At 45.4% G+C, this 143,617-nt stretch overlaps 3 protein-coding genes across 7 annotated transcripts; 2 read left to right on the forward strand and 1 right to left on the reverse strand.

The window, feature by feature from the left end:
* Nucleotides 1-17,298: 17,298 nt before the first annotated feature.
* Nucleotides 17,299-46,624, reverse strand: SNCB (synuclein beta). 2 transcript variants are annotated; one of them, XM_030212344.1, is made up of 6 exons: nt 46,470-46,624; nt 45,638-45,771; nt 42,796-42,837; nt 30,181-30,299; nt 28,288-28,377; nt 17,299-17,883 (listed from the first exon to the last, which is right to left on the reverse strand). In XM_030212344.1, the coding sequence occupies exons 2-6, from the start codon at nt 45,756-45,758 to the stop codon at nt 17,851-17,853; spliced, it is 405 nt and encodes a 134-aa protein (XP_030068204.1). In that variant the 5' UTR covers nt 45,759-45,771; nt 46,470-46,624; the 3' UTR covers nt 17,299-17,850. The 2 variants fall into 2 exon arrangements, with proteins under 2 accessions (XP_030068204.1, XP_030068203.1); XM_030212343.1 differs by having other exon boundaries at nt 46,412-46,624.
* An 8,858-nt stretch (nt 46,625-55,482) lies between these two features.
* Nucleotides 55,483-65,397, forward strand: EIF4E1B (eukaryotic translation initiation factor 4E family member 1B). Of its 3 annotated transcripts, none has more exons than XM_030212261.1 (7): nt 55,483-55,623; nt 56,280-56,383; nt 57,830-57,925; nt 58,078-58,141; nt 63,233-63,346; nt 63,483-63,622; nt 64,988-65,396. In XM_030212261.1, the coding sequence occupies exons 1-7, from the start codon at nt 55,606-55,608 to the stop codon at nt 65,100-65,102; spliced, it is 651 nt and encodes a 216-aa protein (XP_030068121.1). In that variant the 5' UTR covers nt 55,483-55,605; the 3' UTR covers nt 65,103-65,396. The 3 variants fall into 3 exon arrangements, with proteins under 3 accessions (XP_030068121.1, XP_030068122.1, XP_030068120.1); XM_030212262.1 differs by having other exon boundaries at nt 55,483-55,628; nt 64,988-65,395; XM_030212260.1 differs by lacking the exon at nt 55,483-55,623 and adding an exon at nt 55,753-55,858 and having other exon boundaries at nt 64,988-65,397.
* A 1,725-nt stretch (nt 65,398-67,122) lies between these two features.
* Nucleotides 67,123-105,775, forward strand: TSPAN17 (tetraspanin 17). Of its 2 annotated transcripts, XM_030212621.1 has the most exons (9): nt 67,123-67,344; nt 72,530-72,568; nt 78,593-78,643; nt 81,502-81,648; nt 84,212-84,382; nt 95,914-96,039; nt 96,642-96,689; nt 103,386-103,502; nt 103,901-105,775. In XM_030212621.1, exons 1-9 carry the CDS (start codon nt 67,258-67,260, stop codon nt 103,964-103,966), a joined length of 852 nt encoding a protein of 283 aa, XP_030068481.1. In that variant the 5' UTR covers nt 67,123-67,257; the 3' UTR covers nt 103,967-105,775. The 2 variants fall into 2 exon arrangements, with proteins under 2 accessions (XP_030068481.1, XP_030068482.1); XM_030212622.1 differs by lacking the exon at nt 72,530-72,568.
* Nucleotides 105,776-143,617: the final 37,842 nt, after the last annotated feature.

The following is a 143,617-nucleotide window of genomic DNA, read 5'->3' on the forward strand; positions in this document are numbered from 1 at the left end:
TCTGTAGATTATAGCTATGCCTCTTTCCTCTTTTCCGTTCCTTGTCCAGTGGGTAATTTTGTAACCCTGGAGGGCATAGCTCTAAGATTATGGGATCTTTGAAGTCATGGATCCAGGTTCTCGCTAATAAATAGGAAATCGAGGTTGTCTGTTGTAATCCAGTCCAATATTGTTGTAGTTTTATTAACTACGGATCTGGCATTTATGTAACCCATTGTATTGGTTGGTAGGGGTCCAGTTGTGGTCGAGGCTGTTGATAATTTTTATAGTTGCTGTCCTCTTGGATTTTAGTTTGTTGTGTCCTTTCTTTTCCTTTCTGTTGGCTGTGTCCTTAGGTGGTAGGTTTTCCATTCCATTTTTTAATCTTTGGGTGGGTGAATTGTTCTTGGGTTGTGTGCATGGTTTATGTGTTGTGGGTACAATTATTGTCTGTGGAGAGGGGGTTGTCAGACGTGGTGGATTAGGGGAAGACAGTAGATGATTAGGGGTAATTTGTTAGTGTTCATGTTGGGTGTTAGATTGTGTAGTGCAGCAAGAGCAGGAGTAAGTTAGAGTTCAGGCCGTACGGAGTAGTGGTGATTGATTGAAATTACAGTCAGTCATGTGTGTTCAGTTCAGTGTACGTACGTACAATCTGACGTACGGTTCAATATGTAACAGAATGGAGTAGATGATTGATTGAAAATTATACAGTCAATCGTGCAGTTCAGTTCAATGTACGTACTCACAGTCCAATGTACAGTTCAGTATGTTACAGAATGGAAGTAGAGAGGAGTGGTTAATGTCAGCTTTGGCAGTTTACAGTCCTGCAGTACAGTATAATGCCTATGAGATGCTTAGAAAAGTATTTAAAAAGCATTTAGCAGTTTAAAGTCCATCAATTAATTCAGTGATACAGTGATTCAATGATTTTAACCCTACATATACTACATAAAATATTAACTGGCGAGTTAACTTAGGGAGTCATGCAACATGCGACAAGACAATAGAGTTAGTTTATGCTGGCAATTTTTACCAAACAAAATTAAGTTTTGTGGGTCCTCAGCTGAACTAGCAGGTTACCTCAAGGAGACATTCAGCAAGCAGCTGGGTAGCAAGATAATGTTTTCCATCTTTCCCTCCCCAACCCTGGACTCCACTCTCGTCAGAAGCTTTTCTGTTGTCATTGATCTTTGTACCTGAGCCCTCTGCTTGCAGAAACAAACATATTCCAGAGGCTTTGGCCAATTCTTCCGACTCCACATGCAATTTTTCCTTTAATCACTCTTATTTTCTATTTAACTTCTGTTATTCTGTCTAGTCTGTCTGTATGTCCCACCTTCATGGACACTCTATATGTTTTACTGTATATTGTGTTAGCAATGTCAGTAGCATAGCATAGCAGAGGGTGTTCTGTCATTTGAATATTTTTATTGCTGAAATTGTCTATTGCCTTTGTCCAGCTGATTATTGATGTTCACTGTCTTGGGTGAATTCCTTCAAAATGGCAGTATATAAATTCCTAATAAATGAAGACACAGGACCGGGTACTGAAATCCCCCTGGGGGCACCAGGACTGTAAAAACATAAGTCACACAATAGAAATTCTGAAGCCTTTCAAAGACCCATGAAGGAAGTAAGATCACAAAGAACTGCCCTGATTATGAGTATCCTGAAGCAGAAGTGAGAGGGAATGACATCAGAGGTAGCAATATTTGTAACCATCTCTGGGCAAAGGTGATTGAAGTCTCCAGAAACAAAAAAATGAGGTTTTAATGAATTCTGTCAGAGCAAACAATTTGCAATACAATAGTCTAAACCCCATTTTGTTATGTGAAAAAAATAAAAAGTTTTAGAAGTTCAAACATGTAACTTTTGCAGACCCATGACATGAAAAATCAGCCATTCTCAACATTTAGTCACCTTTTCCCAGGGACGGTCACAATTGCAGAATCCTTGCATAGAAGTTCAAAACAGGTTGAAACCCCTCATCGAGGAGGATTATTGCATCCTAGTCACCTTGTGTGACTCATGGGTAAAAGACATTCTGCCCTCCAGTGAACACACTGAGTTACTGGAGGGAAAAGCAGTGACTAAGTGGAGGAAAGGAAGTGCCGGAGGCAGAGGGTAGTGGCCATGTGACAGGAAAGAGTCCATACTCAAGCAAACAGCACTGTCAGCCTGAGCAGCACCTTGTCAACTACCACTTCCTTCCCCACCTTTATCCACCATCCCCCCCCCCCCCCCCCCCCCCCCCCCCCCCCCCCCCCCCCCCCGTGGGCATCACTTAATTGCAGTGGGATCTTTTAGCCTCAAATGCAAAAACCCTCTCTGGGGAAGTTTTTGTCCAGTGTTAGATGCCCAGTAGGAAGGAGTGTTTCCAGTGAATTAGTTGAGCCTTTCTCTGTGCTGAGCCTTCTGACATCAGCACATCAAAGCCAGTGATGAAATGTGTAACCATTTCCAGTTCTGTCTCTCTGCATTTGTCTGTTTTACTGAGGGGGGGGGGGATGGGGGTCTATGTCCATAGACCACTGTTCTGTGTTGCAGTTATTACACTCTCATCTTTGGTGTGCATTAGAGAGGGGCATTTTCATGTTGTTTGCACACATGCATATTAAACTGAAGTGAAATAACATTTTTCTGTCTGCACACCTAAGATATACATTCCTGTCTAAGTATTTTTGTGCCATGTTTGAATCTACGTTTGGTTGATGAGGTAACTGTATGTTTATGTTTTATTTGTGTGTTTGCAGGTCCAACTAATTAAAAAAAATTGCTTTTCTCCTGTTTTGCACTTTCCTTACTGAGATTTGGGTTCTCCCCAGTCATTCTGTTCACTGGAAGACATGATCATGGAGACCGAGGATGTTTCCTGCTGCCCTGTAGCAAACTTTGTAGCATTTCTGTTATCAGAACCTTTCAACAAAAACGATTTCATAGCAACTGTGCTGCAAGCTTATATGTATCTCTATGTGTCACAGAAATGGAGCCAAACACAATGACACAATCACCGCTAACTAGAACCAATTCAGCCCATCCTCTGGCCTCCATTTTGAATCTTCCTCAAAACAAAAAGCCTTAGAAACAAGATGGGCAGATGCACTAAAGGGGAAACGGGGAAAACAATGTATTAGAAACAATTTTACATGTTCTGCAAGGGCAGTATTTTTGATGGTGGAGAAGTATTAGATTTAGGGCAACCGAATTAAGGAGAGAAAGCAGATTGCTTGTACTTTTTTCTGGCCAAGAAGGGCAGATGCACTCAATTTCCTAGTCCTGATGTTCTTGCTTTCTATTACAAACTATTTGTGTCTTGAATCAGGGTTTGTTCTGGAAGTATCTGTAAATGGTTTGACATATCCAGTGGAAAGGGAGCAGAAACAGAGAGAGAGAGAGCCAGAGAGAGAGAGAGACAGACAGAGAGAGAGATGGGCTTCTGCAGAATTTCAATTTATATTGTTGGTGAAGGGCTTTCTGGAAACGTTTGCCTCTTTGCGGATGATACCAAAATCTACAATAGGGTAGACACCCCTAATGGTGTGGATAATATAAGGAAGGCCTTAGCAAAGCTAGACAAATAGTCTGGAATTTGGCAGCTTAGATTTCATGCTAAAAAAATGCAGGGTCATGCATTTGGCCCACAAAAACCATAGGGAATGATACAGTTTAGGCGGGGTGAAGAATTTTTACGCAAGAAAGAGGAGCAGGACATGGGTGTGATTGTATGTGATGATCTTAAGGTGCCAAACAGGTAGAAAAAGTGATGGTGAAAGCTAGAAGGATGCTTGAGTGCATAGGGAGAGGAACGGCCAGTAGGAGAAAGGAGGTCATGATGCCCCTGCATAAGACTCTGGTGAGACTTCATTTAGAATATTGTGTACCTTCAAATAGTTGTAAACAGGATGGAGTCAGACCAGAGAGTGGCTACTAAAATGGCTAGTGGTCTTCATCACAAAGCATATGGGAACAGACACAAAGATCTCAATATCTATACTTTGGAAGAAAGGCGGGAGAAGGGAGATATGATACAGACATTTAAATAGCTATGCAGTACAAATGTACAGGAGGTGAGTCTCTTTCAATTGAAAGGAAGCTCTGGAACGAGGGAGTATATGATGGAGGTGAAAGGGGAACAGGCAGCTCCTTGTGACTCTGGGCAAGTCACTTAACCCTCCATTGCCCCATGTAAGCTGCACTGAGCCTGCCATGAGTGGGAAAGCGCGGGGTACAAATGTAACAAAAAATAAAAAAATTAAGTAACCTGAGGAAATTCTTCTTCATGGAAAGGGTGGTAAATTTGTGGAATGGCCTCCCAGTGGAAGAGGTGGCGACGAAAACAGTATATGAATTCAACAGAGCTTGGGAGACCTACATAGAATCTCTAAAGGAGTGATAGGGAGAGTAGATGGCCTGGATGGGCAGACTGGATAGGCCATATGGTCTTTATCTGCCTACATTTTTTTCTGTTTCTATATTATAAGTTTCTTATCCAAACAGCATTTGAAAACCACTGATCTAGACAGTGAATTCGTTCAAATAAGATTGCACCAAAATAAAAATGAGTAAAAATCAAACCAAAAAATACCCAAAAAAGTGATACCTTTTTAAATGAACACACTTAATCCATTTCCTGCCAAGAGTCTGGGAGCTCAGATCAGGAAAGAATCCAAGTACCATTAAAATCCTGGCTCCCTGAACAGTGTCTGAGGAGTGTGGTTGGATGAGTATGTTTTCCACTTGTTGACTGATAACTCGCTTGGCATTTTAAAGACCCTGTTTACTCCCATGTGTCATTCGGTGAGAGCTCGGCTGAAGGAGAAAGGAGAAAGATGAGAACTCTAATTTACAGGGGGTGGCTTCAACAAGAGAAAACCTATTTCCTTCAGAACAATCAGACAGGCTCTTAAACAATGGCATTTCTAAAGCAAATCAATTCTGCCCTGGCAGGATCGAAGAAGTAATCAGGTCACATCCTGCTACCAGATGCCCATGGTGGGTCCTTCCAGATAACTCCTAATTCTACAGCATCAGCAGTCCCTTGCACGATGCTTGAAGACTGATGGTAACATGGGTTTCATATGGGTTGGGGGAGGAGATAGAGAGAGCTCTAAGCTTTTACTAAGCACAGCCTACACAGTCCCATTAGTTCTAGCAAACTAATGGTGGGGCTGATGCGGAAAGCTGGTTTTTGAGCCGTAGACACAGCTTCTAATGCAAAGCTTGCCAATGCAGTGAGCAAGTGATGTGTGTACATTATTGTACAGTAATCAGGAAGGGCACAATAGAAACATGAACACCAGGAGGTTCTGGCTAAGGGCACCTACTACTGTTTGCATGTCCAGGTATTAGCACACATCTTTGCTTGTGCTGGGATAGGATTCTGTGCATCTTGTCATGCCAATATCTATGCACAGAACACACACAGATGCAATTTCTTTCTGCCCAGAACTGTGTGCTGGACTAGCACCACCCCTATTTTGTCTTTTACCCAAACTCTTCACGAAAAAAGTTGTGGGTACTGTTCTGCTTGCAGTAAAAAGAAGAAACTGACAGTAAATCCTCACAGACGCTATTGCAGAAGCACGACCTAACTTTTCTACACCTCCTCAGACCTAGCGTTCAGGTTCCTGCTTTGTGCTCTCCTGTGCTAACAACTTCATGATCATTCATTTTAAGACACTGTGTGCTGGGGTCTAACACAGAGGTTTACGCAGGGTTAGCTTTTGTGCAAAACCCTTTTCTGAGGTGGTCAGAAAATTGTGTGCAGACATTGCTCTGGGCGCTACTGTCTGTGCAAGCTTTCTGCTGTCTTATAGCATCACAGGTGCAATGCCAGGAGGCTGTGACAAACCTCCATTAATGAGAAACTCAGCTCTTTTACAGAAGAAATGATCTCACTATAACAAGGAGACTGAGCAAGGAGGAAGAAAACCCTCTATCACTCATTCTGTCTGCTTTGCCTCTGAAAGACAGGTGCTGGTGTCATTTTTTACAAGCCAATGGATGCTGGAAAGAAATTATACATTGAGATCAAGAATACCTGTCTGTCTGTCCATCTGCCGGTCTGGGGCAAAGTAAGTCTGAAGATTCATGGAATGGGAAAAAACCAGGAGTTCCAGAGTAAAGATGAACCAAACTTTATTAATCAGTATATTGAGTCAATATACTGATTAATAAAGTTTGGTTCATCTTTACTCTGGAACTCCTGGTTTTTTACCCACTGTTTTGTTATATTGTGACTATCCGTGGGATTTCGTTGAGTTCTCCACGTTTGTGGATTCTCTACTGATTCATGGAATGGGGCCATGTTTGGCATAAGTGGAAAAACTGGACAAAAAACCACATCAAGTTGAAAATAGGCCACACTGGACTGGGGGGTTCAGAGAAATAAGCCCCCCCCCAAAAAAAAAAACTGACTCAGTGCATTTCTACAGTAGAGTAGTCGTTCCAGCTTCTGCAGCATACAGAAAATTTGACAACACTGAAACTCAGCAGTTAGGGAATTGCTTCTTACAAATTGCCTTTTCCCATTCTCTACTAAGACCAACAATACACATTCACACATAGATATATACAGGGGCAGCAGAACATAATTTTGCTTAGAGGGGCCAAACAAACCAATCTCCAATTCTGCTCCAAGCTTTCTACATGAGAGGCAAAATCGTGATGGGGCCATAGTCCCTGTTGGCCATCCCATTCCGCTGTCTCAGAAATATACAGATACAAATACACAACACAGACAAGAGACACGCACTGGAAATAATTCCATGATGTATGCTCTGAATACTTCCCCACCATGCCCTCTCCAGCACTGCCACACCCTTATCCAGGGCCAGCCCATCCATCAGGTAAGATTAGGATATTACCTAGGGCAGTGATTCTCTGGGCACACCCAGCTAGTCAGGTTTTCAGGATATCCATAATGAATGTGCATGACATAGATTTGCATACAAAAGAGGCAGGGCATGCAAATCTACCTCATGCATAATCATTATAGATATCCTGAAAATCTGCCTGGCTAGGTTGTGTCCTGAGGCCTGGGTTGAGAACCACTGGCCTAGGGCAGCAAAGAGCAGAACAGCCAGAACAACGAATAGGTCCTGAGAGCTACACAAAGTCAAAGAACCATCAATACCTACTTTTACCCGCAGATGAGTGGACAGTTTCCAAATAGCCCATTTACCTGGGTTGGTAACTTTTGGAAATTGCCCTCATTATTTGTGTGTGTGTGTGTGTATGTGGGGGGGGGGGGGGGGTAGGTTTGGTTAGGGCATCCAATACCCTTGCAGTAGCCCTGCCCCAATCCCTGATGGGGCTGCTTCTTACTGATTCAGATGTGTATTTCATTTTCTTTGTTGTAAATTGTACTATGAAACCTAGAGACTGAACCATACAGCCTTCTTAATGGTTGCTATGTGTAATGCCAAATAATACCTGTTGCCAAGAGCCAGTGGCACATGTGGTTAGACTGTAAAGTCCAGCTTTTGAAATCTGTTGACAGTGACATTTAATGGTTTTGACAATGTATCATATTTGGTTTCTTTTTTTTGTTATTTTCAAAATGTTTGAGTGCTCCTCCATTCAAGTCACCCCTTCTTTCTTCTCTCCAGGTTCAAGACAAAGACACACAATTGAAGTTGTTTCACTGATTGTAGTTACTCTATCCAAATTAAGAAAGCTGAAGACAACCTACCATAAAACATTTTACATGCTGTTTAACAATGGAAGGATGATGTTTTTGATGGTTAATTAATAGATTTAGGGCAACTGAATTAAGGAAAAGGTAGCAGATTGCTTTCACTTTTCTCTGGCCACTGTAATAAAAAAGATATCATAGGTGTGTTTTCGTTTTGAAATGTTCTTTTACAAAGGATACAAACATGTAAAACAAGAAAGGCTTAGCAAAAACACTTGGGCAGTAAGAGTCACTTCTCAATACCCCATTCCCTATCCTTCACTGGGCTGCAGAACCGGGAAGCAGTGCAGGACAACGTGCAGAAGACTCATTTCTTGCCGGAGGTGTTTATGTAACACAAAATGAAGCCTGAGACCAGAGATGAGAGAGAAATGAATGCAGGGAACGGTCTCCTAGGAAACAAACATCTCAGACTGAACAAATGCTGGAATCCCCTCTGTCAAAATGCAAAAATACACACACTCACTGCATATGCAATGTATGGAGAAGACACTGCAGCAAATGCAACATTTGCAGAACTTTCCAACACGCAAAATAAGCATCTCGAAATAAACACACCGCAGATGTACCAAGAAGAGACCCACATTCCAGAAGCTGCAGAAAGAAGGAGCAGCCTCGGTTCCCTGCGCTTCGGGTTGGGGGCAGCAGGAGGCGCTCCCCCTCTCCCGCTGGCGCATCAACCTCCAGATCTCAGATCGAAGCGATCCCAGAAATGGCTCCATCCAGTAGCAAAGGTCAGGGACAACAAAGGTTTCTTCTGACCTAGAGCCCACTTCCCCACCTTGCTCTTCCACTCCTGTGGGTCAGCTGGATCCGTTCCTGCTCTTGGAAAATAGCTCAACCAAGTGGTTGAATGAGAAAGAGCTACATCGGTCAACAGATTAGGCAAAGAACCCAGAAGACTCTCCCAGTCTAAACACGTGCAACAGATCAGTCCAAAGGGGGGGAAACAGGACAAGCACCTCAAGGAGAGGATTATCAGCCAAAAAGCCACGAGAGGGGTTCGGGAGAGGATGGAAATAAAGCCCTTACCTGGGTGAGTTGGGGAGAGCTGCTGAGACCAGCAGTTGCCTGTGCCTGCCTCTGCCCCTGCTTGCCTGCCTGTCTCCCTCTCCTCTCCCCTCTCCCCTTGGTTGTCATGCTTTTGCCTGTGGGAGCATGCGTGTGGGAGGCATCTGATTTGCAGAAGACAGAAGAAAAGCTGCTTCCATTGCATGATCACACACAATCCAGACCAATAAAAGAATGTCAGGCGGTGCAGGGACTCGAAAAAGCAAAGCGGAGGGACCATTGCATTTATTTAGTCTTCTACGAAAGCCGGGGCAGCCCGAGGTACAAGTGTTTTACCTGGCTGAAACTTGTTGGTGGGATGGACACACTGCCTCCTTCCTTCAGCTTCTCTATGTTCCAAGAGAAAGGCAATGGCCCGGTTATTCAGAAGCAGCAGAGCTTAATCATTCTTCTGTATGTACTGAGAAATACATTCTTTGCAGCCCCAGCCGTTGTAGTTCTACCTCGCCTTAATTTCCAGTGAGAATCCAAAACACCTGACGAATCAAAAAAAGATTCCCTACCAAACAATAGCAATCCAAGAAGTAGGGAAGGGATGTCTCTGTTCACCACTGTCAGGGTCCAAAATACAAGAAAACTTTAAACCAGCAATCATGTGTCCAGCTTCATTCCAGTGTTCAACCAGTGAGGCTGACAACTAAGTAGATGTAACCTTGCTCAATAAATTATCATTTTGTTAATCACTCCTTTGTAGTTTCTGTGTAATATGTGAGTATTGTTCCTCTGTAGTGTAATTGTTTTGGTTGTTTTCTGCATTTGAGTTTTTCTGTATTGCTTTACATATTGTATCATCTTATACTACTCATATTTTACTGCCGAAACATGGGACTGTGTAGAGTCCATTGAACCTTTTTGTGGCAATAAACATTTCTTTCTTCATTAACCTCTGGAGTCCTGTTTGGATTGATTACTTTGAGGCATATTTTTAAAGCACTTAGCCTCCCAAAGTTCCATAGAAACCTATGGAACTTAGCCTCCCAAAGTGCTTTGAAAATATGCCTCCTAATGTCCCTTCCCTATTTCTATATTTCCATAGACGTTCAACTCTGCGGGCCTGTTGAGGACACAGAGGCCTGAATGAAACCAGGGTTGATTTTTCATTGGTCGTATAGTGACAGATTTTAATGGTTCAACATGGTCCAATGTCCTTTGAAGAGAGGAATTCCAGAAGGAGGCCTGTTCTTCTAATGGACAATCTAAGAAGTGTGTGGGAAAGAAATTTGAAAGTGATGGAAGAGTGTGAGGGTCTATGCAGTGAAGACCTCAAGTTAGACAAGTGAATGGGGTAACCTTAAGTCGAGGACTGCCCCTTTTGCTCCTTCATGACCTAACGGTCTCACGGATTCCCTCACAGTCTTTTTGCTTCTGATGTACTTGAAAAAGTTGCTACTGTGAGTTTTTGCCTGTTCTGCAAGTTTCTCTTCATATTCTCTTTTAGCCTTCTTTATCAATGCTTTGCATCTAACTTGCCAGCGCTTATGCTACTTCTTATTTTCTTCATTTGGATCTTTTTCCCATTCTTTGAAGGATATCCTTTGGCTCTAATAGCCTATTTCACTTACTACTACTACTACTTAACATTTCTAGAGCGCTACTAGTGTTTCGCAGCGCTGTACAATTTAACAAAGAGAGACAGTCCCTGCTCAAAGAGCTTACAATCTAATAGACAAGTGAACGGTCAGTCCGATAGGGGCAGTCAAATTGGGGCAATCTGGATTCACTGAATGGTAAGGGTTAGGTGCCGAACGCAGCATTGAAGAGGTGGGCTTTAAGCAAAGACTTGAAGACGGGCAGGGAGGGGGCTTGGCGTAAGGGCTCAGGAAGGTTGTTCCAAGCATAGGGTGAGGCGAGGCAGAATGAGTGGAGCCTGGAGTTGGCGGTGGTGGAGAAGGGTACTGAGAGGAGGGATTTATCCTGTGAACGGAGGTTACGGGCAGGAATGTAAGGGGAGATGAGGGTTGAAAGATAGTGAGGGGCAGCAGACTGAGTGCATTTGTAGGTAAGAAGGAGAAGCTTGAATTGAATGCGGTATCTGATCGGAAGCCAGTAAAGTGACCTGAGGAGAGGGGTGATATGAGTATATCGGTTCTGGCGGAATATGAGACGTGCAGCAGAGTTCTGAACAGATTGAAGGGGGGATAGATGGCTAAGTGGGAGGCCGGTGAGGAGTAAGTTGCAGTAGTTCAAGCGAGAGGTAATGAGAGCGTGGACGAGAGTTCGGGTGGTGTGTTCAGAGAGGAAAGGGCGAATTTTGCTGATGTTAAAGAGGAAGAAGCGACAGGTCTTGGCTATCTGCTGGATATGCACAGAGAAGGAGAGAGAGGAGTCAAAGATGACTCTGAGGTTGCGGGCAGATGAGACGGGGAGGATGAGGGTGTTATCAACTGAGATAGAAAGTGGAGGAAGAGGAGAAGTGGGTTTTGGTGGAAAGACGATAAGCTCGGTCTTGGACATGTTCAGTTTCAGGTGGCGGTTGGACATCCAGGCAGCAATGTCGGATAAGCAGGCCGATACCTTTGCCTGGGTCTCCGCGGTGATGTCTGGTGTGGAGAGATACAGTTGGGTGTCATCAGCATAGAGATGATACTGGAAACCATGAGATGAGATCAGGGAGCCCAGGGAAGAGGTGTAGATTGAGAAGAGAAGGGGTCCAAGGACAGATCCCTGGGGAACACCAACATCCTGGCTGTCGTTTTCTTATCTTTCCACATTTCTAAATACATGGAATGCATCTGGTCTGGGCTTCCAAGATGGTATTTTTAAGCAACGTCCATGCCTGATTTAATGTCCTAACTTTGCAGCTGATCCTTTGAGGTTCTTTTTAACCATTTCCCTCATTTTATCATAGTTGCCCTTTCGAAAATTAAATGCAGCTATAGTAATTTCCTTTGCGGGTTCATCCCAGATAGTAGCTCAAACTTGATCATGTTATGATCACTGTTCCCAGCGGGCCCAACACTGTTACCTCTCATACCATGCCCTGCATGCCACCAAGGACTCTCCCTCTTGTTGGTTCCTGCACCAGTTGCTCCAAGAAGCAGTCATTTTTTTTTTTACATCTAGAAGTTTATTCAAAGACTTACTAACCTGCCCATCAAACAAATGTCTAGGCGGCTTACAATCTAGTTGGCTGTTCTGTATTGTGATGCTTTTAAAAACCTGGTTGATGAAGATGTAAGACATTTATCAGCTAGAAAATGTATAAGTTGAGTGAATATTACTGGGGCAATCCTATAACTAGGTGTCACAATGGGCTTAAGCCGTTCTTGAATACTAGCGCAAAGCCTCATCGGCATGCCAAAATGTAGGTGTGCCCACTTATGACAGGTCAGTGGTGGGGTAAGTTGACAGGCCTAAGTTCACCCTGTAATGCACACTGTCCTCTAAGTTGTACACATTGCTTGGTACACGTCCATGGCCCACCCATGCTCTGTGTGTTTGCCTCCTTGCAGTGATGCACATAGTAACTTTGGCACATCCATTACGGAATAGCGCTTAGTATTCAGGTGGGTAACCACGGTCCTCGAGGGCCACAACCCAGTCCATTTTTCAAGATCAGCACCCATGAATAAGCATGAGATCTGTTTTCATACAATGGAAGCAGTACATGCAAATTAATCAATCTCATGCTTATTTATTGTGGAAATCTTGAAAACCCAACTGGGTTGTGGCCTTCATGGACCGTGGTTACCCACCTTTGTCCTTGCACTTAACTGCATAATAGCCAATTACCAGTGCCTTTGACGGGCATGCTAGTTTTTGATAACACGCATGTGCATTTGCTGCTTAACATTAGGCATCAAGTTATTGAATTCCCTTAGAAATAAAGGGCAGATTTGCTACTGGGCAATAGATAGTTCCAGTTTTATTTAGATTTTAAGTCCAGGATGGATATAGGTGATCTTCCAAAGCCTAGGCACCAACTCACTTTCAAGACCAGAAGATATCATATGATGCAAAGAGTCCAAAGAGATCATCAAAGCTCTGTATTAGGCTAGAGGACACACTGCAGTGCACCTCAAGGACACCTCTTGCTTTCAGTACCTACTAATTAATACTCACAGGGCTTTCCAACATTTGTCCTGGTTTGATTTCAACCCCTAGATTCCAGCCGTACTATCCAGGGTTGGCAGAACTTAGCTGGCTGTGCTCCTCTTTCAAACACAGGCTTTGCAGCTGAGGTGATTCAGGGGGCTACTCATGTGGACATGAAGTACAGAAATAGCTAATACTAACAAGGGTGCTTTGGAATCTTTAATAATAAAATTAAATTGACTTATTTGTTCATGTATTCTGGGCAGTTTTCTCCTCCTCCTTCAAGCGGATACTGGCCGAGCTCTCAAGCCTAATATCGTCTTGTAGGAAAACCTCTGCACCTCCTACACCAAGAGCTCTGCAACTTGCACCATTCACTCTCTCTGCTTCACCCACCCTCAGTGCATCAGGCAGGGGAACTAGTGAGTCTGGGATCCTTGTAAAATGCACTTCAGCTCTGCATACTGTGAATGTGTGGGTGTCACAGTGTGTGTTTTTCTCAGCATGCTATGTGTGTTTGTGTGTGTGAGTGTGTGGGTGTCGCAGTGTGTTTTTCTCAGCATGCTGTATTTGTTACTGTGAATGTTTGTGAGTGTGTGGCTGTCGCAGTGTGTGTTTTTCTCAGCATGCTATGTGTGTGTGTGTGTGTGTGAGTGTGTGGGTGTCACAGTGTGTGTTTTTCTCAGCATGCTGTATTTGTTACTGTGAATGTTTGTGAGTGTGTGGGTGTCGCAGTGTGTGTTTTTCTCAGCATGCTTTGTTACTGTGAATGTTTGTGTGTGGGTGTCGCAGTGTGTGTTTTTCTCAGCATGCTATGTGTATTTCTTGTAGGGAGTGTGTGTGTGTGAATGTCACCCTCAATGCTCACTCTGTTTTCTCACCCAATAATTGTTCATTGCGCATCTGGTTGCTTAGTAACAAGAATCAGTGGTAAAGTGATGCTATGTCTAATAAGGAATGAGTATCAGTAGCGTAGCCAGGAATTTTCGACAGGGGGGCATCTGCTATTTTCCTCCCTTCTCCCTCCTGCTGCATTCTCTCCCTCCCCCTGTACCTCCCTTCTCCATACCTTAAAATCATTTCCAGTCCTTGCCTGGGTAGCGTCAGCCATAGACTGCCTGTTGCCTGCACTGAGGCTTTCTCTCTGAACCATCCCGCTCTTCAGAAAACAGGAAGTTGTGTCAGAAGGGACAGGGCAGTTTAGAGAGAAAGCCCCGGTGCAGGCCGCAGGCAACCTATGAGTGGCACTGCCACTGGTGTTGCCCAGAAGACTGGAAGTGATTTTAAGGTATGGGGGGGGGGGGGGGATGGGGAAGAGGGAGAGAGGAAACTGTAGATCTTTGCGCGGCCAGGCCAGGAAGAGAAGGGAGAGATATGGCGGGAGCGAGAAGGGATGGCACTGACAGGGGTTGCGTATGCAACACACGCACCTTGATTGGATATGCCATGGGTGTGTATTTATAGTTAAACATCCATGTGTATATGTATCTGTGTTTTGCATCCAGATCTGCATACATGATTATATATGTCCATATGTGTGTTCATATCTGGCTGTGCATGATCATGTCTGTGGTGTGAGAATGTTGGTACAGACAGAGGTGTCAGAAACAAAGTGATCTAAAAATAGTGACTCCAACTTCTACAGCTCTTAATTCGAGAATCTTCCTTGAGCACAGTCTGAGTGAATTCCTGCTAAAAGAACATAAGAACAGCCAGACTGGGTCAGACCAATGGTCTATGTAGCCCAGTATCCTGTTTCCAACAATGGCCAATCCAGGTCACAAGTACCTGTGTTGAGCTGAAAGAGACTGTAGGCATAGAGTGAGCAGGGAGCTGGTGCTGAGCTGAAAGAAAGAGACTGAGCAGGGAGCTAGTGCTGAACTGGGCCGCAAATTCATGCTGATCACACCCCCAAAAGAGTGTCTTCCAGTGCAAGGAACTCTGTTTGTTAGAAATATCACAACCAGAGGAGGGTGGAAGGTCCCCCCAAAAAACAAGACTCAAGCTGACCAAGAGTGTTTTAAAAGGTTGACTCACTACCTTCTCATGCACATACACTTTTTCTCTATATTGTTTTTTACTTAACTTTACTTATTTCATTCACATTTTTATCCTCACTGTATTCATGCTTTTATTCCCGTATGTTCACTCCTCTTTTGTCACACATTCACTTCCTGTATTGGGAAAAAGTGGTCTTTTTAAATGGATAAATGTTTTGTACCACATTAATATATTTTTAAATATGTATATATCGTTTAAGTTTATTTTTAAATGTCTGATGTATAACATTTGTCTTTTCTCCCCATTTATGAGGACCCCTGATGAAGACTTTGTAGCTGAAACACGGCCCGTGTTGGGTCAGATGTACTGACATCCTGTTTTTATGTTGGAGAATAAACCCGTGTCGGGTCGTTTTTCAGCTTGATTTATAATAAAGACTCCTTGATATCCTCCCTGGAGTCACCTCACTTTTTTGTGTCATTACATTTCTACTAGGACCTTGATAATTACTGAATTTAGACCTTGCTAGATGCACCAAACTATTATTTTCATGCTTTCATAACAGTATGACCTAAACAGCCACCAGTACTAGAGATGCTCCCAGTTCCCTTGAATAACCAGAAAAGGTACTGAGATGGGCAGGAGAAACAATAAAAGAGAATGGACTAGTTCTCTTCAGAAGAAAGACTGCATAGATTGGCAGTTTTTGGCTTGGCGAGGAGGTATGGAAGGAGTCTTATGGAACAGAAGTGGTTACTTCCCCTTTCAAATAGTCCACAGAGAATTATTATTGTTATTATTAGCATTTGTATAGTGCTACCAGACGTGCACAGCGCTGAACACCTGACACAGAGAGACAGTCCCTGCTCAAAAGAGCTTATAATCTAAAATAATACAGACAGACAAGACAATTAAGGGCGAGGGAAATACTGGATGAGAAGGAACAAGGGGGGAGGCAAATGAGTAGTGGCTAGGAGTCAAAGCAGCAGTGAAAAGGTGGGTTTTCAGCATAGATTTGAAAACAGGTAGAGATGGAGCTAGACGTACAGGTTCAGGAAGTTTATTCCAGGCATAAGGTGCCGTGAGAGAAAAGGAACGAAGCCTGGAGTTAGCAGTGGAGGAGAAGGGGGATGACATGAGAGATTTGTCCAGTGAGCAGAGGTCACGGGGAGGAATGTAGGGAGAAATGAGAGTGGAGAGGTAATGGGGGGCTGCAGAATGGATGCATTTAAAGGTCAGTAAGAGAACTTTGAACTGCATACGGAAGCGGACAGGGAGCCAGTGAAGTGACTTGAGGAGTGGGATAGTGTGGGTATAACGATTTTGGCGGAAAATAAGCCATGCTGCAGAATTTTGGACAGACTGGAGAGGAGAGAGATGACTGAGTGGAAGACCAGTGAGAAGTAAATTGCAATAATCCAAGCGAGAGGTGACAAGGGTATGGATAAGGGTTTTGGCAGCGTATTCAGAAAGGAAGGGGCGAATTTTGCTAATGTTGTAGATAAAGAAATGACAGGTTTTGGCAATCTGTTGAATATGTGCAGAGAAGGAGAGTAGAGGACATTGCAAGGTTTTGAGAAGTTTCTTCAGGACACATCCCAAGAGGTATCATTTTCAAAGCTGTGCTTGGAAAATATGTGAATATTATTTCTTTGAGAACTACCCTTTCACCACAGCTCAGTACGTGGCCATTAGGTGTAGCATTTAGAACACACTAATGTCCATTAGTGCAACACTAAGCTTTAGGTAAAGGACCCTCTAAGTGACAAACTCTCTGTAGTTCCTATATTGCAGGTCCTGAAGCCAATGTAAAGTGCCATAGTCAGAATCAGGTTGAAAGGATGGGTAAGAGAAATGGGGGAGGGGAGCAGTGGGTTTTGTTTTAATTATGGAAATTTGAATAGTCATCTCCCCAGAATGGAGCGGACCCAAGAGTGGATCCAAGCTTAACTTGGAGAAGAAGTGATGTCCTGCAGGTGGATAAGGTATCATCATATCATCTTTTTCTATTTTTATAAACCCCATAATTACAATGTTCAAAACAGAATCCACTTGTTGGTGTTGCAGGGGAGATGTTGGGACCTTTTCAAGGTCACCAAGTGGGGATTGGTCTCTTGTGGCTTTCATCCCTGGAAGCAGCAGTCCTGCCCTGTCCTACCCTACCCCACCCTGTCCCTGGCACTGAGATTAGAACTGACCACTTCCTATACTTGGGACGAGCAACCCAATATTTATTATTATTTTTATTAGGATTTTGATCACAACTTTTTCAGCTGTAACTGTAAAAATGTAAAGGCAGCATTATTTGCCACAAGTTTGTTTCATTTACTTTGTTGACTAAATGAATGTATCACTGCCAGTCAGTCCCTCTGCCCTCCCAAGATGCATTTGAGCAGATCTCCTGTCAGCCTGCCTGTCCATGTCTGGCAACCTGTCCTTTGATTTACTCATTAAGCAGTGAAAGCACTAGAGAGAGGCAAGCAGACGTATGGAATTTGTTTTATTGGGCAGTATCTGGCAGACTCACCTATGTATCAACAACTGACCACACTCGGAACACACGGGATGAGTGACCACACATGAACGATGAGGCTCTTTTCTCTTAAAACAGGATGGACACAAGTTAACCATATGCATAAAAAAAAATAGAATATACACGGAACCAAACTGTGAGCATCTCTAGCCACACACAGGCCATTTACAACTACTTTTCCAGTTTAAGACCAGGTAAAACATGCACCTGCAGACACACAAGGACCTGAGGGAAGCAAACCAACCCCCCATTTCACAGAGACCTCCAGGCTTATTTCTCTGGAAGGGAAACAGGGAAATGAGCATCTGGAGAAGAAAATCCGGACTGCTGTCAGCTTTCTATGTTGCTTCATTTTTACAATAGTGTAGGACAGGACACATTGAACGTGACATCACTGGAGCTTCCTGGAAGGTGAGTAGATGGAGGAAAGGAGGTCATTTTGAGATGAAACTGGGAGGTGGAAAGGATCCAGGTTCTAGTCACCTTGTGCTGCTGCTGCTGCTGCTGGTGGAGACGTTGGGGAAGCGACTTCTCATGCCTCTGGTTCATAACTCTGATATTCTTCCTGAAACACAGATGGGGGAGGGGGTACAGAACATAGAGACCATTATTATTTTGAATGGAAGAGCAGAGGAGCCAACTGGATGGAGCCACACAGCAGATGTAACATTCAGCCTTAGCCCTCACATATAGATGGTGTGGGGGGGGGGGGGGGGAGGTGATTCCTGGAGCTACTGCATATTCCTGATGGACTATTTCTTTAGTTATATGATGTCATTAGTCTGTCTTTTTCAGAATTGTAGGCAAAGATTTTTCAGGGCATTGAAGATGCCATGAAACATGGAAGACATGGAGAAGGGCACAGAGTTCAGCATCTAACTTCTTCCTTCTTCTACTCATGCACATCCACAGCACTGGGAGGGGGGGGAGGGGGCTATCATCATAATTAGAAACGTAGGCCTGACAACCAGTGAGCTTAGCGTTCAAATTCTGTTTCCCCCACTGACATACCCCTCACCTTTCAGCACATCAGATACAAATATAGATTGTAACTTCACTTGAATAGGGAAAGAACTTGTGTACCTGAATGTAACTGGCCTTAAGATTGAACTTGGGAAAAATAAACAACCAAAATCCAAATCTATGAGAAGTATCTGCTTGGTAGGCAAGTTGTGCTTTACAATATCACTCCCCAGCTGCATCTACTCAGTGAATTTAGCCTCATAAAACATTGTCCAGGTTCAAAGCAGCTGAACACAAGAAGTTAAAACTTTCCTAGCAAGATGGCTTACTGGGTTACAATCCCCAGTGGTGCTCTGAGTTCTAACCTGTGCTGGTGCCCTGTGATGTAGACCCTGGTGGTGGTAAGTAGGTTGTAAACTGCGTGCGCTGCCAAACTGGAGCCTAGAATTTGATGAACTGCTTTTCAAACCCAAGAGCAGAGTGATGTAGAATAAAAATTAAAAACAGCCCTTAGAAGATGTACAATTAAAAACATAATGAAATATGAATAAAAGAATAAGGGGCATGTTTAGTAAACCATGGTAAGGGTTTACAGTAATTGAATCCACACATGATAAAAAATCTCATGAGGGCTAGGGCACTCTTGGAGTAGGATCTAGGTGGAGATCTGGGTGTGTCTTGCTCTGACAGCTACTAATAGTGGCATGAAATACAGCCACACTATTGGCAGTCAAGAAATGTGACCTCTGCCCCAGAAAATGTTTAAAAAATCATGTCCATGACCTTCTCCCCCCCCCACACCTGATCTGATCCTCCCAAACAGCCCCCCTAATACAATCACCCCATGATGAAGAAGCCCCCAATCCAGACCTCTTTGGAGAGTACCCCTCCCCCCTTTGACAGTACCCCTTAAATAGAAGACTAAAGGGTCATAGCTGCCATTTTGAATCCCAGTGGTTATGAGGGTGGGAATTGCTCCAGCCCTGTTACCAGGGTGAGATCTCACCCCAGATGAGTTCTTATGTAGTCAGTGGATGGCAGGAGTGAGGTATAGTGCTTGGGGGATATCTGTTGGGGGGTGGATCCTGGTGGGGGATGGTTCCTGGTGGGGTTCTTGAAAGAATACTATCCAAAGGGGGCAGTTCTTGATTGGCAAAACTGTTTAGGAGAGTGCTGACTGAGGGAGAGGTAATGTCTGGACCAGGGAGGACCTGATCTTGTTTGGGTGGATGGATCCAATCAGGACAGTTAAGTGCTTGGGATGTCAGGTTGCACTGCTGTGAGAGACTCTTCCATTTTTTTGGCACTGGGGCCCAGTTTCCATACCTAGGTGCACCCCGTGTTATTTACTGAGACATGTAACAAAAAGGTGTGGTAAGTGTCTGCCCTTTGCAACAAATGCAGGGCATATTCTGGACATTCCTCCTTCATTTACCGTACCTTTAGCTTTGCACTTAAGGTTCAATAGGTAAAACATGTCCTTAAGTGCACAGAACACCTAAAACACACAATTTTAAAACCACAAGAGGAAAAGGAAAACAATAACATGAGACTGAACATCCACTTCTCTAACTCACGGAAAACACACTGGCCAGCATCAAGAGAAACGTGGGTTTGGAGTACAGCCGCCGAGAGGGGGGGCAGGGGGACAAAATTCCCCGGGCCTGGGCCTCCAAGGGGGGCCTGGTGCCGCAGTCCCACCTGCCCTCTGTCGTCGACCATCTGCCACCAAGCTGGGCCCCCCGCATTGAAATCACAATGCCTCTCACCTCCATGTGAAAGCTCTGCAGGGCAGCGCCCTGTGTCCCGCCCTCGTCTGACATAACTTCCGCGAGGGTGGGACACAAAGAGGGAAGGAGGGCCGAAGGGAGGCGATCTGCAGCCCTGCTGCCTGCAACTCTTTCACACAGAGGTGAGAGGCACTGTGATTTCAATGCAGGGGGCCCGACCCGGTGGCGGATGGAGGGGGGCGGGTGGAGGGGGGAGCGGCAGCGACCTCAGGGGGCGGGGCCCTGGGCCTGCCCAGTCTCTCAGCGGCCCTGGTTTGGAGGACACAAGCAAGGAGCCTAGTTTGCAACACAGCTTAGCCAGCTCAAATAAGAAACACAGAGATGATAGTCACAGGAAACCCCAGTTTAGAGTTTTAACTTTAGTTTGCAGCACAGCTTAGCCATTAAAAAAAAAAAGGAATATCTATCAGAAAGCAAGGAAGAGTTCTACTTCTGTGTCACTATTTTAACATTATTTATTAAAAGAAAGTTACCTTCACAGAGAATGTTTTATAAAGGGTCGTCCTGTTAGGAAGTAAGAAACATTGTGATAGTGTTCAGTTATCTGTCAATCAAGTCAGAGTAACTGATTAAAGAGGGAAGTTGAAAAGGGCCCTATTGTCACACTGTTTCCAGTGTGTCATCAAAACAACACAGGCACATAAGAAGCCACACTTCCAGTTCTTCTCTGTCCAGAAGAGGTGCTGTGAGGACTTCCAGAGCAGGACAAATCTTCATTGGTAAGTTTTTTTGCTACAAAATTGCTTTTAAACTTGGGAAAGGTAGATTTAGACAAATAGATTATCTCAGTGTCTTTATTTTTAAGTTACTCTACGTATTAAGCAAAAACAGTTTAAGGAATAGGGTTTTCTTTGTTTGTTTAGCATTTAAAGTCTCTATTCCATAGGCTAGCAGTTAAAGGACTATTCTAGAGTTTACCATAACATCGATGTAGAGAAGAGCTGATACTCACAGGAAACCCCAGATTAGAGTTTTAACTTTAATTTGTAGCACAGCTTTTTTTTTCCATAGTATAACATCCTATTCCTTATAGTTTTAAAACTTGAACTTTCTGCAACAGCCTACAATATTAACAGACAGCCTCTAGAAGGCACAGCAGGGGCTAATTCTGTTTTCCTTGGTTTGGTGTGGCGTATCCTTGAAGGATACTATTGAAACAGGACATTTAGGAGATACCAATAGAGAGGTTTCAACAAAGGTGAAAGAAAGCAAATTTGTGTTTAAGGAGAGAGCAGGGGAAAGGATGCACATTATCCCTGTCAACTTCTAAGCAGCTTGTAGATGCAAGAAAAAAAGCACAGTTTGAATTGTCTGTATACAAATGCTAGAAGCCTAAAAAATAAGATGGGAGAGTTAGAGTATATAGCACTAAATGATAAAGTAGATATAATAGGCATCTCAGAGACTTGGTGGAAGGAGGACAATCAATGGGACACTGTGTCAACAAGGAACAATCTATATCGCAATGATAGAGGAGATCAGACAGGGAGGGGTTGCACTAAATGTTAAAGAGGGAAGTGAGTCAAAGAAAATAAATATTCCACATGAAACAGATAGACATGTGGAATCATTATGGATAGAAATTCCATGTGTGAAGGGAAGGAGTATTCTTGAAGGGCTGTACTACCGTCCACCAGGACAGAATGAACAGACAAATGAAATGTTAACAGAAATTAGGAAAGCTGGTAAATTGAGCAACAGTATAATAATGGGTGATTTCAATTACCGAATATATCCGGAATGGGTAGAATAAAATATCAACAGCACACAAGCAATTCTACCTCATGCACAATTAGTTTGAGGGCATCTATGGCAGGCACAACATAAAAAGTGGAGAAAAAAAGAAGGGAAGGGAAGGAGTATTCTTGAAGGGCTGTACTACCGTCCACCAGGACAGAATGAACAGACAAATGAAATGTTAACAGAAATTAGGAAAGCTGGTAAATTGAGCAACAGTATAATAATGGGTGATTTCAATTACCGAATATATCCGGAATGGGTAGAATAAAATATCAACAGCACACAAGCAATTCTACCTCATGCACAATTAGTTTGAGGGCATCTATGGCAGGCACAACATAAAAAGTGGAGAAAAAAAGACTTCAGAAAAATCGGATCCACCTCGTTATTAAAGGACACACCTTAGATATAATGAGGGAACCGTTACAATCATGTGTCTTCACAAAAAAAAACTCCACATTAACTTTCATATGAGCACTGCCATGTGCCACCACATTGTAGGAGACTCAAAAACTCACTTATCCAAGCTTGGAAAATGTACTTAGCTCATTATATTGATGTCTTCACCATTCATAATCCAATCCAGGTCCAAATGCTGTACTTTTAAAGTTCCTCGAATCCCGACAGGGGAGCCCTGTTTCGCTATACCATAGCTGCCTCAGGGGAATATTTTCTTTCTTTGTAATCCAAGCACCTTAAATCACTCTCCTTCTCCAAATCACCCTGGAACAAAAATGGCTGACGGCTTCCTTTTTTCTCTTTACACGTATATATACTCAGCGTCTGACGTCACATCTTCATCATCCAATGAGAAGATCACAGAAAAGCCTTCCATTCAATCGCCACATTTAAACCTCTCTGTATAACAGTCTTTAATTCAAATATCCAACACTGCTCTCTCTGTCTTAATATCCGTCTGATATCTCCTCTGCGTTCTGTCACTCTCAATTGCTCCAATACAACACATTTTAAATCCGAAAACTGATGATGATATTGAGCACAATGCACTACCATCGGCTCATAAGTCTTCCCCGCTTGAATGCAGTGTCTATGTTCAATCAAATGTGTCTTTAAACTTCGAGATGTCTGCACCACATAATATAGTGCACACGGACACATTATGATGTATATGACATTCTTCGATGTGCAATCCGTATTAGACTGTAAAAAATACACATGCTTAGAATGCGGATCAATAAATTGATTTGATTGTATCATAATGTTACACACAGAACAATGATCACAGGCCTTATGGCGCCCTTCTCTTGATCTTCTCATATTATCACGATTCCACACATCCGCTGGACATAAAACATCATTAAGGTTGGTATTGCATTGAAACGCAAAAATTACTCTTAAATCCTGAAAACAAGGATGCACTTGTAGCATGGGTAGATGACGTTTAATAATCTTAGTCATCTTATCTGAATGGGCATTAAAGCGAGTCACGAAAGTCAACACGTCCTCTGAATCCTGAGTGTCTTGTCTAGGACTTAACAACCATTCTCTATGATTGTATTTTGCCCTCTTTTTAGCATTAGCGACTAATTTTTTAGGATAGCCTCTATCAGTCAATTTCGCTTCCAGATGATTAGCCTGTTGTTGATAGAGAGCAGTGGAAGAACAAATCCGCCTATACCTGAGAAATTGGGTGAAAGGAATATTCATTCTATTATGATGTGGATGCATACTGTTATATTGCAGAGTGGTATTTCTGTCCGTAGGTTTAATATAAACAGAAGTCTCCAAATGTTCTTTCTCTAAGGTTACCCAGATGTCATAACACAATAAAGTTTGAAGCCAAACACAGTTCCACAGCTATTGCCTTTCTGGACATCTGGGTAACCTTAGAGAAAGAACATTTGGAGACTTCTGTTTATATTAAACCTACGGACAGAAATACCACTCTGCAATATAACAGTATGCATCCACATCATAATAGAATGAATATTCTTTTCGCCCAATTTCTCAGGTATAGGCGGATTTGTTCTTCCACTGCTCTCTATCAACAACAGGCTAATCATCTGGAAGCGAAATTGATTGTTAGAGGCTATCCTAAAAAATTAGTCGCTAATGCTAAAAAAAGGGCAAAATACAATCATAGAGAATGGTTGTTAAGTCCTAGACAAGACACTCAGGATTCAGAGGACGTGTTGACTTTCGTGACTCGCTTTAATGCCCATTCGGATAAGATGGCTAAGATTATTAAACGTCATCTACCCATGCTACAAGTGCATCCTTGTTTTCAGGATTTAAGAGTAATTTTTGCGTTTCAACGCAATACCAACCTTAATGATGTTTTATGTCCAGCGGATGTGTGGAATCGTGATAATATGAGAAGATCAAGAGAAGGGCGCCATAAGGCCTGTGATCATTGTTCTGTGTGTAACATTATGACACAATCAAATCAATTTATTGATCCGCATTCTAAGCGTGTGTATTTTTTACAGTCTAATACGGATTGCACATCAAAGAATGTCATATACATCATAATGTGTCTGTGTGCACTATGTTACGTGGGGCAGACGTCTTGAAGTTTAAAGACACGTTTGATTGAACATAGACACTGCATTCAAGCGGGGAAGACTTATGAGCCAATGGTAGCGCATTGTGCTCAATATCATCATCAGTTTTCGGATTTAAAATGTGTTGTATTGGAGCAATTGAGGGTGACAGAATGCAGAGGAGATATCAGACGGATATTAAGACAGAGAGAGCAGCGTTGGATATTTGAATTAAAGACTGTTATACCGAGAGGTTTAAATGTGGCGATTGAATGGAACGCTTTTCTGTGATCTTCTCATTGGATGATGAAGATGTGACGTCAGACGCTGAGTATATATATGTGTAAAGAAAAAAAGGAAGCCATCAGCCATTTTTGTTCCAGGGTGATTTGGAGAAGGAGAGTGATTTAAGGTGCTTGGATTACAAAGAAAGAAAATATTCCCCTGAGGCAGCTGTGGTATAGCGAAACAGGGCTCCCCTGTCGGGATTCGAGGAACTTTAAAAGTACAGCATTTGGACCTGGATTGGATTATGAATGGCAAAGACATCAATATAATGAGCTAAGTACATTTTCCAAGCTTGGATAAGTGAGTTTTTGAGTCTCCTACAATGTTTGTGGTGGCACATGGCAGTGCTCATATGAAAGTTAATGTGGAGTTTTTTTTTGTGAAGACACATGATTGTAACGGTTTCCTCATTATATCTAAGGTGTGCCCTTTAAGAACGAGGTGGATCTGATTTTTCTGAAGTCTTTTTTTCTCCACTTTTTATGTTGTGCCTGCCATAGATGCCCTCAAACTAATTGTGCATGAGGTAGAATTGCTTGTGTGTTGTTGATTTCAATTACTACTACTACAATTACTACTACTACTATTTAACATTTCTAGAGCGCTACTAGGGTTATGCAGCGCTGTACAAAATAAACAAAGAAGGACGGTCCCTGCTCAAAGGAGCTTACAATCTAAAGAATGAAATGTCAAGTTGTGCAATCTAGATTTCCTGGGTAGAGGTGTAGAGGCTAGGTGCCGAAGGCGACATTGAAGAGGTGGGCTTTAAGCAGAGATTTGAAGATGGGGAGGGAGGGGGCCTGATGTATGGGCTCGGGGAGTTTGTTCCATGCGTGGGGTGAGGCGAGGAAGAAAGGGCGGAGCCTGGAGTTGGCGGTGGTGGAGAAGGGTACTGAAAGGAGGGATTTGTAAGGGGAGATGAGGGTTGAGAGGTAAGGAGGGGCTGCAGATCGAGTACATTTGTAGGTTAGTAGCAGAAGCTTGAATTGAATGCGGTACCTGATCGGAAGCCAATGAAGTGACTTGAGGAGAGGGGTGATGTGAGTGTATCGGTTGAGGCGGAAGATAAGACGTGCAGCAGAGTTCTGAACGGACTGAAGGGGGGATAGGTGGCTAAGTGGGAGACCAGTGAGGAGTAGGTTGCAGTAGTCAAGGCGAGAGGTAACGAGAGAGTGGATGAGAGTTCGGGTGGTGTGCTCAGAGAGGAAAGGGCGGATTTTGCTAATGTTATAGAGGAAGAAGCGACAGGTCTTGGCTAACTGCTGGATGTGCGCAGAGAAGGAGAGGGAGGAGTCGAAGATGACACCGAGGTTGCGGGCAGATGAGACGGGGACAATGAGGGTGTTATCAACTGAGATAGAGAGTGGAGGTAGAGGAGAAGTGGGTTTGGGTGGGAAGACAAGAAGTTCAGTCTTGGCCATGTTCAGTTTCAGGTGGCGGTTGGACATCCAGCCAGCAATGTCGGATAAGCAGGCCGATACTTTGGCCTGGGTTTCCGCAGTGATGTCAGGTGTGGAGAGATAAAGCTGGGTGTCGTCGGCATAAAGATGATACTGGAAGCCATGAGACGAGATCAGGGAGCCCAGGGAAGAGGTGTAGATAGAGAAAAGAAGGGGTCCAAGGACAGAACCCTGAGGGACTCCAACAGAGAGCGGGATAGGGGTGAAGGAAGAGCCATGAGAGTATACTCTGAAGGTACGATGGGAGAGATAAGAGGAGAACCAGGAGAGGACAGCGCCCTGGAACCCAAAAGAGGACAGTGTGTCAAGAAGTAAGTTGTGATTGACAGTGTCAAAAGCGGCGGATAGGTCGAGGAGAATGAGGATGGAGTAATGACCTTTGGATTTGGCGAGAAACAGGTCATTACAGACTTTGGATAATGCTGTTTCTGTCGAGTGAAGTGGGCGAAAGCCAGATTGAAGCGGATCAAGGATGGTATGAGAGGCGAGAAAATCAATGCACGTTCAAGTATTTTGGAGAGGAAGGGTAGGAGGGAGATGGGGCGGTAGTTGGAGGGACACGTAGGGTCAAGTGAAGGTTTTTTGAGGAGAGGTGTGACAACAGCATGCTTGAAGGTGTCAGGGACAGTCGCGGTGGAGAGAGAGAGGTTGAGGATATGACAGATGGGAGGGGTGATAGTAGGAGAGATGGTGATAAGTAAGTTGGTGGGGATGGGGTCTGAGGAACAGGTGGTAGATTTCGAGGAGGAGAGAAGATGGGCGGTTTCCTCTTCAGTGATATCAGGAAAGGAGGAGAAGGAGGCCTGGGTTGATTGGTTGAGGGAGTGGGTGATAGGAAGAAGAGGAGGAGAAGGTTTAGTGGTGAATTCGAGGTTGATCTTCTGGACCTTGTCGCGGAAGTAGTCAGTATTGACTGCTTAAATGTTATAGCAGGGAGTGCCAGAAAGGTAAAATTCCTAGATGTAATAAATGACTGTTTCTTGGAACAACTGGTCCAAGAACTGACAAGAGGGGGAGCTGAGTAGTATTGTAGAACTGTGTACATATCTGTGACCGTGCAGCATTTGCAGGAGGCTGTAGACATATGCATAACTCAGAAGTGATGCATGAACCTCTGGAAACAGGTGCACAGACTTACGTCAGGTCTATGAATGGCGGAAGTGCTGGTCATGTACACCCAGGTATACTAGTATTCTATGAAGGAGAGCAAGTGCCTACTGTCCCTTACAGAACGTGTGTCCTTCAGGCGCCCTCTGGGTAATACAATTACCCTCTACATATGACAGAAATGAGCACATTCTAGAGAAGTTTCTGGACAATGTGATAAGAATAAACCTCATTCTTAAGCCAGGGTATGTTGGGTATGATCTCAGTCTCTCATATTTACCAAAGAGAGCTCAAGGTATCAAACATATAAACGGCAAGTGACCGACTCACCTGCAAATGCGCAGTACAGACTTCCCTCTCTGTCCCGCCCTCGCATCAAGATGTCATGACGTCAGAGGGCGGAACAGAGAGGGAGTCGGACGCCGACGCCGCTGCCACCTGGAAATGAACATCGCGTGAACCAACCTCCACCCTCCCCCCATCCCCGCCGCCACTCCCGCCCCCCTGCACTGACCTGACAGCGCCTCTCACCTCTGTGTGGAAGTGCTGCAGGCAGCAGCAGACTGATCTGCTGCTGCCTGTAGCGCTTTCACACGGAGGTGAGAGGTGCTGTCAGGTCAGTGCAGGGGGCCCGGCATGGAGGGGGGAGGGAGCAGCGGCAAGGAGGGTAGCTGGACATGGGGGGAGGGCAGGGGGGAGAGGGCATGGTTGCTGGACATGGGGTGAGAGCAGGGCAGAGAGGAGGGTTGCTGGACATGAGGGGAGGGGGGAGGCCAAGGGAAAGAGGAGGGTTGCTGGATATGGGGGGGAGGATCGGTGGACGGGGTGAGGCCAGGGGAGAGAGGAGGGCTGCAATATTCGCCCATTTTTACGGGCTTAATGGCTAGTGTAATATATACCAGCAACATATCGATGTGTATTTGGGACAATTTCTTGCTGGTCTATGAGTGCATCTCTTAGTACCTGAGGAATCTCCCACCCCCTCTCTCGCTCTATAGTGCACAGTAAGCAGCTTGGGAGTCAGCTGCTCTTCCTTCACAGCTAGACATCACCAGGACACATCATCTAAACTTTTCTGAGCTCTGATCGGACACTCACTGCCCTTCTTTCTCCTTACCTGGGGCTGCTCTTCATAGCTTTCTCCTTCTGGTCCCAAAATAGACTCTGCTGCTGTCTCTTCTAAAGCTTCTTGGCCAACCTCTTCAGGCTGCAGTATGAAACAGGAAACACATGACTGAACCAGCAGGGGAAGGAGTCATTTTCAGTAGTCCACATAGTTGCAAGGTATATGGTAACATTTCACTGCCCGCTAAGAGGAGCTACTCAAGGTTCAGCTTTATTTAATATACTGCAAATCACAGATATCTAAGTATTTTACAAATGGTGAAATAAAAAAGGTATACAAAAGAGAGAGATAGATGGAATGATAGAGGTAGGAACCAATTAACCCTTAATGGAACAAAAGGAGAGGAGGGAATAAGGAGAAAATAACTGAGCAACATGACAAACACATTCCAGGACCTGTGAAACATTGACAACTGAATTATATCACAAGGTCTTCTGGTCCAAATAATGTAATGTCAATAGCTTTTTTGAAAAGGTATGTTTTCAAGGTTGTCTTAAAATTCATAAAAGTCTGCCCAACAATCACACTCATTATCAGTTCATTCATAAAGCAAGTTTAGGAAGCTACTGAAGGTCCTGCTTGGATCAGTAAATGAAAAATGTGTATCATTTTTTATTGTTTTAACTGATACTATGTTTTTGATCATGATGTTTCTTATTTTGATTGTAATCTGCTACAGAATAACAAATGAATACATCTAATCCAATTACTGTCTACCTCCAGCCGTCTTGATGTGTTTTGACTGAGCTGCAGAAAGCTCTGTTACACATTTTCGCCGCTGTTACTATTTTAAGCTCAGCTGCAAATCAAGACCTCTCATTGTCTTATCAATGCTGGTCCCAAGACCTCCCTGTATCTTATGAATCCATGTTTGCCCCACAGCACAGATGTAGTCTTGATAAAGACCCAGAGGAAGGGTATGATGTGGTGAGAGTGAATTATGGGAGAATGACTGATGGAGAGTGAGAGATGGGAGGAGTGGATAAGGGAGGAAGCTGCAGAGGTCACAGTGAAGAAGAGTGAGATGTGGAGGGTACAGAAAGGATGAAGAGAAACAAAGAGTGAATGATGAAAAACAGAAGGGACAAACAGTTCATGCTATCTCATGTTTAGGTCGGAGGTTAGGTAAGTAGAAGAGGGTTACCTAGGGCAGTGATCTGCACTAGTTTTCTAACAGAAGCCACTTTGACCAGATACTTCAGACAAAGCAACTAGTGTCCAGCAGCCTTGGCAACGAGCCCAGGTCCTCCTCCAGTGATGGAGCAAGTCCAGTGATCAGCTGCCCTTACAGCAATGTAAGCAACTGAAAGAAAGACTGATTCTCCAGACTCACTCTCTTCTTCCTCAACCTAAAATTCTCCCCCAGCTCCTCTACCCTAAAGCACCTCTTCCCCAGTCCCATCCCAGCCACTATTAACCCCCAGTCAGATGCCATCATCTAATCTCCAAGCTGGATCTCTCCCACTTTGTTGATGCCCCATCACCTTCCCCAAATTCTTGCTGCCTGCACTGCCTCTGGAACATCTGACCTGTTTACTTCCAGGAATTCGTGAAATGTCACCTGCACTTTCACTATTTGTACAGTGTTACGAGAATAGCAGAGGAGTTTGTACAATGCATAACTCAAACTCACTAAGAACCATGCAGTTCTGAAGAAAAGCAGCCCAGAGGCAGAGCCAACAGCAAGCCTTGGACAAGGTAATACAGTCGTATTAGGGAAAGAAAATCAGGGAGCTACATCTAAGGTTGATGGACGCTGCCACTTGGGGCTTACAATGAAGATAACAGCCCTTGAGTATCTCATGTTTAGGTCAACAGGGGAGGGATGCCACAAGGTATCTGAGGTTTATAGCAGTAGGGGAGGGACACCACAGAATATCTCACCTTGAAGTCAGTAGGGATCTCATCCTTTTTCACGAGTCCAGTGGCTGCGGCGATGTTTCCTGCACCAGAGAAAACGGCTTCTCCCAATTGTGAGGCCTGTTCTTTCGTCTTCTCAGCCACTGTGAAGAACCAATTCTGAGAAGTCAGTATGGAGAGAAACATTAAGGAAATCTGGCCCTGAACAGAGACTGGAGCAAGCAAAAGCTGCTCTATGAAGGACACTTTTCAGGACCTGATGGTACTTTGTACCCACATACCTTTTGGCTAATAGCTAGTTTTCAAGGTGAAACTATCTGGAAAGTTAAAAAAGGAGACTACAATGGAATAGGAAAGAAAATGGAAGGCACAGTTACAAGGGTTAAAAGTCTCCATGAGGCACAGAAACGTTTGAAAATTTCCATCTTACAAGCCCAGATAAAATGTATCAAAAGAAGAACAAGATTGCGAAAGATGCTATTAAAGGCAGAAATGCATCCTTAAAAAAGCAAGACAAATAAATAAAATAGGAAAGTGCATAAACTAGAAGTAAAACATAAATCAGTCCAGAAAAGCATTTGAGGAGGTACTTGCTAAAGAGGCAAAAGCTAATAACAAATACTTTTTCAAGTACATTATGAACAAAAAACATGTGAGGGAATGAACTAGGACATAGAGGTTCATTTTCAAAGCACATAGACTTACATAGTTCCAAAGGTTATTATTGGGCTCATTTTCAAAAGAGAAAAATGTCTTAAAAATGGCATAAAGTGCCATTTGGATGTTTTCCTTCCCAAAACGTCCAAATCACTATTTTTGTAACCATTTTTAGACGTTTTTCTATGCAAACCATCAGCAGCGCCTTCAAATTACAAGAGGGTGTGTTGGTGGAGTGTTAAGGGTGGGATCTGGGTGTTCCTAACACTTGGACATTTTCTCTGCTATAATGGAACAAAACAAAAATGTCCTGGGCTAAAAGTTGGACAATTTGGTCTAGACCTGTTTTAATAATGACTAAGATACAAAAAAGTGCCCTAAATGACCATCAGGCTCATTTTTAAAAGAGAAGGATGCCCATCTTTCAACACAAATCGGAAGATGGGCATCCATCTCACAGCGTCGTCCAAATCGGTATAATCGAAAGCTGATTTTGGACGTCTCCAACTGCTTTCCGTTGCAGGGATGGCCAAAATTCACGAGGGGGTGTCGGAGGCATAGCAAAGGCGGGACTTGGGTGTGCCTAACACATGGACGTCCTCGACCCATAATGGAAAAAAAAGGGTGTCCCTGACGAGCACTTGGATGACTTTACCTGGTCATGTTTTTCTTATGACCAAGGCACAAAAAGGTGCCTGAACTGACCAGATGACCACCGGAGAGAATCGGGGATGACTACTACTACTACTACTATTTAGCATTTCTATAGCGCTACAAGGCGTACGCAGCGCTGCACAAACATAGAAGAAAGAAAGTCCCTGCTCAAAGAGCTTACAATCTAATAGACCTCCCCTTACTCCCCCAGTGGTCACTAACCCCCTCCCACTCTCAAAAAATATTTTTAAAAATATTTTTTGCCAGCCTCAGATGTCATACTCAGGTCCATCACAGCAGTATGCAGGTCCCTGGAGCAGTTTTAGTGGGTGCAGTGCACTTCAGGCAGGCGGACCCAGGCCCATACCCCCCTACCTGTTACGTTTGTGGAGGAAACAGCTAGCACTCCAAAACTCACCAGAAACCCACTGTACCCACATCTAGGTGCCCCCCTTCATCCATAAGGGCTATGGTAATGGTGTACAGTTGTGGATAGTGGGTTTTGGAGGGGTTTTGGGGGGCTCAGCACACAAGGTAAGGGAGCTATGTTCCTGGGAGCAATTTATGAAGTCACTGCAGTGCCCCCTAGGGTGCCCGGTTGGTGTCCTAGCATGTCAGGGGGACCAGTGCACTACGAATGCTGGCTCCTCCCATGACCAAAGGGCTTGCATTTGGTCGTTTCTGAGATGGGTGTCCTTGGTTTCCATTATCGCCGAAAATCAGAAACGACCAAGTCTAGAGATGACCATCTCTAAGGACGACCAAAATTTCAAAATTTGGGTGTCCCAGACCGTATTATTGAAACAAAAGATGGACGTCCATCTTTTTTGATAATATGGGTTTCCCCGCCCCTCCATCAGAGTGTTCCAAGTTTCAGCTTCCATTCCTTCCTTGCCTACAGTGGTGTGGCTCAAATCCAGAGAGAGACTGAGGTAGCTGACTGGAATTTTCTTTTATGTACCATTAAATTCTTACAGTGATGGGTGGGGATGGGTTAAATTCTTGCGGGGACGGGTGGGGACGGGTTGGGATGGGTAAGATTCCAGCGGGGACGGGCGGGGATGGGTAAGATTTCTGTCTCCCTGCAACTCTCTACTTCCTACCTCTCCCTCCACACCTTCAGTATTCACTCTGGTGGATCCTCTTCTACTTCTATCCCTCTGCCTGTCGGCGTACCTCAGGGTTTTGTTCTTGGTCCCCTCCTCTTTTCTATCTACACTTCTTCCCTTGGTTCATTAATCTCATCCCATGGCTTTTTCTACCATCTCTATGCTGATGACTCCAAAATCTACCTTTCTACCCCTGATATCTCACCTTGCATCCAAACCAAAGTTTCAGCGTGCTTGTCTGACATTGCTGTCTGGATGTCTCAACGCCACCTGAAATTAAACATGACCAAAACCAAGCTTCTCATTTTTCCCCCCAAACCCACCTCCCCACTCCCCCCGTTTTCTATTTCTGGCTCTCTCATTCTCCCTGTCTCCTCAGCTCGAAACCTTGGGGTCATCTTCTCTGCTCATATCCAGCAGATCGCCAAGACCTGTCGTTTCTTTCTTTACAACATCCATAAAATCCGCCCCTTTCTTTCCGAGCACTCTACCAAAACCCTCATCCACACCCTTGTCACTTCTCGTTTAGACTACTGCAATCTGCTTCTTGCTGGCCTCCCACTTAGTCACCTCTCCCCTCGCCAATCGGTTCAAAACTCTGCTGCCCGTCTCGTCTTCCGCCAGGGTCGCTTTACTCATACTACCCCTCTCCTCAAGTCGCTTCACTGGCTCCCTATCTGTTTTCGCATCCTGTTCAAACTTCTTCTACTAACCTATAAATGTACTCACTCTGCTGCTCGCCAGTATCTCTCCACACTCGTCCTTCCCTACACCCCTTCCCGTGCACTCCGCTCCATGGATAAATCCTTCTTATCTGTTCCCTTCTCCACTACTGCCAACTCCAGACTTCACGCCTTCTGTCTCGCTGCACCCTACACCTGGAATAAACTTCCTGAGCCCCTACGTCTTGCCCCATCCTTGGCCACCTTTAAATCTAGACTGAAAGCCCACCTCTTTAACATTGCTTTTGACTCGTAACCACTTGTAACCACTCGCCTCCACCTACCCTCCTCTCCTCCTTCCTGTACACATTAATTGATTTGATTTGCTTACTTTATTTTTTGTCTATTAGATTGTAAGCTCTTTGAGCAGGGAATGTCTTTCTTCTATGTTTGTGCAGCGCTGCGTACGCCTTGTAGCGCTATAAAAATGCTAAATAGTAGTAGTAGGAAGCTTGCCGGGTGCCCTTGGCCTGGATTGGCCGCTGTCGTGGACAGGATGCTGGGCTCGATGGACCTTTGGTCTTTTCCCAGTGTGGCATTACTTATGTACTTATGTCCCTTTCGATTATGCCCCTCCATATGACCAATGGAGGAATAAAGGAATGATCCTCCCTTGCTTCCCCAGTGGTCACTGATCCCTTACCACCCCCAAAGATGTGAATGAAACAGTACATATCAGCCTCTATGACAGTCTCAGATGTTATAGCCGTTCCTATTAGAGCAGCAAGCAGGTCCCTGGAATAGTCTAGTGGTTGGTGTAGTGCACTGTAGAGAAGGGGGCTCAGGCCGATAATCCACTCTAACCATTACACTTGTGGTGGAAAGTGTCAGCCCCCCCAAATCCCATCAAAACCTACTGTATTCACATATAGGTGACATCTGCAGCCATAAGGGCTATTGTAGTGGTGTACAATTGGGTACAGTAGGTGTTTGGTGGGTTATGGAGGGCTCCCATTATAACATATGGGGGTAATGATGAGATGTGTACCTGGAAGCATTTATTTGAAGTCCACTGCAGTGCCTCTAGGCTGCCCCACTGCTTTGCTGGGATGTCTGTGTGGCCGGTCTACTAAGAATGCTGACTCCACCTACATTCTAATGGCTTGATTTTGTGCGTTTTTCACTTGGACCTCTTTTTTTTTTTTCCAAAAATGGTCACAAAAGAAAATTTCACTGGCCACGAAACATCTAAAAACATCTAAGGAAATGGCCATTTTCAAAACAATAAGATAGAAGTTGTTTAGGTTTGAAAATGGTCATGTTCACCGCTTGATTGTTTTATCGAAAATGCTCCTCCATGAAACTTTGTAAGTCTAAGCTCTTTGAAAATATGCCTCTTTATGACCCAGGATAAAAAGGGCACACAGGGAGAATTAAGCAATAGCAAACAAAAAAATATGGTGGAGAATATTGGGAACATATCCCTGCCAGAACCATTCCTTGGAGGTGATGATTCAGAGGAACTGAAAAAAAAATTACACTGAAATCTGAAAGAGATGCTAGAGCTAACTGACAAACTAAAGAGCAGAAAATCATCAGGACCTGATGGTCTTCATCACAAATTTCTAAAAGAAATTGAATATAAAACCGTGGCCTTGCTACTAATAATCTCTAGCTTATCATTCAAATTTGTCTTTGTATCTGAAGCCTGGAGCATAGCCATAGTAACACCATTTTTCAAAAAGGGTTTCTGCAGTGATCCAAGTAACCAGGCCTATCCTTACCACTAGTTAAACTAGGCATCTGCTTAGAGTGGATACATATAGGGTGGGAGACAGTGGCATAGCAGGACAGGGTCTGCCACCCTCTGCTTCTCCACTGTTGCTGCTGTGTCTACCCTATCTCTGTCACTTGACAGCCAAGTGCACAGGCCTCTGAGAGCAGGCATGCAGTCAAGATCTTCTGGGTCCTGCTCCCTCTGATACAAACTTCCTGCTCTGAGGAGGGGTGCATGGCTAACATTTTGCTTAGGGTATCAGATACACTTGGGCCAGCTCTGCAAGTAAATAAAGACCAATGAGCACCATGTAAAATGGTGAAAGCTAATGTTAGAACAAAAATCACTAGTCATCTGAATAAACTGGACCTAATGGACAAGAGCCAGTATGGATTTAGAATGTGGATAAAGGTGACTGGATGAATTATAGTGCATTTGGATCTTCGGAAGGCATTTAATAAAGTCCCTCATGACAGACTCCACAGGAAATTAAGGGGCCCTTTTACTAAGCCACGTAGATGCCTACGTGCGCCAAACACGCATCTGCTTGGAATTACCACCCGGCTACTGTGTGGCCTGGGTGGTAATTTCATTTTTTATGTGCGCCCACTACATGTGCCAGAAAATAATTTTTATTTTCCAGCGCACAGCACTAACCAGGTGATAAAAGGCATTGTACATGCATAGACCATTACCGCCCGGTTATCGCGTGAGACCTTACTGCTAAGTCAATGGGTGGCGGTAAGGTCTCAGACCCAAAATGGACGCATGCCAATTTTCATTTTGACACACATCCATTTTTGGCCAACATTTAAAAAAGACATTTTTTACAGGTGCACTGAAAAATGGATCTGCGCGCATCCAAAACACGCACCTACACTAGCACTGGCCATTTTTCAGCTCACCTTAGTAAAAGGACCCCTAAAGTCAGGGGATAAGTCGATATCTTTCTGTAGATTAGAAAATATAGGAAGCAAATGTTAGGAATTAATAGTTTTCTCAATGGAAAGAGGTAAATAGTGGAGCGCTGGGACCGGTTTAACTTAACATTCAACAATGACCTGGAAAACAGACCAGATCTGCAGATTTTCAAAACGTAAATAATGTAAAGTGACATAACAAATCACCAAATATGTGAACAAATGAAACTCAATGCTTACATACAACCGAAACTATAAGAATCGCTTTAAAATTTGCTAAACCATAGCTTCTAAAGCAGATCATTTTAATCATTTGCCCCCAATTTTTATGTTTTTCCATTTTAACTGTAATCAAAAACACAAAGCTGTAGGAAAACTCATGTCCTGGTGCCAGCATTTCGGCATGAATATGCCTGGGCCAAGGGGCGTGGCACTTGAAAGCAAATGGCGGCCATCTTTATTCGTATTACTAAAATAAACAAGTGAAATGTTTTATTGATGCTTAAGAGTTCCCTTGGCACAGGTATATTCCTGCCAAAATGCTGGCATCGGGACGAGTTTTCTACAGCTATATGTTGACAGCACAGCTAAGCACACGTTTTTGATTACACTTAGAAACATTTGGGACAAATGATTAAAATTATCTGCTTTAGCAGCTATGGCTTAGCTCATTTTAAAGTGGTTCTTATAATTAAGTTGTACATAAGCATTGAGCTCATACTACACCTTATATTTATAGTACTTGTACTTCCACCTTTGATATTTTCATTTGTTCACAAAAATATTCAAAACAGTTAAAGTCCAAGGATACTGTAAAGAACTGCTGGAGGACCTTGCCAGACTGGAGAATTGGATGTGTAAATGGCCAGTGACATGTGGACTACTGCAATGTGATGCGTGCAAGGAAAACCAACCTCACTATAGGTCTACAGTGCTGGACTCCTCTTTAGACGTGGTCAAGCAGGAAACAGATCTTGGCGTCATGAGGAACAATACACTGAAATCCTTAGCTCACTATCTGGCAACGGTCAATAAAGGAAATAAAACATTAAAAATGTTCTGTAAATAGTCTCCATTTTGTTCTCTACCATAATGCTTCTGTATCAATCCATGTTGCAACTGCACCTTGAGTACTGTGTGCAATTCTGATCGCTGCATATTTCAAAAAGACAAAGAGGAACTAGAAAAGGCACAGAAAAGTCAACTAAAATGCTAAAGAAGATGGAGCCCTTACGAGGAAAGGTTAGACTGGTTAGGGCTCTTCATGTTGGTGAAGACAAGGCAGACAGGGGATATAAGTTGATAAAATCATGGGCGGGATGAAACAGGTGAATAGGGAACAATTAGTTACTCCGGGAATTAGGAGACTTCAAGAAATTAGCAGAGAGCAAATTTAAAATAAATTGGAGAATTTGTTGCTGAGAGATGTGCATCTAACTTAGAAGAAGTCCAGTAGACTTGGGAAGCCTCCACTTACCCCTAGGAGTGAGGTGCAAGGACTGGATATACTATTTGGGACTACCGGGTACTTTCCAGTGACCCAGATTGGCCACTGCTGGAGACAGACATTTGGTCTCACCCAGCACAACACACTGGAAGTTCTTATGTTCATGAGTGTATTGTTCTCATGGAAATTTTCAAAGTGAAAGCAAAGCAGAGACAGTTTGAAAATTACCCCAGAATCTGGAACTAGAAATATTACCTATACGCTGAACAGTCTTACTCTGTGTTTGGGAAAACACCTAGGACCCTGTTTACAAAGGCGTGTTAGCGTTTTTAGTGCACACTAAAAATTAGTGCACGCTAACCGTGTAGACGACCATACGAATATTATGGGCATCTACATGGTTAGTGTGTGCTAAAAACACTATTTCTATAGGGACAAACTTTGGTTTAGCACACCACTGATAAGTGCAAGATTAGCTTATATGCATGGTTTAAGACCGCTCCTCTGCAGGAAAGACTCCGCATAAGCGCGCAAACAGAATACGGAAGCTGATTGGCACGTGACAACCAACGAAATTTCAAATTTACCGCCCCTTTAACTGCCACAGGCAGAATAAGCAAAAGAATGTTGTTAGAGTGTACACAGGAGTCATCGTCGTCGTCGTCTCGGCGGAACTGTAAGACTTTTACACTGGCTGAACGAATAGAAGTTCTTAAAAAATTAGAAAACAAACAAAGTCAAGCATCTATTGTTAAAGAACATGGTGTCAATCCCAGTCAAACATCACATGTCTTGAAGCCAAAAGATCAACTTCTGGAAGACTGGCAAAACAATACAAATCCACACAGGAAACGTAAAAAGGGCGGGAATAGCATAGTGAAAAACAAGACGCTGATGTCTTTGGTGCTGAAAATTGGGTTGTTTCAGTTCTTCCTACCAACTTGAACGAGTTTGCACCTCGTGACATTTTCAATGCTGATGAAAACGGTCTCTACTGGCGAGCGATTCCTGATGGAACACTTGCATTCAAACAAGCCGAAACTACAGGAGGTAAAACATTGAAAGACCGACTGACGATCCTCCTTTGCTGCAATATGGATGGGAGTGAGAAGTTGGAACCACTCGTCATTGGAAAGAGCAAACAGCCCCATTGCTTCAAGAATGTTAAGTGACTTCCTGTGTCATATGAGGCTAATGCAAATTCATGGATGACTGGAAAAATTTGGAAGCAGTGACTAAAGAAGTTAGACACTAGAATGCGGGCATAAAAGCGTTAGATTTTGTTGCTTTGTGATAATCAGTGATGATGTCAGACTGTCTAACGTCAAGGTGGTCTTCCTGCCACAAAACACTACCTCTCTGATCCAACCTGTGGATCAGGGCATAATCTCCAATTTCAAACAACATTATCGGGCTCTTGTGCTACGTCATCTGATGAGCGTTATAGATGACCAGACTGGCAAGGATAAACGTGCTGTTGAACTGGCTCGTAATCTATCACTGTTGGATTCCCTACATATGCAGAAAGAAGCCTGGAATCATGTTACACAGGCAACCATTGTGAACTGCTACAAGCGGGCAAGCTTTGTTAGGGATATGGAGAGTGACGAAACAGATGCAGCTGTTGCAAACGCGTCAGATGAACAGGCTATTAACATCCCAGCCAGTGTTACTGAAGAGGAGTTTCATCACTACGTAGCTGTTGATTGTGATCTACAAACAGCTGACGACAGCACTGATGTCCAGATATGCGCCTACACGCAGACAACGGCTGATGATGAAACAGCTGATGAAATGATCAGTGAGGCACATGCTGACGAAATTCAACAACCTCCTGTCACTTTTGCAAGAGCGTTGGAGAGTCTCAACACCATACAGGCCTATCTGGAGGCCACTGGATGTCAGTGCTATGACAGTTTTTACCATCTGGCAGACGTAGTCTATGGAACTCACAGACACAAGAGTGTGCAGAGGACTATGACTGATTACTTCAAGTAAGCCCAATGTCAGTTAACGGAGATTGTATAACGTCAGTTAACGGAGACTGTATACTGTATGCATAATAAACAGTACTGTACATATGTTTATCAGATGTCAAGCGTCTTTGGGTCACAACGGTTAAGTGCATGCTCCGGTTAACTGCAAGTATTTCTTTGGTCCCAGACCCTTGCACTTAAGCAGATTGCCCTGTATATATATAATAAGTAAGGTTGTATTACAACAACAGCAATCAGACAGCCAGAAGAATATCAGATGACTAGTAAAAATGGCCCGTTTCTGAGACCCATGAAACGGGCGCTAGCAAGGTTTTCTTTTAATTTCCCGTTCCCCCTGCAATTCGCGGAACATATTACATGCGAACCAATGATACGCAAACGCTGCGATGCCGTTTCCAGAGTGGGACACTTACCCCCAAGGAGGTTAGATGGAGAATCGAAGGTTCATGTCTCGTAGAAGAGGGGGGGGGGGAGCTGCTCGGGTTTCCATTAGTTGTCCATACCTGTCTTCCTGTGTCGTTATTGGCGGATAACGTTGTCAGTGAAGGTGCGGCCTATAAGGAGGTGCGAGCACGGACGTACTGCCTGGCAACTGGGTGCTGAAGGCGCTGGAGCCAAGGGAGGAAGGGGAGTCTCGTAGACCGTGGCGCCTGGCACAACGCAACCTATGTGGTGGGCGCGGTAAGTTGCAAGAATGCCGGCAGGATAAATGGTTAGCTTGTGGCCTCGGCTGTTGTCCCTTCCCCCAGCAGAGTGTTAGCATTGTTTCCCAGCTGTGTTTTCCTCTGATGATGAAAACCTGGCCTTTCTGACAATGTTGGATATGTTGCCAGCCGTCTCCAGTTTTGAGTGTTGTCATTGTATAGTTTTTCCATGTACACAGTTCGGCTGTGACGTCATCACGGTCGACACGAGGGCGTGTCCGACAGACATGGTGAGTAGAGAGGCTTCACCACCATGAAGTTGCGAACCCTTCACGGAAGTGGCTGGAGCTTGGGGCCTCAATAGAACGTTCAGGTAGCGAATTATGTCCGGAAGGGGTGTGGCTGAGGGTGGATGTATGAGTGAGAGTGAGAGTGAGTGGTGGCTGACAGGCTACAACAGTACAGGGCTTGAGTGTTTTCCTGCCACACTATGAGCTTCAGAATTGGAGGTGAGAATTATTAATATAGATAATAACAAATATTCTTTAATAAACAAACCATGAATCAACATAACATAAACAGTAGGTTCCTGTAAGCCCACTCTCATTACCCAACATTTTTTAGTGGTTTAACAACAACAAAAGACAATTAATGGGTATTTATTACATGATTTGCCAATGATACTAGATGAACAGGAACCCACTTATTCTATTATGCTGATTGATGATTTGTTTGTTTATTAATAAATATTTTAACTGTTTACTGTTATTATCTGATATACTTCCAGCTGTCTGCTTCCCAGTTGCTCTGGTTTTTTTTTCTATAATTTAAGTGCTTTATGAAGATAATTAACATTTATTAGGGAAACAGTCCCTATAATTTATTGCAATGATACTAACTAAAGATTTCAAGAACATGAACTTCAGGAATGGATTTATTTTAATTTTTTTAATATCTAGAAGAGGAACTGAGCTCGAAGAATTCTCATATTTATGTTTATGCTTATTTAATACTTGATAACCCACTAATTCTGTAACAGGTCTTAGCAGTTTACGAACTAATAAAATCAAAATCTTTAGAAAAGAACACCATAACTTATAGGACAGAGGAAAACATACACACAGCATTCAAACCAAAAGAGTGCAGCAGGTTCCTATTTCCACTTCAGACGATTAGAATGTTACAGAACCACTAGATCCATCTGCAAACCAAAGTCAATTGAATACCGAAAGCCAATTCAAATCTTAGGGACATTTTTACCAAACTGCGGTAGAAAGTGGCCCTTAGCTCTTACATAGCTCATTCCCGCACGCTAAGGCCATTCTTACCACAGGGATAAATGGCCGATTTTATGGTCACGTGCTAATTTTCCTATTAGCGTGTGGGACTCTAGCACCACCTATTTTGTAGGCAGTAAGGGCTCATAGGCTAATGACTGCGCTGCACGCCCACTCTCCACCTCCAGACCCGTCCCAGCACTGAAATTACATTTTATTTTTTAGCATGTGAGCACACCAGTCCCAAAATTACTGCAGGAGGCCTGACTGCGCCCCATGGTAAGGCATTTTTAGCTGCAGTAAGCATGCATTAGTGCTTACGCAGCTTAGTAAAAGGACCCCTTAGTATCTAAGATGCAACTAGTGTCAGAAACATCCAAGAGCAGAAACTTGAGCAGAGTTCCTCAAATTATTTCAAAATATGAATCTGAGGAAAACAACATAAGAATATAAGCGTTGCCGTACTGGGATAGACCAAAGATCCATCAAGCCCAGCATCCAGTTTCCAACAGTGGCCAATCCAGGTCACAAGTACCTGGCAGAAACCCAAATACTAGCAACATTCCTTGTAGAACCCAAAAGAGTAGCAAGATTCCATTCAGAATCCTAAGCACATAAGTACATTAAGTGTTGCCATATTGGGACAGACTGAAGGTCCATCAAGCCCAGATTCCTGTTTCCAACAGTGGCCAATCCAGGTTACAAGCAGAACTTGAACTATGACAAACAGGGGTCTAATTTTCAACCTTTGCCTTAGGCAATGGAGTTTCCATGGAAAGTTCTAGGAAGGAATTTTGGTCAGTATATTTGACAGCTGACCAAGATTCTTCTGTAATACTAAATGTTTATTTTCTAGCATTCTTCCACTACTCATGATGTATTGTAAGCCACTTTGAGCCTGCAAAGAGGTGGGAAAATGTGGGATACAAATGCAACAAATAAATAAATAAAACACGGACTAGGGTGGTTACTTAAAATGTGCGGGTGGAATAAGAGTTCCATGCTACATTCAATTTCTTGACCTGCGCAGCTCAAAGTAGGGCTGTGGGTTCAGCCTCCTGGCTGTTTCATGCCCCTGAGAGTAAATTCCTAAAACAGAACTCTAGGCTGTAATGATACAGGGTGGGAGAGGATTTGTGTTCCACAGAAATATTGTGGAGCAAGACTTCAGAAAATAGCCACAGTTTTAAAGAAAAGAATTCCACAATTTCCATATCTTAAATCACATGCATGCATCTAGATTGTGTGTACTTGAGTATGTAGTGTGTTTCTTGTGTGCCCAGGCAGCCCTGCTATTCTGTACTATGAAGGGATTATCCCTTTGCTTGGTTGCATAGGATCCTTTAGCATCAGATGGTGCCAGCAGTACCCTCATCAGTCCTTGGTCTTATTTCTTACCCAATGTAGGGGTACCTGGTTGCTGATTCAGCCAGCTTCATGTGGTCAGAACAACACTGAGATGCCTGAAACATGCAATGCAAGAACTTCACAGTACCTGATGCCACTCCCTGCACGACACCTTCTCGAGTTTTGCTTCCTGAAAAAAAGGAAGTATAAAAAGTTATCCTGGTAGTGTGCCAACCCAGGGGTTCAGTGGTAGCCCATATGAAGGACCAGTCAGGTCTGGGGATGCTGCACAGACAGTGCTCAAAGTCCTGGGGGGAGAGATGAGAGAATTACAGTGATTGCACAAACAGTAGGTGGGTTTAGGATCCAGGATAGTGAGGTTGCAGAATTAGCTCATGTATGTGCCTCCCCCCCACCCCCACAGACGTCACTGCAGTGACTGAACCAAGGTATGTTGGGATAGGATACAAGGTGGGATCCCTGTGTGTTGTGAATGAGGGAGACAAGAACTTTTGTACATGAAAGAGGAGCAGGACTTGGATGTGAACATATGTGATGATCTTAAGGTGGCCAAACAAGTAGAAAAGGTGATGGCAAAAGCTAGAAGAATGCTTGGCTGCATAGGGAGAGGAATGGCCGGTAAGAAAAAGTAGGTGATAATGCCCCTATATACGATCTCATTTAGAATATTGTGTATAATTCTGGAGACCACACCTTCAAAAAGATAAACAGCATGGGGTCGGTCCAGAGGGCAGCTACTAAAATGACCAGTGGTCTTTGTCATAAAGCGTATAGGGATAGACTAATAGACTTTCTTATGTATACTTTAGAAGAAAGGTGGGAGAGGCGAAGTAGGATAGAGATGTTCAAATACCTCCATGGTATAAATATACAGGAGGTGAGTCTCTCTCAATTGAAAGGAACCTCAGAAATGAGGGGGCATAGGGTGAAGGTGAAAAGGGACAGACTCAGGAGTAACCTGAGGAAAGACTTCTTCACAGAAAGGGTGGTGAGTTTATAGAACAGCCTCTTGGTGGCAGTGATGGAGACAAAGCTGTATCTGAATTCAAGAGAGCTTGGGACAGGTACATGGGATCTCTACGGTAGAGGAATGGATAGTCGATGCCATGAATGGGCAGACTGGACAAGCCATATGGTTTTTATCTGCCTTCATTTTTCTCTATTTCTATCTGCAGTAAGGCAAACTTTTCTTTCTAATACCTCTATGATGTTACTCACAAAGATACTCAATAAAATCTGTCCTAGGACCAGTCTCTGAGGTGCTCCATTACTCACCTTTCTCTCACAGAAACAGAAAAAATCTCAGCAGATAAAAACCAAATGGCCTATCCAGTCTGCCCATCCATACCAATGACTAAGTTTTCCTCTGAGTGAATTCCATTTCCACTACCCGCTGTTATTCATTCAGTTTCTAATCTAGTCCTCCACCTTAAGATCCACCCCCAGGCTGCTTAATTAATGAGCCTGCTATGTGAGACAGTATTAACATTTTTGCTGATATCCAAGTAAACCACATCTGTTGCCCACTTTTGATTTAAGTTTCTAGTCAGCCTATCAAAGCAATTCATCATATTCACTTGACATATTCTCTGCCTGGTAAAACCAGGCTGTGGGATTCTGTATCCTACTGGATTTGAGATACATCATTCTCCTTTCTTTTAGAAGCATCTGCATTTATTTTTCTAACGCTGATGTCAAATTATTTGCCCTGCAGTCTCCAGTATCTGCTCTGCTACCACTTTAATAAAGAGGGATATTTGCCCTACTCTGTTCTCATGGAACTACTCCATTCTCCAAAGAGACCCTCAGCAGACCCAGTAGAATCTGTCTGCATTCTTTTAACATCCCACCCAGCACAATAGCTCTGCCACTTTCAGCTCTGCACTTTCTTCTATAAATGGTATAGTAGAAAATTTGTACAAGAAGTTCTGGAGGGGTTGGAGAAGATGACACTCAAGATCAAGAGAGTAGCAATGAGACTATTGTAGCAGTCATGACAGAAGCTGATAGCAGGATGAGGAAGGATATAAGTGGTCCTGATAAAAAGTGGGACAAGTGTCAATCCTGTAGATGTCATAGAGTTGACACTTGTCACAGGGTTGCCAGTTGCCCAGAAATGTACAGACCACTCATAAATATCCACAGGCTGCCTCCAAATACACCTCTGATGGGAAGTGGAAGCTGCCCAATCTGTGGTTTGGCTGGCAGATGTGGAAGAGATGTCCACAACTCTCACCTCCTGAATCCAAAATGGCCACCATTAATAAAGTTAGGTTGAGAGCTGGCAGTTCTGGAATTGAGTCTGAGAGCAGGTCTGCTTGCAGAGAGAGGGCAATGGGGCCAAGGAGCCAATAGAAAGAAAGAGAAACGAGCAGGATACACAATGGGTGAATCTCTTCATAAAGGTGGGTAACAAATCCCAATTAATAAATGCAACAAAGTTTGGATTTTGAAGGTGATACGATTAGAAAGCATGAGCTGAGTACACTAGAGAGGAGACACATGAGGAATGCTGATGGAATGGGAGTGTAGTGAGCACTCTGGAAATGCATCTTCATGCATTTGAGGGGGGGGGGGGTATATTACATCCACTGCAAGCGATGACCGAATTACCACTGCAGCCGGATGTCTAATGCCAAGGGCATAAGAACCGCCCCTTCTTTAACTTTTCTAAACACTCCTGGATTGAAGGCGGGTGAAAAGGGGTCATTCTGGTTCCTAGGGAAGAGCCCATCACTATTTCATTGCTTCCCTTGACTTTCCAGACATCTGGGAAGCCGATTCTTAGGACTCGAATAAGGGCTGGGTTGTGATCTGCTAGAGGAAGGTCCCTTTTCCTTTCCTGCAGGGAATTTTCACTGGCACCAGTCACCGCATTACCCTAGGTGTATTCCCCCCCCCCCCCCCCGATTTCCTCAGGACACTCCAGAACCCGGTGATGGGACGCAAATGGCAATGCAGCTCCTTACCTACATACAGCACCCCCTCCTTAGTCTTCTCGGCAGCCTCCGCCACCCCCTGCTTGGTTTTTTCAGCTGCAGCAACCACCCCTTCCTTTGCTTTGGACAAGCCTTTCATGAAGACCTCCATGGCGAAGAGTGAGCTGTGGAGAGGGAGGGAGCAGGGAGGGGGTGTGAGAGGATCCTGCTGAAACTAGACTCTGCCATCCCACCATCATCCCAGTCTGACCTCCTTTTACTCAAATCAAGTCATTCTCTCAATCCAGGGACGTACAACGCATCACATCTCAGGCATCCGATCATTCACTCAATGCGTTCGTAGAAAGCAAGATATATTTATATAGCGAGAGAGGTAGCTTTTTAAGGATTCCTTATTTCATCCAAATCTCCAAATGTGACAGCCTGACTCTGTGTCCTTGAAATGTGGAAAATGACTGACTCCCATACGTGCAGCGAGGGCCGTTTAGACACCGATCCCGAAGATATCCCAACCTCCGAAGGACAGGAAAATACAAATCCTTTAATTCTAGCAAAGAGCGAAGGGCTTTCCACCCCCCGCCCCACAGGCAGCTGCGATTGAAGCTGCTTTTCCTAGCCACTGCCTCTCTAGTAAGGCAGTAACAAGATATATCCCTCATCTTTAAAAGGGGGGGGGGGGGGGTCCTTATCCTTAAATCCAGTTCCCCCAGCTTTACACACAGGCCTAATTCTAAGAGATGGTCAGTCAAGCTACAGATGAAAGGTTCCCAGCATCCTCTTTTGTTTAAAACCAGGTATGCTTACATGATGCAGGTGGCAGCTGTTTGCCAGGGGACAGGAGCCCACTGCCTGTCCGGATTACCTGTGTCCGACAGACGAGGAGATTTCTCGGTGTGAGCAACGGATGGAAGATCAGAGCATCCCTAGCAGCTCCCGTCGTGCCCTATTCCGGCTGGGCTTCAGTGCGGCAGTGCCATCCGTGCCGGAGCTCTCTCCGTTCCGAGAGCGAAGCTTTGCTTGGCGCTGCGCTCTCGCTTCCCCCTGGTGGCTGCCCACCCTATAACCAGGCAGCAGCCGCATTTCATCAGCACCAGCCGTGCAATCAGCTTCTGGGCTGTGCCCAGAGCTCCCTCCCCTCCCCTGGTGACAGCTGAGGGACTCACAGGGCTGCAAGGACCCCCTCCCCCCCCCCCGGCACACACATGACCCTTTCTCCTTCATGCTGCCCTGGTCTCTGACCCCGGCCTCCCTTTTTCCATACATTTAAAAAAGGCAATGGCCTCAGAAAGGAAATTCTACAATGGAAAGAAAGATTAGATGCAAAGGTCCTGCCTGACGAGCTGTTAGCACTTAGCAGGGCCCGACGGTTGCACCGTTGTACCAAGCTGGAGAAAACCTCTGATGCTTAGATTTGCTCCATTAATTGTGGAAAATGGATGAGGGGAAGGCTGAGGTTGCTGCAGGTCTAACGCCTGTTTGAACTAAGAGCCTGACTGCCGCTAGAACCTGCCTCCAGCATCCTGTGACGTTTATCGTGATTGTAATGTATTTAATTGTATTACTACAGTAATAAATCCAGTCCCTGGCAACTTGTGTTATGTACAGTAAGCACAAATTCAGAGGCCCTTGTGAGGAGGGACAGAAATTCGGAGTATAATTGTCCTTCCACCTATCTGTGTATGATGATTCGGTTCAGATTTTACCTTTATTGACGGGACTATTTTTCAGGTAGTGTCAAATCCAACTGCAGGCAGCCTCCTGCTAGATGGAAAGGGCAGGGAATAGAACAAGGCTATTTCTTTTGCTGCTCATTAGTAATGTTGCTGTTGCCTTAAATTTTTCCACATTTCTGAGTTTACTCTCAGGATTTCTTATCAAGCTTTCTTTTTGGAGAAAAAGAAATACAGACTTCAGTGAGGTAGCATAGGGTACCTTGTGTGTCTCTGGGGACCTGCAGTGCTCCGAGGGCAGGGAGTGGGGAGCAGCTTAGTGGTCACTGAGCAGTGATCTGAGACATCGGAGCCAGTTCTGTGGGTGCTTGAGCACCCCCAATGTCGAACAAACTCCTTCATTGTGTCCAGGGTGAGGTATATTCTGTTGGGTTTAGCACCTCCAGTGTTGAACAAACTCCTGTATCCACATGGGTGTTATCTACAGACCTCCGACACAAATGGAGAAGCTGGACAAGGATCTGATAGGAGATATTCAAAAGTTTGCTATGAAAGGGGAGGTGCTATTGTTAGGAGATTTCAACTTGCCTGATGTGAATTGGAACCTCCTATCGGCAGAATCAGAAAGATGTAGAGAAATCGTGATGCCTGTCAAAGCGCCTTGCTCAGACAAATGGCAACGGAACCCATGAAGGAGGGGTTGATGCTGGATCTAGTGCTCACAAATGGAAGGAGCGTGTTTCCAATGTCCATATGGGTGCCCGCCTAGGTAGTAGTGATCATCACACAATATGGTTTGATATAAGAGCAAAAGCAGAGTGCAGACGTACAAAAAAAGTATTGGATTTCAGACTTACTGATTTTGGTAAAATGGGGGAATACCTGAAGAAGAAACTGATGGCATGGGTAGGCATAGGTGATGTGGAAGCTGCTATAGATATGGCAACCAATCTTTATACAAGGAAAGTAAGCAAAAACAAGAGAAACTGGAAGCCTATATGGTTCTCCAAGCCAGGGGCGTAGCCACGGGCGGGCCCGGGTGGGCCTGGGCCCACCCAATTTGGGGTCAGGCCCGCCCAGCAGCACAGCGATTCCGGAGGCTCCGGTCCCCATCATCGTCCCTTCCCCCGTGGCGTGCCGCAACTTTCATCCCCATCTTCCCTCACCCTCACCCTCGCAGGCCCGCCCAGCAGCGATTCCGATTGCAGGCAGCTTCTTCGGCTCGCACACGCTGCCTGCCGGCTGCCGCTCAAATCTCCTTGCAGCTACTAAGCAGCAGCGCTAACCCGGAAGCCTCTCCTCTGAGCTTCCAGGTTAGCGCTGCTGCTTAGTAGCTGCAAGGAGATTTGAGCGGCAGCCGGCAGGCAGCGTGTGCGAGCCGAAGAAGCTGCCTGTGATCAGAATCGCTGCTGGGCGGGCCTGCGAGGGTGAAGGAAGATGGGGGTGAAAGTTGTGGCTCACCACGGGGCAAGGGATGATGGGGAAAAGATGTTGGAATGGGGGAGGGAAGACGGGGACAGCAGCTGCACGGGGGGGGGGGGGGGAAGAAGATGGAAGGAAAGATGCTGCACAGGGAGGAGGGAAGATGGAATGATGAGGCATGGTGGGTGGGGGAGAAGCTGCATGGGGAAGAAGGGATAGATCCAGTAAAGGGGTGGAGGGGTCAGGAAGGGAGAAGTCTTGGCTGCATATGAGGTGGAGGAGAGGGAGACATGCTGCATAGAGAGGGGATAGGTGGTGAGAGGGGGAGAAATGTTAAATATAGGGGTGGAGAGGAGGGCAAAATGGTGGGCATAGGGGTGGAGGGAAGGGAGAAATGTTAGACATGCTGGTAGAGGGGAGGAAGGTAGATATGCTGTATGGGAAGGGGAGAGAGACGTTGGACAGTGGGAATGAGAGGGGGAGATAGACATGGGGGTGGATGAGAGGTACACAGTAGGTGGTGAGGGGGGAAATGCTGGGCCATGGGGGAGAGGACTACTACTATTACTATTTAACAGGAATGAAGAGAGAAGGGGCAGGAAAATATAAGGCTACCATGGTGGGGTGGGGAGGGGATCAGATGCTGGTTAGAAGGGTGGAGGGAGAAGATGATGGGAATGGTGGAACCCTGTGGGAGAGGGCAAGGAAATGAATGAGAGATAGTGATTACAGAAATATGGTAATGGGAAGTAGATTAAAGATAAAAAGAGAAAGTAGAGATGGGGAGGAGTAAGATGGGGAATGGGAGAGCAAGAAAGTAGAGATGGGGAATGGGAGAGCTAGTGGGTGAAAGAAGAAGATGGAAATTTGATAGGTAGTTGAAAAGTAAAAAGGAGACAAAGAAAGGTGAGACAGAGGCAGAAAAGAGCTACAAAGGAATGACCAACATGTCAGAGGCAGGAATAGTGAGGGAACAGACAGGAGAGAGGAGAAAAGACAAATGGACTACAGCCGCTTGAAGAAGAATTAGCAGACGGCAGAGAGGAAAGCAGAAAAGAGAAATTGGAACCAGCAAGATGGAAAAATAAAATGTCCAGACAACAAAGGTAGAAACAAAGCATTTTATTTCGAATGTTTTAAATGGAATATGTTAGCTTTTGGAAATGTGCATAGGAAATGTCTTTGTATTGTGTTCTATAGAAAAAGAAATGCATGTTTTGTGTCTCCAGTGTTGCAGTAATGCTATGTTTAACTTCTTGGGGTTCCTTTTCAATTTTTGTCTAAATATTTTTATTTCTAATTTGTGATCCCTTGTTCTGTTTTTGGTGAGGTTCTGTTGGTGTGATAGTAATGGCAGGTGGAAAATTGGAAGGGAGGCAAAGAGGAGAGGGAATCGGGGAGGGGAGCCCTCCTTTATTTTCTGACCTGGGCCAAGTAGGTCTTACAACAGTCCTAACCCTTGCTGTATAGCTGGTGAGGATTCCCAGGCATCCCCAGCTAAGGACCTCCTCCAAAGGCGGCCAGAACTCCCTTCTACCAAGCTCTGGCAACAGCATCCTTGAGCCATCGACAGCTAAGCATGTGTGGGGTGCTGGCATCAGTGGCTTAGGGTCATTGCTGCTGCCTGCCAAGCTTGGTAAAAGAGAGTTCTGGCCACCTTCAGAGAAAGTCTTCAGCTGACTGAGCTTGAGGATCCTCATTAGCTAAAGTATTTATATTTTGAGGTGGAGGTAGGGCGGAGCAGAGAAAATTTTGTGCCCACCCACTTTGGGCTCAGGCCCACCCAAAACTGGCTGTCTGGCTATGCCAATGCTCCAAGCAAGTGGCTGAAAAATAAGGGCAAAAGAGTCTTCATTTAAGAAATACAGAAGAATGCAATAAGAGGATCACAGAAAAGATTATCAGATTAAACTCAAAGAAGCAAAGAGGGAAATACAGCAAGTGAAAGGGCAGGTGGAAGAAAAAAATGGCTAAAGATGTTAAGAGAGGTGACAGGACCTTTTTCAGATATATTGGGGAAAGGAGAAAAGATAGGAATGGAATTGCAAGACTGAAAGAGACTGAGAATGGCTATGTGGAGAGTGATGAGGATAGAGTGAATGTGCTAAACAAATACTTCTCTTCAATGTTCATGGAAGAAAATCCTGGAGAAGAAATGTGGTCGGCTGCTGAGGGAGTGTCTGGGAATGGAGTGAATATTGTGCCATTTATGGAAGAATTCATTTATTAAACAGCTTGAGAATCTGAAAGTGGACAAAGCTATGGGGCCGGATGGGATACATCCCAGGGTACTGAGGGAGCTCAGAGAAGTCCTGGAGGGACCGCTTAAGGATTTATTTAATAGATCTTTAGAGACAGGAGAAGTTCCTTGGGACTGAAGACAAGCTGATGTGGTCCCTCTTCACAAAAGCAGAGACAGGGAAAAGGTGGGAAACTACAGGCCGGCAAGCCTCACATTGGTGGTAGGAAAAATAATGAAGTCACTGCTGATGGAAAGGATAGCTAATTTTTTAGAAGCCAACAGGTTACAAGATCCGAGGCAACATGGCTTTACCAAAGGAAAATTCTGGCCAACGAATCTTATTCACTTTTTCAACTGGGTGACCAAAGAACTGGATGAAAGGACATGAGCTAGATGTAATCTACTTGGATTTCAGAAAGCCTTTGTTACGGACTAGAGAGTTGCACGGGGACAGAAATCCTACCCATCCCCGCCCGTCCCTGCTGGAATCTTACCCGTCCCCACCCATCCCCGCTGGAATCTTACCCATCCCCACCCATCCCCGCAAAAATGTAAACCATCCCAACCCGTCCCCACCCGTCCCCGCAAGAATTTAACCCATCCCCACCCATCCCCGTAAGAATTTAGCCCATCCCCGTAAGAATTTAATAGTACATAAAAGAAAGTTCCAGTCAGCTCCCTTTCTGGATTTGAGCCACAGCACTGTAGGCAAGGAAGGAATGGAAGTTGGAACTTGGAACACTCTGGTGTGCACATGTAAGATTTGTCTCTGATTCACTGGCAGTGTGTGCTGAGAGGCCGCCACATGCACGCGCCAGTAGGTCAGGTGACATCTGATTCTCGTGCCTGTGTCAGAGCTGAGGTCTGTGCACCAGCCTGGGAGCAAAGAGGATTAATAGTAACATAGTAAGTGACAGCAAATAGACCTGAACGGTCCATCCACTCTGCCCAATAGTCACACTCATGATCAATTCATCATTAAATCAACGAGTGTGATATTATATACTTGATTATGGTCTTTCTTTCGTGTTTCTGGAACAAAGACCACAGGAGTCTATCTGGCCCCATCCTTATGTTCCAACTGCTGGAGTTGCCATCAAAGCCCACTCCAGCCTATTCATGTTCTCATTTGTGGGACACAGACCGTAAAAGTCTGTCCAGCACTGTCCTCATGTTCCAGCCACTGAAGTTGCTGTCTAAGCCCTTTCCAGCCCATCCTACACCAGATTGCCATGTATGAGACACAGAACATACAAGTCTGTCAGGTATCAGCTCTAGTTCATCACAGCCAGAGTCGCCATCTAAGTGTCACTTGACATATCCACACACATGCAGCCATTTAAAGTTAGCTTTTATATAACTTCCATTTTCTAATTAGAGATCCTCTGTGTTCATCCCACGCCTTTTTGAATTCCGTCATCATTTGTGACTCTACCACCTCCTTAATGGAAGACTTTCCACATTTATGCTGTTAAAGCAAGGAAGAAGAGGAGGAGGAGACAGCACTCAAATAAATTGGTATTCGGTAGATGAGAGGCTGGTGCAGGTGCAGCTTACACTTCCACGGGAAGCCCACAGAACTGGTTCCATCCCCGCGGGAACCCCGCAGGAACTGCCTCCGTCCCCGCGGGAACCCCGCAGAACTGCTTCCATCCCCGCGGGAACCCCGCAGGAACTGCCTCCGTCCCCACGGGAATCCCGCGGGTTCCGCGGGATTCCCGCGGGGACGGAAGCCGTGCAGCTCTCTATTACGGACCCTCACAGAACACTCATGAATAAGCTGAGAGGGCTGAACTTAGGACCGAAAGTGGTGAACTGGTTAGGAAACTGGTTGACTGACAGGTGGCAGAGGGTGGTGGAATCTGCTTCGGAGGAAAGGAAGGTGAGTAGTGGAGTGCCTCGGTGCTGGGGCCAATTCTGTTTAATATATTTGTGAGAGACATTACAGAAGGATTGGTAGGAAAAGTTTGCCTTTTTGAGGATGACAAAAAGATAGCCAATAGAGTGGATACCCTGTATGGAGTAGAAACTATGAGAAGGAATCTCCAAACATTAGAAGAATGGTCAAGGGTCTGGCAGTTAAATTTAATTGATTACACAGAAACATACTGGAGTTTCTGTGTAATCAATGAATGTTGAGTAACTCTAGTGGTTCTAACGTGTCCCTATCTAGTACTATTGTTGGTTAAATTTAATGCCAAGAAGTGCAGATTGATGCACCTGGAGTGCAGAAATCCAAAAGAGATATACCAGACAGGAGGGGAGAGATTGGTAATCTTGGATAAGGAGAGGGACCTCGGGGTGATGGTGTTTGAGGATCTAAAGGTGACAAAACAGTGCAACAAGGCAGTGGCCATGGCCAGAAGGATGCTAGGCTGCATAACCAATAGAAGAAAGAAGGTGTTGATGCCCTTCTACAAGTCATTGGTGAGGCCCCACTTGGAGTATTGTGTTCGGTTTTGGAGACCGTATCTTACTAAGGATGTAAAAAGACTTGAAGCGATTCAAAGAAAAGCAACAAAAATGGTATGGTTTTTGCATTGCAAGACATGCAAGGAGAGACTTACTGACCTGAACATGTATACCCTGTAGGAAAGGAGAAACAGGGGTGATATGATACAGATGTTCAAATAGTTGAAAGATATTAATCTGCAAACAAACCTTTTCCAGCAATGAGAAGACGCTAGAACTAGAGGACAATAATTGAGGTTGAAAGGGGGCAGACTGAGGAATAATGTCAGGAAGTATTTTTTCACAGAGAGGGTGGAGATGAAAACGATAATGGAATTCATAAAAATGCATGGGATAAACACAAAGGAAATGATTCCTGTTTAGAAGGAATGGATCTAAATAAGTTTAGCAGAGATTAGGAAGCAACACCAGTAATTGGGAAGCAAAACTAGTACTGGGCAAACTTTTATGGTCGGTGCTCTGATTGTGGCTGGACAGATTCAGCTTCAGAAGTTGGAGAAATAAGGGCAGTGCTGGGCAGTCTTCTATGGTCCATATCCTGAAAATGGCAAGGATGAATCAAGACCAGGTAAACATATGAAATATTTTCCAAACAATTAGTATTAAAAAAAAGTGGAAAACAAAAAATCTTCCAGAAGTCAACAAACAATCCAAAGCAAGAGTGGAAGTCACCAAAGGAAAAAATGTTCAAGACGATAAAAAAAAGTCTATAGGCCTATGATGGAGTCCATCACATTCATGAATTCCTAATTGGCTAAACCTCAATGCAACTGAAGAAATCAGACAGAAATAAGGCGGGCATGTTTCGGCATGCAAGCCTTCTTCAGGGGTTCTCTAAATCTTGCAAAACTGGATGATTGGAGGTAAACCCAAAAAGAGGATGGCCAAATATCCTTGTAGTCTGGAGTGGAGGAGTGGCCTAGTGGTTTTGTAATCCAGAGGTGGCCGGTTCAAATCACACTGCTGCTCCTTGTGATCTTGGGCAAGTCACTTAACCCTCCATTGCCTCAGGTACAAAGTTAGATTGTGAGCCCTCATGGGACAGAGAAATATCCAGTGTACCTAAATGTAACTCACCTTGAGCTACTACTGAAAAAGATGTGAGCAAAATCTAAATAAATAAAAGAAACTGTGATGCACTTGTCAAGTGCTACTCCATACAAACATTTTGTACTCCATCATAGGTCTATTGACGTTTTTCATTATCTTGAACACTTCCACTCTTGCTTTGGATTGACTGTATACATATGAAATATCATATACCATATGTAATTATCTTTTTGGGCAGACTGGATGGAGTGTACAGGTCCTTTATCTGCCATCATCTACTATGTTACTATGTAATAGTTGGATTGCACAGAAGCAAACTGATGTTTACATGCGAGAAGACATAGCCAGGGAGGGACAGTGTGTGGTGGGCACTGCTACATCTGGAGACATCACTGGATTCCTACTAGAGAGAGCTGTTGGTACAGGACACAGGCTACCTCATATGATCTGCAGAGGGAAGTTGTCTTTTAGCTTAAGGCAGTACCAAGGAGGAAGTTAGTAAACTGAGATCATACTAAACATACCCTGGCTTGGGAGTGAGGTTCATTACTGTCATAGTATTGCAAAACTAACCCATCTGGAAACACTGCCCCGAAAGGAAGGAGAACAATTGGGAAATGCAGCCATGGGATATTGTTAAACTTAGTAGACAAAGCAAAACGTAGCTTCAAGTGTATAGTTCACTCTTTAAAACTGATCCAGATGTCAGCAGCGGTGGTTTCTTCTCCAGACTTTGAGTCCGGGTGCTCATCTCTCACGTCCGATCGTTGGAAACTCTTGTTACAAGACCTGAGCTGGAGGACCAAACCAGCCTTGAGTGTTGGGGCACGACTCCATGTGTGGATAAGCAATTAATTCCGGGCTATGCAGCAACTGAAACTCCTGACTCCCCGTTTCACACCCCAACCTCCGCCCCCAGCGCCCCAGGTACCGCCTTTCCCTCCTGGGTCCCGCCCCCCCCCCCCCGCGCTCTAAGGCCTCGTGCGCGGAGGCGGGGCCACTGCAGTATTTGTCGGTTCTACAGACCGCTGCTTCAGGCACCCAGTGAGCTGTGATAGTCTGGTCTGGTCTGGTCCTTTAATTGCTGCTCGGGATAAAAGGGGTTCTTCGGACTGGGCCTGTTTTTTTTGTATCGCCAGAGAATGGCTACAGCTCAGCAGGTGAGGTGGGTGATCTAATTGTAGGGAGTTGTGGCTTGGCTTGTTTTCTAATTTCAAAGGCAGTATTTACTTCTGGGTTTACTAGATACTTCTGGTTCTGGTAGCATATCCTCGTGGAAGTTCCAGTTCTGACTCTGCTCTGATGGACTGATTCTATGTAGTCCTGGGTTGTCCGACCTTATGATTTTTGCCTTGGAGCCTCTGTCCACGAGTTATGTCGTTTCTGGCACTTAAAGTAGGTAGGCTGTGGGAAGTAGGATAGCAGACTTTAGTTCCAAACAATAAACGTGTATCTTTCTCCTGAACTCAAGGGTATAGCTCTTGCCTTCTCTTTTTAAATGGAAGGGGTGGAGTGAGATGAAAACTACAGTAGGGGTAGTGCAGCAGACTTTGAACCTGGGGAACTGGGTTTGATTTACCACTGCAGTTCCTTGTGACTCTGGGTAAGTCATTTAATACTCCATTGCCTCAGATACCAAAACTTAGATTGTGCACCCTCTAGGGACAGAGGAAGTACCTGCATATAATGTGTACAGCGCTGCCTATGTCTAGTAGTGCTATAGAAATGATTAGTAGTCTGACCAGAGCTTCTAAAGGAAGGCACAGACCAGAATCCTTGTGGAGATGGCTACTTGCTGTTCTTTGCTCTTCTACAGCTCAGATCTGCTGTTCTCCACAAGCGGGAAGAAGGAAAAAAGAAAAGATCAAAGAGAGATGTGATGCCCACTGACCAAATGGATAAACATCCCTTACAGAACAGGTAATGAGCTGGTGATGGCCATAGCAGTTTGAACTGCACACTGTGCATGGAAGTATCAGTGTGGTGCATTGGTAGGGTTGTGTTGAAAACCTGTTCATGCTTTCACTAATGGTTTTCATTCAAATTTAAAACTAATTAGACTTGTTCCATATATGTTGACTCTCAGTTCTGTGGTGTTGAGCATAAGAATAGCCATATAGAATTGGACCAATGGTCCATCTAGCCCAGTATCCTGCTTCCAACAGTGGACAATCCAGGTCACAAGGACCTGGCAGAAACCCAAATAGTAGCAACATTCCATGCAGAATCCCAAAGAGTATCTATCGACATTCCATGTTACCAATCCCAGGGCAAGCAGTGGGTTCTCCAGGTCTATCTTAACAGCAGACTATGGACATTTCCTCCAGGAACATGTCTAAACCTTTTTTTAAACTCGGATATACTAACCACTGTTACCACATACTCTGGCAATGAGTTCCAAAGCTTAACTATTCATTGACTGAAAAAAATATTTCGTCCTATTTGCTTTAAAAGTAGCTCCATGTAATTTTATTGCATGTCCTCCGGTCTTTGTATTTTTTTGAAAGAGTGAAAAATCGATTCACTCTTACCTGTTCTACAGCACTTGGGATTTTGTAGACCTTGATCGTATCCCCCCTCTGTCATCTCTTTTTCAAGTTGAAGAGCCCTAACCTCTTTAGCCATTCCTCATATGAAAGGAGAGCCATCCCCTTTATCATTTTGGTCACTCTTCTTTGAACCTTTTCTAATTCTGCTATATCCATTTTGAGATATGGCTACCAAAATTTGAACACAATACTCAAGATGAGGTCCCTTTGAAACAAACTCTATACAGACTAGTGTCTGTATTAATAAAATAATGCACTAAGGACCGGAGGGCTTTGGAGGATGGGTACAGGGATACAGAGTCTGTGGTCTCTAGGGCTGGGGATATTGGCAGTTTAGCTTCCATAGATATTGATGTAAGAAGAACTGTACTGGGTCAGACCAATGGAAGCAGGATACTGGGCTAGATGGACCAACAGTGGCCAATCCAGGTCACACATACCTGGTGGAAACCCAATTAATAACAACATTCCATGCTACCAATCCCGGGGCAAGCAGTGGCCGTCTCCCATGCCCATCTCAATAACAGACTATGGACTTTTCCTCTAGGAACCTGTCCAAATCTTTTTTAAATCCAGACATTCTAATCCATCTGAAAGTCATGTAATGGACGATGTGAAATGTTGTAGGGACTTGATAGTTTCCAGTGAATTGATGTTTGTCCACACAGTTGACACTGTCACTTCTCACCACTTATTCCTTTTTTTCTCTCTAGAGATACATCCCATTGTTTTTTTATACCAATGTTTTTTGATTCAAGGGAACATGTCAATGAGTATGATGTCTGTTTTTTTGGCTTTTTCTCTCCTCTATGTTCAGGTGGGCTTTATGGTTTTTTAAAAATGACAAAAGTAAAATCTGGCAGGCTAACCTCCGTCTAGTCACAAAGTTTGACACTGTTGAAGACTTTTGGGCGTGAGTACTATTTTTGTTTTAACTCTTGAGTGGTGGGTGAGAATTAGGGTGCCCTTATCCTGATCTTCTCTCTTGTGATATTCACTTTCCTGGCTGGGGAAGAGTTTGAGCCTTGCAGTCTGATCTCTTCTGTTGCCTTTTTTCTCCTGCAGACTACACAATCATATCCAACTAGCCAGCAAGCTGACATCCGGATGTGACTACTCCATCTTCAAGGTAATGCTACCTTCCCCCATCCATTCCAAAGAACTCTTTAACCCCAACAGTTTGTCCTTAAGAAGTCTGCCCTGGGCAGGCTGTGACCATGGCCTTTCTGTAGCTCCTGCATGGAGTCATGATGTACTAAGGTATTTCATATGTGGGATAATAATCAGCTAGGAATTCTGATCATGGGGGTTAAAGGAACAGATTAAAACCAAGAGGCATTGCACATAGTAGTCGGCTGGCAGTGGGTGATGTCCCCTAGGAAGCCTGAGGAGAGGGTGCCTGCCTACCTAAGTGGCCAAGCAACTTCTTCAGGTTCAAACAGGAAATGCATCATGGAATAAAAATGTTTTCAGGGAGGGGTAATTTCCATTGGCTTCATCACCCCCAATCATTTTGAAAAGTTGGCTCCTATGAGCAGCTCTACTCTGTCCACACTCAATAAGTCAAACAACTCCAAGGTTATTGTTGGTTCAGAACCAGAGCAAGTCTTTTCAGGCAAAGACAATGTGGAAAGGCAGCAATATGGAAACTTGTTTACAAAATATCCACAGCTTGATTCTCCTACCTCCGAAGCTGAATGTCCAGACTTTCTACCTTAATAATTCTAATGTAAGAAAGAGAAAGTCCAGTTCATTAGACTGTCCATTTAGTTTGGATGATAGCTGCACTGAGGTTCTGATGCAGTTCATTCAGTGTGTATCTTTTTTTTTTTTTTTTTTTTTTTCAATTTTCAAAATACTTTCATTCCTTTCAGCAAGTCATAAGTGACTTTTATATTTTGTCATCATCATTTAGACTACAGGTGGCAAACAAGGTAAAGTTCTTTATACTCTTTTTATTTTTAAAGACAAGATCTTTTTTTTTCTTCTTCTTCTCTTCACCCAATAAGAATGCAGACCATACTTAGAGTAATCTCATAACCTGCCCTAAGAGCCAGTGGTGTGGGTGCTAAGCACCTCCAATATTGAGCAAGTTTCCATAAGGTGTCCAGGGCGAGAGAATTTTTGTTTGGCACCCCCATCACTTTGAAATGATGGACTGTCTCTAGTTACATAGGTGCCAATAACTGAAACCCTTTTAATAAGTCATAAGAACATAAGAGTTGCCGTACTGGGTGAGGCCAAGGATCCATCTAGTCCAGTACACCTTCTCCATCAGTGGCCAATCCAGGAAATAGCAAGGTTCCATTTTATCGACCCCCCAGAGATAAGCAATGAGCTTTGTGTGGGCTTCTATATCGATTCAGACAATTTATGAGCAGTGTTTGTTTGTGAATAGGTAAGGGTTCAGGCTCTTCGCTTACGTAAAAAAAAAAAAAAAACACCAGAATGATTTGGGACTTTGTGTTAACCTATCATAGACAAATACAGGCCACACAATCAATTAGGCAGGTTCAACTGGATATTTCAACCTACATGAATGCTCTTTTCATGTGAGATTTCTGGTATAGTCAATATGAGGCATTCTCAACTTGGGACATTTTTCCTGGTGATGAGAAAGTGTCCCCTCTGCTGCTCCATTCTTTCTCCATTATATTTTTGCCAGATATACTAATGTTCCATTGTAGTTGGTCCTTTCTTTCTTGTACCATCAGTTTCCACTCAGACTAAGTGCTGACCCCAAGTTCCATTACAAAAAATGCTGTGTGTGATTTAGTGGCCTTAACAGAGTCCTCAAGTTTCTGGTCCTCACAACTTGGCAAGTTGAAAATGTATAGCCTGGGCTTTTTGCAACACATCCAGGACACCTTTAATACCAGCAGCTTGAGATCTTTTTGCCTGGCAAACAAATATATTCAAGAAGAGGGTTTTTTTCATTCTTGTCTATTACATGGTCTCTCTCCCCCCCCCCCCCCCCCCACAACAACAATTCTTCAGTATCTACAGTATATACATTGTCAGCTTCCAGCCTCTTCTATCACATTACATGTTCCAGTGACTCACCATCCAGCTTCCTAATTGCAGCTAGTGTTCAGCATCAAGAACAACCTACTTCATGTAAACACTTGGGTACAGAACAACCCTGTATCTTATGCTTCAGTCTGGTCCTTTCTTCACTCATGAAAGCTCCATCCTGAATCACTAGGGCTAATGTCCTGTAAAGTCCTAACTAGGAAGTGGTCTTCTAGTATGGCTATCACCTATAAGGTTTGTGGATGTCAAGTGTACTGATACATTGTGGTTTAAAACACTCTGTGTTAGAATGATATACAGAATCAATAACAAAAATGAAGAGAAGAAGAAGAAAATGGAATGGAGAAAAAAGCCTCTGCAAATCTGCGGTAATTGCTCTTTCTTCAATAAATACAATAACCAGCAGAACCTCAATTCATTATTGGCCCCAAAACTCTCCATCATATCAATTATTTTTTCTTCAAATGTGCTAAATATCTTTATAACCTTTATTAAACATCTATTTCATAGATAATTGTGCTGAGTGCTACAGTTATCTTAAATCCTGATGGGGTCCCATTTCACCTCTCTCTCTTCAAGGCTTTTTCAAGGGAGTAAGGGCCCCTTTTACAAAGCAGCAGTAAGCCCAACGTGGGCTTACCACTCACTAAAAGAAATACCGCTGGGCTACCGCAGCAGCCCATCAGTACTTCCCAGAACACCATCATATCTGGCACTACAAAAATAGATTTATTTTCGTAGCGCTGGTGTGTACCCGGCGGTAATCGGGCAGTGCCACACGCTCCTCCCCTCCCCCCAAAATTGCCGAATGGCAAATTCTTCACTTGCTGCATGACCATTTCTTTAAAATAAAGACCAATCCTTCCACTGCAGTAAAAGGGTGCCTTTGCATACATCAAAAACATGCGCCGATGCCAACACAGGCCCCCTTTTGCCGCAGCTTGTTAAAAGGGGCCCTAAATGTGTTTGGTATTGTGAATGCTGCATTATGACAAATGCATCTTGGGCAAAGGAGGGTTGAGTGACTTGCCCAGAGTCAAAAGGAGCTGCAGTGGGAATTGAACTCAGTTCCCCAGGAACAATGTCCACTGCACTAACCACTAGGCTACTCCTCCACTAGCAACATTCCATGTAGAAGCCTGCCCTTGCAAATCAGCAACACGGCTGCGCAGGCTTCTGTTTCTGTGAGTCTGACGTCCTGCACATATGTGCAGGACGTCAGACTCACAGAAACAGAAGCCTGCACAGCCATGTTGCTGATTTGCAAGGGCAGGCTTCTAAATGGAATGTTGCTAGTGAAATAACATTCCATGTAGAATCTCAAATAGTAGCAACAGAGTCTCAATAGTAGCAACATTCCATCTAGAATCTCAAATAGGGAAAGGGAAATGGGACTTGATATACCGCCTTTCTGAGGTTTTTGCAACTATATTCAAAGCGGTTTACATATATTCAGGTATTTATTTTGTACCAGGGGCAATGGAGGGTTAAGTGTCTTGCCCAGAGTCACAAGGAGCTGCCGTGGGAATCAAACTCAGTTAGTACATTTGAAGAATAAAGAAGGAAAAATTGATATGATGGAGGTTTTTTTGGGTCAATGATGAACTGAGGTTCTGCTGGTTACTGTATTTATTGAAGAAAGAGTGAGTACTGCAGACTTGCACAGAGGCATTTTCCTCCATTCCATTTTCTTCTTTTCTTTTTTTTCCTAATTTGTTTCATTGGCTCTGTGTCTTTATTGAAAAATCATTTCAAAAGTTTGTTGTGAAGTGTTCTTGGGTTTGGAAGTATACAGAAATAACATACTTAGTTCCATTGTCACCAGTCATCATTTACACAGATCCCAACTTTACTTAAAGTTCTCCCAGCTTTTGGCCTTAATGAAAATGAATGGTTTCCCACTTGTGTGAAGAGCTTCAACCTGCTGCTTAACAAGAAACCCTGTGTACTTTGTCTACTGGCTCTAGCTAGCTACCTTTCAATCTCCTTTGATTCTAATAGAACTGAAATGCCATTTGCAAACAGAGCTATTCTGAATTTATCTGACCTTTGGGATACAATTCAGTTATTGAGCGATATTGCTCTAATCTTCCACATTCATTTTATCATATCAGAAATATTGCATTGGCAACAGTCCTGTTACAGTTTGCCTTAAGCTGTAGCTCTGCAAACTGTATTCCTCGCTTTATTTCTCCTGTTCTTGATTTAGAATAAACTTAGCTACAGAATGGTGCCTTTGCTGAAATGGTGTTGGCCAGTTTTGTCCTTCTGAATGGGCTACTTTCCAGTTTGACTGCGTGAGCTGCTCCTATTGCTGAGCAGCTCTAAGCTTGGAAGCTTTATTCCTGCTTGTTCACAGAAAAATGAACATTGCTCACCTGTAACAGGGGTGTGAGTGTTTTTTGTTTTTTGGGGTTTTTTTTTTTCGTAGGCAGGATTACAAAGGCACACAGTCCCTCTCACTGTCTCTAGCTTTGGAGCTGAGGAGACCACAGTGTGCAGGAAGAGCCATTGCAGGCTCAACTTTATGCTAAATTCTGAGTTCTGGGAGAGCAGTTCATCCGCCTGCTGTTGGATGACTTAAAGCACTTGTGTGCTTTAATCAATGCTGCTGTCCATGGAAAACATCCTTTACAGATAAGTAACATTGTTTACTTTCTGAGAATTGAGTCTCTGTCATGGTGTATTTTTTTCCCTTTGTAACTTGATAGGGTCTTACTGGCATGAGACTGTAGGGTCTGTGTTCTAGGTCCTCTTTAAAAAGAAAAAGGTTTCCCAGCATGCAATGCTTGGGTCTGCTGTGCATTACTACCGCTGGGAGCTAATTTTCAGTCACACACACTGAAGTTTTGAGTATATTCTGTCCTGACCTTGTTCCCGGAAGGGCATTAAAATGTTCACCTGCTGTCAATAATTCTCAGTGTGGCTCAGCCCTGACTTTTTAGTTTTGCTTGCATACAGGCTGAGTTTAAGCTGCACACCTGAAGTTTTAATCCTGAGTGGTGATGCAGCCCAACAGCAGGCTGTATGTTGGTCTGAAATATTTATTTTTCTGGTTACATTGACTCTGTTGTCCAGAAAGGAAAGGGGGCTGGTGGAGATTCAGCTTCCCTGGCCACCATTAAGAGGTGGGTGAGGTGGGAGACTTGGTAGTGGTAATGAAGGCCTCACTTTGGATCACTTTTAGGATGGGATTGAACCCATGTGGGAAGACAACAAAAACAAACGAGGTGGACGATGGCTGATAACCCTCCCTAAACAACAGCGACGCACAGACCTTGACCACTTCTGGCTTGAGACGGTGAGTTTGGGGATAGGTGACATGTTCACCAGTAGGTCCAAGTGGTGCTGTACCATCCTGCACTCTTATTTTTGTGTTTTTGTTCTGTACTCCATTTGGCTCTTAATATCTTACCTTATCTTTTCCTATCCTTCAGTTAATGTGTCTCATTGGCGAGGCCTTTGATGAATACAGTGATGATGTCTGTGGTGCTGTGATCAATATTCGTGCAAAAGGGGATAAGATAGCCTTGTGGACCAAGGAAACGGAGAATAAAGAAGCAGTCATACACATTGGGTAATAGTGCTCTGTTCTCTTGACATGCATGTTCATTTGAGTCGTAAGCCCAAAACTTCACAGCTCGCCTACACGTTTTGTAACCTTAAGTTAATGATGCTGAGGAATCTTCTCAGCATAACAAGTAGTTGATTACAAAGATGCTTTTTAGTTTCAGTATTAGATATGCAGCTGTAATTAATGTTTGAGATGTGCAATTGATGAGAGAAAGTTGTGTGTGTGTGTGTGTGTGGGGGGGGGGGTATTTTTGTTTTTTAGTTTCAAGGTGTTGGATATGCAGTTGTAAATTCTCCTGAAGAAGGACTTCTTGTGTGTAATCCACTTAAAATCTCTCTTGAACTTGGCGGAATATAAGAATCATATAGCCTAGCATACTATAGGCAATTCTCCTCTCTAGTCCAGTGTTGGTAGTTCCTTGCACAAGACTGAATCCTCTGTATAGAGCCTCATTATCCACTCCGGTCCTCAAGGGCTGCCAATGGGCCAGGTTTTCAGGATATCCCAATGCAGGACTGCTCAGTTCGGTCCACAGGTAGGCCAGGTTTTCAGGATATCCACAATGCCTATGCATAAAAAGATTTGTATACCAAGGAGCAGACAGTGCATGCAAATCTCTCTCTCTCATGAAGATTCATTGCGATATCCTGAAAACGTGACTTGCCTCTGGCCCTTCAGGACCAGAATTAAGTAGCCCTGCCCTGTTGACTCTGCCTGCCGGAGAGGGAAAGCTACAGGTTTATCATGTAGATTTGTTAGGGATATCCTGAAGACCAGTTGGTGGCACTTGAGGTCTGGGAATAAAGACTGAGTATTAACGGAGGCATATACTCATAATTAATCTCTGGATAGTAGCGTAATTGGGGAAACAAAATGGGAGCTGGGCAGACTTCTATGGTCTATGCCCTGATCATGACTGAATTGATAGGGATGGGCTGGAGTGTAAATTTTAAGGGGCTTCGACATTAGCTTCAGAACTTAGTACAGGAACAGTGCTGGGCAGACTTCTATGGTCTGTGCCCTGAGAATTGCAAGGACAAATCAAACTCGGGTTATACATATAAAGTATCACATACCATGTAAAATGAGTTTATCTTGTTGGGCAGATTGGATGGACCGTACAGGTCTTTATCTGCCGTCATTTACTATGAGTATAGACTTTATGTGATGAAGGAGGTGATTAACAGCTTCTGCCTTCTGAGGTATCTACAACTCCTTGTATTTGGGCTGCCAGGAATAGGTAACTGTTCCCTGAAGGTTCTTGGCCTCCTGTAGCAATCCAGCAGTGCTCTGTCCTACATTAAGCTGGGAGGATCGGTTTTACCCCCTCAAAAAAAAACTAAATGCGAACCCTTTTTCTTTTTACAGGCGTGTCTACAAAGAGCGCCTTGGTCTGTCTTCCAAGGTGGTTATTGGCTACCAGGCTCATGCGGACACAGCTACGAAGAGCAGCTCCATTGCTAAGAATAAGTTTGTGGTTTGAGTGACTTGCCAGTGTTGGAGGATGAGCAGCTTGGCAGCACCATACAGACTGGGTAGAAGGCATTACCCCCAGCATATTTTTTTTCTTTAAGCATTCTACATGGTTTTTAAAGCTGGTCCTGTCACTCGCTGTAGTAAGGACTTGAAGTAGGCAGGCGATCATGGTAGCAGCTGCAATCAAAGTAAAATCGTCCCTGACCAGTGCTAAGAAATCATTAGTGTATATTTTCACCTGCAGGGAGGGTGAGCACGTTTCAAATAAAGTAATTACTTGGTAAATGGCTTTTGGTAATTTTGCTTATAAAAACAGGAAAAATGTTATTCAGCTGATAGTGGTCAGTATTAGCCCATGAGTGAATATGGGCTTGTGCTGTCCACCAGAGCTTCTGTGGATCCTGACCAAGACTCACCCAGGACCTGTACCAGACACGTAGGTGGGTCCCAGCTGATACTGATCCTGGAGCCATAAAAGCTGAAGCATCTGTTTGTTTGTTCCCTTCCCTATCCCCCCTCCCCTTCACTAGCTCTACGTGTGCGATCCCTAGTAGTCTAAAGAGTCCTAAGGGCAGACGTGATGCCTACTGCGTCTGTAGCGTCTACCTTAAGACTTGCTACTAGGTCATAGCGGCTGCTGTGAGGCTGGAGTAATACCACTGGGAGCAAGTGGGCATCATTCCTGCCTATAGGACCCTCTAGTCCACCAGTGCTGTCACAGGTAGGCCTGTGGGGTCCTACAGCGGGTGGTGTAAATCTAGTCAGGGACCTTGCCATTTCTTTGGGTGGGGGAGGGGTTACAACACACCCTTGGCCACTACCTGGAAGTTAATTGGGAACCTTTTTGCTCTCCTACCTCTAGCTGCTGGTTAACGGTCTGAATATCACCACTAAACAGCTCGGTGTTGCCTCCACCCAGGGTCTGTCCTGGCATTAATCACACAGATCAGGGCTCTATCCGTTTAAGTGCGGCTGACTAGCTATTGAGCAGAGACACAAGTGCTGAATTGGAGAGGAGATTCTTCCCTACCTATTTCAATCCCTTTGAATATTGACCCGTTACTCTTTGACATTGTGACTAGTGTTAGTCTTCACCCAGGATGGGGGTTGTTTAAGGGTGGAGCATGGGCTGTGTGTTTGGAGGTGAGGATGGTGTCTACATTCAGTGTTACTGCTGTGCTGTCTCCAATCTTTTATTATTATTATTATTATGTTCAGCTTGACAGCAGGCTTAGCTTGTAAGTACTTCATTTCCTTCTGTCCTGGGCCCAGCAGGGTAGAAAGAAAGCACAGGCAGACTGGGGGTGGGCACTTGGGGACGGGACTGGGACCTTTTAGTTTTGTAATTCCATGGCTCCCAAGGCAGAGTTTTGGCCTGGTACAAAAAAAAAGCAGGGGCAAGAGGGGTGGGGGAGCTGCCTGTAGCAGTCTGTCCACCTGGCTGCCCTGTACTGCAGTCAGCAGGAGTTTTAATTTAGGCCTGTTCACGCCTTTTTCAGTAGTGTCTCAAGGTGAGTTACGTTCAGATACAGTGGGCATTGCCCTGTCCCTGGAGGGTTCACCATCTTAAGTTTGTACTTGAGGCAACGGAGGGTTAAGTGATTTGCCCAAGGTCACAAGGAGCAGCAGTGGGAGTTGTCACTGAGCTGCACTTTTTACCTGTTGCTTCCTGCCCTGTGTGTCCTAGTTCATAAGATGTAACCTCCTTGGAAGCCAAAGTGCAGCTCTGTCGTAGCCTACAATCGGACCCAGCACAGAAACAGGTGCCCTGAAAGTGGCTTTACTCTGGGAGGGGGGGGGGGGGGCCTGGCCTGCTTTGTTGCAGTGTGAGGGGCTGCAGCACAGTTCTGTGGCACCTGGTAGGTATGTGATGCAGGCGTTCCTTGCAGCCAGTTGCTTAATAGGAATAATCCTTCCCTCTGTGCTGTGTCCTGAGTTCCTCTAGATGTCCCTATTCGGAGAGGAGGACTTGTTCGAGCTGAGCCCTGCTACCTCTCTGCTAGGCTGGGAGGAGCCTGGGTGGGAAGAGGAGCACTAAGCAGCCATGGAGTCTCTTGGCCAGAAGGAGCCCTAACAAAGGCTGTGGAGGGCTCCTGGCCCTGAGCGTTGGGCTAACTGCTCTCCCTCCTCATCTCTCCCACTGCGTTTGCTGCAGGGGAGCCATGTCTGGTAAGCAGCAGCATTTCAAGGGACCTGAAGTCAGCTGCTGTGTGAAGTATTTTCTCTTTGGATTCAACATTGTGTTCTGGGTGAGTGCCGGTGGGGGTGGGGGGAGACTTCTCTCTCTATTGTTCAGGGCTGAAGCTGAATCAGTTTCTGTTCTGCTGGGGAAGCATTGTAGCAGCCTCCTGGAGCTCATTTCTTCCCTGGGCTCTGATTGTTTTGTTCTGTTTGAAAATATTTTCTTTGCAGTGCTCCTTTATTCCCAAACATGTTCATGCATGAAATGTGTATTGAAGCTGCCCTGTACTACATGTATGTTGTGCATAGTCATATAGGATTGAGTGATCGTCCATTCATTCATACCAATGTGTGCTTGTATGTGTGAATGTTTTTACAGTTCTGCAGGTGATGGACAGAAATGTATGTTTCATGTCAAATGAAGAAAAGCGGGGGGGGGGGGGGGGGGGGGAATGGGGGCTTTCTGACTCCAGCCTGGCCTGACCTCTTAAGGCAGGGAGACCCCCTGGTGCTCCTTCCTGGTCATGGAGTGAAGCTGCTGCTGCTCTCTGCCAGTAGGAGCTAGTAATTAGATTTAACAGACCAACTCACACACCCCCAGCCTTCTCTGAAACTGCAGTGGGCCCAGAGTGGATTCCTCCCCCCTTGCTTCCCCCCCTCTCCAACTGCCATGCTGGCCTGAAATAAGTGTGTGTGGGGGGGGGGGGGGCCTGGAGGATCGTCACTTCTAGCAGAGTGGCTGGAGTGTCGGCTCAGCCTTGGTACTTGCTGACTCTTTCATTCGCCTCTTACAGGAGTGCTGAGAGAGAGGTGATTGCCTACCCTTCATGCCTGAGAAGGGGATGGTTTAGGGGAAGAGGACCAGAATATGTAGCTTGAGAATCAGGTGCCCCCCCCCCCCCCACCCAAGTGCACTAGATGGCTTATTGTGACCCTGGCAAAAAGAACCTTAACCCTCAATTGTCCCAGGTACAAATAACCTTAGATTGTGAACCTATTAGAGAGACAAACATGCTTCAACAATGTAAATGGCTTTTGAATGTATCTACAGCAAGGTGGTATAGCAAGTGTGGAATAAACCTAACCCTAATGCTGAGGGAGGGGAGATGGGGCCTAGCTCAATCGCAGCTGTCAGCACTGGAAGATGAATCTGCCTTCCTGATAACTGCCAGGGCCTTGTCACCCCCTCTCACATAATGGAGGTATTGTCCTCCTAGGGTCCCAATCTGAGTTTAGGTTTAGGCTGAGACGCGAGCAGGGCTCCCCAGGTGCTCCAGTGAGAGTGGAGGTGTTGCTTTTCCAAAGGTGTGCTGACTGTAAAATGGCTGAATTACCAGAGCATACTGCACCACTCGCACTGTGGCCTGGAGTGAGAACCTCAACTGCTGCCTGTTTCTATGTGCGGTCTGGAGGGGGGGGGGGGGGGATCCTGCCTCTTTGGGTAGAGGTGGCTGGTTACTGTGAAGGTTTGCAGTCGGCACTGGGCTATTTCTCTTTGCTTTTCTGACTGATGGAGGGAGGAAACTGGCTCTGCTGATGTTCCATCCAGCTTCCATTTCCTCCTTTTGTTCTCTGGCCCTTCTCCGCTGTTGGCTCTGATTTAGCACAGGTGTTAATGTTTCCGCTTGTGCAGGCTCCTGGTGCCCTGTCCTCTATTAGTGCACGGTAGCCAAGACTTAAACCAGGCACTGATGGTTCGAAAGTCTGCACCACACTGCCTGGAGTACATGTGAATTCCATCACTGTAATTAGTTAATAGAAATTTGCTGGAGCCCAATAGCAAATCACAGCTTGAGAGGTGGGACACCATGAACTGGTACTGGGTGCTATACCTGTGTTATGTGGCACCCCAGGGCCTTTGTGACGGTAGAGGTGCATCAGTGCCAAGGTGACTTATTGCGATCCTTTTCACCTTGTCTGGGAGCAGCTGTGATGTCAGTACCTCTGGTAGTCAAGTGTCCTCATGCTCAGATGCTTCTATTTCCTGACACCCTGAGTTTAATCGCAAGTTATGGTGGAAGGAACATGTGAGTTGGGGAGGGAGGGTGGAATCCTTGTACTCTCTGACTTAACTTCATGTGAGCGAGGATTAAACATCACAAGTATAGTGACGACAGCAGTGTGCTCTTTATGAAAACACCGTTCTCCCCTCTGCCTTTAATCCTGGTGGCCTGCTCTCGCTGATTTTTCAAAGTCTGTGATTTTAGCTGCCTCTAAGATCTGTGTCTGTTTTCATTCCAGGCTATTGTCCTGCTGCAGCTTTTCTTTTTGGTCAGTTGTGAGAGGGGGGGGGAAGTCGCTCATTAGCAGGCCTGGCTCCGGCTCTGTGTTGGGAATATAGCAGTCATTGTGCCAGCCACACAGAGTGGCAATTGTGCTGAGCTGCTGAAAGGGACATGGGGTCAGCTGTACCCTCTCTTCAGTTTTACATATACAGGCAGACATGGTCATTCATAGCTCCTCTGTAGTGGATGAACTGTGACCTTTCTGTGGGCAGCGTATGAGTGGCACGGGGTGGCAGAGCATGCTCTGGAGGAGGGGGGGACGGGCATCCTCAGCTGAGAGCTTAGGTCTTCTCTTTTCCTCCTCAATGAAATTAGTATAGAAATACTTTTAAAACAAATCGTAGGAAATATTTTTTTTCACTCAATGAATAGTTAAGCTCTGGAACTCTTTGCTGGAAGATGTAGTAACACTGGTTAACGTATCTGGGTTTGGACATATTCCTGGAGGAAAAGTCCATAGTCTGTTATTGAGATGGACATGGGGGATATAAAAAGACTAGAAGCGGTCCAGAGGAAGGTGACAGAAATGATATGGGACTTGTGCCATAAGATCTATGAAAAGAGACTAAAAGACCTGAATATGTATAGCCTAGAGGAAAGAAGGGACAGGGGAGATATGATACAGACGTTTAAATACAATATTTTCCAGAGAAGGGGAAATAGTAAAACTAGAGGACATGAGCTGAGGTTGTGGGGTGGTAGATTTAGGAGTAATGTCAAGAAATTCTTTTTCATGGAGAGGGTGGTCAATGCCTAGAATGCCCTCATGAGGGCGGTGGTAGAGATAAAAACAGTGACGGAATTCAAAAAGTTGGGGGATGAACACAGAGGAACCCTATTTAGAAAACAGATGGTAGAAAAAAATAAATAAAAAAACCCAAAACCTTAAATGGCTGCAGGAGGTGGATGTGTGAGTGACGCTTGGACGGCTACTCCAGCTGTACAGAACTAAAGGCCGGTGCCAGGCAGACTTTGTAGGGCTGTGTCTGTATATGGCAATCCGGTTTAGGATAGGCTGGAAAGGGCTTCATTGGCAACTTCAGTAGCTGGAACAGAGGACAGTGCTGGGCAAACCTTTATGGTCTGGATCCTCAAATGACAAGATGGATTTGGATAGGCCGGAGTGGGCTTTGATGGCAACTCCAGTAGGTGGAACATAAGGACAGAGCCGGGCGGACTTCTATGGTCCACGTCCCAGAAATGCCAAAGAAAGACTCGTGATAAAGTATATAATATCACATTCATTGTTGATGTAATCATGAATGGATAATGAATGTGACTGTTAGAAATAGGATACTGGGCTTGAGGGACCGTCTCAGTATGGCAATGCTTATGTTCTTATGATGATTTCCCTTACTTCTCCCCAGTACTAGCCCTACCACTGGGTGACTGGTGTTTACATGTGGCCCCTTGTTTTATTTACTTAAGTCAATACAGCTGAAGCCCTGTGTGGGTCTCTACCCACGGCCCTACATCCCTCTGCATCTCCTGTTGATCACCTCTGTCACTTGTATTCCAAAAAGAAACTGTTCAAATTGTGGTGTCATCCTTGTAACAATGACACAAACTCTCTTAACAGACAGGCACATTGTAATAAAGTAGCATAAAACCTTAGAAATCCACATTCTACATCAATGAGGTAAACCTGTCAGAACGCAAACTCCCAGGCCTCAACCAGCTCCAACACCCCCTAGGATCAGATAATCCCAGAACCAGCAGTAAACCACCTCTTGGAAAAGCAGACCGACCAGTCTGCTGCCGAGCCCTACATCCAAAGTTGTACAGCAGTTAGCAGAATCCCTCACCTCAGTCAGCACTTGGACCCTCCTCTCCAATGCTAGAATATGAGATCATGACTAGAAACCTGCAGACACACACTGAAGTGGAAACCTATAGACACAGAGCTAGAAAAACATTTCCTGCGGCATTGTACACATGAAATACTTTCAATAAATAAGGGGACCCCTGTGTAATCCTATGGGAAAACAGGAAGAACAGCAGCTGTACAGTCTGTTTTGTCCAGCTACCGAGTTTGAGATGTGATGTGATCTGGTCCACCACCAAAACCTGGACCTTTTCCTTTTTACTCTCCTCTATTCCCTATCATTTGGTTTTGATATCACTACTGTATATTCTCTTTTTATTTTACTTTCTTTAGATGTTACTTTGGCTGGCTTTGAGTCCACCCCCCCCCCTTCCGTCACCCCTGAGGGAGACATGCAGACAGTGAGTGTGGTTAGAAACTGGCACAAGCAGTGAGAGACAGATAAGTAGTGACATGCCCTAAGAGTCTCCACTTGCCCTCATGTTGACCATGGGGTTGGTCTGATACCGGGGTGGGGGCCTATTACTACTCTGTTCAAAAATGTTGATCCTGTCCTAGACAGCCTTCATCAAAATTCTACAGAAGAGACTTATTTCTTCCAGTGCGAACATTGTGTGGGTTAACTGAAGATTCACAGCTGGAGCTGCCATCAGATTTACCCAATAAATGTGAGCTAGTCCTAGATTTACCCCACTGCATGCAGAGGTGAGCTGAGCTCACCTTTTTGAGACTGCTTTTAGCCTGGGTTTGAATTTGAGAGGGCGCATGAGGTAAACTCAGGCTTGTGTGTCTCTGAAACAAACCATTCAGATATTTATAAGGCTTCTGTAAGGTATAGGAAAGTATACCTTTCTGCCCAAAAAAGAATGGATTCAGGTTCTGACACAGCTGAAGTGTTTCCATACTGAGGGGCTAAAGCAGAAAGCTACCCTGAGCCTGACCGTGGGGGTAAGATACGGGTATACACGCATGTTATGGCCACACAATGCGGACAGTCATTAAGAACCTCTTTGCAGTGCACACAGGAAACGGTGGCTTTAAACATCTGCATAGTTTGAGGAAATTTTGAGCCAGGTCCAGGGCAGCATAGAAGGGTTGGTTAAGAGTGATTAAATACCTCATTTTTCTTTTTTTTTTCTGCAGCCCGAACAGCTATCTGCAACTTTAAAAGACAGATGTGAGGTAACAGCAGTATTGTGTGTGCGTGCCAACGCAAGGCTGCGGCTGCTTTTCTGTGTATAAATATTAGCCTTGCAAAAAGAAAGTGTTGTGAGTCCAATATTTATGTACGGAACAACAGCCAGAGCTGGGTGGCAGCGTCCTGAGCTTTGTTCCAACGCGTGCACAGGAAGCTGTACTTTTCACCTGACCGTTGTGCGCATGTGTCTAGTAGGGTCCCTGTGAGTAGCCAGCAAGTTCTGTGCACATGAAACTTGCATCTATTTGCCTTGCTGTCTGATCCAGTTTTAAGTTTTCAGAAGAAGGCATGTGCTCAGCCATCCACACACAGCTCTGGCCTAGGGCTTTTGATGTTGACCCTGAAGAGGTAGTAAATGGCTGGATGGCAAACTTGGAGCAAGCACTGTGCTGGAGTTTGAGCTGGCTGGAACTGGGGCCCAATGCAGAGGGCAGCGGCAGGACTGGAACTGAGTGAAATTGCTTTGGTTGCCAGTTTCAGAATTTTACTTTAGTTTAATGTAGAAAAATGAAGGCAGATAAAGATCATATGGCCTATCCAGTCTGTCCATCCATGCCATGCGGTGTCCCTTTCTCTCCCTTTCTAGTAGTCCTAAGCTTTCATGCGTAAGGCTCTTTTTATTGTCAAACGTTCTCAAACTTTACGGAGTACAGAGAGCCTTGAGGTCAAAAGGAGCCCAGTATTTGTTAATTCCTGTACTGAAAAGGTTTCATTTTGAAGAAACTCGAAAATCAACATTTTCAATTGTTTAGCCTCAAGAATGGAATTCCCTTCCTGTGAAAAGACACTGGGGCACTTAAGAAATGATCGATGAACTGTCTTGGTGAAATCATATCATTTTTATTCTTATTAAAGGCAGCTACAGTCTGCTGAGAGAAATACAAAAAGGGCAGCTTTTGCAACCTGCTGTGGAGCTGATACCTTGGTTATAAGATGTACAATGGGCAGAATGCAGTTGTCGTTATGATGAGATCTGTAACGGCTGGAGTGTAATATTGATTGCAGTATATATTTTTATGTGATCTGCTTTGGTTGAGACTGGAATATAAGTCAACAGAAATCAAGAGATGGGGCGAAGGGGGTTTCTATATGGAAACTTGTGCACTCATTTACTGAGCAGGCTGAAGACCCCAACTTGCCTTTATTAATAATCATCCTTAATTCAATCTGCCCATGATAATACAATTGAAACATAGCAATAAGCGATCCAACAATTAACTGGGGGATCCTTATACTAAGCGGTGGTAAAAAGTGGTCGTAGCTTTGGGCCTTTTCCCATACTAATTTTTTTTTTAATTACATTTGTACCCCGTGCTTTCCCACTCATGGCAGGCTCAATGTGGCTTACTAATGGGCAGTTTTCCTATTTTTTTTTAATTAATGGCCATTGTTTAGCCATTACAAAATGTATCCCCCTGTTTACTAATGCTGATTCACTTTGAATTGGTTGCGTCAGTATTGCCACGCAGCAGCCGCTAGTGCAGCTTAGGAAACAGGGGCTTTAGTGTGTGAACAGTTACCGATAGCTATTTTATAGGCGGTAAGGGCTCATGTATGAATCCTATGCTAATCAGCACACGGTAATGCAGATGCGCTGACTAGTGCAGAAACACCCACTGTCTTCCCCCCGACACACCTCCCCTCAGAAATATTCTACAGTAGTTTGTAGCAGCTTACCATGGGTTGCAGGAGTGTGGCCCACGCTAAGCCATTTTAATCTGCAGTAAGCGTGTGCTAGCATTTACTGCAGCTTAGTAAAAGAACCCTAAGAAAATAGAAAAAAATGAAAAGTTAAAAAAAAAACCCACTATATAAAGGAGTAAAGTAGGAGACCCTCCCCACCTCTCCCCATGCTATGCACAGTTGTAAATCTCTATAGAACAGGTGCTGTTTCTTGCTTCACAGCTCACACATCAGCGTCTCATGCAAGAAACCTTCTGTCCACCCCTTGCATCTCATCTAGTGTTTTCTCTTATGAAAATATAAATCGCCTCCTGTATAAGTTCTCAGCTAGGGCCAAGCAGTGGTTTCACACCGAATGGGGCTGATGTCATTGCAGGCTTTCAAGCTTGTTGGGCTCACAGTTGCTAGACAGACTTTTCTACAGCAAGATTAGCCAGACAGATGTGGGGAGGATGAATTAGTCCTTTCAATTTCTGGTACTAAAGGTGCAAATTCTATAACAGGGACCTAGAATTATATATCCAGTGTGTACAGGAGGAGCCCATCCTATAAAGCAGGGGGGCAACCTGCAGCCCATGAAATTCTGGGTTCTAGGACAAGCAGGATGCGTCAGCCACATATAGGTGACGTCATCTGACAGCTCCCATTAGACAGAAAAAGCTCTCCTATAGCTCAGAGGGGTTTTTTTTTTTTTCAAACCCTCTGAGCATGTATAGTGTTCCCCTTCCCCTGTAGCTATGAATGCCCAGGTACTTCCCCCTTCCTTCCCCAGTCTACGATTTCCGCCATTCCCAATGGTCGTTTTAGGTACTTTCCCTTCCTTCCCCAGTCTACAATTTCCGCCATTCCCAATGGTCGTTTTAGGTACTTTCCCTTCCTTCCCCAGTCTACAATTTCTGCCATTCCCAATGGTTGTTTTAGGTACTTCCCCTTCCTTCCCCAGTTTACGATTTCTGCCATTCCCAATGGTCGTTTTTTTCCTTAGATCTCCATGAAACTACAAGAAACGCAGCAAACTTACCTCAACATCATGCCAGAGAAAGAGAAATCTGGCTTTAAAAGGTGCCTGGGCTGCAACTAGAAGATTAGCACACTTGATCCACATGATTGTGCATCTGGTTCTTGGGGCCATCCCACGAGACACAGTCCTGCTTACATTATGCCCGCATGTCTCCACGTGCACACAAGCAAAGGAAGCGCACCTTCGGGGATCACCTAAAGAAGAGAGGAAGGCTGGAGCTACCGACAAGGTCACCACTGTCGGTACGTCCTCCTGATCCGCTCTAGGTCGCACAACAGGTGCCACTGCCCTTCACTACCCCAGCGCACTGCAGTAATCTACATAGAGCCACGATTAACCATCAAAACTTCCGAAAAAATCTAAAGAATCACCTTTTCAAAAAGGCATATCCCACAGAACAGACATAAATATCGAATATGAAGCACAATAATCAAATTAGGAAACAGACAATACCCTATCCCTTGCCGCGGTTCCCACCCTTGCATTCTGCATGGGCTGAATCACCCCAATTCTAACTTAATTGTACTTATACAAACCAACCTGTACTGTTCACACCAGAGTCTGTAACCACCTCTCTGGAATTATGTAAGCCACATTGAGCCTACAAATAGGTGGGAAAATGTGGGATACAAATGTAACAAATAAATAAAATAAGTAAATAGAAAATGGCATTAGCCAGAGTTTTGGCTATTTTAAATCCTACATTTTGAAAATATTTGTTTGCATCATTTTCACTTATTTATTTATTTACCCCAGAAGGTCTCTGGAGCTCTCAGAATGTCTGGTTCTGACATTACATAATGTTGTGGCCCGCTAGGGTTAGTTCTGACATTCATGTGGCCTCTGTGTATAAAGGTGGCCCTCCCCATGCTATAAAGGAATATAAATGCTGAATTTTTGTAGGATACTGGTGTATCACTATAATTTTTTATTTTATAAGCTGCTCTATTCACAGTTCTGAACAGAGTAGAAATTTACATGCATAGTGGAGTGGAGGAGTGGCCTAGTGGTTAGGGTGGTGGACTTTGGTCCTGAGGAACTGAGTTCAATTCCCACTTCAGGCACAGGCAGCTCCTTGTGACTCTGGGCAAGTCACTTAACCCTCCATAGCCGCATTGAGCCTGCCATGAGTGGGAAAGTGTGGGGTACAAATGTAATAAAAATACTGTCTTGTACATCTCTTTTTGTTAACAATCTTCTTTTAAACATTCCTTTTCCATCATAATGTCTACAGAACTGTACACACATCAGTGTGTAAGTTCAGGTGGAAAAAGCTTGACACAATAAAACCGCTTTAAGACATTTTCTGAACATGCAGAAACTCTCCACAAGCCTAATGTCCAGTGACAGCTGGTAACTGAAGCCTTTTAGAAGTCTCAGATCCCAATTAACACTAACATTTAGATGCGACACATAAGCCAGCCATCGGTCTAGGTTGAGTGCTTTAGTGCGGCAGGTGTTATAAGTTATGTGCATAAGGAGGACTGTGTCCCTCCCGCCTGTGCTCCGCTCCTTGCAAATCCTACGCAAGTTAAGCAGGGTCTTTGCAGAATGACCCCCAGACAGCATGTTGGTATCTATATGGGTCAATGCGCATATAGGCACCTGTATACTACCATTCTAGACATTTCCACACATGCCCGTCCCACTTTCCTCTATCATGTAGGTCAGGGAAGTGTTCATTTTGGTTCAAAAAACCTTCACAACTATAAAGAACTTCAACAGAATGCTGAATATCATTCAAAAAATGTATAAAGCATGCTCAGAAGAAATTGGAGAGAGTAACACAGGTATAAATACCCCCGATCACAGGATTCAAAGATCCTCCAACGGCTCAGTCATTGCACTCACAGTGCCCCAACAGTGAATGCAAAAACCATTTACAGGTCATACAGTTTCTTTTAACAGGAGTGCCATTTTCATGCAGTGCAAATGTTCAGTACAAAAAAAATCATCTCTCATAAATCTTCAAACAGGATCAACGGAACCAATGTACTTATCTACTTCAAGGGTTGTGGGGTCCCGACACGGACCGTGTTTCCCTAGATACTTCTTCAGGTAACCCCAAAATTCAAAATTGACGGAGTACTGGCAAATATAGTGGAATGAGAGATCAGCATTCCATCAGTTTTGAATTTTGGGGTTTTCTGAAGAAGTATCTAGTGAAACACAGTCTGTGTAGGGACCCTTTAATGCTTGAAGTACATAAGTACATTGGTTCCGTTGATCCTTTCTGTTTGAAGATTTATGAGAGAGATTCTTTTTGTACATATATGTGTTTTGGACTGAACATTTGCACAGCATGAAAATAGCACTCCTATTAAAAGAGACTGTATGACTGTAAATAGTTTTTTGTGTTCACTGTAGGGGCACTGTGAGTGCAATGATTGAGCCATGGGAGGATCTTTGAATCCTGTGTTGGGGGGGGGGGTATTTATACCTGTGTTGATCTCTCCAATTTATTCTGAGCACAATTTACACATTTTTTTTTGGATGATATTCAGTATTCTGTTCGTATTTTTTAAAGCTGTGGGGTTTTTTTTGCTTTTTTTTTGTGTGTGTTTAAATCTTCCCCCCCCCCCCCCCCCCCGCCATTTTTGTGATATATTCATTTGGGCATCCTTGGTTCAAAGCACATCTTTTGAGTTGGGAATCAGAAACCTAGACAACTGGGAAGTGACACCATGACTGCAAGAATCAATGAAATCCTAGCAGAGAATGGGAACAAAGGCTTCCATGTTGGCAGCCTGAAGGCTCAGGGGACAGATGCCTAGCCTCTGGAGCTACCCACCCCCTTCTTACTCTCCCACTTCTTTCACTTTAGGGGGCCTTATTACCAAACAGACACAGGGTTATAACATTGAGCTTCATAGTCATAGCTGTTAGAGATTTTAGTTCAATGCTTGTGTCATTTCTACTCAAGCAGAGTTGATGTTGTGTTTTACCGGGAGGCAGAGCTATAAGAGTTACCGCTGTGATGCAGTCCATGTAGGGCAAGAGGGAAGTGTGAAGGAATTTCAGAACTGTTACAATAATTAGTTTGAGGTGCTCCACATTGGACTGAGTGCTGAGCCGCTGTCACTAGTCCAGAAATCTGCTGAGATGTTTCCTAATTGGTTCTTACAGCTCCCATTGTGTTTTCTCCCTTGCTCAGAGGGAGAGGAAGGGACAAGCATGCTGAGTGGAGGATGGCAGTCTGTCTGGGCCTGATGTCTATCTGCTGGCATGTTCTATGTTTCCATATTTTTATGTAACCTGGGATCTTCCTCTGCTCTGACTGGTGATACCTCTTCTTGTCTTTCAGCTACTAGGTGCTGCGTTTCTGGCTGTTGGCCTGTGGGCATGGGCTGAAAAGGTAAGAGGGATTGAGAGTGGGCCACACATTTTCTCTGTGCCTTGCACCCACACTCCGCTGTGACACATACAACACTCTTCTGAGAGCAGTTCTATATTTATTTATTTAAACATTTTTTAGACTCCACTGCCTTGCCATTCTAGGGTCCCGATGATCAATTTCCCTGCACTGTTCCAAACAGTGCTGTAAAATTATCACCGGAATAGTATGGGGAAATAACGCCCAGATGGTCGAAGCTAATAGCATGCAAATGTAGGTGTTCCATTAGTTTTGATCACGGGGGGAAAGTGCTGGAGGTTTGTGCCAGGGCATGCACCCAAGGTACAATCCTATCACAGTTGTTTGACAGGTCCAGGCTATCAAAAAAAAAAGCCCGGGCCTGTCAAACAGGAGGTTCCTCCCCCCACCTCCTGCATGCAAAAGGCTGAAGGTCTGAGCATGCTCGGGGAGTGCGGCATCGGTGGCTGGAGGCACCCCACTGACTTCTCTTTTCCTGAGGCAGCACAAGGAGGAAGGGAGACGCTTTGGCAGTGGATTTCTTTGACTGGCAGGCCTTTGGCATCCCCACCGGCAAAGGTATAATATCTAATGTGGGGAGGGAGGCCGCCTTTACTCACGTGATTAAAATGTTTAGTCATGTGCTTAATCGCAATTAAACATTTTAATCGAACCGCAGTCCTAATTTTATTCTGTTAACTGTTCTGTTTGTATTATTTTGTATTTTTAATCTTATACACTGCCTTGGACCTTTTAGGAACTGGTGGTTAATAAGCATTAGATTAGATTAGATTAGGTACTTGGGATAATTAAGGGCCTCTTTTATTATGCCGCGCTACAGCTCCTGGTGCGGTAATGCCGACAAAGCCCATCCGCTGCCATTGCTGTGTGGGCTAGCGCGGCTTGATCAAAGAGGCTCTAAGTGAGTGGCAAAGCTGAAGGCAGATATATGTACAGTTGAATAAGATATGTGGAACTGGTCTCAGTTACAGGGTGTATTGCAGGCTAGTCCAGATGCGGAGTGAGTGGATGGTCAGTTTCCACCGCCATTAAAAGCTTGGGAGAAGCGCCAGGCTTCCACCTTTTTGAAGCAGAAGTTGCCCACCCTCTATGCTAGTAGGTTTCTGTGACGGGGAAAAAGAAGTAATATATAGGGAAACTACTGAACTAGATTCATTTCAGTGCTGTATGTTAGGGGGAATAGAAATTATATTCAGCTAATCAAGGCAGATCATCAGTGTGATAAGCTTGTCATCAGAAACTGATGGCAATTCAAATTGGTAGATAACTATCCTGCTTATTTTCGAATGAGAAGGCCAGCCATCTTCCAACACAAATCGGGAGATGGCCGGCCATCTCCTGAAGCCGGCCAAATTGGTATAATCGAAAGCCGATTTTGGCCGGCTTCAACTGCTTTCCGTCGCAGGGGCGGCCAAAGTTAAAGGGGGCGTTTCGGCAGGGTATGGAAGGCGGGACGGGGCGTGGTTACGAGATGGCCGGCTTCGGCCAATAATGGAAAAAAGAAGGCCGGCTCTGACGAGCATTTGGCCGGCTTCACTTGGTCCATTTATTTTTAGGACCAAGCCTCCAAAAAGTGCCCCAAATGACCAGGTGACCACCGGAGGGAATCGGGGATCACCTCCCCTTACTCCCCCAGTGGTCACCAACCCCCCTCCCACCCCAAAAAAAAAAAAAATTAAAACACATTTTTTGCCAGTCTCCATGCCAGCCTGAAATGTCATACCCAGCACCATGACAGCAGTATGCAGGTCCCTGGAGCAGTTTTTAGTGGGTGCGGTGCACTTCAGGCAGGTGGACCCAGGCCCATCCCCCCCTACCTGTTACACTTGTGGTGGTAAATAGGAGCCCTCCAACCCCCCCCCCAAAACCCACTGTACCCATATGTAGGTGCCCCCCTTCCCCCTTAAGGGCTATGGTAGTGGTGTACTGTTGTGGGGAGTGGGTTTTGGGGGGGATTTGGGGGTCTCAGCACACAAGGTAAGGGTGCTATGCACCTGGGAGGTATTTTTGAAGTCCACTGCAGTGCCCCCTAGGGTGCCCGGTTGGTGTCCTGGCATGTGAGGGGGACCAGTGCACTACAAATGCTAGCTCCTCCCACGACCAAATGCCTTGGATTTGGCCGGGTTTGAGATGGCCGCTATTAGTTTCCATTATCGCTGAAAACCAGTGCCGGCCACCTCTAAAGCTGGCCTAAATGTTGAGATTTGGCCGGCTCCGACTGTATTATCGAAACAAAAGATGGCCGACCATCTTGTTTCGATAATACGGTCAGGACGCCGCTTTACGGGGCTGGCCTTGAAGATGGCCGCCCATATAGATGGCCGGACTCGTTCGATTGTGCCCCACCCAGTCATCTTAATCTCTCTTCAGTGTAAGATTCCTATCAGTTTATTGAATCATTTCTTGAAGAGAAAGTGGCACAGCCTGTCTCTGTAGTTTCTATAATATGTGGAGTGATGAAATGGACTGTTGTCTTCAAAAGCCCAGGTCTTAATCAGTTGGCCTTCAAGTGCCACCAAGTTCAGTGTCCAGGTTTCAAGGTGCATTGTAACCAAGCTGGGGTTTGAGCTAAATCTCATGAACCGCCCCTCTCCATATTACTACCCCCACTTCTGAAGCATGCTGCACATGCCAATTCCCCAGCAATGCAGATGTTTTCTCCAGGAAAACACATCTCTGCTCTTCAGCTGTTCTCTCCTCCTGCAGAGGCCCCAGGAGGTCTCTGACATGACTGGCTGTCCTGTGACTGGGAAGGGTGTATGTTGCAAAGAGAGCTGCTGGGACCTCACTGGTTCTTGTGCACGCATAAACTCACTTCCTCTCTCTCTGGATTTCTGCAGGGTGTCCTTTCAAACATCTCATCCATCACGGACCTGGGTGGCTTCGACCCAGTCTGGCTCTTCATTGTGGTTGGAGGAATCATGTTTGTGCTTGGTTTCGCGGGCTGCATCGGGGCGCTACGTGAGAACACCTTCCTCCTGAAGTTTGTAAGTGGTCTCTTCTCTTCCTGAATGTGTCGCACACCCTCACTCTCTGCAGCATCTCCTGTAGGAAGCTGATGTTTGCAGTGAGACCAGGCAGAACTGTGGTTTATCATTTATAACCGGGGTCAGAGAAATATGTGTATGCCACTCGTAGTCTACAAAGGACAAAACAATCTTGATACAATCTTTCTATATTTCTCAATTAAGTCCTTAAAACATTTTTAGAAAGGAGAATGAGGTCCATAAAATCCATTTTCCACCTTTGTAAATATAGGTGCTCATTTTCAAAACAATGTAAGTTTCTGTGCTTTGAAAATGAGCCACATATTTCCTCCAGTTCGTGCATATATAGAGCTAGATTCAGTGAATAGTGCTGAAAAATCGTTGCTCAATGCTATTCTGTAGTGGGTCCTCAAAGATGAGCAGCAGTTATAGAATCGCGTTGAATGCCGATTTCAGCACCAAAATTTGGGTGCCAGGACATATTTTATTCTATAACGCTGCGTGCAAATTTTAGGAACGCCCATGCACTTCCCATGGTCACGCCCCCTTTTGGGTTGCATGCTATGGGATTTGGGCACATGTTGTTATAGAGTCCAGCGCATATTCAAATTGGTGCCAATTAGCTCCCAATGATTGGTGCTAATTAGCCCGTTAGCCAATTTAGTTGGAAGCACATTTTTGATCAGCGCCATATATAGAATCCAGGAGTTAGTACAGAACAAGTGCTGTCAAATAAAATTTCACATATGTAAATCCAAAATCCTTTCTCCACTTTCCCTTACCTTTAAACATATATTTAAAGTCCAACAACAATGAATATGAAATTTTCAAAGACATAGAGCAGGAATCCTGCAAAAACCTGATTCCAGAGTTTTAATGTCTGTTGCTGCCTTCATCGAGGGGCCAGATTATCAATATCTTGATAAGAAATGCTCAGGGGACATAGAAGTGCCTTTCTGCTGGCTGGTGTGACCTGTCTGTGTCCTGTGATAGATCAGCAGAACACGATGGGTCCATTTTTCAGATTTGAGTTTTGTCCCCACAGAAAGATGCCTTGGATGAGAAGTGCCATGTTATCTCCAATTAGGACTACTCTTTGACTCCATGTCTTAAGGAACAGTGCAGTCCAGTCCTGGTTTTCCCCTGTTGCATGCATGGGCTTGTGCTGTAGTTGTGATTGTCCCTTTGTGTTGCCCAAGCACATCAGAAGTACAAATACATGGGTGTAATGGGGCACAACAAGGACTGGAATAGCTTGTTCATTACGACACGGATGTGCCAAAGATCAGAAGCTCTGCACTGTTCCAAACAGTGCTCTAAAAATAGCACTGGAACAGTGCAGGGCTATAACGCCCCTATGCTCAGAGCTAATAGCACGCAAATATAGGCACACCATTAGCTCTGATCATAGGGGTAAAGTGCGGGAGGATTGTGCATTAGCATGTACTCAGGCACAGTCCTTCTGCACTTGTTTGACAGGTCTAGGTGGTCAAAAGAAGGAGACAGAGGTCCATTGGACCCCCAGACCCCTGCCATCGCCTAGCCCTAGTGCCCCCAACAACGACATAAGGGCTGGAGGTCCAGTGAACCTCCAGTCCACTTGACCCTCCACCCCCCTCTGACACAAGGGCCCAGGGGGCTGGAGATCTGGTAGATCTCCAGTCCCCCTAACCCCCTCCCCTCAACCCCCCCCCCAAAAATAGCCTTGGTGACCCAATGGACTGCTAGCCTAGCCCCCCACCTGCCCCACCTGCCCTGGCGGTTTAGCGGTCCACCCTCCAACCTGGTACCTCCACGATGGAGGAGGGAGTAGCACACTCCCTCCTGTTCCAGTGCCAAAATGGCAGTGCCCAGCCCTGCCCAGTGCTACTCCTTTCTCCATTGTGGAGGTGTGGGGGGGGAGAGGGGGCCACCAGGTGGGAGGGGGGGGGTTGGGTCTGTGGCCCACTGGGCCGCCAGGGCTTTTTTTTTTTGGGGGGGGGGGGGTGAAGGCAGTTAGAGGAGCTGGAGACTCACCGGATCTCCAGCCCCCCCCCTGCCCTTGAGAGGTCAGAGGGACTGAAGGTCTGCCAGACCTCCAGCCCACGTGTTGCTAGCCTGGGGTTGGGCTCCTTGGGGGAGGGGGGCTATTTTTGTGTTCAGGTCAGTTGGGGGGTGGGGGGGCCCATTAGAATACAGATGCATGCTCGACGGGCTCCCCATTCCTCCCCAATGCTCTATAAACCCTAACACCAGCTCCGAAGTGGCGTAGGGTTTACAGCGGTAGCAGTGTGCTAGTTTGACATGCTGCCCGCTGAGCATTGGGGAAGAATACTAATATCGCTGTTTAGCATGCATTTGCATGCTATTAGTGTTGAGAGCCAGCAATCACGTGGTTTCACGTGCTCGCTGGCTCTGATCTTGGGATGCAAGCAAACGCTGGTACAAGTCCATTGCTAAAGGCCTCTAGCACCCGTGTTTGCTTTTGATTATCTGGCCCTGAGCCAGGTAGGTCCCTGCCCCAACCTTTTGGCTTTAGCTTAAGACATTTTTAATGTGATGAGATGTTTTCTCCTCTTTGCAGTTCTCGGTTTGTCTGGGGTTGATATTCTTCCTGGAACTCACAGCAGGGATCCTGGCTTTTGTATTCAAAGACTGGATCAAAGATCAGCTAAACTTCTTCATTAATAACAATGTAAAAGCCTATCGTGATGACATCGACCTGCAGAACCTCATTGACTTCGCACAGGAATATGTGAGTAGAGCTGCGGACCCCCAACCCTCTTGCAGAACATAGCAGAAGGGTGACTGGTTTGCTATGGGGCACTGCTGTTCTGCTCTCTCTTTCTCTCAAAGTCTTCATCCAGTTCAGTGTGTTTGTGAACAGGAAATCCTGAAATCTGTCTCTCAAAGGCTCAGTCTGAAGCTGCTCTGGCACGGGACTGTAGTGAAGGAGGATTTTTCCCTTGGGAGAGTCAGACTCAAGCTTTCATCTTATAAATAGTACAAAGATATCAGGGCTGGCTTTGTCACCATGGTAACCACTGGGCTGACTGGAATCAGGGCCTAACAGATCCTGGAAGCCTCTCCAGCCTGGGGCTGAGCGTGTGGTGGCTTTCCCTCTGCTTCTGCACCCTATTTGTCTGATACTGATTAGCTCATTGTCTTCATGGGCCATTTATGAGTAGCAGCTCTGGATTCGGCCCTTAAACCTGGACAGGTGTGCACAGTGTATGACGTTAACCTGCTGGTGAGATCCTGTACTCCCAGTGGAATTCATTGTTCCAGCTGTCTCCTTTCTCTGGAGGGGATTTCCTTCTCAAACCCCAGATCACCACAGAAATGCAGCCTAGTGAAGTGAGCAAGAGTCTCGGGTGGTGGAGAAGGAGACTCTGATTCTGCAGAGTAGCAGAAAAGCTGAGGTGGTGGACCGGGAAAACACAGGGAGCAGGCGAGTGTTTCAGGTAGTTTTGGAGTTTCGTCTTAAAGGAGAGAGCTATCTCCTATTGAAAATTGCACATACTTTTTCTCCTTTAAGTATATGGACCAGGACATGCCTGTGGCTAATCCCATACAGTTAGGCTTCTGTATTTTGTCATAGAAATCAAATTGCCCATTATCATTAAAACTCCAGTATAATAATTCAGACAAGAATAAATATTACTGGAGTATTTCCTTTCTTTCTTTATGATGGAAAAGTGGTGTGTGCTGAAGAGTTTGAAGGATAATGTTTTGATCTGCAATAACAGAAAGCCACAGTCCAGTGATCCTCAGCTCTCAGAAAGGGGGGTTGGAGGATTCCCAGGACATATAGTGGGAAAAGGAAAAAAATGGAAGGCAATCGGCATGTATGGGAAAGTGGGGAACTGCAAAAATTCTCCCAAAGATCCAAGAGACTTTTGAGACACTGTACATGGGTGATAATCCCTAGAAGAGCTATGAGGCAGTGGGAGGGGATGTGGGTGATAATCCCCAGCAGACCTCTGAGGCACTGGGGGGGGGGGGGGGGTGAGTGATAATGAAACAGGCTAGTAAATCAGAAGACAAAAGGCCAAATTTGGTTCCAAACAAGGCAACTTTATTGCTAGCAAGTGAACAGTACCGAGTAGTCTCAGGACACTGTGTGTCGCAAATCACCTGACACTTACATTTATACTTCCCTACTGGGCCTGCGCACTAGGCCCCTTACACGTCACATTTGGCATGCGCAGTAAACAGTTGTAGTTCTTACAGTGCATAATTGTAGTTCTCAGTACGTACACACGTCATAATACTGAAAAGATACTGGCAAGAGAAACGAAACTTAGCAGCTTATTCTACATACACACAATGCTCCTTTCTAGCACAGGAGATAAGGCACGTCGGCTCAGAGATGCAGGGCGGGGGTGTTAGCACCCTCCAAGGCCACCTATTCATGGGGCATCTACGTGCAAGCTGATCTCGTATACGCCTTGCTACTACAGTTACAGTTACAAGCTATATGTCTAATAGCCCTGCATTCTGTCTTACATTAATAAACAATAAACTGAGTAAGGCACAATGGTCCAGTGCAGTGATAAAGTATGGCTAAAAGCCAAAAGCAGAGGTAGAATACATAAGTATAAGTCCATCAAATAGGCACAAAACATGAGGTTGTTCTGGTAGGCAGTAGTATTCGGGTAGTATCCGGTGTTCCACTCCTACAATTCCCCCCTTTTGATACTAGACAGTCATTCTGATGGAGAGTATCATTTCCAGAACCCTAAAACAGAAAGGAGAGACAAGAAGTATTAGCAAGGAGGTCACAAGGAGCCCTAAGCCTTTGTGCAGCCGCTGGTTACTTCGCCGGGGTTGAGACGGAGGGCCCCTAGTGGAATCCCCCCCCCTTTGTAGCCGGTCTTATGCTGGCACAAGGGTATTGGCTCATAAACTGATTCGGGAGGACAGAAGTCCGCGTCAGCCACAAGGTTCTTCTTCGTCAGCTTCGTCAGCCTGGGGAATGGGGGAATACACCTGGAGAGCCATAAGTTGGGCAGCAGCCCGGCGGTCAGCGATACTTTCCATGGTGGAGCGGAGACACCTGAAAACTAAGGGAAGAGACAAAGGAATTAGTAGGCAGGACAGCAGAAATAGGCCACCCATGACCAGGAGGCCTTGCAGGCTCCCGGAAGTTGGCAACCAGCTGGTAAGGGAGGAAGTCCAATCCCAAGCGCTGTTCCAGGTTTGGACGGGGACGTGGGCTAATTTGACCATGCGGTCAGTTATCTCGCTGATGACTTGGCTTTGGTCATCAATCTGTAAGCAGCAATTACTGAGGTTAAACTTGCCACACACCCCGCCTTCCTGGGCTAAGAGGTAGTCGAGAGCCAAGCGATTTTGGTAAACTGCGGTAATGAGCTTAGTGTTCTGTCGGGCTAAAATGTTGAGGGCAAGTGCCGAATCGTTGGTAAGGATCTCGAGCACTGCCTGCAAGCGGATAATGCGATTCAGCATGTAGATAGGAGTACGGTACCCGTATGTGCCATCTTCAGCCCACGTGGCCGGTCCATAGTAATGAATGATACGTTCTGGCGGCCACTCGTTGTCTTTCCAGTCTCCAATTTGGACTTTAGGTTTGGTGCTTAGAAGAGACCGTTTACGTCTGGCACTGTTATCAGGCCCCTTTTCCACGTACAGGGGGATGCCCAACGTCTCGCCGACTCGCAGGGGCAGAAGGAAGAAACTAGGTCAGACGGTGCCTAAGAGACAGGTACCGTACCAGCGGGCCGGGAGCTGTTCATAGGCCCTGCGCCCGCAAATATAGTAGTAGCCCTCCGGGGCTACCCATTTAAGGGAGGCATTCCCTCCGTGTGTCCACGTTGCGTTCAAGGTGGGTTCAGTCCAGATGGGCTCCGGGGCAGGCAGGCGGTCCGTCTGCCACCAGGTATGTCGACTGCCGTTAAACTGAAGGACCCCCGTGCAAGCGGAATCTCCCACGGGTACAGAATAACGCTTCGATGGCGCTCGACTAGCGCAGAGGGTACCGATGATATTGGTTCTCAGGGCCCATTCGTACGGCTTCGGGCGCTGGGGAAAGGTAATGTTAGTAGTGTTGAGCGCATCCCATGTTTGCTGTCGGACCTCCTTCGCTTCCCAAGGCCATTGCTCACCCATATCCGTGCCTCCACAGACGAAACAGTTGGTAATTCCCAGGGAGAAGGCGATGTTTTCGGCCAGGTTGAGGAACATATTCCGCGCTTCTGTGGAGATGGGGAACTTAGTCGCTGCCTCTTCAGCGCGAGCGATTTCATCGAATACCTCTTGGTACCCAACGACAGTAGTCTGGTAGTGCGTGGGAGGCTTTGTTTCAAGGCTTTGATATATGGTAATATACGTCAGCGGATCCATCCCTCCGCCGTCAATGCCAAGGCCCCACGTTCCTCTCCAGGGCATGTCGTGGCCTCGGATGGGCCAGTCCAGGGACACATAGTTACCAGAACCTCGACGAAATTCGCCCAGGCCGGTGCATCCGGCATATCCTCCTCCCGTATAAGCGCATACTCGTTCCCAGCCCGAGGCTCGAGTGTCGCCGGCACAGGGGAGCCAAACCCAAGGGGAGCAGCATCTCATATCTGGACTGAAGGGGCAGACATACTTGTGGTCGTTCACATATGCCTGACGCCAACTTTGGCTTCCACACTTACGGGACCAAGGGTGTTTGTCCATGGCGGCGCAAACGTCGAAGGTGAGTGTAGCCACAGTTGGGATACCGCCAGCAAGGATGCGAGTGGAATTGACGTAATACAGAATGCCATCACCTTCAACTCCCGGGGGCCCGGCCACATACGCAGGGAGTCCTACACTGAGGGTGACATTGTAGTATCTCGGCTTGGTGGGACTATGGCAGACAGTGAGGTTGCCTTGGAGACATCTGTGGAACTGTTGGAGGCCATCCGGGGTGATGATGGCGCACGCCGGAAGGAGCTTGCAATTACCTTCCGGGGGCTGCGTCTGGTGGATGAGGGTGGTAACTAGGTGATATCCTCCCTCTATACGATGGCGCACCAGGCGCAAGCATTCAGTGCAATTCTGGCTCAGGGTTGTAGGATAGCTCGGGACTGAGCAAAGGAGGAGGAGTAGGCTCAGCATTATATATATGGTGGGAGGTATCCGAGCCTTTGCAGCAAGAAGACAATGAGGCCCACGATGAAGGCTGCAATGAACACAGAGCCAAAGACGCAGTGGGTCCAAAAGCTGAGCTCCTGTTGCGAGGCAGGCATGAATCTGTCGGTTCACGTCTTTCTTAGGGTCAGCCGTAGTGGAGCGTCAGGATGTTGATGCGCAGTCCAACGCTTCGGGGCGCTGCTAGTAGGAGCAGCAGGCTTCAATCGGGTCCAATGTATCCACACTGGGTTTCCTGCAATTTTAACAGCGGTTGGGGTCGTTAGGAGAACAAGGGAGGGCCCTTTCCATTTGGGTTTCAGACAGTCAGAGTCATCCCACTCTTTCACCCACACCTCCTCTCCTACCCTGAACCGGTGTATAGGACTGGTAAAAACCAGGGGAGCTACTCTCTCAGTGTATTGCTGGATGTTCTGCACTACCTCGTGTAAGGCTTTCATCTGTCTCACTAAGGAATTCTCGCCCTGTATCTGCAGGGAGTCGGGGAAAGAGGGTAGTGGCGGTGGCCTAGCGTACATCATCTCGTAAGGGGTAAGGCCGGTAGCCTTGGGGGTACACCTGAGATGTAGCAAGGCCAGTGGAAGCAGGTCGGGCCATTTGGCTTTGGCTTCTTGGCATAGCTTGGCTAGCTGGTTCTTCAGGGATCGGTTAGCTCTCTCCACTATTCCACTGCTCTGGGGTCTCCAGGCACAATGCAACTTCCAATCGAGGCCCAGTCTTGTACTGAGCTGTTGAGTTACTTCACTGGCAAAGGCTGGCCCGTTGTCGGAATTTATCTGCTTGGGGAGACCGTATCTGGGTAGGATATGATGAATCAGTAGGGAGGTGACTTCTTTAGCCATTTCCGTTCTAGTGGGCTGGGCTTCAATCCATCCGGTGTACGTACACACTGCGACTAGGATGGCTTTGTAGCCCCGGGCCGGGGGCATATGCGTGAAGTCAATCTGGCAAACGTGAAAAGGGCTAGTGCCCCGGAGCACGTGTCCTGGCGCAGGACTGGGTCCTGTTCGGGGGTTATTCCGGGCACAAGTTACACATTGACTGGAAGCGTTTTTGGTCCACAAAGACAGTTTGTTGATGTAGTAGGTCTTCTCAAGTAGGCGCCCCAGAGCGTCCCTGCCCAGGTGGGTGCGATCATGAGCCTCTTTGGTCACTGCCCAGGCCAGGGCTTCGGGTATCCATATGCGCCCGTCCTGTAGTATCCACCATCCATTGCGTGACTCCAGGCCCTCTTGTCGGGCCCACTCCGTTTCTTGGGAGGTGTAGATAGGGGTCTCTGCGGGGAGCTGGACGACGAGTACGGGGTCAGAAGGATGAGATGAGTAAGGGAGCTGACTTGCCCTTTTTGCGGCATCATCCGCCCGTTGGTTACCACGGGCGATAGGGTCCGTCTGGCCGGTGTGGGCCCTGCAATGCATCACAGCTACTTTCTTTGGCTTCCAGACTGACTCGAGTAGTTGGCAAATCTCGGTGGCATTTGCGAGTCCTTTTCCCTCAGCTGTCAGAAATCCCCTCTCCTTGTACAGGGCTCCATGCACCTGGAGGGTGAGGAAGGCGTATTTGGAGTCGGTGTAGATGTTAACAACTTTTCCTTCAGCCCACAGGAGGGCTTTGGTGAGGGCGATCAGCTCCGCCTTCTGGGCTGACGTTCCGGGCGGCAGGGCCATAGCCTCGATCACGTGATCCTCAGATACAACAGCATAGCCAGCTCTTCGACTTCCCTCTATTACTTGGCTGCTTCCATCGGTGAACAGGGTAATGCCCCCTTGCCAGGGTTGGTCCTTGAGGTCAGGTCTGCTAGAATGCACAGTGGCCATTACCTCCTCACAGTCGTGGAATGGTGGTTCAGGGGCTGGAAGGAGAGTGGCGGGATTGAGGTTAGTTGTGTCCAGGATCCGCACCTCCGGATTTTCGCACAGGAGGGCTTGGTATTTAACCAATCGGGAGTTGGTCATCCATCTGGGTCTGTGACTCTCGAGTAGGCCGCGGATGGCTTGGGGTGTGGTCACAAAAAGTGTTTGGCCAAACGTGAGTTTATTGGCCTCGTGTATCAGCAGACAGGCTGCCGCAATGCTCCGGAGACAGCCCGGCCATCCTCGTGCTACATTGTCCATTCCCTTGGAGAGATATGCTACAGGGCGTTGCCAGGTGCCGACCAGTTGGGTGAGGACTCCAAGTGCCAATCCCTTCTTTTCGTCGATGAACAAGTGGAACGGCTTAGTCACATCTGGCAGTCCGAGCGCTGGTGGGGCCACAAGGGCCTCCTTGAGGTCCTGAAGGGCTTTCAGTTCGTGTTTTTCCCACTGGAGATTTTGGCCCTCGAGTTCAGGTCCTTTCAGTTTGGCGTACAAGTCTTGGGTCAGGACAGCGAAGTTGATGACCCAGATCCGGCAGTATCCAGCGGCTCCGAGGAGTGCCCGCAATTCCTTCTTATTCGCAGGAGTGGGTTGGTTGCGAATGGCTTGGGTTCGGGGGGTACCGAGCCTTCGGGTTCCTTCTCGGAGGCGAAACCCCAGATACTCGACTTCGATCTCGCATATCTGGGCCTTTTTGCGACTGGCCCGGTACCCCTGGGCTTCCAGGGTTTTCAAGAGGTAAAGGGTAGCTTCTGCACAGTCCGTGTACGTTTCACGGGCCACTAATAAGTCATCCACGTATTGGACGACCGGCCCGTATTCGTCCTGGTACGTTTTCAGGTCCTGGGCAAGTTGGTCACCAAAGAGGGTGGGTGAATTCTTGAACCCCTGGGTCCATGTAAATTGCTGCTTATTTCCCGTTTGTAAGTCTTCCCACGTGAAGGCAAACAACTTCTGGCTGTCGGTAGCAAGGGGAATGGAGAAGAAGGCGTCCTTCAGATCAATGACACTATACCACTTGCTGTGGGCTGGCACTTGGGCTAGAATGGAGTAAGGGTTCGGTACGAGGGCAACTATGTCGGCTACCTGGTTGTTGACTTTCCTCAGGTCCTGGACGGGTCTGTATTCTGATGTGCCTGGCTTCTTAACGGGCAGTAATGGGGTGTTCCACGCGGATCTGATCGGTTTAAGGACCCCCTGTTGAAGAAGTTTGTGTAAGTGAATTTGCATACTATGCCGGGCCGCATAAGGGATATGGTATTGTCCTTGGTTGACGACTTGGGCATTTGGTTTGAGTTCAATCCATATGGGGATAGCATTTACGGCCAGTCCGCCTGAGTTCACTTCTGCCCATACATTAGGCACTTCATCCATTAGGGCCCGCCTCTGCTGGGCAAAAGGGGTGTTCTGGTCATACCGACAGTCGCCGGGCCCTACAGTTGGGAGGGCGTGTAGTCTCCATTCTTCTCTCACTGGGCAGACAAGTGTTACTGGCCGATCTTCAAAGCTAGCTTCCACCTCCCCCGTGGTCTTGAACTTCAAGGTGGCCTGGAGCTTACAGAGTAGGTCTCGACCAATCAAGGGGACTGGGCATCCGGGGATGTGTATGAACTGATGAGACACCATCGTCCCTCCGATCTGAACTTGGCGTTCCTTGAGGAGGGGCGCCGCAAGGGACTTCCCGGAGGCCCCCACAATTGGTATGGTTTCTTTTGTGGCCGGGGCTATGGCAGTGGTGATTACAGATCGTTGGGCCCCCGTGTCTAGTAAAGCTCTCATTGACTGCGTCCCCACCCGAATTTCCACCAGAGGGTCAGTGGGGACTCTGCCCTCCCGGTCTCTTCATGCGGTACTGTCCCAGGTAGCGTCAACAGCCATCTGCCATTCCCTTTGGTCATCCCATCCTCGACCTCCTCGGCCTCGGCCCCGACCTCGTCTGGGGCCCCCTGTGCGGTCGTTAGTCCCCTCCTCTCTCGAGCGGTCCCATGGTTCCTCCTCTCTCGGGCGGTCCCGTATCTCCTCTGGGCAGTCAGCCCACCAGTGCCCTTCTTGCCGACAATTTGCACACTGGTTACGTCCTATGGGGGACCGTGTTCCTCTTGTCCTTTTGCCCCTCCCCTTTGGTCTAGACCTCAGGCGCTCTTCCAGTACCGTGGCCAACACATCCGCCTTCTCCCGCATCCATCTGGTCGATTCCTTCCGGGCCTCCGTCTTCTCTTCTTGGTCGCGATATCCGAATACGCGATCAGCTATAGCTTTCAGTTGGCTGATGCTCATCCCTTCAAACCCCTCCGTTCTCTGCAGCTTTCTTTTTTCTATATCCGGTGCTGACTGACTAACAAAACTCATAACCACGGTTGGGAGGTTCTTGGGATCTTCAGGGTTTATTGGACTGTGCCTTCTGAATGCCTCCATAAGTCGTTCAAGGAAGTCCCCCGGGCTCTCGTCCTTCAGTTGGACTACACTATGGATTTTCCCCATATTTGTAACCTTCTGCTTCCCCTTCTTCAAGGCTGCCAGGTACGCCTGCTGATACCGGCGGATAAAGGCCTGGCCTTCAACGGTCCGGTAATCCCACGCAGGGGCAGCGAGGGGCGCCTCCATTTCTATTAGATTCTGTAAGTTAGCATGAGTCGGGTTCGCATCCCGGACAGCTTGCTCCATATTCTGTTGTAAGAGACGGCGTTCTTCCGTGGTCAGAATATGGGCGCTTAGTTGTCTAAGGTCTCCCCACGTAGGATTATAGCTGTATATAATGCCTTCCACTAATTCTACCAACTGCTCGGGCTTCTGGTCGTAAGATGGCCCATGCAATTTCCAATTGTACAAGTCGGCACTGGAGAAGGGAACGTGGCTATAAACTGTTGATTCAATGGGCTGACCCCCTTCTTCTGTCGGGTTTGGGGTAAAAGTGGTAGATAGTCGGACTGGGTATATATTGATGGGCCCCCCTTTACGGCCGGGAGGGATGGCCTTTTGTGGACTTAATTGGGGAAACCGGGTAATGTTCTTCACCCCCCGTGTACTCTTCCGGGTAGTCGCGTGGCCCGTTGGTTCAGGTGAGGCTGGTCGGGAAATCTCTTCGGCCTCCGACTCTGACCCGGAGGCTCCGGCGTTATCCGGGCCCTCTGCTAGGCCCGCGAAGCCGGGGTACATAGGGGCATATGGCGGTGGCGCAATATCGTCTTCGTATGCTTCCGTCGTAGCAAGTATCGGGGCCTTTGGGGGCTTCTTTTCGGGCAAACCCTGAACTTTCCCTCGGGTTTCCTTCGGGGTTTTCATTCTAGAAAGTGTGTTGGTAGTACTGGGCGTGGTTTCTGCCTTAACAATGGTAGCAGGGGGCGTGGTCTCAGTGGCCTTTACGCTAGGGGCGGTCGGCCGTATAGGGGCGGTCCCTGCGGCCTTCTGAACGGCAGCGGTTGCCGGGCTTTGGAGAGCGAAGGCATAGGTCGGCAGGGCTTTAAGTTTAGTTTTCCGGCCCTTCCTCTGCTTCACCACCATGAGGGCGGCTTTCTCTACCTTCCGTTGGGCCCAAGCCGGCGGATCCCGGACTACATCCAACCACGCTTGGATGTATGGAATGTCCTCGGGGCAGCCTGGGTTCCCTTCAACTATGACAATATTCATGACCGCCGCCACCTTTTCATACTCAAATGACCCTCCCGGGGGCCATTCAGCAATCCCTAGCCCTGGCCACATAAATTGACATCGCTGTATCATCCCGGCCCTGCTACACTTATCTTGATCGAACACTTCGCTAAAGTGTTTCGTCATTAAATCTAACAGTGTGGACCCACCCCCGCCCATCCTAACCTGAGTGCCAAAGGACAGGTGACGGACAAAGGGGGAAAGGGGTGGTGGAGGAGTAAGGGGTCTCGTTCCACCAGACACAAAAGGTTCAACACTCGGCCTGACCAGATCGCGGTCGCCCGGCCTGGAACTGCAAGCCCATTCACACACTTTCATACGCCACAAGAAACCCTCCCGTTCGCCGCTCGGTTTCGTCGTCGGAGCCTAGTGAGTTTCGGGACCTAGTCTTATACCAATAGTCCGTATTAGTCACTGGCTAAAAGAGGGTGATCACGCCTCTTCTTCGGTCCTTACTGGGCCGGTCACTACGTAGAGTATACTCGCCTGTCCGCCGGGGTCGCAGGCCGCGCCGTCGTACGCTTCTCTCTGAAATAGAAAAAGGTGCCTTGCCGGAACCACACAGCCCCCTCTACAGTCAGGCGGAGTTGATCGGCCCTCCTCCGGGAGATGGACGCTGAAATCAGCGGTGGCCACTCACCACCTTCTCGGAAGGGGATCGATGACCCGATCCGACCGCAGTGGGGGAGGGGAAGAATATAATCCGATTTCCCTTTTGATAACACTCCTGGCTGGCTCGCCAATGAAACAGGCTAGTAAATCAGAAGACAAAAGGCCAAATTTGGTTCCAAACAAGGCAACTTTATTGCTAGCAAGTGAACAGTACCGAGTAGTCTCAGGACACTGTGTGTCGCAAATCACCTGACACTTACATTTATACTTCCCTACTGGGCCTGCGCACTAGGCCCCTTACACGTCACATTTGGCATGCGCAGTAAACAGTTGTAGTTCTTACAGTGCATAATTGTAGTTCTCAGTACGTACACACGTCATAATACTGAAAAGATACTGGCAAGAGAAACGAAACTTAGCAGCTTATTCTACATACACACAATGCTCCTTTCTAGCACAGGAGATAAGGCACGTCGGCTCAGAGATGCAGGGCGGGGGTGTTAGCACCCTCCAAGGCCACCTATTCATGGGGCATCTACGTGCAAGCTGATCTCGTATACGCCTTGCTACTACAGTTACAGTTACAAGCTATATGTCTAATAGCCCTGCATTCTGTCTTACATTAATAAACAATAAACTGAGTAAGGCACAATGGTCCAGTGCAGTGATAAAGTATGGCTAAAAGCCAAAAGCAGAGGTAGAATACATAAGTATAAGTCCATCAAATAGGCACAAAACATGAGGTTGTTCTGGTAGGCAGTAGTATTCGGGTAGTATCCGGTGTTCCACTCCTACAATAATCCCCAGCAGAGTTCTGAGGCAGTGGAAGAGTGTGTGTGAATGATAATCCCTGGCAGATGTCTGAGGCAGTGGGATGGGGGTGTGAGTGATAATCTCCAGCAGAGCTCTGAGGCAATGAGAGGGGGTGTGGGTGATATTCCCCAGCAGAGCTCAGAGGCAGAGGGAAGGGGGTGTGAGTGATAGAGTTGTATTTTCCTGTTTCTCATGTTGTCTCTTTTCCTTGTCCTAGTGGTCTTGCTGTGGTGCTCATGGACCCAACGACTGGAATCTCAACATCTACTTTAACTGCACTGATTCAAATCCAAGTCGTGAGCGCTGTGGTGTGCCCTTCTCCTGTTGTGTTAAGGACCCAGCGGTAAGGAGAGGGGAAAGGGGTGTCTAGTAAACTGGATTAATCACTTCCCCTCTCACTGGTATTCCCCTGCTATTACCAGGGTAGGATTTAGGAAGGAGTAGAAAGATGAATTCGAGTGGGGAGTACAAGGAAGAATGCAAGGATAGGACTGTGGGTGGGATAGAGATGGATGAGGGTGTGGGTAGGTAGAGGTCAGGAGGGCAGATGGATGGGATTGTGGGTGGGTAGAGGTCAGGAGGGCAGACGGATGGGATTGTGGGTGGGTAGAGGTCAGGAGGGTAGAAGGATGGGATTGTGGGTGGGTAGAGGTCAGGAGGGCAGACGGATGGGATTGTGGGTGGGGTAGAGGTCAGGAGGGCTAAAGAATGAGATTATGGGTGGGGAAGAGGTTAGGAGGACAGAAGCATGGGATTGTAGGTGGCTTAGAGGTGGGGAGAGTGAAGGTATAGAAGGTGGGGTATGGGTGGAGTGCATAGGGAAGTGGTAGATGTGAGAAGAATGCAGATGGAGAAGATAGAGGAAAGAGTGGAAATCTAATGGTGTGAGTAGGATCAGCTCATCCAGGTCCTGCAGATTTTTGAATGTTACTTTTTCATCTTCAGGAAGATGTTCCCAACACTCAGTGTGGCTATGATGTACGACTGAAGCAGGTGAGCTAGTGCCTCTTGTTTATGGATTTGGGGATAGTGGTTATTGTGCTCTGCTTTTTATTCTATTACGCTTCCTGCCCCAAAATTGGAAGCAACTTTGAGAAAGGAAAAACCCCAGGTTTGCCTTTGCCTTTCTCAAGTGTGTATGATCCTGAAGTTCTCCCCTTTAGCTGGAATTGTATTTAGACTGTAACATTGATTTCCATGCTCAGGTCCTCACTGGAACTAATGAAGTATTTTTTTTCCAGCTGTATCAATTACCTCATCTTCGCATCTCTCTTTAGGGAGGTGCCTAACACAGTTTATCAGATTTCTTACTTTTTTGCCTAGAATGTTGTAAATTCCCTTTACATTGGAGTTCCTGAAAGTCATATTAGGCATCTTCATGAAAGTGGAAGTAATGTGAAGGCCCGTTAGTCTGACCTCAGCAGTGAGTAAAATAAAGGATACTGCAGTTTCTGAAATCCAGTGGATTACAGCCCTGGTTTCCAAATATGTCCCGGGGAACCCCAACCTAGTTGGGTTTTTAGAATACCCCCATTAAATGTTCATTCAATATACTACCAGAACTATGGTCAGTTACAAAAACTTTATTCCAATTATGCAAAAATATTAAAAAAAAAATTAAAATACACAATTTCACTAAAATAGTGCTGTTACAGGGCTTTTTTTGAGGGGGTACTTGGGGGTACTGAGTACCAGCACCTTTTCCATTGTCTGCTAAAATTGACCCATGGTCCCCAATTTTTAATGAAAGAGCTCAGGCCTTACACACCAATTCTGCCCTTTCATAGATTCTATGACTGGTTGCAGGGGGCCTGGCTATTGTGGGGTGGGTCCCTCAATGATCACCCCACACCTGAAGTGTGGCCTAGTATTTGAGTACCAGCACCTTTTTTGCTAGAAAAAACACACTGGCTGTTACCCTACTCATATACACACTTATCTCTGAGCTATCTCTATTTCTGTGGATAACACTCATCCTACCTGTCTCATCAGCTCATAACCTTGGGGTCATCTTCGACTCCTCCCTCTCCTTCTCTGCACATATTCAGCAGACTGCTAAAACCTGTCGTTTCTTTCTCTATAATATCACCAAAATTCGCCCTTTCCTTTCTGAGCACACTACCAGAACCCTCATCTACACTCTTATCACCTCTCACTTAGACTATTGCAACTTGCTTCTCACAGGTCTCCCACTTAGCCATCTCTCTCCTCTTCAATCTGTTCAAAATTCTGCTGCACGACTAATATTCCGCCAGTGTCGTTATGCTCATATTAGCCCTCTCCTCAAGTCACTTCACTGGCTTCCTATCCGTTTCCGCATACAGTTCAAACTCCTCTTATTGACTTACAAGTGCATTCACTCTGCAGCTCCTCAGTACCTCTCCACTCTAATCTCTCCCTACATTCCTCCCCAGGAACTACTACTACTACTTAGCATTTCTATAGCGCTGCCAGGGTTACGCAGCGCTGTACAAGTTTAACATGGGGAAGGACCGTCCCTGCTCAAAAGAGCTTACAATCTAAAGGTTACAAACTATGTAGTCAGTGTAGGTATCATGAGTGGGGAAGGTGGTTATGCGTCAAAAGCAAGGGAGAAGAGATGGGCTTTGAGTAAGGACTTGAAGATGGGCAGGGAGGGCGCATGGCGTATGGGCTTGGGAAAGCTGTTCCAGGCATATGGTGATGCGAGGCAGAAGGGGCAGAGTCTGGAGTTAGCGGTGGTGGAGAAGGGTACAGATAGGAGTGATTTGTCCTGAGAGCGGAGGTTACGGGGAGAGGAGTGTAGAGAGGTACTGGGGGGCTGCAGATTGAGTGCATTTGAAGGTTAAAAGGAGAAGCTTGAACTGTATACGGTAGCGGATCGGGAGCCAGTGAAGTGACTTGAGGAGAGGGGTGATATGAGAGTATCGGTTCACGAGGTAGATAAGACGTGCGGCAGAATTTTGGACAGATTGAAGGGGGGATAGATGGTTAAGCGGGAGGCCAGTGAGAAGAAGGTTGCAATAGTCAAGACGAGAGGTGACGAGCGAGTGGACGAGGGTTCGGGTGGTCTGTTCAGAGAGGAATGGGCGAATTTTGCTAATATTATAGAGGAAGAAGCGACAGGTCTTAGCTGTCTGCTGGATATGGGCAGAGAAGGAGAGGTAGGAGTCGAAGATGACTCCGAGATTGCGGGCTGAAGCGATGGGGAGGATGAGGGCGTTGTCAACAGAGATGGAAAGTGGGGGAAGAGGAGAAGAGGGTTTGGGTGGAAAGACAAGGAGCTCAGTCTTTGCCATGTTCAGTTTCAGATGCCGGTTGGACATCCAGGCAGCGATGTCTGAAAGGCAGGCCGAAACTTTGGCCTGGGTTTCGACCGTGATGTCAGGAGTGGAGAGATAAAGCTGGGTGTCATCAGCATACAGATGGTACTGGAAACCATGTGATGAGATCAGCGAGCCCAGGGAAGAGGTGTAGATCGAGAAAAGAAGCGGTCCAAGGACAGAACCTTGAGGAACCCCAACAGAGAGCGGGATGGGGGTGGAAGAAGAGCCATTAGAATATACTCTGAAGGTGCGTTGGGAAAGATACAAAGAGAACCAGGAGAGGACGGAGCCCTGGAACCCAAATGAGGACAGTGTGTCAAGAAGTAAATTATGATTGACGGTGTCAAAGGCGGCAGATAGGTCGAGGAGGATGAGGATGGAATAGTGACCTTTGGATTTGGCAAGGAACAAGTCATTACAGACTTTAGAGAGTGCTGTTTCTGTTGAGTGTAGTGGGCGAAAGCCGGATTGGAGCGGATCAAGGACGGCCTGAGAGGAGAGGAAATCAAGGCAGCGGCTGTGGAAAGCGCGTTCAAGTAATTTGAAGAGAGATGGGACGGTAGTTGGAGGGACAGGTGGGGTCTAGTGATGGTTTTTTGAGAAGTGGTGTGACTACAGCGTGCTTGAAGGTGTCAGGGACAGTAGCAGTGGAGAGAGAGAGGTTGAGGATGTGACAGATTGAGGGGTTGACTGTAGGAGAGATATTGTTAAGCAGATTGGTGGGAATGAGATCAGAGGAACAGGTGGTGCACTTAGAGGAAGAGAGAAGGTGAGCAGTTTCCTCTTCGGTGATCTCAGAGAAGGAGGAGGAGGCCAGGCTAGGTTGGTTGGGGGAGTGGGTTAAGAAGTCACAGGGAGGAGAAGGCTTGGAAGTGAATTCAAGGTTTATCTTCTGCACCTTATCGCGGAAGTAGTCAGCTAGTGTTTGAGGAGAGAGTGGGTGGGGGGGGGGGGGGAGCGGAGGGCACTTTAAGTAGGGAGTTGAGGGTGGCGAAGAGGCGACGAGGGTTGGAGCCAAGAGAATTAGTTAATTGAGAATAATATTCCTGTTTGGCAAGGAATAGGGAGGACTGGAAGGAGGATAGCATGAATTTGTAATGGGTGAAGTCTGACAGGGTGCGAGATTTCCTCCAGAGTCGTTTAGCAGATCGGGTGCAGGAGCGAAGGTAACGGATGCAAGGGGTTAACCAGGGCTGAGGATTAGTGCGCTTAGTGGGTCGAGAGACAGATGGTGCTAGGGTATCCAGAGCAGTGGAGAGAATTTCATTGTAGGCAGAGACAGCCGTGTCGACAGATTCGGAAGACGAGATGGAAGGGAAGAGATTGGAGATGTGAGAGGATAGGGTAGGAGGGTCGACGGCCTGGAGATTCCTGAAGGCAGTGGCTATAGTTGGGCGAGGTTGAGGGGGAGGGTGATGAAGTGTGAGGGTGATTAGGTGATGATCTGAGATAGGAAGGACTGAGGTGCAGAAATTGGAAGGTGAGCAGGAAGAGAAGAGAACGAGGTTGAGACAATGGCCATTATGGTGAGTAGGGGTGGTAGAGCATAGTTGGAGGTTAAAGGAGGATGTCAGAGTGAGGAATTTAGAAGCGTAGGAGTTGGATGGGTCGTCAACGTGAATATTAAAATCACCAAGAATGAGGGATGGAGATGAGGGATCAAGAAAGACGGTGAGCCAAGCGTCGAAGTCAGTAAGGAAGGAAAAGAGGGGCTTATCAGGGGGGCGGTAGATGACTGCAACTCTGAGTGGTGTCGGGTAGAATAGCCGGATGGCATGAGTTTCGAAGGATGAGAAGCAGTGAGACTGTGGCAGGGGGAGGGGTTGGAAACTACAAGAGGGTGAGAGAAGAAACCCAACGCCTCCACCGCATGCGTCTGGGCGGGGAGTGTGGGAGAAAAGATATCCTCCATGGCATAGGGCTGCGATTGAGGCAGTGTCGTTAAGGGTTATCCAAGTTTCAGTTAAAGCGAGCAGTTGAAGGGAACGGGAGATGAACAAATCGTGGGTGAAGGAGAGTTTGTTGCATACTGAGTGGGCATTCCATAGGGCACACGAGAAGGGGAGGGAAGCGGGGGGGGGGGGGGAGAAGGGGAATAGAGATGAGATTGGAGGCATTCTGGGATCGGAGAGGAGAGGTGGGGGGGACCTGGATTGGGATTGATGTCACCTGCGGAAAGTAGGAGAAAGAGTAAGAGAGTGCGGAGGAGAGTGGGGGAGGAGGGTCGACGAAGATGACGAAGACGGGATGTGTTAAGGAGGAATGGGGATGGGTTAATGGTGGGGAGGAAGTGTAGAAGGTTGAGAGCTAGGAATGACGAGGGGGGCAGGAGAGCTGGGGAGGTGGTGGGGGGTGGGGGGAGGTAGGGTAGGGGACTAATGAGCAGGACGGGATGGGACAAGGGTGGGCAGTGAGTTCCTGAGGTAGACAGTGGAAGGGGAGGGGGGAAGAGGTTAGGAAGGGACAGGGCGATGAAGAGAATGTGTACAGGGGCCATATATAGGGGCTAAGGTGGATGCGGGTAGATGTGAAGTGGCTAAGGTGATAGGAGTAGAGGAGGAAGGCAGGAAGGCTAGGACAGGAACAGCAGGCAGCAGCTAAGGCATAGGGAGTGATAGTGTTTAAAGGAATCCTAGCCAAAAAGCATCTGGAGACTCTGTGCACTTGGAGCGAGGGCCCTGGGAAGCTCGGGGTGGACCTGGAGTCACCCCGGATACAGCTGTGAGGAAATGCAGAAGGGCTGCAAGTCCTCCACAGCACCTGGTGGGAGTGCTGGGCACCTAGAGCGGAGGCCCTGGGTGGATCGGAGTGGACCTGGGTGTCACCCCGGAGAAGGCTGTAAGGATATGCAGATGAGCTGCAAGTCCTTCACAGCACCTGAAAGGCAGCCGGTGGTAGAGCTGGGCACCTCTTAGCTTAGGAAAGGCTTACCAGGGGTTAGGCCGAAGCCAGCATTCCTCCCCGTGAGGGTCGCCTGATCCGTTACTCCGTTCACTGGGTAAATCTCTCTTATCTGCACCCTTCTCCTCCACTGCTAACTCCAGACGCCGTTCCTTTTTTCTTGCTGCACCATATGCCTAGAATAGACTTCCTGAGCCGGTACGTCAAGCTCCATCTCTGGCCGTATTCAAATCTAAGCTAAAAGCCCACCTTTTTGATGCTGCTTTTAACTCCTAACCCTTATTCACTTGTTCAGAACCCTTATTTTATCAACCTCACTTTAATATTCCCTTATTTCTTGTTTGTCCTGTTTGTCTGTCCTAATTAGATTGTAAGCTCTGTCGAGCAGGGACTGTCTCTTCATGTTCAAGTGTACAGCGCTGCGTACGTCTAGTAGTGCTTTAGAAATGATAAGTAGTAGTAGTAGTAGTAGTATTAAGGATTAAAATATCCTCTACAATGAAGCAATAATGGTCCACAACCCTTTCATACAGCAAACAATTGAGAGTCCCAATAAAGGATGATGTACTTATCTCAAAAGTCCATCCAATAGTCTCTCCTGCAGGGTCCACGCTCTTCACCACCACGCCAAGCACAGTGTCAATATGTGTCGAAAAGATGATACACAGTCAATAAAGCTTCATAATTGCATCCGACTGGTGAGACACTTTCAAAACATGAAGAAATCATGAAAATCCCCCACATGCTGAGTACAAAGGGGTGCTACGGTGTCCCCATAAGCTTTAACCAGGGCAATATCCAATACTAGAGCCGATGTTTCTGCTTTACCGCTCCCTTCTTTTAAATTTCACCGAACCCTACACCGTTCGTGTTTTGCTCTTCATGGCGGGGGGTCATCAGGGGTCGGATATCTTATAATATCTCATAGACTCATCCTCAGGCTCACATTGCACACAATGGGCACCACTGCTCTGAAGGAGAAGAAGGGATTGTAGAGATTAGTAGTTGGTATAAATGGGCAGGTTGGATGAGCCACATGGTCTTTATCTGATGTCATTTTCTCTGTGGGCCACATTCTGTCACTGTGGAGGGTGAGGCTTGGCTTCCTGAGGTTACCAGTCTTCTGGTTCAGTGTTTCAGGTTAAAAAACTGGAGCCCCAGCCTTCACCAGGTTCTGTCCCGTTTTGTGAGGTTTCAGATTAACAATGGACTCCAGACTTCAGTTCTAGAGGAGGATTTGTAGAGTTAGTGCTATTGAAAATTTTTGGTTGGAGTGTCTTAACTGGTCCGGGGTTTCTTGCAGGGTGCAGCTTTTTCATGTAGTTTCTTCATAGAAAATTTCACGTCTCCGGGTTCTCTGATTGTCAAAGAAGCTGTGTGTGTATTGGGTGTGCACTGTGTCTTGTATCATTGTGCACTGTGTCTTGCATCTTGCTTTTCCCTGTTGCTCACACAAATATTTTGTCTTCTTTTCTTTCCTCAGGAGCTGGAGCAGCAGAGTTACATCTACACTAAAGGCTGTGTGGGGCAGTTTGAGAAATGGCTGCAGGATAATTTAATAGTGGTAGCTGGGATTTTCGTGGCAATTGCACTATTACAGGTATAAAGCTCACCTTTGATTTCCCCACCTTGCACTTACCTCCCAGCCACAAACACAGCTTCATCTATACTCCTCAAACCAGAGCCCCCGCATGCACACCATGACATAGAGAACCCCCTCCCCCGTCACTCCTTCACCCAGAGCCCCTTTTCTCCTCCACACCCCCATCCAGAGCATCCCCCTCCTACCTCCTAGCTACGCCCCCCCCCCCTTCATTTGGAAACAGAGCACACCTCTCCCATGCCTGCTCCTACATTGTGTTGTGGGTTATGGAGTGAGAGTGTTTGGATTACATCAGGCATTTTTTTATTTTATTCATTTATTTATTTATTTATAACATTTCATATCACTTTAGTTCTGGGTTAATGTACTAACAGCATTCTTATATCTTCTTGCAGATTTTTGGTATCTGTTTAGCTCAGAATCTAGTGAGTGATATTAAAGCGGTGAAAGCCAACTGGTGATGTTGAAAGAGAGCAACCCAAGACACTAATACCTGGAGACCATCTGCTACAAACGCTGCGTCAGAGAAAGACTGTAGCCTTTTGTGGCAGTAAGCTGGGCCCTAACAGTGAGTCCTGAGGCCTGGTATCTTCAGGCCCCAACACTGCAGCCCACAGTAACCATAAGTCCGTCCATGGGCCTCAACACTGCAGCCCTGTGTAGCTGTAAGCATGGACCATCACACTTAAACCCTGAGAAACTGCACCTTTGGGCCCTGAACAGCTCTACCTCCAGGCCTAGCATTGCAATTATTTGCTTGCTTGTAAAGTATTTTTTCGGGGATTGGGAAGGGAGCGAGATGTCTGGATTCTATCCATCTGCTGTATTAGACTTACGTGAAGAGGAGTGATGAGCTGGGGCAGATCTACCTGCACTGGGCCATGTGTTACTATATTAATCACCCTCTGTGACCTGTGGACAGACAGGAATGTGTAAATATGACTAACACAGACAAGTGTCTGATCGTATTTATAATGTAAAGAGTTGATGTTGGCATTTCCAGATTTTTTCTACATATGTCTGCTTACAAAGCATGTGGTCGGCTATCGTGTAGCACTCCTATGGACTGGTCAGCTTTTGGGAGAGTGGTCACACAAGGTGCTATGGATGCTGCTGAGTGCAGAGCTTGACTCCTAGTGCAGAACACGGGACATGTGTGCATGTGGAAAGCAGAGCTGTGATTGTACAGATCCAGTGCTGAAGCTGCCGCTAACTGAAGACCGAAGATGCTGCACTATGGCCATGCCTATGTGGAAGGAAGGAGAGTGAACCTCAGCCAGAAGATGGAGGGAAGGGGGAGAAACAGAGGGGGCAATACTGCTGAGCTGCAGAGAGAGAGGAGGGTGCTGGACACTGTGGTCAGGGGGAAAGAAAGACAGGGTTGGATGGAGAGATGATTATACTCGGCAGCTGTTATTGAGGAGAAATGTGTGGTGCAGGGGGAAGAGGGAAGAGGGAGAGAAAGGTGGGGTCCAGACAGAGAGAGCGAGTGCTGGTGTAGCAAACCATTTACAACTTTGCTGGATGGGGCAGAGAAAGATGGTTCTGGAACACCAGCACTCACTTCCTGTGCTCCAGACCCCATCTTTCTCTCCCACACCTAGCAGGGTGGTAAATGGTTCTGGTTCACCAGCACTCACTCCCTCTGCTCCGGACCTCATTTACCACCCTGCTGGGTGGGGAGAGAAAGTTGGGGTCTAGAGCACAGGGAGTGAGGGCTGTTGTTCCGAGAAACTTTATCAGGGTTGAACAAGTGGGGTAACAACCTTGGCCACCAAGCCAGGGGAAGGGGGCTTGCCACACCTCCTTTTTTAGTCAACCTGTACATATGCATTCCCAAGAGAAAAAGGGACACTAGAAGTGGTCCTTGCCCTGGTGCCTTTTTGTCCAGCAACCACCCTAAATATCACCACCTACAAAGTAGGGACCACTAGGTTGTACCTGCTGCCACTGAAGGAGGAGGGGGACACCAGTTTCTGTTGCTGCCCAATTTGCCAGTTAGCCTCAAGCTAGCCCTGGCTACAGAGTCAAACACAGAGGACAGTTTATCCTCTGCACTGCAGGGTTCTTTGCTGGAGTAGCAGCCACCCAATAACAGGCAAATACAAGCATGCTTGTTCCCAGCAGCAGGCAAGCTTGTGAGGCAGTTGCACAGCAATGTATGTACAGGGTGTGTGTTTACTCATTTGGGGAAGATGATGCATGTTTCCTGTTGAAAATACTGGGAGACGGTTATTGATAAATCTGGAGCAACTTGAGAAGTGCCCTGTGAAATTTTGTTCAACAAATCAGCTCCTAAGAGAGACAAAATCCTAGTCTGTGATGTGCCTGAGAGAGAGAGAGAGAGAGAGAGAGAGAGAGAGAGAGAGAGAGAGAGAGTGTGTGTGTGTGTGTGTGTGTGTGTGTGTGTGTGTGTGTGTGTTTTGCAGAAGAGAACTGATGAGTTCATGGATCAGAGATGCACTTCCATATCTGGGAGCACAACAGCATTTTCAGGCTGTGTAGGAGACGCAGACTTAGAGAGTTCATTTCATTCAGCTGATCATTACACATTAAAAGTACTGAGCCAGTTCAAGAGCAGTAGAAACATAGAAACATGTCAGCAGATAAGGGCCAAGTGGCCCATCCAGTCTGCCCATCCTCAGTAACCACTAACTCTTCCTTTCCTAAGGGATCCCACACCCCCTGTCCCACGCTTTCTTAATTCTGGCACAGTCCTCATCTCCACAGCCTCCACTGGGATGCCATTCCACGCATCTACCATCCTTTCGGTGAAAGAGTATTTTCTTGGATTCCTAGTAATTGGCTTCAGGGAAGAGAAGGTGCAGGATATGCTGGCATTTACTGAATTCAGGTCCCTTGACCACCTGTGCAGCCTCACCAGCTCCTGTACTGGAGCATCGTGGGATAATTCTGATGCTATAGAAGCTGTCATAGCTTGTAGTGACCAGAGCTTTCTCCAGGCCTGGTAAAATGTCTTCAACTTTGCAGCTTAAAGAAAAACATGCATGTGGGTATTCTTACACACCAACATCCCATAGATATTACTTGCACATCATTCATGTGGTACATGACATACAGTGAGCAGATGAGTGAGGGGAAGACTGAAGTGAAGAATTCAGAGCAGCTTTCTGGTAGCTGCTCTGGGTGATCTGAATAGCTCTTCCCCACTCCATCTCTAAACAAGGTGAAGGAGGAAACTTTTAAAATTGGATTTATTGATTTGATATATTGCAATATACTTTTATGTCAAGGTAGCTTACAGTAAAAATATAAACATATAACATACAAAATACAGTAATATGAAAAATAGTCCATGAGTCAACCATAATATTGTTGAAACAATAGAGTCTTCACAGCTTTATAGAAAGCATAATATGAAGAGATATCAGAAAAGCAGTTCCACCAAGAATTCCATAGGAAAAGGTCCAACATATGAGAAGGCTCGCTTATGATTCGGAGATAACCTAACAGTGTCCAAACCAGTTAGTTGAAGGAGTCCTTTCTGTGAAGAACTCAACTCTCTTAAGGGAGAATACTTACATAATTTATTAGATAAATATTCAGGACATACTAAATTCAAAGCTTTAAAAACAAAACACAGCACTTTGAATTCCATCCTCTTTGAAACTGGTAACCAATGTAATTCATGCAAAATTGAAGTGATGTGATCCGATCTTTTGGCTCCAGTAATCCATTTAGGGTCTTTTATTCCTGTACCATGGTAGGTAGGCCTCTTATGGAAAACTCAAACCAGGCATCACAGACACTTCAATTACTGACACCTGTGATAGGAAGAGCTGTTCAGATCTGCCAGTATCTGCAAGAGCAAGCTAAGTGGTCACTATTTTGTACAAAACTTACTTATGACTGTGGTAATGTAAACTCTTTTGTTTTGAAGTTACATACATAAAGTTGCTTTTTGAGTTATTAAGAGATATAGTGGAGGAGTGGCCTAGTGGTTACGGTGGTGGACTTTGGTCCTGAGGAACTGAGTTCAATTCCCACTTCAGGCACAGGCAGTTCCTTGTGACTCTGGGCAAGTCACTTAACCCTCCATTGCCCCATGTAAGCCACATTGAGCCTGCCATGAGTGGGAAAGTGTGGGGTACAGATGTAACAAAAAAAAATATATAGGAGGGGGTGGGACAGTTTGGGCAAGTGATTGATTGGTTTAGGCTGCAGCCCTGAAATAACTGGGAATATAAGAAGTCTCATAGCCATTCCTAAGTGAATATTTGATGCCCTTCCACCTTTATTAGACTTTTTTGATATTATTATTGAGTTTTTGGCCAAGTTAGTTTTGCCACATTTACATTGCTCCTTACACTTTGGGATAAGTTTAAATCTAGGCCTGAATACTGGAGACACAAATCAAAAGTAGGGAAGCAATAGTTAATCTAAGGGGCACCTTATCTTGAAGGTGACAGCCACCTAATGGACTGCCTCAAAGCCCACAAACCACTTAATTTTCTTCTGATTCTCTCTCTTCCCACTTCCTTTTCTGAGGACGCGCTGGTAAGCCTCTATGGATAAGTGAACGTTACTATACTGGGAAGTTTAATGGGTTTATTGATAGAGAATTTGTGGGTTTATTGATAAAATCTGTTTTAATTTCATTCAAAGGCAAAACTTTGGTTAGTAGTTTGTTCTTCTAATATTCTTAGGCTTACTTTAGCCATAGTTATTATAGTCTTAAAACATTAAGAGAAAGGTATTAGATTGATTAGAGGGTCTTAAATTCTTATGCCTAAGTTGAAATGTAGTTGTTTTAGCCCTAGACTATTATAGGTATGACATCAATTAAAAGATCTTAAATTCTAGTCTTCGCTATAGTTTGTGATTGATTGAGAACTGAATCAAAGTGCATTTGCAAAATTTAATTAAACATAAAAAGTGGCAAGAAAACACCCTTTAGAAAGGGCCCCTTTGTACCAAAAAGAAATGGGGGGGGGGGGGGGGACACTAACTACCAGTAGTAAGCAACTTGCAGCCAGAGGATGATAGCAGTAGTGTATCTGAGTTTAAAAAAGGTTTGGATAAGTTCCTGGAGGGAAAGTCCATAGTCTATTATTGAGCTGTGGACATAGGGAAAGCCACTGCTTGTCCTGGAATTGGGAGCATGAAATTTTGCTATTAATTGGGTTTCTGCCAGGTACATGTGACCTGGATTGGCCACAGAAACAGGATACTGGGCTAGATGGACCATTGGTCTGACTCAGTATGGCTATTCTTATGTTCTTAAGCTTTGTGTTTTGTGGAAAGAAGCCTGGCTTGGATGGTAGGCTGGGCGGACTAGTCTGTGCACTGATACAGTTGCTTAAAGCCAGAACTTTTCTTGCCCTTGTGTGGGAGGAAAATCCAACATGGACTGTAGACTGGGTTTAAACTTTTTGAGTGTTTAAAATGGTTCTTGAGCATTAAAAGCCCCTGTTTTTATGACGAACTATTGCAAAGGTTAGCCCAAAAGACTCATGTAGTGCTCCGGTTAAACTCAAGATGTCATGTGTGATATTGGAGCTGTCCAGCAGGAGATGCTGCATGAAAGAAAGAAATAACCACTGAATTACAGCAACATACAATACACAAGGAAACAAAGATAAGGAAGATAATGGAAAGACAATCCAATCTGAAACTCTACCTCAGTCAAAAGAGGCTAAAACATGAGGGAAGGCCTGGCCTAGAAAGTAGTGTGGCTCAGTTTGAAGATGTAGGAGGAGAGACTTCCATAGAAGTAGAAGTAAATATCAAATAGACGTACCCGGAGTGTTCCCTAAATGAATAGCTGTAGAAGAATGAATTGTAAAATCACTTACTGCTTCTTTGTTTTATGTAATCACATGTCTACATTCATCAGTAATTTAAATATGACTAAAGCACTTATAAGGCAGGGCTGAGGTGCTTTGGAAGAGCTGTGAGGGTGAGGGACTCTCAGTCCTGGTATCACAGAGAGTGCTGCAAGGCAGGACTGAGGTGCATGGGGGGGGGGGGGAGGTCTCTGTACTGGGACAGCAGGTGATGCTTGAGATTTTGCTAAAAGTGTTTCATTTGTAGATTTGAAGGGTGAAAGATTGAAATTAATTCCTTCTGGCCAGAAGAGGGAGCACTTTAATAATCTATTTGTGCAAAGCTGTGAACGAGAAGCTACTGGTCCAGAGCTACATATCTTTTTGCTTACTATACTAAACCTTCCCTATATTGTTCTGGGGATCAGGGCCAGTCCTACCATTGAGTGACTGTGTCTGTCATACATGGCCCCACTTTTCAGCCCCTATTGACTAATACAAATGAAGCTCGTAATGAGTCCCTGCATATAGCCCCTCATCCATCTAAATAGCCTCACAGCCAATCCGGTTTTCATGATATCCACAATAAATACACAAGATGAGTTTGTATATTCAGATTCTTCATTGCATACAAAAACATATTTTCCATCGCTACTCCTAGGTATATAGAGAACCAGAGAAATTGATAGGTAAAAAAAACCACACCGTCCATCTAGTCTCTCCACCCACACCAACTGCTCAGTTCCACAATCCCTTCCTCTCTCTTAGAGATCCTATGTGCAAGAGTCCACCAGTGTGAGGGGAAGATGCCGTGAAATCCAGAGCTAGTGATGCCGCTACACAGAAAGCAAAGAAGACACTGGAAGAAAAACAAGACAGCAGGAAACACATTAACTAATAAAAAGCCTTCTCCAATGCTGGTCCTGATCTATGAGTTCCACCACTGTAGGAGCAGCTCTGTTCTGCAGAAAACATTGTAACTGAGTCAGATCATAAAAAATAAATGAATTATATTGTTTCACATAAAGTGAAAAGTGGCACCCAAGACAACCATTTCATGCCTTGGTTGCCACAAACACTGAGAGACTTTAGAAATATCAGGGAACAATAGAAACTTTCGAGCCTAGAAACACTGTATCACTACATTTAGAAAACAGTTTCAAGGTCCAATTCTTGTCTGGTTCAAGAGCATAAGTAACCCTCAAAGTCTCCCTTCTGGAGATATCTTCAGTCAACGACTCCAACAGAGCAATTTCCCTCCACCTGCACCCTCATCAGAGGCCATAGGAGCTCTAGATGAAGCATAGTAAGCTTTGGTAATAGGGAGAATTGATTCCACTGAAACCTTCGGAATTTCCCTGTAAAATATTTGAAGTATCTCCTCTGGTGACACAGAATGAGAAACTGGAGATTTCAGAAACCAAGGATTCAGTATCCTAGTGAAATTATCCAGACTTTGCATTTCTTATGGGTAATCACATTGTCCTTCATCAAGTTCACATCAGTAGCCTTCAAACTGGAAATCTGTAGCTCCATTCATTCCACTCTTGAAGAGACCTCCATCAACTCTGCATCCTGAGAGACTACCTGTAACTTCTTATAGTGCACTGTTCAACCTAAGGGAGAAGGTTTTCTCCATAATTAATGGCCCCCAAGAATGAATAAGTGTCACTTAATGTTAAAGAATGAGAAAGTACTTGCTTACTAGATGACTCCTCCAGCATGACCAACAGTGACTGTGATGTTCCTGGGCCCATTATCACTGGGGTCAACTATAACCATAGGCCCCTGATGACCACCTCTGTCAATATGTCAGAGCATGGAAGTCTGATACCATCATGGTAGAGATTTCTCTAAAGCAGAACCAGATAACAAGCACTTCTTGCCTGCAACAGACTCCTGTGTGTCTGCCAGTTCATTGGCCTTTGATCTGGGCTCCAGGAGGTTTCAGCCTCAGCCAGAACAGCAGCTGCAAGACCTAGCCCTGCTTCAGGACCTTGAGAGATCCACCACTGAAAAACCTGAAAGGGTTGGCTCAGACCTGGAACCCGGGAGGAGACGGTGAGGTAATATTTCACTCTTCCTCTGAAACCTGTTGCCAAACATGTAGACATGATCTTGGTTGCTATCAATGAAGGTATTTTAAATGTGTCTCATATCTCTCCTTTCCTGCCTTTATTCCATATTAAGATCTTTAAGCTTATTCCCATATTTATTTATTGGGATTTATTAACCACCTTTAAGAGTAATATGTTTTATGACAGAGTCCAGTCTTACCAGAGGCTTATAGAAAAGCAGTATCACCGCCTTTGTCATGCTGATCATTTTTCTTCACAAGCACTGAACCATCTGTAGCAGGATTTAAGAAATCTCTCTAAAGTTACTATGAGAACATTTTTGGAGTCCTTGTTCCTAGGTGTTTATGTGCTTAAGGTGATGTAATGGATTTGACTAAGAGATCCATCCTATCCTTTGGCAAGAACTATAAAAGGTCTTGCTTAATCTTGGGCGAGGGGTTTGAGTTTTATCATGGGAATCCCTTGCCACTGCCTAAGCCCAAGGGCCACTTCACATATCTACTGCCCATTCTATGAAGAGATTTGCTGATGTTGTTCTGGAGTCCACACTTATTCCTCTAATCTTCTTCTAGAACACTGTTAATCTGATTTATATATCTGAGGTATTTGAATACATACTGGGTCCTTAAGTCTCATTTCATATGGATTTTGGTACAGAGCTTTCACACTTATGGTGGCCTCCAGTATGGCCTCATCTTTTGGGAGGTGCAGGCTTCTGGTGGTTCTCCTGGTACCCACCAGAGGGCAGTAAAGCACCAACCATTGAGTATCTACTGTGGTGTTGCTGAAAACAATCCACCTCTTTTTTTCTATTCCAGAGTGAGATTTGGGGCAACCTTTGCCCTTCTGATTTTGGCAATTAACAGATCACAGGCAGATTCTAACTTTTTTATCACTTCCTCACACTTGTACACTTGTGACCCAGGCACACATGAACTAGCATGTTTATTAATTCCTAAATCACTGGCATTCACAGTTAATAAATGTGAGACTCAGATCACAGTGCAGGAAAAGCTCATTGCCATCCCCTTGAGTCTGTTCCTAATCCTACTGGGCCCCTTTGGCAGCTCTTACTTTGATGTTTATTTGTAGTCTGGGAATGTAGCTGCTGATCCCCCCCCCCCACCCCCAGCAACATGGGGGAGGGGTATGGCAGCACACGCAGGGGATACTTAATTTCATTACAAATAGTTAAACCTGTCAATATATGCATCTCAAACACATAGCAGCCCTTTTTCTGGGATCTCAGTGCACAGATTGGAGCATGAGTTAAGAATGATTTTTGGTTTTGGACTGAACTGTAGAGAGGGGGGAGAGGAATCTTTAATATCCTGTCAGCTGATCCCACTAGAGCAGAAGTTCTCAATCCAGTCTACTCCCCCCCCCCCCCCCCCGGGACACACCAAGCCTGCCAGGTTTTCTGGATACCCACAATTAATATGCATGAGATTTGTTTGCATACAAGGGAGGCAGCGAATGCAAATTTATGTCATGCATATTCATTGTTGATATCTTGAAAAACAGACTGGCTTGGTGGGTCTGGGTTGAGGACCCCTGCACTACAGGCATAAAACCATTTGAATCTTGAGTGATAGAAGCCTTGTGAATAAAAATGTTGCTCTGAATAGATTTGCCTGGGCTGCTTTAATCTCTCGCCTTGTCTGCTTCTCACAACAATCCATTGTCTGGAAGCCACTATCCTCTGTTTATATATATATATATATTTATTTATTTATTTATTTATTTATTTATTTATTGAAGTTCAATGCTTTGTTCTAGAGTGGTTACAGTTGTGGACAAAGAACCAGGGAATCCAGGATTCAAATCCCATTGATGACTTAAGGCAACTCACTCCCCCCCCCCCCCTGTTTTTTGTACACTGGGATATTTAGCACCAAGCTCTGCCCAGTGGCTGCCAGAAGCTATCCAGATACCACTGACATTCACACCGACACCTGGATAGCTATGCAGGCACGTGAGGACAACTACTGTGTTGAGCTAACTTGTCAGGAGTAGCGACTTGGAATATCAGTGGTGCCTGGTCTTTATCTGCACTCGCTCACTCCTATCACAGAGTCCTAAGACACTTCTCAATGTAAAAACTATAAAGATTCCTAAAAGTTGCATCACCCACAAAACTGGAAATGGAAAGGTCAGCAGGATATGGTGGCAGGTGTAGGCTGAATGAGCAGCTCCTCAATCAAGAACCAATCTGTGTTCCATCCTGTAACATCAGTGCCAAGAGCCATTTTATTTCTTTATAAACAAAACATTTGGTTTCAGCAGGACATTTAATCTGAAAGAAGGACTAATGCAGCTCATGATACATTTCATGAAGGTGATCAGTCCGTGGATCCTACATCATATATGCCAAGTTAGTGTCACTTCTTAGTATCCAAATGTGACCAAATCTACACAAGAAAGAAGAACAGGATTTCTGGAGATGCGAGAAGTTAAAAATCTGAGGGGCTCCTTTCTATTGGCTTATCCATATAAATGCCCACTGTTCTAGCTCTATAGCTGCAGCTCTACAATTGTAGATAAATGCACCCGATGCGACTCAGACTTCCCAGTGCAACCCAGCTTCACCAAGGTGGAGAAAAAAAGCTTCAGTAGTACCACCCAGCCAGGCTGTATCATCAGCTATAAGGCATGGGCCTGGTACACCATCATCATGCCTAAAAAACCTCCACAGTTCCTTAATGCTTGAGTATACGCAAAGAAGTCCAAGTGACAAACTAGTGCATATATTACAGACACAGAATGCATAAACTCAGTCTAGTCATACATTAGACGCTACTCAAAAATCAATATTTAAGGTGAAACAGCTCACAGCACTTATCTGGAGATCAACACTTATCTGGAGATCCAACCACTGTCTCCGACGTCTCCACTCCTTCCAGTGCTGCGCTGTTCAAAATCACCACCAGATCAACTCCACATCATCACCCAACAGGGAGTCCCCGTTTCACTGAAGCTGCATCAGGGGTTCCGCTCCTGTGCCCAGACCGCTGAGTCAAAAATGGCTGGTAACTGACCCCGAAGCCATCTTTTAAACCAACTCAAGCTCCTCCCCCAATCAATTGGGTTCACCAATCACTCCATATGGCTTGCAAAGACATCCATCATCACCCACTAGGTGTAGAGTTGTGGGGAGTGGGTTTTAGGAGGGGAATTGGGGGGGCTCAGCACCGAAGGTAAGGGAGCTATGCAGCTGGGAGCAATTTGTGAAGTCCACTGCAGTGTCCCCTAGGGTGCCTGGTTGGTGTCCTGGCATGTGAGGGGGACCAGTGCACTATGAATACTGGCTCCTCCCACAACCAAATAGCTTGGATTTGGTCGTTTTTGAGATGGGCGTCCTCGGTTTCCATTATCGTCGAAAACCAGGGACGACCATCTCAAAAATGACCTAAGGACGACCATCTCTAAGGTCGACCTAAATTTCATAATTTGGGCATCCCCGACTGTATTATCGAAACGAAAGATGGACGCCCGTCTTGTTTCGATAATATGGGTTGCCCCGCCCCTTTACGGGGCTGTCCTGCAAGGACGCCCTCACAACAACTTGGGCACCCCGTTCGATTATGCCCCTCCACATGTTTTTTGTACCAGACCAATTTTGAGCTTATTTGGGCCTGAAGAACATCTATAGTGGGAATGTGACAGCTGAGAGTTAGCTGATGTTAAGATGTACTTGTGGCTTTATCAAACTAGGCTTCTTCTTGATTTGTATTTCTTGTTTTTTGTGCTCCTTAAATTTGTGTCCCACTCCCTCATTTATGGTGGTCTAAGGAAGGGATATTAATGTATTATTTTTTATTGAGATTGAGTTTTCCTTTTTGTGAAATTGTCCCTATATAACCACTTGGTTATGCTTGGAATATTTGTTTGAAATTGTTATAAATAAATAAAATAGGTGTAACCTATGTTCCCTTCCTGAGTGGATTCCAATATCAGGAATATTAAGAACATGAGTAGCAATGGTCCATCTAGCCCAGTATCCTGTTTTCCAAACAGTGACCAAGCCAGGCCACAAATACCTGGCAGAAACACAAATCGTGACAACATTCCATGTAGAACCCCAAAGAATAGCAAGATTCTGGAATCCTAAAGAATGACAAGATTCCATGCAGAATCTCAAAGAGTAGCAACATTCTATGTAGAACCCAAAAGAATAGCAGGATTCTGGAATCCTAACAAGTGACAAGATTCCATGCAGAATCTCAAAGAGTATCAACATTCCATGTAGAACCCCCCAAAATAGAAAGATTTTGCAATCCTAAAGAGTCACAAGATTCCATGCAGAATCTCAAGAGTAGCAACATTCCATGTAGAACCCCAAAGAATAGTAAGATTCTGGAATCCTAAAGAGTGATACGATTCCATACAGAAACTCACAGTAGCAACATTCCATACTACAAATTCCAGGGCAAGCAGTTGCTTCCCATGTTTGTCTCATCCTCAAGTTATAAAAGACCCTGAATTACCATCCAGGAATGATCTAGAGATGCCAGGTGAACATGAATTCTCCATTTGTGAATATTTTTCCACCCACAGAGTGGCACCTCTTCAATTAGTGTATTATATCAGAGAAGAGACAAATTCACAGAGGGAGAAAGGTCTCCTCATCGTGCAGAGGAAGTGGGGTACATTATCAGAGAATAGACCTAGGAGATCTCGCAAACGTTTTCCGATACAGTCTGTCAGAGAAACACCTGGGTGAGCCATAGCTCATATCAAACACATACGTGTCATCTGTGGCCTGATTCCACATCCACTTCAGGTCTGTTTATATAGTGATGTCTAAGCCAGTTCTAGTATATTTAGATTGTAAAAAAATAATCAATCAACCTGATCGACTGATTAACCATAAAAACCAGAGGCCTGAGCCTGGCTGTGAAACGGGTCACAAGGAAAGGGTTGCTGGAACCCAGATATAGATGTAGCTGGATGATCAGTGGAGAATGTTGATTATAGCCTGAAATCAGATAATCGATTGCAAACTGAATGTGAGGATCTGAGCACCCTTAGGAGAGGCAGAGAAATCTAAGTCTGCAGGTATCAGCAGCTGTGAGAAGGAAAGTCTTTGGAAAGCAGGTGTTGTGTACGTGTCTGAGATAAGTGTCTGTCTTTATCCACCCGGAGAAATTCATATTGATTCTGGCAGGGGGAGAATTCAATAAGTGGAATGAGGAGTTATTTATCAGCGGGTCAGCCTGTCTGATCTCACAGGGTTTAATGCAGACTAGCTGTTCTTGCTCACCAGGCCACAGAGAGGACAGAATTTCATTTGGGACATTAAAAGGAGCTGTGAAAGCTGAGTCCTGCTATGTGATTCCTTCCCTCTGTCAGGTATAGCACTTTTTCTAATCAAATGCCATGAAATGGACCAGAGGATGTGGCTGAAAGCACTGGCGAGAAATGGGGAAGTGAGAAGGTGCAGGGTCCCAATATTATGTATGTATGTTTTTATAGAAACAGCTTAGGGTATAATCAGGGTAAAAGAGGTTTAAATAAATACATAAAAATTAACTGGGAATGGAGGAATGTGAGCACACTGGTAAAGTTAAATAGTGAGCACTGAATTGAAATAGCTGAAGGTCACAGCCTGTAGGGGAATGGAGAGAGGTGAACTGGGTCAGGACCTGAGTGTGAACTGCATTCATTGCACTGTCCCTTTGCTTCATATTGTGTTCGCTACATATGAGAATGAATTGTGCAGTATTCATAGGAGTCTGAGAATGAGCAGTAGAAAACCTTTTACTCCTGTGGAGCAGCCCCTCATTCTCTGTGGAGCACCCTCTGGTGTCCAGTCATGATGTCATGGTGACCTGGCTGTGGTAAGTTGGTCCAGCATGTTACCTTTTAAAAGCTCTCTGTTTGTACATTGGCAGAATGTTTCACTCTGTACTTCTCTTCACACCCTTATAAATTCCTTAAAGTAGCTTTGCCGAGCTGAGCACTCTGGTCTGTAGCATCATGTCTTATACAGGGCTGGCATTGGAGGGGGGGGGGGGGGTGCAAACAGGGCAGTTGCCCTGGGTCTTCATGTTACAGGGGGACCCCCAAGCATGCCTTTTTGTGGGCTTTGGGAGCCTCCTTCCAAATTTCTGCTCTGGTCCAACATGGTTGCAGAGGCTGCAACACGATAGCCTATTCTGCCTGGTGAGGCAGGCCCATTCCAAAAATGAAGGTCTTTGATAGAGGTGTCTTAGGGCCAGTGCTTTTAGTGCTGCATAAGGCTGGGGACAGATGGGGTTGCTGTTGGTGGCACTGTTTCTGCTCTGGTCAGTTCCTCATGCTTAATCAATGGAACCTGCTGCCTCTCCAGGCTGCCGGAGAAGGACACTCCAAGGTCAGTCTGCAACCAGTGCTGAGAAAGCTGCACATTTTACAACAATGGCAAGAGAAGAGCCTTTTTATTATCATTCAAATGAGAAGATAGAAAGGTATTTCATTTGATTGGGAGAATAATAGAAGTCATCTATCTACTTTCCTTCAACCTTTCATCTCTTTTTTTTTTCACTGTTTTATGGTGAAGCATACATCATAGGAAAATGGGAAAAGACAGTCCAGAAAGAAATGAGCTTTGAACTTTCCTTGGCATGAAGGCAAGGAAATGGTGAGAGAAAGGAGGGAGAGGAAATGGGAGAGGGGAGAGAAAGGAAGGAGAGGCAATGGGAGGGGGAGATAGGGGTGAAAAGGGAAGAGAAAGGGGAGAGAAAGGGGAGAGAAAGGAAGGAGAGGCAATGGGAGGGGGAGATAGGGAGTGAAAGGGTAAGAGAGGAGGGAGAGGAAGGGGAGAAAAAGGAAGGAGAGGCAATAGGAGGGAGAGAGAGGGAGGGAGTGAAAGGGGAAGAGAGGAGGGAGAGAAAGGAAAGACAGGGAGTGGGAGAGAAAGGGGACAGAAAGGAAGGAGAAGGAATGAGAGGATTGCAGTTGTAAGAGACATGTGAGAGGTAAGGGAATTTAAAGAAATATGTGCTGTCAACCCCAAAAAGTAAAACATTTAAACTCTTTCATCATTGTTCTATGATTATTTGATATCTTTAACATTTTCAGATGCTTTAAAAAAGGAAAGAACAGTTGGAAGATTCCTGCTACTCCAATATTTCATTGTTCTGTGAGGTATTTACCGAGGATACTAAGCACACTGCTTTTGCCCAGAGACACACACTAAGAAAATGCCTTTAGTACCTCTAGCCCTAAGAAAGAGCCAAGCATTGGTCCCACTTTTTTTGGAGGATTTGCTATAATTGAATTAAATCTTAATATCATGGAAATAGATTACTATGATAACAAACTCTACTACAAGCAGGTTAGATTGTGAGCCCATTAGGGATGGAGAAACTACCTGCATATAATAAATGGAAACCTGCTTTTACGTACAGAACATTTGGAAGTATGGAACCAGACTCAGCTGAGGAAACAATTTGAATGTAGATGGGCACCCTTTTGGGACACTTTGACCCCAACAGCCCGGAGCCAGATACTGAACCTATATTCCTAGATGCTGCTGCTCACGCTGCCTCTGCTTGTTATTGGACATAGAAGGGGAGGGAGGGGAGGGTTTGGGGGAGGAAGGGGGATAAGGAATGGGGAGGGGTAGGGGAGTAGTCTAGTGGGGGGGAATAAAAAGATAAAATACAAATATGATGGTATGTCAACAGCAATTGTGGAAACAATTATGCAATGTGAAATGTAACAGCTGATTGTGTGAACTTTAATAAAAATGATTGAAACATAATAAATGGAAACTGCTTTGATTGCACCACAGAAAGACAGTATATCAAAACAACCCATTACCCATTCCAAAAGCAATGGGGCCAGATCAGATACATCTGGTGGCTCCTCTGTCTGACTTTCCAACACATCTTTAGAGTCAGCAGTGGTCTTGGAGGACAGGAGAAGGGTGGATGTGGTCACTCCAGAAAGTTGATGTAAGAAGGAGGTTGACTGCATAAGAACATAAGATTAGCCAAACTAGGTCAGACTGAAGATCCATCTAGCCCAGAATCCTGCTTCCAACAGTGGTCAACCCAGGACAGAAATGTTATTTAGTTATTTACGCATTTGTTCTACCGCCAAATGATCCTGAGATATCAAGGTGGTTTACAATAGAGAATAAAATTAACTGAACATAAAAAGTCAAATATATAAGGCAAAAATTATCACTATACAATATGGGAAGAGTATCCATAGCGCAACAGAATTCAAACCTATGACACAATTGTACGTAAAACAGAAATAACTGAACATATAAAAGTAAGGGAAAAACGTTAATCCCATACATGAATGGTAAAATAATCAAATTTAACTTCAGGCAGTAAATGATTCAAATACCTAACTCAAAAGCCAGGTCTTCGGTGCAGTTTTAAATTTAGGCTGAGAAGGGATGAACCTAAAATGTGGAGGAAGATTATTGCAGAGTGAGAGGACACCGTAGCAGAAGACCATCTTGCGAGAGGTTACTAATCCCAGCTGAGCTACAGGAGGAATAACCAGTGGTGGAAGAATTCAAAGAACAGCTTGGATGATAAAGGATCAGAAGAGAAGCTAGACAAGGTGGTATCATATAATAGGAAGTGCTATGAGTCTGCAGAAGTATCTTATTATTAATTTAGATTTTGCTCACACCTTTTTCAGTTGTAGCTCAAGGTGAGTTACATTCAGGTACACTGGATATTTCTCTGTCCCAGGAAGGCTCACAATCTAACTTTGTACCTGAGGCAATGGAGGGTTAAGTGACTTGCCCAAGATCACAAGGAGCAGCAGCAGGATTTGAACTGGCTACCTCTGGATTACAAGACTGGTGCGCTAACCACTAGGCCACTCCTTATCTTATAGCAGAGCCTGAAGCTAACTGGGTGGCAGTGCTGCTCATAGAGGACAAACATGATCGTATTTTTAGCATCCTATAGAAGTTTGACCACAGTGTTCTGAACAATTTGTAATCGATGAATTTGATGTAATGGAAGGCCAATCAGTAAAGAATTACAATAATCAAGTTTATTCAATATCAGCGCATAGATGAGGGTTTTCAAAGCCTTATTATCCAAGTAGAGTCTAAGGCTCAGATGATCAAAAGCAAGCGAGGGTCTAGAGGCCATTAGTGCCAAACTAGTGCCCCCATTTGCCTACATCCCAAGATCCGGCTCTGAATGCTAATAGCATGCAAATGCATGCTAAACAGGGACATTAGTATTCCTCACCAATGCTCAGCAGGCAGCACACCAAACTAACACACTGCTACCATAGTAAACCCTACACCAGCTCCAAACTGGCATTAGGGTTTACAGAGCATTGGGGAGGAATGGGGAGCCCTATCCAGCATTCATCTGCATGCTAGCAGGCCCCCCATTCCCCCAACAGAAGAAACACAGCCCCCCTGGCAAGAGACTTGACCGTGATCCCCTCCCCCCGCATGAGTCCTGACCCCTGACCCACACCCCCTGACAGAAGATGGCTGGAGATCTAGCACTCCCCAAACTGGTGTAGGGTTACCAGATGGCTCCAGAAAAAGGAGGACATGTTGATCCAGTCCGGGTTTTGCTTCTCCCATACCTTTAGATGATGGAGGAAGGAGAAGCACTCCTACTTCCAATGGCGTCTCCAAAATGGTGGCACCCTGCCCTGCCCAGTGCATCCTGGGATGCGCTGGGTGGGGCTTCACTACCTCCAGACTGCATTGATGTTTGACAGATCCAGGTTTTTTTTTTGACAGCCTGGACCTGTCAAACGACTTCTGCAGGAGGATTGTGCCTTGAGAGAGAAAAAAGAGAGAGAATGGGAGAGAGAGTGTGACAGAGAGAGAGAGCAATAGAGAGAAAGATAGAAAAAGAGAGTCAGAGAGAAACAAAGAGATAGATAGAGAGTGATAGAAACAGAGAGAGTGAGAAAGAGAGAGAAAGACAGAGAGACAGAGAACAATAGAAAGATAGAAAAAGAGAGCGTGAGAGAGAAACAGAGAGAGAGAGAGAGAGAGAGAGAGAGAGAGAGAGAGAGAGAGAGAGAGAGTAGGTGGGGGTGAAATTTAAGTACAGAAGAGAAAAAGGGTATAACAGTGCCTGTCAGCGGAAAGTCTTCCATCCTGTAAAGTCTAACATAGACCTCATTCCTCTGGGGTCAGAGCTTTGGTTGTGTTTGTCTTATCTTCTGCTGTACTGTCTGTGCTGCAGAAGGAATGAATTTGGGAGGTAAATCAATAAATGAGAGCGAGCAATAGAGAGAAAGAGAGAGAGGCCTTTTATTCCCTCACTGCTGAAATGTGCAAATCAATACAGCCCTGCACATGCTATCTTCTGTTAAAGAAAGAGGCCAGGGTGTACACAGCTCACGCTGCATCACAAGCACAGAAAGATTACAGTGTACACAATTCATACAGGGTCACAAGCAGAGAAAGATCACAGTGTACACAATTCACACAATATCACAAGCAAAGAAAGATTACAGTGTACACAGCTCATGCGGTGTCACAAGAAGAGAAAGACCACAGTGTGCACAGCTGACTTTCTAGACTTTTCTGAACTCTAGAAGACCTAATCTGTCTATGGCACTGTCAGATAGCATCAACAATTTGTGGTTGACTCGTCCTGCTTGCTCCTGGAGAACAAAGAAAGTGTTGGCCTGACCATGAAAAGGTGGAATATCCAGAGATTAACTAAACTGAAGGGTAAGTGACTCTGCTATGGAACACTTGCAGACTGGGCGCTACACATGACTGTCAGCCTGACTAGCTAGTGAGGCACACAGTGTGCAGGGTTAAAGTATGTAATTCTGAATGTGCTCCTCTCTCAGAAAGATCATGTTGTTACCCATTATAAATCTACTACACTAACAGCTGCCCCTTCTCCTTATCCTACCTGTCCTACTGCCTCTTGGAGCTGCTCGCTAGCCCACTCCTGCTCCATCAAGCTAAGATACAGTAGTATAAAGGCTGCAATAGGCAGTCTGTGACATCCGTGTTTTAAGACCCTCCTCCTGCCTGAAGCCACCTTTGAGTTATGTGGCCACAGACCTACAGCAACTGCTTTACTCAGCAACTGCTTTACTCAGAAATGTCCCAGCAGGACACACTTTCACCTCACAGATACATGCAGAAGTCAGAACTCCTCCCCCCCCCCCCCCCCCCCCCCCAATATTTATGCTATGCTGATTTACTTAAAAGAAAAGTCCATAAGCCATTATTAAGATGGACTTGGGGAAAATCCACTGCTTTTTTCTAGGATAAGCAGCATAAAATGTATTGTACTGTTTTGGGATCTTGCCAGGTACTTGTAACCTGGATCGGCCCCTGTTGGAAACAGGATGCTGGGCTTGATGGACCTTCGGTCTATCCCGGTATGGCAACGCTTATGTTCTTAGGTTCTTACCTATGTCCCTCCTGCCAGAGTGCTTATGCTATGAAGAAAATGCATCTGGCAGTTCTCTCTTTTAAGAGGCTCTTTCTTGCCTCCCCCAACTTCAGCTTGCCTGTGCTTCCTGCTCCCTGACACATAAAAGAACCTGTAATGTGACCGAAATACAGAAAAAGAATTTGGCAACAAGTTGGATTTGTAAATCTCTGGCTAGAATTTTGTACGAATGTTCCTTTGAGAACCTGAGTGGTTTTGGCACATTCTACAGAAGTTATTCCACTGCTTTACAAACCCTTCTCACGAACTTTACTTGTAATTGTTCTCATTATTAAACCATTTTGAACACCCACAAAGAGCAATTCATTGCCACTCATTTTCCACAAAGCAGCCCCCTTCCAACAAGCCAATAACTGCAAGGAATATAATTGTCACTTTCCATAATTACATAAAAATGTAAAAGCAACAATCAACATCACACTTGTATAATTGCGTTTCATTGTGAAGTATTAAAAACATAATCAGAGAAGGCCTTGAACCCCCTACGCAGACATAATGCAGCATCAGCAAATGAGAAGCATGGCTGAGCAGAGAGACTTCCTCTGGTCGAAGAAACAGATGTTAGCAAGGAAGACGCATGGAAAGGCTTGTGCTCTTGGCCGACTGTCAGGTCCTTGTCATGGTGAAAAACTTCAAATCTGCTTGTGACAGACACAGAAGAAAACTGTGAAAGTGAGAGAACAAAATGACCAAAGGTCCAGTAGGGTCTGTGGAGAACTGAACAGGCCGCTTAGCACAAGGTCTTAATGGGTGTCTGCTGTCTTACTGCAACACAGAGGAGAAGCAGATATGACTTATTAAAGGGTTAGCGCTGAGAGAAGACCAGAACAGAGAATTCTGTCTTTCCAGAAAACGCTGCTGTCATGGTGGCTTTACAGGCCAGAACACTTGGCTCTAGAAAGCTGAGTAGCTTAAGGTGAAGGTTCAATGGTTGACCATTACTGGCCTTTAGGATGATGAAAGGTTCTGATCTGTTCTTGTGCAGTGGAAGCTCAGCGCACACACCCCTGACTCGCTCCTCCTCCCTTACTGATTCTGTTCCTAGAGCTTTGGTGACACTTCTGCAGATAATGACTCCCCTGTGTGAATCTGATTGGAAATGGTGTGGTGGTAACAGGAATGAAAATGAGTGAGTGTAAACAGCAAAGTTTCAAATAAGAGAAACAAATCACTGAATACTTTCGATACTCTGTGGAATAATGTATAGAAAAGTAGTGTAAAACTGTCATCATTACGGGATCCTTTAACAAAGCTGCAGCAAAAGGTTTTTGACGCGCTCTGAGGCCCCCTTTCACTGCGGCGAGTAAAAGGCTGTTTTAAACTGCCATTGAGGTGGCAGTAAGGACTCCTGCGCTAACCCAGCAGTAACCGGACAGCAGACTGGACATGCCGCACACTGGGGGTGGTAATCAAAGGATCCTCTCATGGAAGCCTTCCAAATTGTAAAGTCAAATTCTCTTACCCCCCAGGGTCTAAGCTCTTCCTTCAGGTGTTAATCTGTAAAATAGCAAAAAGTAAGACAGTTCAATCCAAGCAGTCTTTTCTATAGGAAACTTTACATGGCTTTTCTTGTGCTGCAAGCTGCATTCTACTGGTTGACCTATTGAGGGAGCTGGTTCTGCAGTGTTTGCGACATGTCCTGGGGTGAGTGCGATTGCCACTCCTCTTTCTCACTCCAAGTGGGCTCTTTGCATAGAATTAGACCCTGAAGCAGACCCACAGGGAACAGCTTAGCAGTATGGGAACTGCTGAGATAGTTGGTCACCCCACAACATGGAGATCCTACACAAGCACTTTCACCAGAGTGAAATCTTTCTTACTTTAGAAGGTGTGGCACCAGGGCCCATTCCTGATCAACTGATTGTGGGGTACATAATTTATGCCAAAGGGGCTGGAACTATATTGCCTATATTATTAGTAATGAATTCCAGTGTATTCTTCTTAATTATTGTGTCTCTCATCCCCCCCCCCAGGCCATGTCTCCCTCCCCCCACCCCGAAAAAGCAAGAAGCGAGGGGCTGGAGCTGCGGCCTGGGCAAGGGAAGTGGCAGGTGGGATGGGCTGTCACTGCTACCTGTGTTAAAACCTCACAATAGTCAAAGAGAAGCCGAGGGGCTCTGGACAAGGAGAGGATAAAGGCAATGGTGTGCTGGAGCGGGCTCTCAAGGGCTCGCGAGAGCTGTTTGTTAAGTTTTTAAGAATTTTGGGAGCCGGTTGTTAAAGTAGGCCTCCCCATGGCTACTTTAACAACTGACTCCCAAAATGTGGGCTTGGACCCCCTCCTGAATTCTCTTTTACTTTGCTGGCAGTGATGTTGGCCCCACTAGCCAAGTAAATAGACTGCTGCTGCTCCCTGCTCCGTGTTTCTGACTCTGAGCATCAGGCTGGGACTTTTCATGCAAGTGCAAGAAGGTTCCATCATGCTGCTCAGAGCCAGAAACAAGCAGCAGAGAATGGTGGCAGTCCATTTATTGGCTGGTGGGGCTCGGCAAAGGTATGCCTAGCGTGCCCGCACAAGGGAGGGGAGAGAGAGGCATGTATTCCCCCTCCCCCCCAAATTTCAGGGCCGGCTATGCCCAGAGAGAGAGCCCGTTGTTAAAAATTTACCAGCACACCCCTGGATAAAGGTATGATTGCATATGTTGAGAAAAACATGGTCAGGATGCGTTCAGACAGGGGATGGGTGATGTGAACTGGCTAAATGGGAACCCTGAAAAACGAGTCACTTTAGGCCTATGGAGGCAGAAAACTAATAGACCCAACCAGCAATCATGAATGTAGAAAAGGATTAACACTCTGATCAGATCCAAAGAGACAGACTAGAAAGCACAGGAAGGTCACTGCAACCTAGGAGAAAAGAAAAGAAGCTGCCAGCACTCAAGAGAGGAGCTGGGCAAGGATTAGAGCCTGCCTCAGAGTGAAGTCATTTGACTCTAAATAGCAATGTTGTGGCTTGTCTGCAGAGGACTCTTTCCTTCTGTTACTCAGGTTAGTGAAGTCCTAGGGCTGACAGCTCAGGCAGGTACCTCTTAAGCTCTAAAAGGTCTGTAGGAGATGTTAGGTAATCCCTATCTCTGAGAATGGCTAATAATTAGGAAGGATGGCTTTGTGCACATGTTTCTGCACCTCCATTAGCCAGCTTCTCATAGGACACATCAGGTGCGGGGGCTACCATGACAGGAACTGTATCAGCTCAATCTGTGATGGCTCTGCCCATTTCTCTCCTGCCACAATGTATTCACCTGTGTCTTAGGACACAAATCAAAGAATCCGAATGCACAGAATGCACAAAAGAGAAAAAACAAATCAGGATAAAAAGCAGAAAGCCAAAAGCAATTTATAAAGGCAAGGTCAGAGTCGGCAGCAGCAGCAGCAGCTGAGCAGTGAAATAATCAATCAAGCAGCAAGATTGTCCTTTCAAATATCATTTTCAAATTGTGGGATGATAAGAAAAGAGAAAATGAAAGAAGCAGTGAGAAAAAGAATCCAGAGCAAGAGGCTGCTAGCCCGGGCTGCTTAAATGATATGGCTGAGGAAGCGTGCAGGTGTCCAAGTCCGTCCAGCCCTCGAGCTTCTCCTTTCCCCCCCCCCCCCCCCCCCTTCTTCTCAGCTCTCAAGCTTCAACATTTTCTTCCTTTCATTCAAACACCTCCATTCTCTCTGAGTACATCTCATCTTCATCACTGTCATGCCTCGCCTACTCTTCTCCGTACTCTCTTGCTCCTTCTCCTGCTCTCAATCCCAATCCTGGTCCTCCCCATCAGCTCTTATCTTATTTGTGCAGGTCACTCCACAATGTCTCCAATCTAATTTCTGTTCCTCTCCTCTCCCCTTCTTCTCTGCCTTTCTCATGTGCCCTGTGGAATACTCGCTCTGTCTGCAGCAAACTTTTCTACATCCACGAATTTTTATCTCTTTTACTCTCCATCTGCTTGCCATAACTGAGATTTGGCTCTGCCCTGAAGACTCTGCTTCAGTTGAGGCCCTATGTCATGTTATATTCCGCCAGTGTCACTATGCTCATATTAGCCCTCTCTTCAAGTCACTTCATTGGCTCCTTATCCGTTTCCGCATACAGTTCAAACTCCTCTTATTGACTTACAAGTGTATTCACTCTGCAGCTCCCCAGTACCTCTCCACTCTTATCTCTCTGTACACTCCTCCTTGGGAACTCCATTCATTGGGTAAATATCTCTTATCTACACCATTCTCCTCCACTGCTAACTCCAGACTCCATTCCTTTTATCCTGCTGCACCATATACCTGGAATAGACTTCCTGAGCCAGTATGTCAAGCTCCATCTCTGGCCATCTTTTTTTTTTTTTTTGTTACATTTGTACCCCGCGCTTTCCCACTCATGGCAGGCTCAATGCGGCTTACATATTGTATACAGGTACTTATTTGTACCTGGAGCAATGGAGGGTTAAGTGACTTGCCCAGAGTCACAAGGAGCTGCCTGTGCCTGAAGTGGGAATCAAACTCAGTTCCCCAGGACCAAAGTCCACCACCCTAACCACTAGGCCACTCCTCCACTCATATCTAGACTAAAAGTCCACCTTTTTGAGGCTGCTTTTAACTCCTAACTCTTATTCACTTGCTCAGTACCCATGTCTGTTTTATTATTCCCACATTAGTAATTCCCTTATCCCTTATTTGTCCTGTTTGTCTGTCCTGATTAGATTGTAAGCTCTGTGAGCAGAGACTGTCTCTTATATGTTCAAATGTACAGCGATGCATACATCTAGTAGCACTTTAGAAATGATAAGTAGTAGTTGTAACTTTTGATGGGCTGCAGGGCTCAAGAAGGGTTTCTTTTTCTTTTGATGGTATCTTCTAAAAGCAGCCTCTAAGGCTCAATTCTCCTACCACCTTTTTAGATGGCTTCTCCTGATTTAAAGTAATTTAATCCTGACCACACCTAGCATGGGAGGGACACAAAGATGGTGAATATTGTGAGGGGAGGGTCTTAGAAATGTCAAGTAGTAGTAGTAGTAGTAGTATTAGTAGGGACTATTCTCAAGAGGGGATGATCACATGGGGAAGAGATGCCCACATGGGGAATTGGGACTATTCTCAGGAGGAGATGGTCACATGGGAAAGAGATGCCCACATGGGGGATTGGAAATATTCTCAGGAGATGCCATGTTTGAGACCAAATATTAGAGACAAAACATAGCAAATGCAGGAAAATGGACTAATCTGTCTTCAGCTCTTCTACATAACACTAACTGTCTCTTAAGCTTCTTTTCCCCATCACTGTCCTTAAGGGATGCCAAAATAGTTGAAAAGTGACCTGTGTTTTTAGTACAGCACACTGAAGACCTGCGTCGCTTAATGACTGTGGCTGTAGATACTCCCTTGAAGATGCCTTCTAACTCCTGTGTGTAGGCAGTGCCTCTGGGGTCACTGGGGCCGTCCACCCTTCTTCCTGTGCCTTTTATGCCTATCAGGTAAAATGAAGCCTCCCTATAAGTCAGAGCTTCATTTTGGGTTAACCACACTTTTGCTAGTTTGAAATGAAACCCAGTTGCTGTAAGCTAGACTCTATATCACGAAAGGGAGAGCGGTGAGATTTTCATTTACAGGGATTGCTATTGGGACTAGCAGATTCATGCACAATGCTTGGTTTGGGCCCAGCGGCACCTGTGTTACTGTCCTAGGGTTACCATATGGCTCCAGAAAAAGGAAGACACATTGATCCAGTCTGGATTTTGCTTCCATTGAAAGCAATGGAAATAAAACCCAGACTGGCTCAATCCGTCCTCCTTTTTCTGGAGCTTGACTGTTCCCTCCTTCTTGCTGCTGCTGTTCTCCCACCATTATCTCCAGCAACCCATGTGGGATGAACAGTGTGTTTTTTCTAGCAAAAAATGTGCCAGTACTCAAATGCTAGGCCATCCTTCGGGGGTGGGGTGATCACTGAGGGACCCACCCCACAATAGCCAGGCCCCCTGCAACCAGTGGCAGAATCTATGACAAGGCAGAATTTGTATGTAGAGCCTGAGCTCTTTCATTAAAATACTAGTAAAAAAAGCCCGTTTCTCATTGAAATGAAACGGGCGCTAGCAAGGTAATCACCTTCTCCCATTAATGTTTGTAGGGGAATTGTTTGGAGAAATATGCTTTGATGGTAATAAATAATTTTCTGTAGTGTATGATGAAACAGAGAGTATGAAAGTCTGTGTGTGTGTGTGTGAGTGAGAGACACATCCAAAGTGGGGGGGAGGGGGGGATGTAGTATGTGTGACAGAGAGAGAGAGAGAATCAGAGTGTTTTGTTTCTGAAACCAATGAAACGGGCAGTAGGCAGGTATTGTGTTTCTTCAATTAATGTGTTGCTCAGGGACCGTCAGACGCTGTTAGCCGTGCTGCAGTTTCTTCGGAAAAGTAACCTGAAGGAGTCCGAGGAAATCCTGTGCAGGGAGGCTGGGCTTCCCAAGTGCGCCAACTACTCTCTTAGCCCCGGTACAGAGTCGGAAGGCACCGATGCGATTCTTCTGAGCTGGGTGACAGCGGCAGTGGGTGGTGGAGCCGGTGCTACATTATCCTCCGCATCATCTTCTGCCGCTGCTGCCACTGCTTTAGTTCGGTAGTTATGTGTGGGAGGGCATTTGTGAGGGAGGCGGCGATTGGCGGGCTCATCGCATGAGGGTGGGGTGAGGCGGGCTGAGGGCTCGTCGCAGGCAGCGTAATCAATCAGAAGATGGAGGTATGAGAAGATGCGGGTTTGCTGGAGCGGGAGTGAGAGGGGTGCTGTGAGTGGCTGTAGTAGGATCCGTAGCGAGTGACGTATTGTGCGAGGGGTGGGGCTGAGGGCGGCTGTATGAGTGGTGCTGAGTGAGGTTACGAACACTACAGGGCTTCAGTGGCACGGAGTGAGCTTCAGAACGTTGGAGTTGCGAATTATGTTGGGGGTGGGTGGGGCTGAGGCCGGGGCTATGAGTGGTGCTGAGACCCTACGAACACTACAGGGGGGGCTTCAGGGGCAGGCTTCAAGTCTTCAGTGGCACATAGTGAGCTTCAGAATGTTGGAGGTAGGAATTATTTATATAGATGAGGACCATGGGTCAATTTTAGCAGACAATGGAAAAGGTGCTGGTACTCAGTACCCCCAAGTACCCCCTCAAAAAAAGCCCTGGGGATGAACCAGCATCTTCTGAATCCACCGATCTAATGGACGGGAAGAGGCAGCAGAGGGAGGAAGGGGCAATGGTATGGGGGAGGGGGAGTGCTGGAGCCATCCCATCCCAGAGTACAGCGAGGGCATTTCCTGGGCAAACAGACAGACACTACTTCTTGCTAAGTGCTTTCTCCTATACAGATGGCAATGTTAGGAATGAATGAAAGATTAAACCTTGAACTTCGCTGTTTTATGACGTACAGAAGTTATAAAATACATCTGAATTATTCTTGAGCAGGCTGACCATGCTGAGGATAAGCAGTTAAATAGTAAAAATGGGAGATTTAGAGCCAGGGTTCCTGCAGTAATAGTTATGAATGGGGAGGTGAGGCTGTCTGACTCATCCAAACAAAGCCAGACCCTTACTAAGAGCTGAAAACATTTTGGTGTGATTGGACAGGAAGCTGAATTAATACTGAGATAGGATGGAGGCGTGAGTGGGAGGGGGTCAAAGGCAGTCGCAGGCTATTTATAACCAATGGCTTTTGAATTTCTGCAGTTTCTAAATGCAGAAGAGAAGGCAACAAGAAAAAGAAGTCTGAAAATTCCTGGTGAGTTCTGATTTCATTGTGAGATGAGGCTATTTGTAATATGGGAAGAGTGATTCCACTGGGCTCCTGGTTGTTTGAACAACTTAGCTGTGCATTTACAGGGCCCAAGCAATGCTCTATCTTCTTTGGCTTGGAGCTGGCATGGGAGAAGGTAGGGGAGGATGCCAGCAGTGGTCTGAAATGGGTGGACAACTGGGGGAGGGGTAGAGAGGGGAAGGGGAGATTTTGCCCAACTGGGGGGAACTAGAGAGGGGAAGAGAAGATGCTGGCCATGGGGCATGGGGAGGTAGAAGAAGGAAGGATGGGGCATGTGGGAGGGAGAAGAAGGAAGGAGAAATGCTTGCAACCTTGGGGGGGGGGGGGGGGGGTAGGAATGGGAAAAGGAGATGCTGAACTATGGAGGAAAGTGCAATAGAGCCACCCCGGGGTGGGGGGGCATGACTGAAGATCTGCCTAGATCATCTGATACCCCTGGGCTGGCTCTGGTTAACATGAATTCTTGCTTAGTCCACACTTTGCCTCTTTCAGCACAGGATATTGTAATTCCTTTGATAATCAGGAAAACCATTTTTTTTGAAGTGCTGAGGCTTTTGCACACCCCGTCTGAGAAGGGATGTCAGGACTGTGTCATATCCTGTGTTGTGGGATGTGGGAGTTTTCTCACAATCGGGTATGACAACCACTGAGGGAACGTGGACTAACCCATCTCATCTGCTCCACATACTTGGCCTGGCACTGGTCCTCTTTCTCTTGTAGTAACCTCAGATTCCAAAATTCAGTGTCTTTTCTTACATTAGGCAGTAAGTTGAAAAGAATGTGCAAGACCCGGATGTGGGTCCATGTACAAAAAGCAGAGCCACTCAGTGGGAGGGCAGACTTAACAATTTCCTCCACCACTTGCTGACCCTCTTGGCACCAACGGATTCCTAAACTTTCTGCGTGTGTCAGCAAGGCCTCAGTTGAACCTACAAGCCTAGGCACAGTGCGAAGAACCCAACACAACACTAATGGCAGCCTTGAACATTCCTTTTAGCATTTCCGTCTCTGAAATGAACTGCGCCAGCTGGGTCGCAGGATAATTGAGTCCCTGTAATCTATTCATCTCAGATAGCGCTTTAAGTGCTAGGAAGCAGAGCGGAGAGATGTGTTGCTATGACAACACAACGGGGTAAAAAACACTTAAACATCTCCTCTCAGATTCTTTTACCTGTCTCATAAAGTAATGAAGGTCCGGACTGCAGAAATTACCAGAAGTCCAAAGAAATAGATCAATCCTGCAAAAAGACATCCTATCAATCAAAGGGAGAAAACGGAGCAGGAGAAAGGGAGAAAATGTATTTTCCTGATAGGGATCCTGCTGGGCTTCTGTCTTCTCACACTGCTCCGTCCTCAGAGTTTGGCCAATATCTCTAAATATTTGGCCTCCCATATACCCCAGGTCTTCACTGACTCTTAAGTGCAAAATGTTCCCTGCCTGCTGTTTCTCTGCTTATCTACCCTCATTGTTCTGGTCTTACCACAGGATATTAACCCATAAAACCTTCTCATGCCACTCCAGTCTAAAGCTCTTCCTCTCCAACAACAGCAGAGGGAGTTATAGGTCAAGACTGCACTGACAAAACCCTGAGTGTGGCCAGTGGGAGGGAAGTGGCAGGGAAAGGGGTCTCAGTACTGAAATTACAGAAGATACTGCAGAATAGGAGGGAAGTGAATGAACAAGGCTGTAAGTGGGGCCCTCAGTACTGGAATATCATGGATGCTGCAGGGCAGGAATGAGGTGCATTGGCAAATGTGAGGGTGGGTGGGTGGGTGGGTGAGTTGTCACATTATGAGAAAAGCAGGTGGTGGTGAGGGCAGGAGTGAGGGTGAATTGGCAAAACTGTACCTGTGTGTGTATAGATGGGTGGGTGGGTGGGAGATAGGGTCATTACACAGGAAAAGCAGAAGCAGGGCAGGAACAGGGTGCATTGGCAGATCTCTATGTGTGGGGAGAAGGCAGAATCTTGCAGAAGGAGTATTTTGCTCATGTTATGCACATTATCCATAGACAGATTATATTTATCACTTCTGTGAGCAAATATTCTTATCCTGCTTCAATCAATAGGAGAAGTTAACGAGGCTGAGGCTTCTCTACTCTCATTCCACCTGGCTGTGGACTTCTATCACTGCGGATAGTCCCACTGAGACAAGCCATCTAAAATGTATCCCTTGGGAGCATCTCCAAAATGATAATCCTTCCCAGTGCCCATCAAATCCACTTTGTCTTTCAGAAATGTCTGGATCAGATCTGTGCCCAGGACGAAATAGGAGGTTTGAGATTGGAGAGTTATGACACTCTAGAACAGGTCACCTAAGGTTAAGTGTCATTTGTGCACTTAAATTCATAGAACACTGTCATCCACATATGTAAGTGTGCACATGGGCGTAGGTGCAGCCATGACCTTAGCGCTATTCCCTAATCTTAGAGCACAAACACAAGGGGGCATTCACATGGGTGGGACATGTGTGGGGCTGACATTTACACACTTATGCTCCAATGATCAAAAGCAAATGTGGGCACTAGAAGCCATTAGAGCAATACTAGCGCCTAAGTTTGCCAGTGAATAATACAGTTGTTCTGTATCAGAGGAATACTCACTCCCCTCCTTTGTCAGAGGAATAATGCTCAGTCTCTTCCTATGTCAGAGGAATCATACTTTTCTCCTGTGTCAAAGGAATAATATTCCATCTCCTCCTGTGTCATAGGAATAATACTCTTCTCCTTTGTCAGAGGAATGCTTAGTTTCCCATGTCAGAGGAATAATACTCAGTCTCCTCCTATGTCAGAGGGAATAATACTTTTCTCCTGTGTCTAGAATACTCACTGTCCTGTTGTCTGAGGAATACTCAATCTCCTGTGTCATAGGAATAATACTCTTCTCCTGTGTCAGAGGAACCGCTTAGTTTCCCATGTCAGAGGAATAATACTCAGTCTCCTCCTAAGTCAGAGGAATAATACTCTTCTCCTGTGTCAGAGGAATAATACTCTTCTTCTATGTCAGAGGAATAGTTTTCCATGTCAGAGAATTCTGGGTAATATGAGTCTCTGCTTGGCCCTGTGTGCATGGGTCTGGGAATACCTGTCTCCCACTGTGCAGTTCGAAGTGTAAATGCTGAACATGGCACATTTTCCAGCTATATGTCATGTCCACAAGCACCTCAATCCTCTGTGTAAGAAACCTGGACCTTTCCCTTCTTCAGACTTCTTTTCCAGCCATTTCATGGCACATTACTTTGCCACTTTGCAATTTGCAAGTCATATGTAAATGCTTTCAAAATTGTTTCCAACAAGCAACAGTGTAGTAAAACACCATCAAAATTGCAAATGGATCTGCTAAGGGTTTCCAAAAAGCACAGGCGGCTGGCTGTGTTTTACAGCCTTTCTAGTGCTGATCCTTAAGTCAGCAAAACGTTCATGAGTAAAGGGCTGGCCATGAGAACTCACCTCTTCCTGCAGCAGAGCGTACACTGAGGAAGGGTCTAGGGAGAGATGCACCGAGGCCCCCTGTTGGGACAGTAACTGCTCAGACATGAACATGCACCAGTTGCCACATGCAAATGTTCCTTTAATGCCACCTGTGGTCAGTGTGTGCACCATGGGAGCCTTTTGGTCTAGGCTGGAACAGAAGGAGGAGCACTGATGTATTTGTAAATTGTAAGGGATTTGTGCTGTTTTGTGATTTATGGTTTCAATTTGGAAACCACTGGGTTGTAATTATACATAACATTTATACCTTCCCAACACACTTCACAGCACAAAGGTAGCAGTGGTCTGTTTTTTACTTTCCAGCTTCTCCTCCAGAGTCCTCCTCAGGCCAACCCCTATTAGTAAGAAACTGCGTGTGATGTCGTCCCTGCCCGCCTTCAGGTGGATAAAGGGTGCCAGCTATCTTCCAGCATCATGATCCCAGAACTAGAACCAACTCTACTGCTCTTATCACATTGATATTCTTTTATTTATATCAAATAGAGGTGAAATGGAAAATTCCCTATCTTCTAAACAAGAGCATAGATACTCGGCTGAATGTTCACATGTCCTTCCCTGGATTATGGTTCTGGAGTGCTTGAGACTGTCCTGAGGGCAATGTACAAAAGGCTGCAAAAAGAACATAAGAACAGCCAAACTGGGTCAGACCGATGGTCCGTCTAGCCCAGTATCCTGCTTCCAACAGTGGCCAACCCAGGTCACAAGCATCTGGCAGAAATCCAATTAGTAGCACCATTCCATGCTACCAATCCCAGGTCAAGCAGTGGCTTCCCCATGCCCATCTCAATAGCAGACTATGGACTTTTCCTCCGGGAACTTGTCCAAATTTTTTAAAAACCAGATAATGGTTCAAGGGTTGGTTTTCTTTACTTCTTTTGTCATTCTGCAAATGCAGAGGGCAGACATGTCCTACCAGCCAGCTTCTCTTTCTACCCCTGCCATGCACTATGGCATAGAATAGCACCAGATATGTCCCCATTCCTTTAGTACCACCCTCTTCATGACTTGCACCTTGGTCACAGCTGCCACCCCAACACCTTAGTCTGTATTGCCCTCTTGCAGAGGAACATCCTGAGACTTCACTTCCTGTTAACTCAAGCCCTGCCAGAGTCTTTACTGTGCCCTTCCCTTGCGTCCTCTCATCAGAGCTGGCAATGAACTCAAGCCAGCAGGACTGAACCATCCAATCTGCTTTTCTTATCATATGTAAACCGCTTTGGTTGTACTACAGGAAAGGCAGTATATCAAATCCATGACTTTTACCCTTTACCTTTGGAGGGTCAGAAGCCCAGGTGTGGCTATGGAATTGGCATTGCTAGTGCGATTTCTGTCCTGAAGCATGACTCACAGGCCTCAGAGTGACAGACACTTGTGTGCAGTTCTCAGGGCCCTCACTCAGACCAGGATTTCATACAGTTCCTCCTTCCATATGTTTGAAAAGCTCTACTCAAGGTTCCAACACATGCTGCCCCTCCAAAGGACCCTCTGACATGCAATGACATCATCCATGTGCGCGAGAGAATGCCCAAGCAGCAATGCAAACTGTGATGTCATTAGCTTCAGCTAGCTGCTACTTTTCTTGTACTGTGGGAGATTTCACTTTTAAGAATAGCCTCATTTTTTGAGTATTTTAGTGGAACTTCAGCCATAGGTGATTAGGGTTTCTATAGGTAATTATTTGTTGTATGTTTACATAGCATTGTGCAGATGGAATTTGTCTGTTTTGGAAATTTATGCTGTATGTTAAATATCTGATGTTCTGAACTGCTTTGGGTTAATATTGGCACATAATATGTTACCCTAGAGGAGAATTATTATTTGTATTTATTTATTGGGATTTTATTTTATTATTTATTGGGATTATTTATTTGGATTTAGCTCAGGCCTTTTCAGTAGTCACAAGGTGGGTTACATTCAGAGGTATTTCCCTGTCCCTGGAGGGTTTAAAATCTAAGTTTATGGACTTTTAGACTGAGATAAATAACCATGTTTCTCAGTTTTGGAAAATTTGCTGGTCTCTGTCACCTTGCCAATTGTTTGATGTATGCTTGCCCTGAAGCCAGCCACCTCCAGGTATGCTGGCAAAAGTTCTTGGTGCTGATGGGCAAAAGATTATTTTACAACATTGGCTCTCTGTGGATGCCCCATCATTATCCCACTGGAGATCAGCTGTGATCATGCTCTATACCTTGGAATGCAAAGGAGTCCCTGAGTTATCATCTGCAAAAGGAGGTGTATTCTTAAATAAGAACTTAAGATTGGCATGTAATCAGATCTTGAATGTTTAAATGAGTAGCACCATGATTGTGGAAGGGGAGGAGTGGTTTTTGGTTGGAGTGAGAGGGGTTTGGGGAGGGGAAATGTAAAACCTAGATGGCGCCATATATGTTGATAGTCTTGTTGTTTTACCAATGATCACTGTTCCTTTTGTGGGGGGGGGGGGGGGGGGGTTGATTGTTTGATGTATAATTTGGTGCTAATAAACATTATTCATGAAAAAAAATCTAAGTCTGTACCTAAGACAACGGAGGATTAAGTAATTTGCCTCAGATCAAAAGGAGCATCAGTGTAGGAGTTGAACCCTGGTTTTCCTGGTCTTTAGCCTGCTGCTCTATCCATTAGGCTCTGCCTCCAAAAAATGTGAGGAAAGTTTCTTTTTCCTGGAAGCACAGATCATAGTTGATACATATAGCTCTTGGTCCTATTCCAGGATAATCCATCAAGCTCAATTTTAGCAGTGGCCAGTGCAAGTAACTAGAACCCAGCGGGACCAAAGAGTAGATCCATTCCTGACTGTTCACATCCAGAAATAAGCAGCAGTTTCCCAAGACCCACCTGGCCAATAATGGTTAATGGGTCTTTCCTGAAGGAACACGTCAAAACCCTTCTGAAACCTTTGGATACATATTTAAAACAAGATTTGTTATCACGTTGACATTCTGTGTATGGTTCTTTAAAGGCTCAAGGCAACCTGCATCTTACATCTACTCAAGCTCTTTGATATTCACAAAAAACTTCCAGGTTATTATGTCTCTATATAGCATCTCCCTTCTTTTTAACAATTTGGTTTTAGTATTTTAGTATTGTTTTTCCATAATTGTTTTTATAGTTCTATTCATTTGAGCATGTAATGTATTTCTCTGATGAAACATCATTTTGTATACATGTTTATGTTACTTTACTTTAAAAAAAAGATTTGAACTGAAAAAATACAACTCACAAATTTATTTTAAAAGTAAAGAATCATTCTCTATTCACCCTTTTCAGTCCACTTAGGATTATCATGTCTCCCCTCAGCTGTCTCTTCTGCAGTCTGAAGAGTCCTAACTTCTTTAGCCTTTCCTCATAGGGAAGCCATCCCATCCCCTTTATCATTTTTATCGCCCTTCTCTGTACCTTTTCTAATTCCATCACATCTTTTTTGAGATGTGGTGACCAGAATTGCACAAAATACTGAAGCAATACAGAACCATTATTATATTCTTTGCTTTATTCTCCATTCCTTTCCTAGTAATTCCTAACATTTTATTCATTTTTTTGTTGTTGCTGCCAACACACATTGAGCTGAGGATCTGAAGATATTGTCCACAATGATTCCTGTTCAGATCACATCCAACTCCTGTTACTGTGCCATGCTTCTGATAAGAGGCTGCGAAACATCATTTGGCAGGAGTGGCCATCAAACCTACCTCTGCTCCTGCACTCCCCTCCCCCCTCCCACACACCCAATCCAGTTTTCTACTTGCTGATGCTGTGTAGGACAACATGTTGGTTGGGCCAACCCACCCTGTTCTTTTGCCTACGCTTCAGCTCCTGCTGTGGGGTCTTTTGGTTCCTGTTGGTGCTTCCGGTAGGTAGAATCAGAATCCAAGGAGCAGAGGGTTAATGCATGGTGTCTAATGAGACATTACTAGTGTTATGCTTCTTACTAGGGACTCTGCTCCAAGGTCTGCACTCACTGACTGCGCATCTCATCGCCCATCCCCATGGCAATGGAACGAGTCAGGCAGCTGGAATGGGAGCTAATTGAATTTGAGTGTGTTACTTCTCAGGCACAATGATCATGCAGGTTCTAACACGGCGATAAATACGTTGCACCTGCTGTAGCTATCACTGCATTGCCACAGGGCATGACTGTAACTCTAGAACTGGCATTGCAGAGTTGGCAAAGTCTCGGGGGCATTCTTCTCTGCACTGCTGTCTTGGTAATTGATTTCTTGTAACTGTTTCTGACAGGGGAATGTTTAATAGACTGGAGTCAGTGCCGAGGCTGAAGCAGAGAGGAAAGAAAAAATCCAAAGTCTCATGTGATTGAGATAGACTCAGACCCCCACATGCAAGAGGAAAAGCCAGACCCACCTGTAACACAGTAACGCACATAGTAAAGGAAGGCATGAGGAAAAGCCAGACCCACATTCTATCTCAGCAAGTCCTACCCAGCACTGCACTGACCACAGAGTACAGGCCAAAGTGTTCATGTTCTTCTGAGGAATAATTTGGACCATATACAATGAGCAAAGCCACTACATGCCTTTCCCCATGTATATATGCACCACACCTACCAGCCACATACTTTCCACTCTGCATCACACACAGGAGAAGACTGTCAGTCATTGGAGATTGTTCTCCTGTCCCCTGGGAGTCCTTACTAATCACAGGATTTCAATAAGGTGTCTCCTGGAGTCTGGAGTGGACTTCACCAGAAATTTTCTGTGCTGATTTCATGTCACATTATACCAGATCACCAACCCGGAAACCTTTCTGAACTCTGACAAATTGCTTCCTTTCTACACTGCAGCCAGAGTGGTAGCTAGAGGCTGCTACTGGCCCCCCAAACCATTTTCTTTCCCAGAAAACCCCCACTTGAAATATTCATTAGTTTGGAATGACTTTTCTCCCTTAATTAAAGAAACAAGAAGTGTCTCTAGAAATTGAAATCCACTGCTATGTGTAATAAAAGTGAGCCCAGTATTGTGACATCACTGATGAGGTTGGCTCTTATTGGTGGAATGAGGCATTATGACATCACAACATCAGCTCTGCTTACCAGAGACTGAAACTCTTCACACTAAGGGGGGAAGTTATCAATGTGGCCTACCATTAATATGGGTTATTTGACCACTAACTGGTGCTATTTTAGCACAGGTGCCATTTTATGCAATGAAACCTAGTTACTAATAACTCAGGTTAACAATAAAATAACCCATTCAAATAGTAGCTCATGTTGATAACTTCCTCCTCCTTAATGTTCAGTTATCCACATTGGAAAGGGTCTAGTAGAGTACTTATAATGGGATTTGGGCTCTTTAACAAATTCATAATGATCTGGAGATCGGAGTGATGAGTGGCATGCTCCAATTTGCAGAAAACACCAAATTATTCAAGTTCTTAAAATGACAGAGGATTGGGCAGAAGGATCTTGTAAGATTAAGACATTCCTGGAAGAAAAATCATCAAAAAATTATTAGCCAAGTAGACTTGGAAAAGCCTTTGGTCATTCCTGGAAATTAACTACGAGAAATAGATCTACTTTTAAGATATGCCAGGCCCTTGTACCTGGACTGGCCACTGTCAGAGACTGGATTCTGGGCTCAATGCCTTGATCTGATAAACATGGCTTTTTCTTATGCCCATTTGGTTAGGAGTTCCAAAACTGAGCCTATCTTATCAATGGCATGTGCAGGAAATGCAGGTAGAAAGTTATTAATCTCTCAATAATAGAGAGAATTTGAAGCACCCGAAAGAGCAACAAACCAAAAAAGTACAGGAGCCTTCAAGGGTAGGGGCATCAACTCAGTGTTTTATTGATCAGACCCGACACGGTCCGTGTCTCAGCATTCGTCAGCGTCTTTTTTTCTGATTTAAAACTGGTATTCTCCACTGACTGTCTGACACAATTGAATTTGGTGACCATTTGCAAGATCCCTAAAACACAGACCATGTGATAAGTCCAGGAATAATAAAGGAAGGATTCGGTTATACCATCTGTCAAAATGAAAGCTTGATCATTTATGCTTGTGCTTTATGATAGTCACCAAAAGTATCTCAGCAGTGTACATTAAAAACAGATCTTATATAAAATTCAAAGTAGATTTATAAAAAAAACTCTAAAAATGCAAACCAAAATTACTTTCCCAGTTCATAACGTTGGACATTAAGGGCCTCTTTTATCAAGCCACACTAGCGGCTCCTGGTGCAGTAATGTTGACAAAGCCCATTCACTTTGAATGGGCTCCATCAGCATTGCTGAGCAGGAACCACTAGTGTGGCTGATAAAAGAGGCCCCAAGTTGTTTTCAGAACCTTTGGTGGGTGTTACGGGTTGATACAGACCCTTCCTCTGCTGTGAGAGTTACCAGGATTGTGTAGAAGGAGAAGTCAACTTGGAGTGAAGGGTTGCCAAGAGGGAAATTTACCTCACAGTTGCTGAAGGTTCAGTTCTCCCTCCCCTTTTACCCCCTATTACATGCTTCCCCCAAGTTGTAAATTATTCCTTTTTTCCTGTCCCTTCATTGCCTTGTTGTATTATCCTAGCTTTGTGGAATGAATGTTTATAGTTTCCTGTCCTCAAACTGTAGTTCTTTTCTTTGTTTCTTCTTCTTATTTTTATTGTACACCACCTAGATCTACCCACTAGTTTAAGGCAGTATATCACGTTTTCCCAAATAAATAAATAAATAAATGCAAAGCCGGATCACAGTTCTGTCCATGGAAGGGAGTGTGTCTTACTACTTGTCTGCATGCAGGACTGAAAATACCAAACAACGGCCTATTCTGTAGTATCTGCAGAATTTGCATATATTGATGTTCATGTGAACAGGCTTTACTCCCTTCGTTAGGCCTGGGCTTCTACTAATGAAGAGCAAGACTGCCTACTGCACACAAAGACAACAAACACAAACAAACAAACAAACACACACACACACACTGAATCTGGTTGGTTGAGATTTAACAAAGAATTCTGGGAAGAGCAAGACTGCCTCCTGTGCACAAAGACAACACACACACATACACACTGAAATCTGATTGGTTGAGATTTTAACAAAGAATTCTGGGAGAGTTTGGAAACCCAGCAAAACCAGGTATTCAAGTGAATTAGTGTATCTCTTCCTTGAGGTTGATGTTTTGAAATAGTTTACAGTGTGTAAGTATATACCCTGTGAAGTTTTATACCTGGTATTCTGTGTTTCTGAATACCCTGCTGTGCAGATGGCAGGTCCTATTTTTGTTCTGGTTATATGAAAATAAAGACATATATAAAATGTGACCACTGAGTGTTGTTCTGTCTGCAGGGGCCACAGCCTGACACTGACCCACTGTGGCACTCATAGAGTCCTCAAACTAAGATGCAACCTAAACCCGCAGTGCCTGGTAGAAAGAGAAAAGCATGCAGGTCTTCAGCAGGATCTGAAATTCTTCTGACTGCATCTGCAGCTGACTCCAGCAGCTGTGTGCCAAGCTGCAGCCCACACCATAAAGGAGTTATCAAAACCTTGGAACAAAGACTTAAATAAAAGCAGAGCAGGCTGCTTTCTACTGGCATCTCTCTAGGGGATCCAGTTCAAGCTCAAAGCTCTCTGCTCTGTGTGCCCAAAGCATTATGGGACTTTGCATGTCTCCCACCACTCTTAACTTGGTTGACTTTGCATTTCTAAATTGTAATTAGGCACTGACAAATTTCGACTTTGGTAATTCCCAGCTGATAGCACTTCAGAGCAAATCAGAAGAAAAGCATTATCAAGGGAGGCTGAGGTGTGTATATCACACTGTACACAAGGAAAGGGCGTGTGAATCCTGGTGCTAGTGTCCTGGAGTGTCAAAGATATGGAGTGTGAGTGCTGTCATGAGTGGATTGGGGTGTGTGAATCACACTGCACACAAGGATATGGAGTGTGAATCCTGGCACTAGTGTACTGGATGTCAAGGATATGGAGTGAAAGTGCACTGAGTGTGTGAATCACTCTGCAAACAAGGATAGGAAGTGTGACTCCTTATATTAATGTGTTGAGAAGCTGGGGGATGTAGAATGTTAAATTAGTATACGAAGAATATAAGAAATTTCAAACAAGGCCATCTCAGTGACTCTTGATGCCCAGTGTCCTGTCTGACAGCAGGAAGTATCAGGAGCTTACAAGAAGTAGTTAGTTCTGCATGTATCCTGCTTCTGACGCATCTTCTGTTCTGGTTTAGGGAGTCTTTGAATCCATACTGTTACATCAGTCACAGATTATTATCACATTTCTCAGTCTCTTTTCATCCCTCTGAGTCTCTAACAGCGAGTTCCGGGGGGGGGGGGGGGGGGGAACTCTGCACCCTGTGAAGCCAAAGTTCAGTCTTTCCTTCCTGATTTTATACACCTCTATCTCCCCACCCCAGCGTTACCACCACCTCTTTTCCAAGCTGATGTTGTCCTTGTTTTTCCAGTCTTTCCCTGTACAGAAGCTGTTCTGGACCTCAGTCTTTGCTGTCATTCTCTGCATGGTTTGCAGATGCACCGTGTCTTTTCTGAGATGGGGGAGATGAGGGGGGGTGTTAGGCACATACAGTATGTGATGACCCATGGATCAATAGAATAGCTGAATGACAGTTTCAGGCTAGTGCTGAAATACAATAAAAGAAACGGCTGTCTATGAGGCTGATTCAGACTTTGAGTCATAGCATCTGCTTTTCTTATTCTTTTTAATCTGATTCTTTCTACAGAAAAGCAGCTTTGCTGCCAAACCCCTCTGTTGGGTTGACCTGTCCACTCTCCTCCAATAACACTAAATTAATTGCCTTTTGATTAGAGACCATTGTACTGTTATATGGTGCACTTTCTGATAGAACCCTGAAGGGCTGTTTTCTCTCTATTTTTCCAGATCCCTATCAGCTTGTCTCCTTGTTCTCTTCTCTCCTCCTCCTCTTCCTCGTCTCCATCTTTCCTCCTCCTCTTCCTCGTCTCCATTCTTACTCCTCTGTGCTGTGATTCACAAGGCTTTGACCCTGAAGTAAAGAATGGTGCTCATTGATAATGGGGGGAAAAAACCTTCATATAAACCCAAATCTCTGCTGACCCTTTCTCGTGCTTTGCACTTTCAAGCTGCCCACTGCTCACTAAACATTATTCACAAGTCCCCTCTCTGACCACACATGCTCCTAAAACCTTGATCCTGCACTTGAAATGGCTTCTGTTTACTGAAGGTTCCTTTGAAGGAAAGAGTTGATGTGGGGGTCTCTAGACAAGCTTCCATGTCTAGCAGTGTAGCACTGCTGCTCTAATGGCATGTCACATTGCCTGGCATCCTTGCCTCTGTCCTGTCTGACCTGGTGCTTGTGCACTGGAACCCAGTGGGCACACACTAATATTAGAGGGTGTAATGAGATTTCCGCATGGTTGGTTGGGAAGAACCTCTGAGGCAAGAGCAGAAGGGATACTGTCAGACCTTTGTGATTTCACGACCAAGCCCTGCGATGCCCCTTTTATCAGTGAGGAGAAAGCCCTACGCTTTGCTTCCACCCTCTTTCCACCGTTGATGGCAGACTGGAAATGTTCACCATATTCTCTTTGCTGATCAGAAGAACTAGTTATTTTTTCAAATG

This window comes from Microcaecilia unicolor, chromosome 8 (assembly GCF_901765095.1).
Source record: "Microcaecilia unicolor chromosome 8, aMicUni1.1, whole genome shotgun sequence".
NCBI classification, from domain to species: domain Eukaryota; kingdom Metazoa; phylum Chordata; class Amphibia; order Gymnophiona; family Siphonopidae; genus Microcaecilia; species Microcaecilia unicolor.

What these genes read in the sequence shown, in the direction of transcription:
- EIF4E1B (XM_030212260.1), top strand. Translation starts at nt 55,838, where the DNA reads ATGTCGTTTCTGGCACTTAAA. An exon ending in AAACATCCCTTACAGAACAG is followed by an intron (nt 56,384 to 57,829) that starts GTAATGAGCTGG and finishes CTCTATGTTCAG; the next exon opens with GTGGGCTTTATGGTTTTTTA. An exon ending in ACCACTTCTGGCTTGAGACG is followed by an intron (nt 63,347 to 63,482) that starts GTGAGTTTGGGG and finishes CCTATCCTTCAG; the next exon opens with TTAATGTGTCTCATTGGCGA.
- SNCB (XM_030212344.1), bottom strand. Translation starts at nt 45,758, where the DNA reads ATGGAGGTCTTCATGAAAGGCTTGTCCAAAGCAAAGGAAGGGGTGGTT. An exon ending in GGAGGGGGTGCTGTATGTAG is followed by an intron (nt 42,838 to 45,637) that starts GTAAGGAGCTGC and finishes CCTTTTTTTCAG; the next exon opens with GAAGCAAAACTCGAGAAGGT. An exon ending in GCTATGAAGAGCAGCCCCAG is followed by an intron (nt 17,884 to 28,287) that starts GTAAGGAGAAAG and finishes TCTGTGTTTCAG; the next exon opens with GAAGAATATCAGAGTTATGA.
- TSPAN17 (XM_030212621.1), top strand. Translation starts at nt 67,258, where the DNA reads ATGTCTGGTAAGCAGCAGCATTTCAAGGGACCTGAAGTCAGCTGCTGT. An exon ending in CTTTAAAAGACAGATGTGAG is followed by an intron (nt 72,569 to 78,592) that starts GTAACAGCAGTA and finishes CTTGTCTTTCAG; the next exon opens with CTACTAGGTGCTGCGTTTCT. An exon ending in TGTGGGCATGGGCTGAAAAG is followed by an intron (nt 78,644 to 81,501) that starts GTAAGAGGGATT and finishes GGATTTCTGCAG; the next exon opens with GGTGTCCTTTCAAACATCTC.